This window comes from Spea bombifrons, chromosome 1 (assembly GCF_027358695.1).
Source record: "Spea bombifrons isolate aSpeBom1 chromosome 1, aSpeBom1.2.pri, whole genome shotgun sequence".
Lineage (NCBI taxonomy): Eukaryota > Metazoa > Chordata > Amphibia > Anura > Pelobatidae > Spea > Spea bombifrons.
In genome coordinates this window covers 111,731,817-111,846,906 of record NC_071087.1, presented here as the reverse complement: position 1 = coordinate 111,846,906, position 115,090 = coordinate 111,731,817, and the positions used below count along the sequence as shown (strand labels likewise).

At 41.8% G+C, this 115,090-nt stretch overlaps 5 protein-coding genes and 1 long non-coding RNA gene across 8 annotated transcripts; 3 read left to right on the top strand and 3 right to left on the bottom strand.

Annotated features, from left to right (window-relative positions):
* Positions 1-14,999: 14,999 nt before the first annotated feature.
* On the bottom strand, positions 15,000-20,646 carry ZMAT5 (zinc finger matrin-type 5). 2 transcript variants are annotated; one of them, XM_053468574.1, is made up of 5 exons: positions 20,340-20,646; positions 19,660-19,722; positions 19,475-19,555; positions 18,731-18,830; positions 15,000-15,223 (listed from the first exon to the last, which is right to left on the bottom strand). In XM_053468574.1, exons 1-5 carry the CDS (start codon positions 20,464-20,466, stop codon positions 15,094-15,096), a joined length of 501 nt encoding a protein of 166 aa, XP_053324549.1. In that variant the 5' UTR covers positions 20,467-20,646; the 3' UTR covers positions 15,000-15,093. The 2 variants fall into 2 exon arrangements, with proteins under 2 accessions (XP_053324549.1, XP_053324548.1); XM_053468573.1 differs by having other exon boundaries at positions 18,731-18,833; positions 20,340-20,642.
* A 248-nt stretch (positions 20,647-20,894) lies between these two features.
* Positions 20,895-31,172, top strand: ASCC2 (activating signal cointegrator 1 complex subunit 2). 2 transcript variants are annotated; one of them, XM_053468557.1, is made up of 19 exons: positions 20,895-20,950; positions 21,690-21,771; positions 22,234-22,386; positions 22,562-22,732; positions 22,816-22,945; positions 23,143-23,210; positions 23,282-23,392; positions 23,478-23,590; positions 24,199-24,273; positions 25,284-25,391; positions 25,804-25,872; positions 27,195-27,269; positions 27,362-27,521; positions 27,894-28,102; positions 28,520-28,639; positions 28,857-29,054; positions 29,578-29,668; positions 30,231-30,310; positions 30,774-31,172. In XM_053468557.1, exons 2-19 carry the CDS (start codon positions 21,691-21,693, stop codon positions 30,943-30,945), a joined length of 2,184 nt encoding a protein of 727 aa, XP_053324532.1. In that variant the 5' UTR covers positions 20,895-20,950; position 21,690; the 3' UTR covers positions 30,946-31,172. The 2 variants fall into 2 exon arrangements, with proteins under 2 accessions (XP_053324532.1, XP_053324531.1); XM_053468556.1 differs by having other exon boundaries at positions 20,934-20,950; positions 21,650-21,771.
* A 3,532-nt stretch (positions 31,173-34,704) lies between these two features.
* LOC128499662 (cytochrome b-c1 complex subunit 9) lies at positions 34,705-35,623 on the bottom strand. Its single transcript, XM_053468575.1, has 2 exons — positions 35,415-35,623; positions 34,705-34,937 (listed from the first exon to the last, which is right to left on the bottom strand). Exons 1-2 carry the CDS (start codon positions 35,553-35,555, stop codon positions 34,893-34,895), a joined length of 186 nt encoding a protein of 61 aa, XP_053324550.1. The 5' UTR covers positions 35,556-35,623; the 3' UTR covers positions 34,705-34,892.
* Positions 35,624-36,441: 818 nt separating this feature from the next.
* Positions 36,442-70,144, top strand: MTMR3 (myotubularin related protein 3). Its single transcript, XM_053468554.1, has 21 exons — positions 36,442-36,630; positions 55,096-55,159; positions 55,416-55,489; positions 55,572-55,661; positions 55,786-55,902; positions 56,249-56,331; positions 56,641-56,807; positions 57,073-57,169; positions 57,411-57,524; positions 57,828-58,033; positions 58,160-58,291; positions 58,425-58,536; positions 59,246-59,441; positions 60,006-60,191; positions 60,531-60,701; positions 60,924-61,069; positions 62,518-63,820; positions 64,024-64,134; positions 65,014-65,102; positions 65,209-65,235; positions 67,634-70,144. Exons 3-21 carry the CDS (start codon positions 55,487-55,489, stop codon positions 67,788-67,790), a joined length of 3,507 nt encoding a protein of 1,168 aa, XP_053324529.1. The 5' UTR covers positions 36,442-36,630; positions 55,096-55,159; positions 55,416-55,486; the 3' UTR covers positions 67,791-70,144.
* Positions 70,145-75,197: 5,053 nt separating this feature from the next.
* On the bottom strand, positions 75,198-88,687 carry LOC128499444 (acyl-CoA dehydrogenase family member 11-like). Its single transcript, XM_053468559.1, has 15 exons — positions 88,640-88,687; positions 87,217-87,496; positions 83,214-83,446; positions 82,471-82,570; positions 80,036-80,153; positions 79,809-79,951; positions 78,364-78,513; positions 77,771-77,865; positions 77,590-77,689; positions 76,920-77,060; positions 76,729-76,821; positions 76,549-76,656; positions 75,894-76,065; positions 75,682-75,748; positions 75,198-75,593 (listed from the first exon to the last, which is right to left on the bottom strand). Exons 1-15 carry the CDS (start codon positions 88,654-88,656, stop codon positions 75,479-75,481), a joined length of 1,932 nt encoding a protein of 643 aa, XP_053324534.1. The 5' UTR covers positions 88,657-88,687; the 3' UTR covers positions 75,198-75,478.
* Positions 88,688-109,945: 21,258 nt separating this feature from the next.
* On the top strand, positions 109,946-110,088 carry LOC128499703 (uncharacterized). The gene is made up of 2 exons (XR_008354798.1): positions 109,946-109,998; positions 110,040-110,088. It is a non-coding gene; the product is annotated as an uncharacterized LOC128499703 (long non-coding RNA).
* The last annotated feature ends 5,002 nt before the right edge of the window (positions 110,089-115,090 follow it).

The window sequence follows — 115,090 nt, the reverse complement described above, 5'->3', positions numbered from 1 at the left end:
TATTGAAAAATTAAAATCACAAAAAACAAATTATTCACCCTGGTAATCTCATCTAGGATGAGGCCCAGTGAGGGTATGGATATGAGGGAAAGCATGACCTGAGGCCAATGTTCCCCAATTGGTAAAGCGCCCCTGATTCTCTTCCATTACTTTATAACTTGCTACTTAGTGCTCTTTTGCTTCTTACTTGGTCTTTTTTTCCCTTTTTTCCATTGTATCTGCTTCCTCCACCAGACAGCTTTTTGCTACCCTTCTAACATCACTCCATCTTCATTCTGTGTGTCTCCTTTACCACCCTTTTTCTTTCATTCATCTCTTTAAGGGGTTACGTGTAAAATAATACTTGTGTTTGAAAGTGGTCTTATCATCTTAGCTGCCAAACTAATGGTCCAATCAGCAAGGCTGTTCTGTTGGTTGCTTTGATGACCAACAAAGGCCTCTTTACAACAGAATATCTTTTTATGCATAACACCCGGTTGGGGGATATTGCATTATTCTGTTCCCTCAATCCCTTCCTATGGTTGCTTCCTTTTATGAATGAGTACCACATTTTTCTTTTTTTATCATTTTTTTTTACTCGAAAACTTCTCCCAGGCCTTTAGTCTTTTTCTGTACGGTTTTTCTTGGCCATTTTTCTTTTTTTCCCATATTACGTTTTCCCCTTCTTTCCCACTTCTTCTTTATACACAGTTTGTGTTGTTAATTTTTATTTCTTGCAATAAAACTACCTGTCTAACTTTATCTAATATTTGGAACAGAACTTGTAAATTGACAGCATGTTTAATTGCATAGGTCATGCAAAGGTGTGGTTTTCTTGACTGCAGAGCAGATAGTAGGGAACACTGTTAAACCATGCACGATGAATTATTCATTTCAAAGGCAGCCCTAGCAATGCTATGGAAGACCACAACACATTGAATATCTGTGGTGCAGAGCACAATATTTTACAGAATCAATTGGCATAAAGATCACATTTTGCAGTACTCACAATTACAATACATGTTGTTTTTGTTGGTAGCATTTGTGGATTTGGTATTTAAGGGTGTTATTCCATTGTCTTTCATGAAAGTCATAGGGGTTTTAGTGACATTGTATGGGTTTCATAGCCCTTTTCTTGCAGAAACTCAAGATTCTGATTTATCCTGTAAAGATGAATCTGTTGTCTTCTTGTCGGAAGTTATTTTATCATGACAATGAGAGACCGGATAATGAGCTCTCCTAGTGACGTGCTGCAATAATCAGCTTGTGTTGCACTTGCCCTGCAGTCTTCCCTCACCTCTCCTCTCACCACCTGTCTCCTTCATTCCCACACCTACTGTCATCTCCTCTGCCTCCCCCTTACTTTGTCCTCATTCTTCTCTTCCATCTGTAATATTTTGACAGCACAGTTGCAGACTGATGCAAATCTCATTTTCAAGCCTGTCCAGCGCAGTATTATGAGCAGAGGAGATAATAAACAGTCATACTTCTCCCGTTTGTATAGTTCACCTTGTCTCTTAAACCCTGTGGTCTGTCACCACCCTATGGATTTTACTCACTTAAATTCCAACACAATGTCTTCGCCACTTCTTTTCTCTTATTTAAACATCTCCTTTTTAACTCCCCTTCTTACCCCTGCCTTTCATTCCACAGATCTCATATATACCCCCCACATGTTTGATCTGCACCTCCTTGCTCTCCACCTTGACAGATGCAGAATTTTGTATCTCTGCAACAAGGAAATGTGTTACATCATCTCCCCTTCTCCAAATCATATGGTCCAGCAAAACATTTTTCCTGCACCTGTTATCTATTGCTTTACATTGGGTTGACCGAAACCCGTAACAAGACTAGAAACTCTGAGTGTATATATATATCTAAAAATAAGAAGTCTTTTTCCCTCTCCCTATCAGGGGCCATAGTACACGTCTCTCAACAATGTTGATTACATCCATACCAAATATCATCAATCTTTTTCCTGCCATTTGAGTCTCATGGTTACAGAGGATATAATTGGGGTTTTGAAGAGATGGATCAAAGAGATAACAAAGTGTGCATATTAAACAGATATACTGTATATATATGTACACATCATGTTACTGTGTTGAATTCCCACATTGTGTGAATTTGTGTGAACATTAGTTAAGTCATTATTAGAGACCAGTGTTACAATGCGTAAAAATGCTTCGTATTTAGTCTTGAATACCAAAAAGGATCAAATCAATTTTTCTCTACTACATTTTGAGTTGGTAGCTGAATGATTTATTGTTTTAATTATCTCATTTTTATTTCCTTATAATTGTTGCTGTAATACAACCACAAAAATAACACTGAAGCTAGCATTTTCTGTCCCAGGGCTTTAGTTACTAAAGCTTAAAAATGATTGTAACCAAAATTCTAAATGCTAGAATTTCAGGTCCTGGGGGTAATGATTGCTCGGCCAACGCAGTTAGAGGGTAGAAGAAAGTACCAGCTTTGCCAAACAACTTCATAGGTTTTTCCAGGCAACCAATAATCCCCTTCCTTTGTTGGTGGGATCACCATTGGAATTCCTTGTCTCTATGTACAAACTAGAGTGTACGTGATAGAATGTGTTCAAACATTGTGCATGTCTTTAAAGCCAACCAAAAAATAAGAGCCAATAGGCTACGGTCTAATTGAATGACTTGGTTTAACCCTGCTTGTTCACGTGCAGTTTGCAGACATAATGGAATGGTAATACAGATAGCATTGGTGCATGCATGTGCACCGGGGCATAGCTCATTTCAAACGCTAGTTGCATAAAATTTTACTTTACTTACATTGGGAAAAAATATACAAAACCTTTCTCATTTAATTTCTAAGTTATAGGATTGTGGGGATTTTGCGTGATCATAAAAGTGAAGTAACTGTCCCTTTAACAGAAAAGTTCGCTTTAGAATTTACTATGGTGGTTTACTACTGGGATCCAGCAGAGAAGGGCAATAATGAGGGCTGATACACATACAATAAATAACTAATTCTGACAGTACTTTTACTTTACAGAAGGGGTTGTAGATGCCTGGAATAGACTGCCGGTGGGAGCAGTACAGGCAAACAGAGGAAAGGACTTTGCGTAAGCGTGGGATGTGCATAAAGCTATCCTATAGAATTAACACATGCATGCAGCCAACCTGGTAGCTAAGCGGGTGTTTAAGAATATGAATATCTTTTATCCTATACATTTCCTAGCCAATTGGCTAGCACAATGCATACATGAAAATTTACCCCCTTGTCATTTTCAACAACAGGTGCAATTTGAAAAGCAGAAACAGCAAGAATGGCGATCAGTAAATTTTACTGATTTGAACGATTTGACATAGTTACACTCCTGTTAGACACTAGGTAATTATCTAAATAAATATTAACTGCATTCCTTGCCCATCTGACATAGTTAATTAGCATTTTAAAATTGTTCTGTGAGTCATGAGAATTTGAGATCCGGCAAATCAAAAGAATTACTATATAAGAATTTGTGAAGAAAACTGTACAAAGCCATATCTACTAAATACTGCAAAAGGAGGACTTGCCTTAATTGTGGTGTCTTAAAGAGGTGGGCATACACAAATGGATAGTAAAGTCGGCCCTCTATTTTCAAGCAATGTCCTAAGTAGTTAACACAGACTAATTACTATAGAAACTTCACTCGTTGCGCTTACAATTTAAAGATTATTATACTACAAATTCTATGCAAGAATTCTTCAGCATCCTGAAAATCAGCAACCCCGTACATTTTGAGGATTTCTTTTTACCCCCATGAAAATAGAAGGCTGCCAGTACTATTCCTTTCATTATACTTTGGCCAAACTATGCACATCATTCTTTTAAGTTTGAGCAGGATAATTAGCCTGATATTTAAAATGCTTGGAATATATTGAGAGTCTGTACTTTGTTGTGTTTCACTGTGTGTTACTGCAAAGAGATTTAAAATGCATATTATCTTTACACTGATGGCGTCTTAGGACTATTTTTTTCTACATGCAGTCTTTCTCTTCTAATGTCTACATCCAGACATTTTCCCTGATGCAGTACTTTTCCAACACTATGGGAGTGGGGCAAATTGAATAACCCCCATTAGCAGCGGCTATGGGTCACCTATAAATTGTCTAGGAAATGGGCAAAAATACCAAGGATGCTGAAAATTTGTATTAAAATCAAAGGAGGATTACAACCATTAGCCAGTTTGATGGCACACCTGGAGCACATATTGTCTACCCGTTAAAAGGTGCGTAAGATCTAGCCAAGTGTTTTTCAGATGCTTGGTTATGAAGCCTTTGTGGGCAAAATCCTGGTCTTCTGACTGCCAAGCCAGGCACACACACTTTCCCTTTGGCATACATATTATGCCTGCCAAGGTACAAACACATCCACCCACAGCCTGTCACAGTGCGCCCCAACTTGGGATAGAACAATCGTTTTTAATTCCGGGATTCTGGTCACCTGTAGGAGCAGATCCTGGTCAAAAAAAGGTCCTGTCCCCCCCCCCTCGACAATAACATTTCTCATTCTTTGACCAGTTAACCATATTTCTTCTTTCTCCCCAAAAACACCTCTCCAAGCTGGGGGTGATTTCTCAGAATGACTGTTCAGACGTCGTTTGAGACGTTCGATTGGAATCTAAATCATGCTAAGCATGTATAAAATACAATTTAATAACAATAGATACATCGTTTTTATTTCCATTTAAATAAGATTTCTGAATAGCATTTTACACTAAATGGAAGATGAACACACCACTAATAGTTTGCAATATATCACTGCATTTGTACTGCTTACATTACACGGGCTGTTAGATACCAAGCAACAAAATTGCTAAGATAGCTGAATAATTCTCCTGAACTTCCATACTGAGCTTGATTTAATATAACCAGCAAAGCACAAACCAACAATACATGCAAAATTCAGAACACTGCCCATCTGAAAAGTTTATTAGTACTGTTCATATTAACATTTCATAAATTGTACAACAATCACTATAAAAAATTGCTAGAATTCTAAACAGTTAAACGGCCCCCCTGGTGAGAGATAAGGTCATGATTAGCAATTGGTTTATACTTAGTTCTCTCATTTACTAAGATCTCTTTCATTCCTCTTGAAGTATCTTGCCATTGGATACACTTTGTGGGTGCTGATGCCTTCAGAGTTGTATGATAACTTTATCATGTATCCTGATTTTGTTTTACCTTGGCTTTTTGATTATGTACTTGCACCACCCTACTTTAACTAATCTATGTTTGATTCTACTATGACTTCCATAACTAGAAAGCAACTAGTCCACTTCAGACTCTCCATCTTCATATCTGTAGTGTGTCTCCATGTTCCTGCTCCTAACTCAACCAACCTTGCCTGTGTTCTCCAGCATCCTACAGGTACAAATTCATTTCCCCCCCCCATACTTTTACCAAGATGGATAGCCGTGTTTGTTGCCACCATAAGCCATTAGTATATTTGACTAATTGGTTCCCTTCCATGAGTCTATACCAGGCATGTCCAAAGTCCGGCCCGTGGGCCAATTGCGGCCCGCGTTCCGGACTGATACGGCCCCCAAGTGAGCCACAGGACTTGGCGTCATCAGCCGGCGCAGGGAGAAGGAAAGCGCAAGATTTGGGCTTTCCTTCTCCCAGCGCCGGCACACACAGCCACAAGGGCATCTGATGAAGAAATTGTGTAGGGGAGGGTTAGATTTCAACCCTCGTCTACAGTAACTTTAAACAGGGTTCATGTTTGACTGTAGACGAGGGTTGAAATCTAACCCTCCCCCAGTAGCGTACCTAGCGGGGAGCGGGGGGCGGTCCGCACCGGGTGCCGCTCATCAGAGGGGTGCCAACTTGCCGGCACCCGGCTCCCCTCCAGAGACGGACAGTAATGTCCGCCGCTGGAGGAGCAGGCTCGCAAGGGAGCGGTATCGGAGGTCTTTAACAGACCACCGGCTCCCTTGAGTGATTTTAAGCCGGTTCAAGGATCTCCCGATCACCCGGTGCGGACCGCCCCCCTGCGCCGGGGTTTGTTGTCAGATCCCGGCGCACAACACTGAAGCCGCGCCCACCGCCGTCCGTGCCCTCTGAACCCCGTGCCCTCGGAAGAAGACAGAAGAACTAAAGAAGAAGAGGAGTGAAGAGCAGGAAAAGGAGCTGTAAGGAGAAAAGAGGAAAGGTAGGAAAGCATACAGTGAGAGTGGATTGGTGTATGTGTGTGGATTGGTGTATGTGTGTGGATTGGTATATGTGTGGATTGGTATATGTGTGGATTGGTATGTGTGTGGATTGGTATGTGTGTGGATTGGTATGTGTGTGTGGATTGGTGTATGTGTGTGGATTGGTGTATGTGTGTGGATTAGTATATGTGTGCGGATTGGTATGTGTGTGGATTAGTATATGTGTGGATTGGTGTGTGTGTGGATTGGTATGTGTGTGTGGATTGGTATGTGTGTGGATTGGTATGCGTGTGGATTGGTATGTGTGTGTGGATTGGTGTATGTGTGTGGATTGGTGTATGTGTGTGGATTAGTATATGTGTGTGGATTGGTATGTGTGTGGATTAGTATATGTGTGGATTGGTGTGTGTGTGGATTGGTATGTATGTGTGGATTGGTATGTGTGTGGATTGGTATGCGTGTGGATTGGTATGCGTGTGGATTGGTAAATGTGTGAGAGTGATGGGTGTTATGCTGTACCATTTCCAATGTATTTTTCATTATATAATTATGCTCTAAAGTACATCATAACTCCCATCACTCTATACTGTTCCATACAGTGGCAGAGCTGGGAGACAGAGGCCTTGCACCCCCACCGCAGGACTCCTGAAAGGTAAGTGAACTTCAAAGAGGGAGAGGGTAGATAGTTACGAGGGGTAGATAGGGAGAAGGGAGTGAGAAGGGGTAGATAGGGCAGAAGGGAGCGAGAAGGGGTACATAAGGCAATCATACTCCTATCATGCCAAGTCTGCGAGTGCCTCCTGGAATCTGGGTATGCCTGGGCATGATAGGAATGTGATTGCTGTTAACAATTATATATATATTGTTATTTAATTGTTTTGTCCTATTTTGGTGTGTTACTTACTTTAAATAAAAGTGTTAGATTTTTTTATGGTGTGTGTGGGGGGGTCATATTCAGTTTCGGCCAGGTAGTTTTAAAGTGTGTGTTGGGGGGGTGCCACATACAGGATCCGCCCCGGGTGCCAAATACTCTAGGTACGCCCCTGCCCTCCCCTACACAATTTCTTCATCAGATGCCCTTGTGGCTGTGTGTGCCGGCGCAGGGAGAAGGAAAGCCCAAATCTTGCGATCTCGGACGTCGCTAGATTTGGGCTTTCCTTCACCCTGCGCCGGCACACACAGCCACAAGGGCATCTGATGAAGAAATTGTAGGCAGTGGCGGAACTACCGGGGTCGCGACTGCGACCGGGCCCTGGAGTGCAGTGTTGGAAGCGTGAGGTGTAGGGAGGAAGAGGGGAGATTATGAGAAGGAGGGGTAGGGAGGAAGAGGGGAGATTGTGAGAAGGAGGGGTAGGGAGGAAGAGGGGAGATTGTGAGAAGGAGGGGTAGGGAGGAAGAGGGGAGATTGTGAGAAGGAGGGGTAGGGAGGAAGAGGGGAGATTGTGAGAAGGGGGGTAGGGAGGGGAGATAGTGAGAAAGGGATAGATGTGGTATGCCGTTTTCAATAAACTTTGCATAAAATAGTTAATTTGCATTTTAATGGTTCAGAAAATGTCAGGCAAAATGGTCGGCCCTCGCACATGTTCACTTCATCAAATCTGGCACTCTTCGAAAAAAGTTTGGACATGCCTGGTCTATACTATGGTCAGCAATATGTAAAAATGATATGTATCCTGGAAGACATTGCCGATGTATAAACTCACAAAAGAAAACCAGTCACTCAACATACAGATCATGGAAAATATGGCAAGCCTACATGATAAAAGTGCACAAGGAAAGAAGTGGAAATGAGAAAAAAAACACTATACTCTATGTTAGAAATATATTTTAGCCCACACAGAGCAGGACAAAAATCCTATCATGCAAAATGTAACTGTAGTCATCTGCTGTCTCTAGAGCATCATGCAGCCCATTTCTACTATATCAGATACATCATTCATCTTTATTATATCTCTTCAATGTCACTGACTTGTTCAAAGTTAACCGTGCATAAAATATACATGTATTTATATTGTCACTCAACTCTGGCACACAGATGTCTCCTGTACAAAATGAGATATCAGCATCAGGGACTTCTAAGGAAAAAAAAACAAAAGGAGCGGAAATCTGGAGCAAACATTCCTTTTCTCTGGTTCTTTTCAGCCATTTTAAGCACACTGTTTTTTTTAAATGAACAGCTGGATGGGCTGCAAGCATGTATAACCCATAACTCTCTAGGTATCAGCTCCCATCTGCTGTATGTATTATGTGCCACCGATAATATTGTAGACTCAAAACAAATGCCATGTCGTTTTTATCTCAAATATGCTTTTTTACACTGCAGGTCTATATAAACTAACAAAATGAGGATAACTGATAGAATCCACTGCTAATCTGGAAAATGCCAATCCAAGACACCTGAATGTGTGCTTTTTGAATTTATCTTTTTTTCCAGCTTACCGTCTTCTGCAATAAGATATTCAGCCAGGGGGCTACCCATAGGAATTTAGCTTCCTTGGCTACGGCTCACCTGGCAACTGCCTAGTTCACTGCTTTTATGACTGGGTATTACGTGACCTGGAAACAGGGCAGCTGTGAGGAGCCTGAGCTTGTGTTCACTATATGACCAAAAGTATGTGGACACCACCAATCATTGAGTTTAGGTGTCTCAGCCCCAACCATTGCTCACAGGTGTATAAAATGAACCACATAGGCAGCCATCGCCATCCATTGACAGTAGAATGGGTCGTACACAGACATACTCCAAAATATTGTGGAGAGCCTTCACAGAAGAGTTGAAGATGTTATAGCTGCAACTCCACAATAATATTTTTTGGAGTGGGATGTCCAAAGAGCTCATATTAAGTGAGATGGTCAGGTGTCCAAATACTTTTGGTCATATAGTGTAAAAGCAGTGACCATAAGCTGCTCTTATCACCACTGAAATGTTGCTTGCCTGTTCCATTTGTAAAGCTTTGCATTCAAATTACTGTTTATAAATAATGCCATTTGGGTTTCAATTAGACATTCTCAATACAAATACATACACACATTATTGCTACTAAATTAATTAAAAAAGAAGAATCTGGGAAAAAACAAAGCAGATGAAATAAAATGCTGGATGATTACTTTGACCAAAAACATCTTGGATTCAAACCCGGCCATCTAAGATTGATGCTCAATCACAAGAAGAATCTGCCTTTGGTCACAAAGTTAATCTTCTTGGAGTACTAACCCTCGCTTTCTGCAGAACTGACTGCCAGCAGATATGAAAGAAAACAATATTTTGTTTGACAGGAACATATTTTTCCCTTTAAATCCTAAGCGCTATCAGCTCATGGGCAATGTTTTACACGTAATATCCCTAAGCATTATTTTTTAAATAAGCGGTTATTTCTTGTTTTCAGATGCATTTGCACACATTTACATGACTTGGATGTTGCATGTCACTGAACACAAACAACTCCCGATGCATGTGTACAGATAAACAAGGTCATTAGACAGGCAAAGAGTGCACGACTATGTTACATTTCTTAGCCTTTTTTTTTTATCTTGATATCTGGTGGCTCGCAGCTCTACTCCGTGCCTGGTTTATTTCTACAAACCTCATTCATATCTTTCTTCATCTGATGCTAATAGTAGTTTCTCTACAGGGATCAACCAGGCAGTTTTGTTCCCTTCTTTCTACATTAATCTCTCTTTGTGGTCTATTCTGAAATACCAATCACAAACGTTATGGTGGGTAAAGGTGATGGAAAACCCTTCCACTTAAAATTAAGGGGGTAGTAGAAGCATTATTAAACAGCTGATCATTGTTGACCTTATTTGCATGCACCTACCCAGAATCCCATGCGGTTGTGAGATTTCTGAGGGAAAAAAATAAGCCTTCTAGCTTGTCTGGTGGTATATTCTGTTATGAGATTTGTCAAGAAATTAGACATTTCTACTCTATAATATTGCCATACATTTTTTTTCTTTCTCCTTTTGCCATCAATTATGAAAGAAACATATTCTGTTAACATTTAGTCATGGTGCAAAATCTGTAACTTTACATATTAAGGTAATTCAATATGAAAAAGTTGTACATGCCATCATACCCAACATGCATTTTGCGAGCTTCCACCCAAACTTTGGAAAGTATGGCAGGTCACCATAGCTTAATCACTATACCTGGGAACTCTCCGGGTTTGACCCGGAGATTGCCGGGGGAGCACCAGTGTTCCTTCTAAGCTGTGCGCTTGTGCGCGCGCACATAGCATTTTTAGAGAGCGCACACGTCCAAAGGTTGTGCGCACAGCAGTTTTTCCTCAACAAAACAAAAATATATATATTTTTTTGATACTTTATGCGGTGCGGATATCGTGCGCACATAATTTTGGCTCTGAGAAAATTTTTGCACAAGATAAATTTTCTGCGCACGCCACTTAGATGGAACATTGGTGAGCACTGCTTCTCCGGTTCAAGACATGCCCCGCTCCCCGCCCATTTTCCCTTTAAAAGGGGGTGTTTCCTGCTGCCGTCAGCGGGAACTCCCATTAACGTCAGTGGGAGCGCCCACCGATGTCAGCAGGACCACCCACTGATGTCAGGGTGACCTCCCACTGATGTCAGCGGGACCTCCCACCGACGTCCCAGGGGGTTTGTAAGCTCAAATTTGCTGAAAACTCCCTCTTTTGTGAATTGACCCCTCTGCCCATCAAGAGTGTTTTTTAACTGTTTGCTGTACTGCCCATTTGTGTACAACACTACATAGGCACAAACAGGCACTTTTCCGATGCCTTCTACTTTAGTGGCAGGTTCCTTGGTGAACCTGTCAGCCAAGTACTTTTACCAAGTCTACATTCTTGCACGGCGCTGAGTTGCCATGGGGACAATTGAAGCAGGTATATTTTTTATATGTTTCAGTGAATAATTTAATTCTCCCAGAGAGCCAGCTAGATGCTTCCAGCAGAGATGTGGCTACATCAAATTGAGTAAGCAATTTTCCTTGATGCATTTTCAGTAGTTTAGGCTTTGCTCGAGAGATAGAGAAGAGAAACACTGCTTTCTTCACACACACAAAGAAATTGCAGCTAGTTTCAGTAACTGTTACTATATGGAAATATGCCCATGCATATCATATGTTTGAGAAAAAAATAAAATCAAATTTAAGTCGATATGAGCATGAATTTAGCAATGCCACTTTTTGACTCCTTACCCACATAAACTTCTTCATTTGCTTATGCCTACTACCTTATTACATAGGATTGTCACTGCATTTGCCAGAGTACCTAGTATACATAGATACAAGAATATCACCTTCAAGGTGAGGCAATGGAGGGAGACATCTAGGAAAGGTTTAAATTGAGCCAATGTCATCTGGGACAAAACGAAATACAGATCCCAGGCAGAAAAACGAAATACAGATCCCAGGCAGAAAATATCAGCAAACTGCAAGTGACTTGAAGAAAATGCTGGACCAAATGATGACCAGCTAGACAATGCAACTTAAACAAGCTCAAGGAAGAGACCTGAACCGGCAATCTTGGTAGTGGAACCTTTCCTTTAAGATCACGAAAATCTACAGCGTATAATGGAGTGAGCGCTGATGTGGAGAACAGGACAGTATATACAAATATTTTTTTTCTATACAATACACAATCAGATATAATAATGTTTAACTTGCATCAGATTAACATTTTATAATGTTATAACATCAGCATGGTAGATGTAAAGACCAGATGCGTTTCACTGAATGTTGCTTTTTCAGAGGTAAATAGATGAAATTATTTTGCACACTGCTGGCCCAAATAATGTAGACTATGGGATTCAGTACAAGGTACTGTATTATTTTGTCTTCAGATGTCATCTAATAAGTGAATATATCCATGATCCTCAGTGTGGTTAACCAATATTGGCAAGGGTGTCTGGGAGCTGTTTAGACGATGATTTTAAAAAGCAGCAGTAGTAAAAATCTGCAAAGATATTGGAAGAGAGTGCTTTTGGCTTTATAAGTTACAGAGAGATTGCTTTTGGATTTTTAAGTTACCGACCCTCTCCCCCAAGGGAGGGTTTTTCTTTTACTTCATTAATTATTGAAAAGGATAAGACAATATGACAGTTTATCATATTTGATTACTATTATATATAGTTTTTTTTTCTTCCCACCTCCCCTCAAGTTTATTATTATTAAAATGAATGAAAGTTAATAAGCACCTAATAGCTTTGTGGTGATGATCTAGATACTATTGGGGTGCGTTCCTTCTGCCTGTATTAAATGCATCTGATGGACTAGATTTTATGTATTGTATTTACGTATATAAATCAATGAACAATGAAAATTGATGTGGTTAATGCTTAGGTTCAATATCAATAACGTGAATGTGATCTCACGTGGGGTTAATCCCTGCATTAAACTACCTGTTGTAAAGCAGGATGATGTTTAGCCCCCTGCTAGTGGCTTTGCACGGGTTATTTAAAGCTGTTTGGAGACCCGCTTCTACAATCCCCTGGCGAAAATGTAGTAAACGCTACAAAGAAACGCGCGTCGGGTTTGATTTATTTATTTTCTTTTTTTGCTATTAGGCAGTCTTAGAATCTTTTACAGGTGAGGCAGATCAATAGATTAGAGTCCTTCACTTTCTGTTAGCTGCTGGCTAGTCCCCGTTTTTGGGGAGAATTTTTCATTTGGACTAGATGTGATACAGACTTGCAGTCTATCGAGTAGGAGGTTTACATTTATACGCCCATTGATAGCCTGTTTGCAGCTTACAGACTACTACAATTTAGATACAGTATATTACATTGTGCTTTTTTTATAACAATATTAAAAGTTACGTTTCAATGCCAGGATTCCAATTCTGGTGTGTGGGTGAAGATATTGGAATAGGCTTGAATATACAGTCGTGTGGAAATTTTACATATCAGGACGTAACAACAATCATCTGTTTCTTAGCAGGTCTAAAAATTAGGTAAACAAAACCTCAGATGAACGCACCACATGACATATTAAACCATGTGATGATTTATTCAACAAAAATAAAGCCAAAATGGTGGAGCCATGTGTGAAAAATTAAGTATGCCTGATCATTCAATAGCTTGAAGTAATCATTTTCTGTATGACTATCAGTCCCTCACATTGTTGTGGAGGAATTTCAGCCCACTTTTCTTTACAACATTGCTTCAGTTCATCGAGGTTTACAGGCATTTGTTTAGGTACAGCTCTCTTAAGGTCCCGCCCCAGCATTTCAAACAAGTTGAGATCTAGACTTTGACTGGGCCTCTGCAACACCTTGATTCATTTCTTTTTTTTAGCCATTCTGTTGTAGATTTGCTTGGGATCATCATCTGGCTGCATGACAATTTCAGCCAGGCTTTAGCTGTCACATAGCCTCACATTTGACTCTAGAATACTTTGGTATACAGAGGAGTCCATGGTCGAATCAATGACTGTAAGGTTCCCAGGTCCTGTGGCTGCAAAACTAGTCCAAACCCTCACCCCTCCACCACAGCGCTTGAGGTGGTATGAGGTGTTTGTACTGATACGATGGTTTTGCAAAATGTGGTGCTGTGCATTATGGCCAAACATCTGGACTTTGGTCTTATCTGTCCAAAGGACATCATTCCAGAAGTCTTGGGGTTTGCTCACATGCAACATTGCTAACGTAACCTGTGCTGCCATGTTCTCGAGAGAAGAGGAATTTGCCTGGCAACCCTTCCAAACAAACTAAACTTGTAGTGTCATGAACTTTAACTTTTAACATGTTGAGGCCTGTAAAGTCTGAGGTGCAACTCTTGGGTTTTTTGCAATGTCTCGGAGCTTTGTACCGTCTGATCTTGGGGTGAATTTACTGGAACGCCCACACGTGGGATGATTGGCAACTGTCTTGAATGTTTTCCACTTTTAATAATCTTTCTCAGTGTAGAATGGCATTGTGTTAGCACACACCTGAATGCTCCAGACCAGCAAGCTGCTAAAACGTTGGCTGTTAATAGAGGTGGTCACAATTGCTGATGATTACTTAATCAAGGGCATAATCCTGAAAACAAGACAATTCTATTTGAACACCTATTCCAAGAATCAGGCTGCAGTATGAAGAAAACTAATGTTACCGGATACAGACGAACTGAAGTAATTGCTGGATCCTGCTTCTAACAAGGAATGTCAACCAAAATGCCAGGTTGCAAACTGGTGACATCAGCAAGCATATACAGCACAGGCCGCCCCCTGTCCAGCGAGCCCACCCAAGGACCTAGTGGGGGCCACCCAGAGCCAACCAAGGACTTAAGGAAGGCTCCCCTGTAACTCCTCAGCTGTCAGACCGGGTATGGAACAGCTGGAAGATGAGTGAAAACCCCTTCGGGGGTTAGGTGAAACCGAGGTACGCTCCTGGCTAAAGAAGGGCAGAAAAAAACCACAATCAAAAGGTGATGGGAGATGTGGAGTATTTAAGTATTCCTGTCCTGCCTAGGAAGAGGAGGAGCTAGATCTCCCTACGTGCTACTGGGGATAGCAAGGGAAATATATTATATAAGTGTTTACTAAGGTTTCAGTTATTCATTTGGGATGCGCTTCAGCTGAAGTTCACCTTCACTTACGGATCTAAGGGAAGATTTACAGCGTGTGAGTCATTGTGTTAATAATGAAAGTGCCACAGACAGATTTAGAATTGCGGAAAGTCCTTCTCATTACCTTGGTAATGCATTTAAAATCAGAATAAACTAATTATATTTTAATCTTTCTCTTCAGTGCACTCAACACATCTACAATGTTCCCATTTTACATTTAAGGTACAGAAATCCCAAAAATTACCTGCAGCATCAGAACCTCACCATTCCTCCTGATATAATCAAACACACTCCATACAAATAAAAAGTATTAGCAAAAAGGTTACATATACAAAAATAAAATTTTATTATAAAAAATGTTTAAGCCGTGCACAATTTCTCCTCTTCTGCCATCAGTGACTCGTGTGCCTCCTATATCAGCCCCATTCTAGGTCTGGGGAGTCGTCCGGTTTTGAGACTGAAGGTGGATGTAGCGATGGTGGAAGTTCAGAAAGTGGAGGCCATCCAGGAGGTAGGCTGTAGCTGGGGGGTTCAGATATAACCGCACTGTGGAAAAGCAGCAGCTTGTCAGGATTCATTTACTCTGATTAATACATGGATCCCCAATAATGTGCGTGTATATATATATATATATATATATATATATATATATATATATACATACATACATACATACATACATATATATATATATATACACACACACACACGCATGCAACCATGTTCCCTATGTTAGCCAACTTTAAAATGTTACAACTTACAACAGTGGTATCGGAAACACATGAAACCGGAAGTACTCATACCAGCAAATGAGATTGACAGAAATAAATTAAGCAATCAGGTAAACTCGGTCCATGCACTTGAGTTTATCACTCACAGGTGCACATGGGACGTTTAGTTAATGTGTTCTTTTGGTTGCTAACCGATTCATAATCTATTTGAAACTGTTGAATTCAGCGACTTTTTAAACAAATTTTTACAGCTGAATGTCTAAAAACCTTCACATAAGTAATTCTTTAATGATGGCAATTTTTTTCCAGGGAACATTCGACTCAAAAGCAGACACTGATGAGTTGTTGCTATAATAACTGTAAAGGCTTCTTATAATGTTGTGTTCTTTTTAATTGATTAAACATTTAGAAGTTGTATTTTATTATGGTAATACCAAGTGCAATTAATGTATTGTTTAAGTGGAAAAGTATGAACCGTTCTTTGATCTAAAGAAATGTCTTGCTAAATCCGAGAGCACAGGCGGAAAAAGAAGTCCCGATGGACATTTGCACCACATTCTGCTTTATGTTTGAATCCCCACTGTCTTTATGCATCTGACAATACACATAAAACCTTTTCTGACCATCACATCTCAATAGTCAACCTCTCTCTTCCAATTAAAATTTAATATAACAAAGCCACTAGCAATGTTCTCCTGGGCTCCCTCCTTGTTTAATGAGTCGCCTAAAGTCTTATTTAAACTGTACTCCACTGGGACCATCATTTCAGTTATAAATCCTGCTGGCACAATGAACCTTCCCAGGACATTCAAGAAGTGCTGATAAAGACCAGTAATGAGAGAGACCCTCTTCTCACATTTAAAAGCACATCCTCTCTCTCAAGCTGGGAGTGCTATATGGCAAAGCAGCAACTTGCTCGGCTCAGTGACCAGGAGAGTTTTATTATCGCTCAGCAGGTCTCCGTTGAGAGCCGTGAAATTAGTAAAGCATTCAGGTAAACAAGAGACATGCCGTGCGCACTGAATGATCACAGCAGCTTCCTGTACCTGATGGCCTTCAGCGTTACGTTTTTGTAGCCAGACATTATCAAAAACATTGCTTTCTCTAATATTGCAAAGGACACAGTTTTAAAAGTTTGTTATAAGTTTTTTTCCAGGTAGAACAAAGGAAGAGAGGGACCTAAAGATAAGCATACAATGATGCATCAGAAAAACCCGAGCAGGGTGCCCATGGTGGACAGCAAGAGGCATAAGTAGTAGGAAGAGGCAGGTGGTTCTGGAGACCCCATGTCACATTGGAGAGAGTTCAGGAGGGCTACAAAAATGGTAAATGGTTTGCAGGATACAAATGAGCAGGAAATTCTAAGGTTGTTTAATATGTTTGCCTTGGAGAAAAGAAGGGAGATGAAATAGAAACATTTAAATACTTAAAGGCATTGAACAAAGTACAGGTGTGGGCTGCTTATTTGAATTGAGAAATTTTAGAACAAGAGGGCATAGTCTTAAATTAGAGGGTCAGATGCTTAGATGTAGCGTAAGGAAGCTCTACTTTACTAAGCGGGTGGTAGATAAATGGAACAGTCTCCCAGCAGAAGTGGCAGAGGCTAATGCAGTGAGGGAATTTAAACATGCATGGGATGCAAGGTATAAAGCTATCCTGACTACGGGACTGGACCAAGGACCGACTGAGGGTTGAGTCCCTTACAATCAGGAAAAGACGACAGACTACATGGATCAAATGGCTCTTATCTTCTATCAAATTCTAACATTTTTATATAAAATAAAAACACTTTATATGCATATAACTTAAAACAATAAGAAACCACAGAAAACAGACTGTCGTCTTGGAACAAACCCTCTCCACAGGAAGCTACATTTAACATGTTAAGTGTCAATACTAAGAGAAAATCCATGTATTGAGCCATACAGGATATTTTAAATATCTATTTTCACAGCAGTAGACAGAAGTCTATAAAGCGGTGCACAGGGTGTCTGGAAAAAATGCACATGATACCTAGACTTTAATAGAAGCGTATTTAACTGTACATAATAAAATTCCCTACTGCCTCACTACACTAATCAAAAGAGTGTGGGGTTGTGTTCTTACATGTTCAAGATCCACAGAGCTATTAATGACACACTACTTAAATAATAAATGAAGTGTAAATTGTTTATTTTCCTCTAGGGCCCAGATCATTGTGAAAAACAGTATGCTAAAAGTTTTTAATCTTGAGCAGCTCAGTACATAAGCTTTATTAAACAAAATAATCAACACCAGAGAGCTAGAACTTGGTACAAACTGGGAAGATATCAGTGAATTCAAGATTTGCTACACAGATTCCATACTGAGCTCTTCTGTGAGAATCTGGCTTAATCCGATTGGTAAATAATATATTGGTAGATAAATTGCTTGTGTGATCAAGGAAGCTGTAGGTTGCATTGCTTACATAGAAGCAGGACAGGCCTGCTGCTTTAGAAAAGGTGGAAGAGATTCAGAGAAAGAGCCCAGATGGGGAAAAAAAGTTTGTATGCAGCAATATCTACGCCCTTGAGCCATCATTTCCCCCGTCCACTACATTTGGCTGACCTAAGTGCTACTGTTAAAACACAATCTGAAATCTTGTGCAACAGACCCCTAAGCAACAAAAAAGAAAAATTCTGTCAAAACAAGGTAACATGTAATCAGCATTTAGAATTGCAAATGGCTTCCTTTTTCTAATAACAAATTTTAAGTCTAGTGTCCCAGGCACCCCCTCAAAAGAATCCATATTAAAGTACTATGTAAGCTATATCCATTCTTCCAAAACGAATGGCAGCACTTTCCACACATGCGCCATAGGGTCTGAACAGACACCCGCCTGCAGAGTTCATTAAACCAGCGCTGGAGCTAACTGAGGGTGAATATATCACGAGCAAAATGCACAACACAGCTATTAAAGTGCATACGATGGCTGGCATTAATTTGGAATTGATCAGAACAGTTTTTCATAACTGCATTTTATGACAATATAGCATCCGGGACACCGATCATTAAAAGCAATGCAGATCATGGATACAAAGATAACTTTCCCTCCATTCTATTAAATACAGCTGTGTATTTTAAGAAGGTTTGTATTTTTATTTAAAATATTTAACTATAGAGAGAAACTATCCTTGTGTCATGGGGAGCCAATACTGAGCTTTGTTATTTAAAGCACCAAACAAGTCTAAAATAATTAAGGCCAAATTATCTAGTACAACATTAAGGTGGTACTCAAAATCAAAGGGTCATGCACATAGTGTTCTATTTTATGTTGATCAGAGGCTCCCTCTGCTGGACTCACCTCTTATTGCTACTGTCTTTTCTCTTGACTAATTCTTCAAGCCAGCGTCCTACATTGCACGGGGGAACATGACTGTTCCGATCAACTTTCCGTCTCCGTTCTTCTGCATAAAAAAGAAGGACATGAGATATTTCAAAATCTTTTATTGGGAGAATACAGACCTAAACGATAAATGTCATAAATGCTCTTTCATGCCCAAAACAATACAAAAAATGAAAACAAGAACAGTGTTTACAACTAGAACCTACTTTCTGTGTTTCTTTGGGGCTCATCTAAACACCCACATATTGACCCCCTTACCCTGTTGGTGTTTAACAGCCAACGAGCATCTCAGCAAAAAAGATAGCTATGGATCCCTATATTTATATAAATAAAACTATGAAATGGGTTGTTAAAAAGATATCGAAATATGCTGATTAATGCCTAGTTTTAGGAATTGGAGCCATTTTAACAACCAGAGTAATTATTATAGTCATTTAGTATTTGACAACTTGTTGTACAATTCTGCTGCATACATTAGAAAGCTGGGGTTTATTCTCTGAACACCAAGGTGTAGGAGAGTTGTGGTTAGATACATTATTAAACACAAATTACACAAAAACAACATTTTCCTGGGGCTGAGCCTTCATAATGCACAGTTAATATGGGTAATATGAAGACCTCATTCAATGATGAAGAGACTGCACAATGTATATACCTCCCATCAATGGTGAAAAATCAATAAATGGATAAGTTTCTACTCACCTTCCACCTGAGCTTTAAGGTCATCAAGGTCCTCCACTGTCATATGTGAAAAGCGGCAGCCAGGACCAAAGTCACACTGACCTGGAAGACAGGGGTTTCAAGTTAGTCTAGCCAGTAACATAAGCAGCGTTTTCATTGAATAACAATAGCGTCAGTGTTGTAGAAACAGGACGTCTTATACTTACCAGACTGAAGATAGCGTCTGCATGGTTTTTTAGTTTGCTCTTCTGCTAGGACTTCTGATGCATCTGAGAGAAGAAAAAGAAAAACTGCTCAGTGGTACAGCATGATAATTAAAGGATGAAGAGTCTTAGATGTAACATGACCAAAGGTAGAGGATGATACAGCGAAGGGATTTAATGGGGGTATGCATATGGCTATCCTTAATAAGACACGACCGAGCATCAAACTAGGTTTTAGATCTTTGGATTAAGAACAGTTTAAATACAGGTCAGATTGTTCTGATCTGCACTCAAATTCTATGCGTCTATTACTAAAAACGTGTGTCTTACTACACTGGGATACATTGGGAGGTTGGTCCACCACGCAACCTTGCACTTCCACTTCTTGTGTAATATACCCATCTCCACCAGACAGCTTTAGCATTGAGCTCATCACCTTCACCTTACCTGAAGTCCCAACTGTTTTGTGATGAAACATGTGACCTCCGCTGTACACCGCTGTGGAACGTGAGGGTGCTATATAATCAAAGATCAATAACAAAAATCCCTCTCCTGACAATTGCAATGAGGACTAGCTTTACCCCATAAAAAATGCCATGCATTCTGCCATACATTCACCCGAAAGCAAAAGTCAATTTTAGTAACACATGAGCAGCTACACCACTGCTGCTGTCAGCGCTCACCTCTGAAGAAGTCATACCAGGCCTTCTTGCTCCTCTGGTGCTGCACGCCGTTCAGATGCTTCTTGCGATTGTGCAGGTTGTCCTGGAAGGAGCGGTCACAGTAGTCGCAAAAATACCTCCTGCCCATTGTGTAAGGCGCCCGTGCACCCGGCCTCCAGTATGCTCACTGCCGGGCAGCGACTATAACAGCCTTCCAGGCCGCTACAGAAACCAGCACAAAGGCTGCCTACAGCACAACAGACCCCACGAACCCAACTTCTTCTACTACACTACTTCCTGTAGCCACTACGTTACAGCTTGCAATTCCCGCGCATGCGCACAGCAGCGCCTAGCTGCAATACATTGTCACCTAAATAATTCAACTGTAGGCGTTTGTATGAAACCGTAAACTATACTGTATATATGTATATAAACCAGTTCTAGTTGGCACCGTAATTTGAATAGGTGAAGCTATGTCAAACTGGGTTATGAGGGTAAGCAGCACATTTACCGCATATCTTATTACAGGGGAAGGTACAAACAACACCGCAGAACGAAACCTGTGAGTCACTTCCGGTTAGTGACGGAAGCGCGTTTAATCAGGAAGGGTTTCTCTGAGGCACTGGAGACAGGTCTGTCTGATTATTCCTCTGGCAATCTGCTTACCGTTTGTATGACTGTGTATTATTAATGACAATCACTCTGTGTCCAGCAATGCGTTCCGCTGGAGAGCTCTATTCGTATTTTATTTAATTAGTAACTATAAAGTGCTCACTTTCTTATTTTCAGGTCAGATTGGCCTTCACCTTTTTCCTATCTCTCCCCTATTACAGCTATATGCACCTTTCCAGTAGGGAAATGTCTTCTGACACCATTGAAGCTTCTTAACTAATTATTGCACTCATTTGTATACATGTATCAATATATAACTCAATTAATAGACAGTCATATGTTTATATTGAGAAGTTATTTTGCTGCCGTCCGTCGCTTTGCTTATTTGTGTTTACCTATTCTAAACAAACCCAGTTGCCTAGCTAAATTCATCTTTTTATTATAGTTTTATTCGGTTTAATGTTTTCATTTGATCCTACAGTACCAAATGTAAACTGTTTAAACTAGGGACTCATTAATGATGCTTATAAGAACCCAGACTTTATGGATAGAATTAAAATATGGCATATAAGTGGCACTAGGTGGGCTGACTGATGGTTCTTTGCAATTTGCTTATTATTTCCTCAGAGATCTACTTAAGCACCTTTTAATGCAACCACAAACAGTTACCTTGTGCTCATTAGATGCTTTATTATGACGACTGCTGCCTTTTTCCATAGCTTCCAGTCCTGTTAATGCTATTGTATGTTTTGTGCTCAGCATGCCAGTTCTGCCGCTGGATGAGCTGCAGGTCACCGAGAAAGATCCAGTATCGGGAAAGTCACGGACACTACCGGCCCTGGTGAGGCTTATTACTGCAACATGAGTTTTTTAAATGACAGAAATGTATTCATTCTAACTCATAAACCTCCTAGGTCAATCGTTTGTTTGCTGAATTGTTTACTTGTTTTTAGGAGTAATACAAACCGTCTGGTACAAATGTTTTAGCCATTAATGCTTTACTGACAAGTCTTAATGAAGCTTTTAGCCTATTCTTGGTAATACAAGCAAATTTAGATACATTCTAGTAATTTTAAGATATCTGTACTGTATTTATTGACACACAAGCCATTCTATCAAATGAAAATTAATAGATTGTTAGCTTGCAAGCAGAAGCCACTTTACTTAATGTCAGCTTTCTTTTAGTCATACCCTTTGGATGTGTGTACTATAACAAGCATTGCATAAGTTGTTGATGCTATTTAATTAAAAAATGATAATAATGGTCATGGGCATTTTATTCTGTTTCTTTTACCATCTTCAGCACCCTGAACGAGCATCATCTAGGCACTTTGTAACATATGTATCTCCTCCATCATCTTCTGGTTTACTGGAAGAGTTCTTGGAGAGAGCTGAATTTATTAAACAGGACCTGCAGTGGTTACTTGCACTACCTCACGATCTCTTTTGGTGCCAGGTTAGTATGTTATACCAACCAAGAGTGCAAAACTATAGAGTTTTAATGATCAAAACATGTCTTCCTCCACATACCAAAAAAAAACCAACTAGAATCAAATTTATATATTATTATGACCCATGTCTTTCAGCTTCCCTTTTCTATACTATACTATGTTGTGTCTCCCTTTTGTCAGGTGATATTTGATGAGTCTTTACAGAAATGTCTGGATTCTTACCTGAGTAATGCACCTAGAAAATATGACAGTAATCCCCCACTCCCACCAACTGTGCAACAAGTTCAGAATGAACTTCATCGATGTGTCTTCCTCACATTTTTACGAATGTCCACACACAAAGAGTCCAAGGTACAGAAAAGGCAGCTTCAGGAGAAATAAAAATCAGATTTGCTGTGTTACTTAACCTGTGTCAAACCGTTTATCATTCACAGGAACATCACATCACCCCTTCTGTGTTTGGTGAAATCCTGTACAATAACTATTTGTTTGACATTCCCAAGCTGATGGATATATGTGTCCTCTTTGGAAAGGGAAATTCTGCCTTGCTTCAGAAAATGATTGGTGAGCGACATACCCAAAGTCTGCTGTCACCACTCCTGTTTTCTATTCATCAATTTAAATCTTCTCTCTGTAATTTGAAACAACTCATGTGTTTCTTTCCTTACATTCCCTTGTTTTTGATATTCCCTTGTTATCCCCCTTTGTTCTTTGTCTGTCCTATTTTAATAGCATGTTATAGGAATGTAATTTATTTGCAGGTAACATCTTCCAGCATCAGCCTAGTTACTACGAGGACCTTGGTAACTCAGTGCCAACGCTACTGCAGGTTAGTAGGAAGTAAAGAGCTCAAAGGGATATGAAAACTTTTACTTAGAATCCACTTTTCTGCCTCATTAGGTGTTTAACAACATTCTAGAGATCTGTGGGCTGCAAATGGATGGTGACAAAGCAGAACCTCAGAAGCTGGGAGACCAGAGAAAAACAACACCTCTTGACATGGCAGAGGAGGTCAGTAAATCATTTTTTTTTTTATTATTATTATCGCCTCTCCTGTTTCCTTGTTCTAAGATCTTTTTTTTGTGCTATGCTTAAGGAACTACAAGATGTGTTGCTTTACCTCTGCGATACTTCCAGCACCCTGTGGGCTTTCCTGGACATTTTTCCAGCTGCCTCTCAGACATTACAGAAACATGGCTTCCTAAACAGGTAAGTGTAGTAACATATTGAGTGAATAAGCAGTAGTAAAAAGTTGATCCAATCCCTCTGGGTCAGTGGGAAACATTCTGATGCAGAGTAGATACACCATTAGATGGTGAGCAGCTTGCTTGCAAGCAGGCTTCCAAAGGATATGAATAATGATATTTTAGTATTTGAAACAGCAAATGATCTGTATACACTAGTCGGTATATAACAAGACAAATGGATGGATAAATTGTATCTCAATTGTATGAGAAAAAGGTATGCTGTGGTTAAATCCCTCCACTTCCTTATAAAGTCACCCTGGTTCATCTCATGGCTATTGTTCAGATGGCATAGAGGGTTAAAGCTAGATTCAATACTAAACCTTTTTCTATGATTCATTGCTGAAATTCCCTAGCTGCATATGCATATAAAGGAAAATACATATTTTATTAGTAGTATCAAGTTAAACACAGATAAAACCAGTTGTTTTTGTTAATAACCTACATTATTGTATTTATGGTCAAGGAGAAAAATATTTTGTCTATGGGACTTCCTCTTTAAAGGCTAGTAGTGCTAGGGTGGCATGGGGACAGTGAATGTTCACCCAAGTACAAATCTTTTGTTACACGTAGGCTGAGCAGTTTTTATGAACTGTGCTGTCCGGAGCTAGAAGATGCAATAACGAAGAGGAAATTTGAAGATAAAGGGTAAGACATTAGCAAAACAGTTTTGATTCCCAGTGCAAAGAAAAGGGGAATATTGTGGCATTTGTCATCAATAGGAACAGAAACATGGACAGGACTAATCACATTGTCTTTATTGAAAGGCAGGAGGCCTTTCAAATTTGGCAGTGCCTGCAGACATATTTTAAAATATAAAAAAAAAGTAAAAATAGAATAAATAAAAGTGTAATAAAATGTAAAAATAATAAAGGTCCCAGTGATGTCACCAGGACATCATAAGGAGAACCATCTAGTTGCAAGAAAATAAAAAAAAATTGGTGCCCCTCCAGCTGGAAATATACATAAAAAAAAAAAACTTTTCTTGCATCCAAAGTACAAATGTAGGAAAAAATAGTGTAGCATTTTGCACCCTTATAAAATAGCAATACACTACTTATTGCCTTATAACTTGCGGGGGGAAAGCCCCCCAAAAAACATTGGGTATTTCCTAAACTTGGGACAAATATTATAATCTATTAAACAGTTTTTTTTCATTAGCTTTTCAAAGTGTTTTTTTCCTTCAATTTACCGTTTTTTTTTTTTTTTATGTATTTTTTATAATTATGTAAATAGTCACAAAGGGGGTTAATTAGCGGTAGACCTAATGGTCTCTTGCAGCAAGCAGAACAAAAGCCCATGTACAGCTCGGGTTTTAACGAGCCTCTTGCTTTTATTAACAGTTCTTATTTGAGAGAAAAAACTTTGAAAGGGCAGAAATGACATGAAATTGTCAATGTATAAAACATATTATGGGATAGCTCAGCTTGTGACTTGGATTAGTACAGCGCTTTAAGATGAAACCCAGTTTAGAAAGATAAAACTGGATGTGAACATCAACACATTTATCTTATGTCTGGAAAGCTGGAGGGCTGTCCTATTCCTACTTTAAGGAGAATGCAAATCTGATGGACCTCATCTCCATCCAACATCTTTCTGCTCTAATAATGAGGGCATTGTCAACATAAATATCTTTCACAATACTCTTGTTTTCCTAGACTACAGGCTGGTCTCTGGAGCAGGCTTTCTCATTCCAGGAAGAAGATGCTAGAGATATGTCACACAATCCTGAGCAATTCATGCTTACAGCCCATCCTTGAACACAGGTATTTTTTTTTTTCTCCGCAGAACAATTTCCACAAACCTCCACAGATGCTCATAAGTAGATTACAATTCCATAAGTAGCAAAGATTCAAAAAACAACAGTATGCCACTCAGGGAGGGAGACTCAGAACCCGAGTTAATGCCTCAACTATAAAACATATCAATCACCTAGCAATTAAAAGTTGTTAGGAAAATGAATACACGTATAACACCTCCAGTTCAACTTTAATGTTTCTGTAGTGGTAATTATTATAGCGTAAAAAAAAAAAAAGGTTTTACGCTATAATTTACATATTCAAAAAGGTGGTATACATATGCCTCTTCTCTATGTTGGCACATGGAAAATCAATTAAAAGTTGGCTTAAAAGATGTTTTCCTATTAAATCCCCTAAACATTTGCCATTTTTGTTCAAGAGCTGACAATATACAGCCGTATGTGGAGGAGTTCTTGGAGATCCTGACATCTCTGCTTCCAGAGAGAAGGTGAGATGTTATTTCCGATAGTTTCTGAGATATTGCATGTGTATGTTGTCTTTTGGGTGTAAAACCTCAGACCATGGAGGGTCATCACCAGTAATTATTTTTCTTATTTTTTAGTAGGTTTTGTGTGTAATTCAGTTAAACTTCTAGTATCTGGTGCACATTGTTTTATGATGCTTTTGGGTAGAAGACTACACAGGGTCAAATAAAATCAGATGTATGCCAATATATAATTCTGGTTCAAGTACCAACAATATACATGACTATAACAGAACCAAAACAAAATCAAGATCAGGCAAAAAGTGTAAGTGAAAACAAGATCAAAACTGAACTTACATCATTTGTGAGAGAGCAAAAAATGACCAGGATGGTCCTGAGCTACTCTTTTTAATAGCCGCTAATCTTTTTACAATACGTTTCAAGACAGCTGCGGAGTTCTGTAACATAAGAGCGTTAGTTGGGTTCCCAAAATGCACCTTATCTTAGTTGGTTTGTTGGAAGATTACACTAATTGGATTATTTTTTTACAGTGTTATACTCTTAATTTCTCTCTACGAAAAATGTGATTACAGTGTTATTTGTAACAATATGGAATAAGTACTTTTCTGCATTTTTTCCTTAACCGGATGTTTATTGTGATTTTGTTGTTTGGCTTGTTTTTCCTATCATGCTGACTGACCACTTCTCTCCATAATTCTAGTCAAAACATTGTTATCTAGTGTTATTTTATGGCATTTGAACATAACAGGAAGCCGGAATATCTCTTTTTAGTAGATATTACAAGAATCCTATTTTTTTTCTTGCTGTGGGAAAACCAACCAACAGGATCTGTTGCATAACCTGTTAGTTTCCAGGACATTTGGACATTTCACCCAGATATTATTTTGCATTGTGAGGACCCAGCCTGAGTTTGCTTCTCCTGCTAACAATGTGTAACAATGCATTAATGCGGAGTGATTAAGACTTTCTTGCAGGAGAAATTTCCAGATGTTGAGTCATAATGCACATTAAGGTCAAATTTACCTAACAATTTAGCAAAATCACTATTATATAGATTTTGTGCCCAGTGGTTTACTAAGTGATCCCTTTGCGAACTGGCTCCTAGTGGCACACAGTCTGAAAATGTGGTTATTGTGTATCTTGGCTACTTGTCAATGCAATATGTAGCATGTGGAACTCCAATGCGGTTCAACCAGCATTCTAAGAAGAATGTAATGTTCCTATGGATGACTAAGCATTGTGTAAGTGGTAGTCTCTGCACTGTTCAGTATACTTTCCGGTTGTGACTGATCGTGTGTTCCTAATAACTCTGTCTGGATCCACAGATTTCTGTGCGATTACGATGAGCTGTTTCCTGTGGCTGAGGATGTGAGTTTGCTCCGGCAGGTTTCCCCTTCACTGTATCCTTTTATGAAGCTACATTGCTTGATGTAAGTGTGGACAGGGTGTAAGAGGTCAGTGATGCTCTGTTATATCCTTAGCCTTCTCTCAGTGATGAGACTCGCACTACTTACATCTTGCATGGGGTACAGGGGTCATGGGCAGATAGCCGAAGACCCAGGCCCTGTCTTGCACCCCCACACACTGGCAAAGTCACAGAGGGAGCGTACGCTGGTGCTCATCAAAATTCTCAAAGTATAAAAGAGCCTGAGGTAATGAGCCATTACAAAATTAAAATCTGTCTGTCTATTAACCTGTCATGTCCATTGCATGAGGATGACCAACGCCACAGTTTCCACTATCTCAGCCATGATGGTGGTTACAGTCCACCACTAACAAGAGAGTCCGAGGATGTCAGCTCTTGCTTTAGTGTTTATTGGCCAATATTTGTTTTATTACATTTCTTACGCCTCTGTTGTTTCCTTTATATCTTTCTGTTATTCCACTTAGGTTTCTGTAGTAACTTTGATTTTGTTTAATGTTATCCATTTTTTCAGCACTATTTCTTACTCTGCCCTGCGGCATTTTCTTTGTCTCCGTTTTTTTTAGGTTTCTGTTTAACTTTGCTCTATATCTCCCCACAGTGTGAAGGAGCCGCTGCCTACACACATCTCACTGATGTTGAGCTGGATTCACTGGTGTCTCAGGTGAAGGATTTGCTTCCAGATTTCGGGGAGGGATTCATCCTTAGCTGCCTCGAAGAATATGGAAATGATCCTGAGAAAGTCATAAATAATTTGCTAGAGGAGAATTTGACACCACGTCTGCAAGAATTGGATCGCACCATGCCCAGGTACTAGTGCAGTGACATCTGGAAAAGCTCATGTGCTCTCACACATTATCAAACCCTGTCTTATTTGTACCTACTGCTTACTGAAAGAATAAAATGGGTAGATTAGATGGGCTGAATCTTATCCTAACCATCACATTCCGCGCATTTGGTTTGAATACCCCGGAACTGGCCCTAAATTAACATGGGATAACATTTAAAAACTGAGACTGTTTGTAAACTTGCTTTTATAAGTAGTGCTAAGTCGCTACTATTGTTTTTGCTCTATCTCTGGGGTAACTGAGTAGATACGGAGGCTCACCACAAACTGGTAGCGATGGAGGTGGCAAAGCAGGGTCTGTATGCTCCCTGGTGCAAGATGGCCTTCTGTGTCACTGTTCTAGGAAAACTAATCTCTGTGTGCAATGCCATTTTGTTTAGACAGCAGAAACCAGAACCATGCCCGCTTGTTTCCTCAAGATCAAACATCTATGCAGATGATGAATTTGATGTTTTCAGCAGAGATGTTGTGGACGCTTCACGGATTTGGAAAGGAAGGAGGTGAGAAATCTTCATGAAGCAAATTATCTTCACCTTTAATCCATATTCAGTGCGTGTTCACACTGCAATGGTGTACAGCAGCTGATAAACCTGTGTGTGCATATATATCTATAGATACAAATAATTAGCCTTGATAAAGGCTGCAATGGGTTAGCCACCACTTTTTTGTATTTCACAATAAATAATAATATAGTACATAAATTATGGTGTGCCACAGGAAACAGGAGACCTCAGCACAACTCCTGGCAGATAAGAGTGTGATCGCCGGACAGAAGGAGCGGTATTCCCGATATGCCATGGTCACTGAAGAGCACATTGTCGATGGTGATTACGATGATGAATATGATGATACTTATGATGGGAACCAGGTTGGCGCAAATGATGCAGACTCTGATGATGAGCTGATCAGCCGCAGGTATTCGGTCATATCCTTCATACTTTGTTGTCTACTGTTATTCTCTTCTCAGCCTTTATGCTCTTTCCCCACTTTCACCATAATTGATCTCTCTCTCCTGTTAGTTTTCTTTGAAATCAAGATAATGCAGAGAATATTTAACTAATAATACTTCAGGATGTTCAGAAAAATATCTTCAGCATTTTTGTTGTGAAACCCAAATTATTATATTTATGGCTGCTTATACCACTATTTTACCCTCCATGCAAAACATTGGAATTGGCATGTAGATGAGCAGCAAATAAGATTTGTATATTTGTATATTTATTCTAAAGTTAACAAATTAATGCCCACTTGTTACTTATCATTATTTGGCCAACTATGTCCTCCCTTCTGTTTTGTCTTATTCATGCTTTATCACTCTAGTGTTAAGTAGGTGTGTGCATATATGGGATTTGAGGAATTTTAATTTGTACATTTTCACTAATGGTATTAAGCATTAATTGTATTATCTTCCATTTCTGTGTTTTTTTACATTTCTTAGACCCTTCACAACACCACAGGTACTGAGATTGCGTGAAGAGGCTGCAGTAGAGGAGGATGAAGAAGAGGAAGCAGAAGAAGAAACTGTGAAGGTACAAAATTAATGTTTTGCCATCAGAGCTACTGAATGAAGGGGAAAGAAACATTTTAGGAAGTAAAACTGACCTTGTTTGGGTAATGTCTAAATGGAAACCTGTTGCCTACACATGTAAACAGCCTTTGGATGGCTAGCAGGAATGCTAAGTATTTATATAGGATTATATTTTATTTATTATTTATAACTTCATAGCAGCATATGATGTCACAACAGACAGTAATTAATGGGCATGTTCTGAATATATGATTACATGGGCATATCACATCAGTGAATGACCCAATACATTTAAAGATAGTTATCTCATTGGATTTCAGTTCCACACATGTTTTGGTGGCTGGTTATCCATTCCGCCACTACTTGGTTGTTATTTTTTGAGACGGACAGGACAAATAGAGATTGGCAACAGAGAGACCACCAGTGCCCCCGACATGTGTATATAGAAATTATAGTGATATATATATATATATTGTCATTTATCATGGTGTGGAAGTATACAAGGTTCTATTGGTACATCAGGAATATGTAATGCTTTCTAACTGGACGCTGTTTTCTTGTAGCCCGATCACTTTGTGCAAGACCCTGCAGTACTGAGGGAACGAGCAGAAGCACGGAGAGCCAGTTACTATGCCAGAAAAGGGTGAGTAACCATTGAGAATGACCTTTACTCCCTACTCTACTTGACGGCAAAAGAATAGGTTACCAGGTTTCCATGTCAAGTGTTTACACGCTATATCCATTTAATGGGCTTACCCAAGCCTAAATGGGGCAGTATTGAGAATTTTTGGTCTCTAGGTTCCATGGTTTATCCATTTCTTGGTTCTGTATTTTGCCTGTACTTACCACAGTAAGAGTACCAGTTAAGTTGGTTGGTTTACAGTTGAATCTTCATTATTTCAAATTTGCAATTTTTAATTTCTCTCCCACATACAAAATCCATACTAGTGTGCCATAGGGGTATTCGGAAATTCGGAAAAGAATTTGAAGAAATTAGCCAAGCCCATTCCCCAATGAATAGAATGACAATCTCAAAATGTTCTGATCTTCTAACATAGTTCATGTAGTCTGGTACCTGTGGTTGCTTATTACACTCTGTCCTACAGAATTCGACACGACAATTCATCGGCTTTACTTGGAGCAAACAGAGGCCAAGGGCAAAGTAGAGACACTTTGCAGGAACGAAGGAAGAAAGAAGCCAACAAGGGTGTCAGAGCCAACCACAATCGCAGGGCCATGGCGGACAGGAAACGGAACAAAGGCATGATACCTTCCTAAAACCTAATGCATCGCTCACCTCAGAGGGACAATCGTATCCTCACCCCTTGAAACAAGTGGAGTTTGGCTTTGTGAGCAATAATAGGCTAAATACAAGCTTTATTTGTGCCATCCTCCAGGACCATTCTGTCTCCAGGTCCCACATGTTTACCAAGGCTATCACAATTTCAAAGTGAACACAAGAATTATCTTGCGTTTTGTTTCAATACAGCTTTCTTGGAGTGAAATGTCTTTTGATAAACTGCATTATTTTTTTTTCTTAAGCTGCATTACCTTGACATTCATTGTTTATTGTGTGCGTGCACACAATAGGTTTGTTCCTCGCTTCCCAACTCCAGTCGCTATTGTGTTTTTTTGTGTAAGGCCCCATTGGGTGCTGGTAGCACATCCTGCACTAAGCATTGTTAATGAATGGCCACAATCCTTTCTGCCATTCTTCAATTCATGAGATTTCCAAAGCACAATCAATGGTTGTAACATGGCTAGCATTTAAGAGAACAGCATCACAACAGCCAAAAATATACACACACACACACACACACACACACACACACACACACACACACACACACTCTAGTATGCAGAAGTAGATGATAAATCTTGGCCACTTGGCCTGGGAGTCGGAGCTCCAAAGTGTGCTTGGAATAATTCCGGAATATGCACATTTAAATAGATAGTGCCTTACTCATGGATTTACACTGTAATCAGATTTTCTGTTGGCCAAGACAAGATTGTGGAAAATGTGTTGACTTAGAAACGCTATAAAAGATCTCACTGTTATGCGCGAGATCATGTGGTTAACTCTTCATTTCATTCTGATAAATTATATGGCTTTTGTCTTGGGATGTGTCATAAAGCATGATGTGTTTAGCACCCGTCTTTTTAGGGCTATTTTAAGATTGGCAATTCCACCAATTCCCAAGTGCAATATTGTGCCAGAAATTCAGTATCAACTCACTTGTTGTGGGTATTACTGTGCTAGCTTTGTTAAAACCAGAAATCCTCATTAAAAAAGGCAATGAGATTTGCACATCTTGTCTCTTGGAATGAGAAGATGCATTTGACACCGCCCCCCCTTCCCCAACTGGCTATTCATTTAATAGTCTTTTGAATCTTTAAACTTCTTAGAGCTTGTTAAAAAAACAGGATCTAGATAGTTACATAAATGCCCAAGCTATAATTCCATTAGAAATATTTCAGAACTGCCCTATACTGTACTAAAATGTTGCATTTTAACATCTTAACTCCTGGCAGGGTGGGCACAGTGCGTAGCTACATGGTCACCTTTAAATGTTTATTTTGGAAATGCATGGGGGTGAGTCAGTTGCCCATTTCCGTATCTCCTAGCCAGTTGCTATCCAGGTAAGTCAGGCAAGCTTGGTCCTCTGGCCTTAATGCTGGGTTGTTTGGAGCTCTAAGGTATTTCAGAGCCCCCTCAGCCAGGGCGGGTGTTCCCTTTTTTTTCGGGTTAGCACATCACCAATTGCATCAAGCAGCCAATCGGTGTAACAATCTCTGCACCATGAAGAAGGCGAGGAACAGCAGCAGCAGCTTCTAGCTCAGGTAAGCATATATACCGATGGCTGGGTTTTTCACTGCTATACCAGGACTGCATAAGCAGATATCGCTGTCTAACTATTCAGGAAGGGGATCCTGCTAGATGCTTCTGCATTATGTCAAAGCAGAGTAGGCTTTTAAACCAGATAGCCCTACACTGATCGCTTTTCTTGAGGGTTTTTAGAATATTTTAATGATCTTTTTAAAAGTTAGGCTTTAATAAGATTTCCTGACACATTTAGTCGGCTATGGATAAACACGGATTAACCCTTAGCTAGGTCGGCACATTGTAAAACATTAATAGGAAGAGACTGGCCGTTTAGAAATACAAGAAAATGTTACCATTACATAAGTTATGGTGGGTAAAGGTGTTGGAAATCCTTCCACTTAAATTTAAGGGGTATAAGTATTATTAAACACTCATCTACAGACACCAGACAAGCCAGAAGGCTGTTTTTTTCCCTCAGAAATCTCATGGTGCTGCCACAAGGGATTCTGGATAGGCGCATGCAAATAAGGCTAACAATTAAGAAAATGTTAAACTATTCTCCGATGCATACAACAGAAGTCAAACCCCTATATTAAAAGGGACACTCCAGCCATCTCATGCACTTGAATCCATATAACAGCTGCAGCCCCTTTAATTCCCACAATCACTGTACGATCCGGATCATTGTAAGATCCGGATCATTGTAAGATCCGGATCTTTGAACGACTCTCTGCCTTCATTGGCATTCTAATCATTCAGAGAATGTCACCATACTGTTATGGTATATAAATAAATACATTAAATACATTAATAATCACTGCCCCCATGATTTACATTCCCCTTTACCTGCAACTGCACCTTAAGCTAACTTTATTAAATTAATTAAATTAACCCTCACCATTAAATTAACTCTAAACACCCCATCAACCATGACTGCCCTAAAATTAACCCTTAACACCCCATCAACCATGACTTCCCCTAAAATTAACCCTTAACACCCCATTAACCATAACTGCCCCCAAATTAACCCTAAACACCCCATTAAGCATAACTGCCCCCAAATTAACCCTAAACACCCCATTAAGCATAACTGCCCCCAAATTAACACTAAAGACCCCATTAAGCATAACTGCCCCCAAATTAACACTAAAGACCCCATTAAGCATAACTGCCCCCAAATTAACACTAAAGACCCCATTAAGCATAACTGCCCCCAAATTAACCCTAAACACCCCATTAAGCATAACTGCCCCCAAATTAACCCTAAACACCTCATTAAGCATAAATGCCCCTAAATTAACACTAAAGACCCCATTAAGCATAACTGCCCCCAAATTAACCCTAAACACCTCATTAAGCATAACTGCCCCCAAATTAACACTAAAGACCCCATCAACCATACCAATTTATTAGGTAATTTATCTAGAGTACATGCAATTAATTTAGGGGCAGTTATGGTTAATGGAGTATTTAGGGTTAATTTCAGGGGCCGTTATGGTTAATGGGGTCTTTAGGGTTAATTTCAGGGGCCGTTATGGTTAATGGGATCGTTACGGTTAATTTCAGGGGCAGTTATGGTTGATGGGGTATAAGAGTTAATTTTATGCTGATGATTGAGGGTTAATTTAATTAATTTAATAAAGTTAACTGTAGGTGCAGTTATAGGTAAAGGGGGGCAAACTCAGGGGAATCTAAATCCTGGGGGCAGTGTGAACATTATTAATGTATTTATTTATAAAAGTATGGTATCAGTGATATTCTCTGAATGATTCGAATCTCTGTAAGATCCGGATCCCTGTAAGATTCGAATCATTCGACTCTTCGGTTCATTCGACTCTTCGGTTCATTCGACTCTTCGGTTCATTCGACTCTTCGGTTCATTCGACTCTTTGAACGACTCTCTGACTCTATGAGTCATCGTTCCTGTGAGAATTAATGAGCTGTAACCTGACCCCAGAGTGCTCTGCAGATGACTCACAGCTCTAGGATCAGGTTACAGCTGCATGATGATTCACAGACTGAACCGCTACAAACGAATCGTTCAGTCTAGTGAACCGACTCATCCGGATCACTAAAAAGAACCGGATCAAATGAACGATTCGTTCATGATCCGGACATCACTATGATCTATATATTTAAGAAGGCACAATACTTTATACTGTGATGCAATTTCTACTATTTCTTTACAGTTTGGTAAAGAAAAACTTTCCATAAACCGGCATTTTACCAATTTTATTTAAACATAAGTATTCTTTAGAGCATGATAAATACATATGACAGGGCAGCCCCCCAGATTTCCACATTGATCTGCGAGGTTTTCCGCCACTTCGGCCATCTTGAACCAAGTATTGAGCACTGTCTGGTGAAACACGACTGCGGGAAGAAATGCGTCTGGAAGCTGTTACGGTTCCTCTTCGTACCTATGCTTGATGTGTTTCCATAGTTTCTGCAGGAGACAGAAAGCGAATTATTACGAACACATTCATTTCCAAACGCGATGACAGCCAGATGAAGAACGGTTTTATGATAGGAATGAGAGATGGTATACTTTTCCCAGAGCCCTCGCTTATCATGCAGCCTCCACACGCATGAAAGACGAATTTCAAACCACGGTTCGCACAGATATCAGCGGCACAGAACACCAATAAAGAATACGTGTGCATAATATCAACAGCACATGAATAGTCCTCATTGTGGCAAAGCGCGGTAACCGTATCCGCAGCCATTGCCCTTGGCCCAGCTCCAGGCCTCCCCCGTCACGATGCAGTCAGGGGAGTTAAGTAATTAAAGCCCTTACATATCCTAGCGGCACATATATTAATTCCCCTGCCGCTTCCAACAGGGATTCCAGTCCGTCCTACAATGTCCGCGCTGACCCTTTCGTGTCCTTGGCCCTCTCTCCAACCCCAAAATGTTCGCTTACCCCTTGGTTCAAATGCTCATATAACGCGTCAGCCCCTTGGTCAAACGCCCTCTCAAACAGCACAGCCCCGACCACAATGGCGAGCGTAAAGGTAGAAGTCCGGCGGAAAAGCGCCCGGTACAGTGAGCTTCCCAACGCCATTTCTGTGCGTGCGCTGTCAGTGGCCGATCTAAGCTAATACGTCACATCCGCCTAGGTAAGAAGGGAAGCGACAACTTCCGCTCACATGACAACGGCTGCGTGTATTAACCTTTTCACTGCTGTTTTTCTTCCTAGCCTATGAGCAACTGCCGTAGAATTAAAGGTAGCTATGTACATGCGCGGATTGGCGTGATGTGTCGGCTAGGAATTTCTAACCAATCGTAGAAAGGTTTTTCTAACCAATCTCCACTGTTTTCAATTCGTCGCCGTGCCCCCAACCGGAGAAACATGGTGCCTCTTTCCCGTAACAGCACGGTCATCGCCCTGCTGTGCAACTCGCATACCGATTACTGTGATCTCTGCCTGGTTAACGGCCATATGGGCGTTGGCAAACGGCACAAAATAATTTGAGATTATTAATTGGTCTATTTAGTGAGCAACTGTGTGAAAGGACAAATGCAAGGTTTCATAGTGTCAATGGGTGCACGAGCTGTGTGTAATGGCACACTCAGCGGGCATCATTGTGCCTGTGAGGATACAAAACACATTTCTGCTTCAGTCACTATGTATCATCGTCCCTGTGATGACACGGAAAACGATTCATTTTTTAAATTAGGGTATTTACCCCTTTAAGTGGTTTGTTTGGGTGTTGGATAGACCACGCCTATAATTGGGATACGCTCCACCTACAACGCGCGCATTCTATCAGCTGTTAAAAAAAAATACATAACATGGTGCAGCCCCACCCACTAGCAGCACACCTCATTTCATCTCCAACTATTCTTTTTGTAAGGCAGCGAGAACACGCCCCACAGTGTTCAACATAGGGGGTGTGTCAGCGCGTTCCCGTATCACACTTAGGGGGCGTGGTGTTGCTCGTTCCTTCCACATTATTGTGGTGCGCGTGGATGACGTTTCCCCTCTTGGCCTTTCACCGTGCCCGCGCCTCCGCCATGTTGTTTTGGTTGTGAAAAAGAAGGAAGAACCCAGAATCTCGTTTTGACAGCAACCGACAACGGGGAGGAGGTGGAGAGACCACCGGTACCGGGGACCCTATCCCTTAGGGCCAAAAAAGGTAACCGAACTAATATTCCTATAGCGTTTTTGCCAGTTTCATCTGTCGGACAAAGAATATGTTACACAAAATATCGTACGCGCGTATATAAACACAGCTACCCACAAAGCGGTTACGGTATATCTACACAAAGCGTTTATGCAGACGGTAAAGCGCTATTTCTCTATGGTGTGAATAAACTGACACATAGTCACATTCTCTTATATAGTTCAATGAAGTAAAGGTAATATATAGAACCAACGCTATACATGGAATGTCGGCATTGTTGCAATATACGTATTTAACATAAATACACGCCTCCGATGCTTCCAGCAGGGCATATACACATCTGTTTGGGCCTGTGAGGTACTGTGCTGTGGCTGACGTGTTACATGCATTTAGTATGTGTACATCTAGAGCTGGATTAAAGTGTCATTTTTTCAGATATTCCTTATTTACCGTCATACCGCTTTCCAGTCAGAAATAGATATGCAGCTTTTTTTTTTTTAATTGTGCTTTATTTGGATAACATGTCAATATTCAACAAAATGTGCAAGGACCACCACAAGATGCGTGTGTGTTAATAAGCGTGTAGTGGCTTTTCTGGTTCGTAAAGCTGATACCGCATGCCATATTGTAGTAGAAAAGGGGTAATCAATGTTGGCGATGAACAATAGTCATTCATTCTCTCTCTCTCTATTTATGTGATCTAATATGTTTGGCAAGCCTTTCCATGAAAGGTGTAGTTCAGAACGGACTTTTACATTTTTAGGCTATATGTTTCTATGATGTATAAAATGTGTGTTTCTAGAAGCCATTGAACCTCTCTCAGTGGATCTTGAGTTTAAGGAATGGTGTTATTTAGTGCTTTTGATCTGTTTCCCTGATGATCGTTCATGATCCATAGACTCCCCTAAAACACATCAGGTTCTCTTGTGATTGTTTATTTGAGTAATGATCATACAGGGTACGTGAAGAATTAATCGTAAGTTCCTTGTGGAAATTGTTGGACAAGGTGATATTTTGGATCACTAAAAAGTCACATAATCTTTACAGTTTGTTTCTGTCGCATTAAAGGAGTTAAATAGTTCTGAATATAAGTCTTGTAGTTAACGCAGGTTATAGCAGGTATTTAAAATGCATTTCTTTACATGTAATGTTGTAAAAAAATCCATTCTCCAATGTGTGATATTGTGATGGCCATAAGTTTTTCCTTTTCAGATTGGAAAGCAAGTGTTATATGGTGATCCCATGAATTTCTTGTGCCCTGATCACGCTGTAGTAAGCTTCCGACATTACATTTGCGTACTTGTTCATAAATACGTAGATCCCTTTAATTCCCAGCTATGTTAATGCAGTCATTCCTCAGGCAGTCATGTGACGGAGGTGAGATGCAAAATCCGAATTCCAAGCGCGTGAGCCACATACCCTTTGGCACATCTCCGTACCGTTCCAAATCAAATAGAGAGGAGCGAAGTAGCAGATACCTTCTTCGTGTGTAGTTTTTACTCCGTCAGCGGGTACACTTGGCACACACTGCCCGTTGGGACGCACGCTTGATGTGAGCAGCCGCCCTTCGAGTTTGAATGAACACGTTTAGTTGTGTTATATCAGAGTGTGTTATTCAGACAGCGGATTGCCATTTCTTACTTTAGCTCTGTTATTTTAAAGATCAGTACTAAAAACCAAGAAAATAATTGCCGGGCTTTACTAATTCATTTAAACAGGATTCATAATACTGAGGGGGGGGTAGTGGCGGGAGATAAAATAAACTTTTCAGTGTGCTATCATATAATGTAGCATGTAAAGAGCCACATAGCATTACATGTATGCGGAAGACGCGGGGATCAGGCTGACTGCGCTGTAACTTTGTCCGTTCAGTGAATGGTTCGTGTTGCTGTGAAATGCTGCTTCCACGCCAGTTTTTAAGAATCCAGTATTGTTCTGGCAGCTCTTTTTTTTTTTTTTTTTTTTGGTCTGTTTCAGACCTATACCTGTTATCTATACAGTATACAGAGCCAGCCAAGCTTTTTCTACAGCAGGGTTGAACCTTCACAATATATAGTGAAGTCAAAGAGCTGAAACACAACTCTCCTGTCATCTCCCTTCTATGTGAATACGAGTAAGAGACCGATAGACGTGCTTGAGAAGTCTGCCCAGCGAGAACGCTTAATGTATGTAGAGGTTTAATATTTCCTCTCTTTGTTAACATGTTATGTGTTTGGTTGTAATCGGTTATAATTTGTCACTCGTACCGTTATTCCCTCTATCACGAAATAGACCAATATAAAAACATGCTTGTTAATGAAACTGTATATTGGATTTTGAATTGAAATTGTATTGATCTTTCTGCCAGTATTTAGAACCTATTAAGGACTGTCCTGGGGAAATGTCTTTAATATACCGTAAGTTCCGATGTAGAGCGCTCTCACCATTCTTTTTTCCTATTACTGTTTAAATCTTGCGTGGAGGAACCACAAGGGTGTTTGGTAGATGCTCAGCACATTGTTTTTATTTAAGGGCTTGTTATTTACTTTTATTATTCTCTTCAACCTACCAGTTCTTTTCTTCATTTGTCATGTTTCTGTTGTGAGCAGAACAAGAGTGGATTATGGATCTCTGCAATGTTTGTGTTCCTTATAGAAGGTGTATTATTATACATACTAAGCTCGTTTTTATCTCACTTGCTGAGGACCCTTTGACTTGGATCGTAAGGCTAGCTTGTGCTGAAAGTATAATCTCTGCATCTGCACAGCCTTCCGTAAACCTTTGTATAGCAAAGGTAGATTAAGTATATAACCGGCGCACGTTTCTGTTCCCTGCTTTGGTCTATTCTATGGTTATTGTGACGCATGCATTTCTGGAATCGGATGCCTCTATATATTGCATAACACAGTGAGACGTTGCTCATGAAAAAGTATTTGCTTGCTTGAATTTTTAAGATGTTTTAAAGGTTGTTAATTTTGTTTTGTTAAAAAAAGGCTGTAAATATTTTACTGCTATGTATTCATTATAAAGTAGAACGTTCAGCAAATGCCATTCTTACGCAATCCTTTAAATTGCAATATGGAATCTATTTCAAAATGTATAGTTCGTATTTTTTTATAATTTTTTTGTTTTATGATATTATTTCAAATCTTGCGACCTTTCCTATTTATATACATGCAAGGAAGTGCTGGCAACTTTTAGCCCAGGTGGCATGTAAAGCCATGTGGCCCCATCAGTCCCTCTCAGGTAACTAACATATGGACTCACACACCCTCGCACACACACACACCATCGCACTTACATAAACTAACACGCTCTTGGTGATCTACACATACTAACACTATACTTACGCTGTATGGTTATGTCCCCTCCTGGTGATTAAGAGGAAAAAAAAGTATTGACCAAACACTTTTACTAGAACGAATTTTGATCTCAGATACTAAAGTTTCAAATTAACTATTTTTTTGTGCTTAGTGTTTACTTTGGAGGTTTTTTTTTATGGGAACTAATCACATCTTAAAAGCCGCTAAGACTGATTCATTAGCTGGGCAGATGCAGCGGATGTATTTTTGGTGATAAAATGAAACGCCGATGTTGATTCAGACGACAATTGTTTGCCGTTCATTGAGTGTGAACGGATGGTATCTTTAATCTGGCTTTTTGTTTGCCTTGCTCTTTATTGCCACTTTGGTGACCTCATACAATATGAACTTGTTTAGTTTTTGACTTTACAATTCTAAAGCAGGTAACTGAACTGGCTTCCTCGACTTATTATGGTCACGTCACCTCATGAAAGGAAATGATTGGCTTATTCCCATTTTAATAAGAGAAACTAATAATCCTATACCTGTGTGATAGAAGATGAAGTTGGTACCTTTTCTTAGGCTAACAGAAAAATATGTAAAATTATGTAATCTTTCAGGACCTCAGAAGGCTCTTCTTGATTTGTGTCCAATGTCTCATCATGCGATGCAGTGCATGGATGTATCCAGTTCTACAAATATACAGTTGTATCATGATAAGTAAATATAAATGTGTATATATATATATATATATATATATATATATATATATATATATATATATATATATATATATATATAGTGTGGGATCATAAAAATGACAGTCCTTCTCTTTCTTTCTGGGCCAGCCCTCCATATTCTACCAAACCAGACCTATCACCCCACTAACATCTTGTCCCCTCCAGTCTTATGCGTGACAATCTGACTTTGTTACATGCATAGGTGGCACCCCCCAGCAGCTTTTCCAGATCCTATATCACAGAACTCCTCCAACGCATTGTAGCACGTAGTCAAGTTATAGAAAACGTATTGTCGCATTGTGTCATACTGGCTGGGGCTTAGCATGAATAGCCATCAAACGGCACCATGAGTGGGACTTTGCCAGAAGTCCCCTACGGTGGTACTGAAAATTCCCAGTGACGTGCCTGTAATTTGTATAGTTACGCACACTTAACCATCCCTGTTACTTTTGGGACAGGCTATCCATCTGAAGAAGTAAACTCTGAAATACCAAAAGGATATATGGCTCTACAACTTTTTCAGACTAAAGACTCCTGCTGGTTGGGGAAATTGTCCAGCCAGGTATGGATTAGACAGAATGTTTTCATTTAAAAAAAAAAACGTACTGTATGCATACTGCTGTGTCTACTGATAAGTATGACTTCGTGACAGTTGATTATTTTATTTATTATTAAGGTCTTTGCTTGACCTCCTGAGCGTGTGGCGAACCATCCCACACTCGGGGGAATTCTGCGCTTCATTACTCACGCTCCTGTCCTTGAGCCCGTCTGGTTTATGTGCCAATCCACAACATCCACCGGCCAGCTCTGATCAATATTTACAGTGTCCCAGCCGGCGGCTTTCTGTATGGACAGATAATGGGAGATGTTTTGCCTATTAGGGGTATGGTAAGTTCAGAGCTAAGGTTTAATTCAGTGGACAGTTTGCTGTTCCTGACGGCAACATTAAAGAAGGGTGCAAGTTAAAGTACTTTGAGTCCTTATAATGCCCGTTCTTTAAAAAGGTAAAAAACAAAGACCTACCTTAGATAGAAGCTGCAATAAAGTGCGTTCCACACGTTCTCATTAGACGGCCACAATGTTCGCCAAGCCGGCTATAGAGCTGACCGGCGGTGGGTTTTCTTGTGTTTACGCAGCAGTACAAATACATCTCCTGCAATGCAGGTTAGTTGGGGGCTGTGAAGGAGAGCAGATGCATAGGGTGGATTCTGATCAATCCCTCTATACATTTACGTGCAAAAAGGTGTTATTTTAAAAGCGACACTCCGCTATCGTGCCTTAAAGTGCATGCAATGGTTGTCAATGACTTTCTTTTTATCTTAGTTTGTTTGGAAATGTGCTTGGATAACCCAGTGTATTTACTAAGGGATCGCGTGTTTGCTGCTCATTGCACACACAGTGTAATAGCTGTAATCACATGAAGGCTGCGGTATGTCTTTGCTGAGCAATGTTTATATAGGAAAATCCTGCTAAAATAAAAATCTGATTTTTCAATCGAGTTGCTCCAGTGCTTTAAAGGTGCTATCCCGTGTACTATGTTTAACACGGTACAGCTAAATGGAGCATTAATAACCACTCCATGTCAAATTTTGCCCTACTCGTAAATTTTTCTGGAGGCGTTTAAATGTCATATGACCACAAAACATGTACTGATTGGCTGATAGAATTCTTGAGGACTAGGGTTTGTATCCTGGTTCTTTTTTTGACCCATTTTTAGTTATTTAATGTCTGAGGGCTCTGATTCTCTTACACATGGAATAGCAAGAAGTTGTATACTGAAGGGACCACTACAAATAATATATGTTCAGTGTTCACAGCGACGCAGTTATTAATGTTTCCCGTCCCTAGTGTGATTATCGCACACATGGGTATGTCCAAAGTTAGCATAACTTGGGACCAGCTATGCAGAAAATCATTTGGCAGTCCAAAAGGGCCATTAGATATGCTGTGATAATTATTTAATTGCCATGTCAGTGTTTTACTTTCTAATAGTCTATGCCGCCTATACAGTGGTTTATGAAAAAGCACTCAGGTAGGCAAGGATGGCTAACTCTTATCACTTAGGTACTTGGGTAATTGTGACGGTCTCAATGCGCCCCTGAGGTCTTCTGGAGATCAGAATACTGCACCTAACATCGCACGCAACGTAATTGTGTGAACATGGATGCTGCTAACCGTGTCCGATGCCCCACCATGTGGCTTGAGAGGGAGACGTGTGTGATGTTGGCGCAGGATCGCACCACCCAATGAAGACTGAACCTCCTGCTGGAAAGGCAACGCTCTGGTGTAGCGAGAGACTGGATTTGCTCCAGGCTTTTCACGTTTACATTTGTTTTATTTATGCATCTGATCATGATTCACCTCGGGTGAACCCTGTCATGCACACGGGGCAACAGGTCAACTTTTTAAAGAGTCTAGAAAATATTTAACAGATGCTTACTGTATGGGCTAAATGTACATATTCATTGAAGAAGACATGCCTTTTTTTGTACACAAGCAGCTTAGCTTTTTGTAACTAGTGTGTTGCTCAGATGTGTCAGCAAGTAGAACATCTCCAGATCTCCTGACGTGCTGAGAAGGGAGCTATAATACAGGGTTTATTTGTAACGCAGGGAAGTTTCGCATTCCATGTTCCATTCTTGGACCCCCATGGCTTGTTTAAGACCAAACTAAAAGCTTTAAACGTTGGGGTTTTTTTTACAAATTTTTTTATTATTGCAATAACTAAATAATGACCCTGTTAAGTAAAGATGGAGTGTGGCTTATTTCAACAAGCCATACTTATTGATGCATAGCGTTCACTAACTAGAAGCATATACCCCATTTAGTAGTTTCCAAAAAGCAAAATACCTACTCTGTGGAAGTTCCTAATTAGTACATATAATAGACGTGAAATAAGATAATGAGATATATATATATATATATATATATATATATATATATATATATATATATATATATATATATATATATATATATATATATATACATACAATATATCTCTTCAGTCCAGGTCTGGGGCACTCTCCAGGCTGTTTTGCTGATATCAGCCATCGTTTTTGTTGGTGGGATTAATCTGCAAATTGTTCTCACTCATGTCCATCGTATCTAGCTTGTACACAGTGTCTGTGTGAATCCTGCACATCAGCACTTCAGAAGAAGCGTCCAGTGTTCCTCTTCGCCATGAACAGATAACATGCCGGCTTTTTTTTGTAGCTTCCCATATGAATTGTCGCAGTCTGTTGTTTTTTTGTGTAACAGACTCTTGCCCTGGCTGTAAGATGTTGTTACCGTAGCATGGTAGGAGATACGGGTAAATAACACTATGCAATACTAATTTGATTGTAAATACCGTACAATTACAATGGTAAACTTTTACCTGTGTACTTTATTATTCACTTTAACGTTGACGTTGTGATCGGATACAAAAGTTATGAAAGCATCAGGAAAGGAGGTCCCTGCACGGTGCAGCTTTCGCTGTCCAAGTAGTGACCAAACCTACAAATACAATCTGAAGAGTCCTGTGCATATTAAATCAAGGTGTGTAGTTACAGTGTCGCTATAATAAAACGCTATCCCTACGGTTAACTTCTGAAGTTGTGGTGAGTTCGGTCTTGGCGATTGTTCCAGAGAGAGTAGCAGGGCTGAAGGCTTTAATAGAGACGGAGCCAAGAAGTGCTCTCTATGAATGGGGTGCAAAGTGACTGGCAGACTAACAATGGGCCAATTGCTGTAGTGTAATTTAGGTACGTGTCTGCACTGCACAACATATATACAGTACTTGCCGTGCCTGGATAATGTGGGTCCCCAGATACTCCTGTAGCAGGTGTATTTGCAGAGACAGACACACCCCATTATGGGCACCAGTGATGGCGGGTTATGAAGTAGGATCAGCTAATAAGAAGCTCTTTTTGTGGTTGCGTGTTACTTTTTTCCTCCCAGGCGGCCATCTATGCAGCTTCTGCTTATTTACTGTAACAGGTTTACTGTGTGAGGACCCCCCAGCTAGGGAGCTACAGCTACGGGAAGAGAGATACTCTGCAGGCAGGTGTTTGGCTGCGAGATAGTCGGTGGGTATGCGGGTGTGCGTATACTTACATACCTGGGAATTCTTAGGGTGTTTGCCATAATCTCACGGTGAAGGGGCAGTTTCTCAGGTAATGCTACCAATTGGTGCTTTTGCTTCCAGTATGTTATGGTTGATATCCCTGCTTAAACGCAGGTTACTCAAGTGAAGTGTATCATTAATGACAAGTCAAGGTTTCCATGAAGAGCAGTATTGGAGCCATTTGGGTTACTGCGTAGAATCTTCACCATGGGCCGTTAAGTGATTCATATTTCAAGAGTCTCAGGATTGGCTCATTTAGCAAGCTCTGAGGTGTGTCTGTGTGTGTATTAAGCTTATGTGTGTGCATTATGACTTTTAGTGTCTGTGTAGCAGCACAAACAGACGTATGTAAAGATTTATTTTTATACCGTCTCATATGATGAGTACTTGGTTACATGTGGGCAGGATCTGTAAGCTGAGTAACTTTCATGAAGTCTTGTGGGAACAAAACCTGCTTTACGCTGCTGTCTGGAGCATTTCAACCCAATGGTGAGCTGTCTATGGGGGGAATAAAAAGTTGCACATTTGTAGAAAGGAAATGTAGTAATCCTATTGATCAGCCAATGGCCTGCCAACGCACAGTGTGTGTTATCGTTTATTCTGGAGGAGGCCCTTTGTTACATTGTTGCCCCACCTGGCCTTGGTCCACCCCTGCAGAGAGAGTGCAGATATATGGCGGGATGAAATCTAACAAGGGGATTAGAGTTCAAGTGCCTTGAAGGAAAGAAAGAAGGTTATGAGTAGTTTGTAACGTTTCTGCTTTTGGTGATACCCTGAGCAGGATTATTGAAGCCAATGGAAGAGCAAACATCAGATCTCCACTCACTTACCACATGTTTACTCCTCTGTTATTTACCGCGCCTGTCATGATTTTTGTGGTTTTTCCCCAGGACAGAAAATTGCAATTGATACTTTTTTTTTTTTTTTTTTACTTCAGGGAATTGTGTTTTTTTTTTTTGTTTTTTTTTAATTTAAATCACTCTCCAGTTAAAGGAAACATGTATATGTTTGTTTTTTTTGTGATAGACTCACAGTCCCCTTGTGATAAATGCGATTACAGCTAAATCACAGATATACTGGTAATGCGCACTCTTAATTTAGGTCTAAAATTGCAGGAACACTTTATGTAGAAGGCCTGTTTGTTCTTGTTGGGGGTTGAGCATTATGTGTGATATTTTACAGCAGTCCCTAGTCTGTTATATATTTGTATTGTTCAAATATTGACCAATCGGATATTTTTGCTTTAGTCATTTGTGTCTCCCAGGCACGGCTATTCCTGTTGGTTGCTTTCCAAGACGGCGACAGAGTTCGTCACCTGAGCTGGGTTTTAAGTTTTAAATGAACATTTATCTATTTTGTTTTTGTGACCATTTGTGCTACATATGTCCATTCATCAAACGCCATTTATAACACACTGTATTGCATGTGGTCCTGTTGTTTTCACGTCATACTTGCTGGATATTTTGAGTAAAACTGAAAAATTTTCATCGGTATCGTTTTCTTTTACGAGTCCACCTGATGCGAACTGTCGTTCCTCTCGGCATTATTTTCATCGCTATTTTACGGTTTGTCTTTTCGATCGCCGTGCAGTTTGCATGTTACAGTCCCATCCTGCGTGACTGTAAAATTGTTAAATGCAAAAAAAAAAAAAAAAAAAAGAACATTTATCATCGATGTGCACCGGTAACATTGCATTACTGTTTTATGGGCCTGCCAGTCACCTGTCATTAAAGTGCATTCAACTTCTAAAATCTTGTGACATCATCTTGAGCCATCCGGTATAAATTTCCTCCATATCAGGTTTATGGAAACATGACAGAAGATAGAATTCCAGAAGCTTGACCTGGAAAATGAAAAGAAAAATCCATCTACCAAACAGTTCATATATTTGATCAAAAATCTAACTTCACTAGCTGCATCTAAAAACAACTGCAGGGAATGTCCTGTCCACCTGTGTTGGCCTACAGACTGTTGCAGTGTTATTTTTCTCTTTTACGGCTGCGTCCCATTTGTGACATAAGTTTTGATACAACTGTGTAGGTTGTTGGGTGACTGCATTATTAGTTGTATTCATTTTTTTTTGTTGGTTAACCTGATCCACCTTTTTGGATATTTTCACATTTCTGTTATTATAGATGAAAGTGTCTCATGGGCTATTTTTGTGTTCTTGGGAAATTTCTTTTTGCTTGATAGCCTTATCTAGAAATATACATGCTTTGCCACAAATCACCCTGGACACAAGTTTACTGTGAGTAACTCATAATATTCTGATATATGTGCATAATGACATAATTAAAGAAGGTTGTTGTGTAGATTTTCACTATGTAATTGGTGTAGAGCTGGTGTAAAATATATACCCCGACACTTCAGGTGTCCAAACTTAAGCCTGTGTGTGTAGGTTGGGGTGCTGCCGTCCCTCCTTACAAGAAGAGGCACCTTGCCATTCTCTGCAAGTGAGCTGCTCTGGAGGCCTGTACCGCATCAGCACAGATCCACATGGATTCTACAGCTTCCTAGGCCATTCAGGAGGGATCAGAGGAGGGTGCCTGAAAACCCGGCTTGGACTAGCCATCTGGCACACTGGAGTAACGCCTGGAAGGATACTGGCCTACAGCACTCCACACTCACCAAATGTGGCCACCAGCTGGATATGACCGGCTACACGCTATGAGCAGAAAAATAACCTGTCGTATCCAGTCATCGGTGGCACACATGTCATTAGGAGGCCGCTAGCCTTAAAGAGCTGTCCTGAGGTAAAATATACTTTAGGGGCAGCCAGACGTAGGTTATGGGCTATAAACGAACTAAGGTCCTTAGCAGTTTTGGCCTGTCAAAAAATATACATGTACACTATGTATGTAAAAATAGAGCCAGCATTTTAAAAAAAATATATTGTGTAGTGCTGCAGAATATGATGGTGCTATATAAAACAATAAATAATAATATATCTTTACAGATTTTTGTTTTACTGTAGTCATTTTCAGAAACTGAGGCGTATCATTGTCTGTAGCCATCTGACTGACCGCTGGGAGACTGAAGGCAAGACGAGCCCTCCATAACACATAGTAGTAGTGTAGTCATCGACACAAATGTTTGGGGACGATTAAGTTTGAGGAAGTTTGCGAGATAAAAGTCTCTGTAGAGCCCAACCCCAGCTATACAGTCTTTAAAATGACGTACCGTATATTCCGGCGTATAAGACGACTTTTTAACCCAAAAAAATCTTCTTAAAAGTGGGGGGTCGTCTTATACGCCGGGTACTTACCAAGCCGGAGGTTCCCACGAAGCCACCAATCTCTCTAATCACTACGCGCCGGCTATTGATGCCGAGCGCAGGGATGCCGTCATGTCCCGGCGCCCGGCATCAATTGCCGGCGCGTGGTGATGAGGGAGCAGGGAAGCCCGAGGTCTGGCACTTCAGACCTCGGCTTCCCTGCTCTCTAATCACTAGGCGCCGGCTATTGATGCCGAGCGCAGGGATGACGTCATGTCCCGGCGCCTAGTGATTAGAGAGCAGGGAAGCCGAGGTCTGAAGTGCCAGACCTCGGGCTCCCACAACTGGATGGAAGAAAGAAGACAGAAGATAAGGTAAGAGATGGGGAGAAAGGGGGGAGAAATATATATATATATATATATATATATATATATATATATATATATATATATATATATATATATATATATATATATATATATATATATATATATATATATATATATATATATATATATATATATATATACACACACACACACACACACTGGTGTGTATATATATATATATACTGGTGTGTGTATATATATATATATATATATATATATATATATATATATACATACATATACATGTGTGTGTAAAGGCAGGGGTGTGTGGTGAGGGCAGTGTATAAATGTGTATGTATGGACAGGCATATGTGTAGATATATATATAGATATATATATTATATATATGTGTGTGTGTGTGTAAGGGCAGTGCATGTATGTATGTCAGCAAATCAACCAGCAAATCACCGGTAAGGTACATCGCTTGCCGTGATTGGCTGGTTTTTGTACGCTGGGTAGAGGGGTAGTCTTATACGGCGAGTATAGTCCAAACTCTATATTTGGACTGTAAAAGTTGGGGGTCGTCTTATACGCCCAGTCGTCTTATACGCCGGAATATACGGTAATCCCTTGTAAGAGTTTGGGAGGGGTATACAAATGATATATGGCTTTTAGCTTATCATACGGGGCTTGTACTTAGCACTAGTTATATAGCCTGTGTGCTAAGATAGGACAACTTTAAAGGGACAGCGGCTTATCTCCGAGCAGCAGACAGACATGAGGCAAGTTGTTTATAGGTGCTGTTTGTCTAGACAGAAGTAACGCTATTCACTTGAATGAATAATATATTTATGTGTATATGTGTGTGTGTGTGTGTGTATATATATATATATATATATATATATATATATACACATTTTATGTTAATTTTTATATTTAAAAATATTTATTTTGACTTAGTTCCATGGGGACATTAAATTGTGTAGTGAATGAATGTGGGTGTATGTAGGCTGAATCCCTTTCTCTTGATGCAAGTGAATAATAATAGGATAATGTTAAATATTTGAAGCATTTCAAGAGTTCAGATTTGTGATTTATTTATTTATTTGTATGGATGTTTTTTGGCTTTGTTCAATTGAATACAGCTACCGGCTGCTTCCAGGCCTAGCTAGTAGGCGCTTTGCTCAACTCATGCATATTCCTTGTGGTGCTGGTATTTCAATTGATTCATCTCCCAGCCATGCGTCCTAATGAATACCGGGCATTTTTTGCCTCTTACGGAGCTACGTCTTGTTGTGGCACACGTCACTCTAGGTGTGACGGTCACCTGCTGCACGGATCTGCTTGTAAATTGTTTTAATGGCCGTCTTCATATTGCAGCAATGCAGATAAAGTGCTGTATAATGACTGCATTTACTATAAATGTAAGACTTTACGTGTATAAAATATGTTTGTAGAAAAGCAGTCCTACTTACACCTACGCCTTGTCCTTCTGATGATGAGAAGCCTTGGAAGACAGGTGCGTTCAAGGGAGCTAGAAATCAGAAGCAATTACATTTAATCTGCTTGTACTTTGGCCTCTGTGTGATATTTAAAATCCTGCTCATACTTAATCTTGAACTAAGCCTTGAACGGCATATGCATTGTTTTTTGTGTGTGTTTAGATGGCATTGTGTCGTATATGTATCTGATATACATACACATACAAAAAACATGTATGTGCATTCACAGAAATATTTGACAGCACGTAAGACCCATTTGGCCAAGGTCTCGCCTTATATTCGGGATAACCAAATGCCTGCCCCATGCATGTTTAAATTCCCTTAATGTATTAACTTCAGGGCCGGACTGGCTTACTGGGACAGAACCTATGTTTTATGAACGTCCCGCAGAATCCCCCCCAAGATTTTGCAAGGTAGGCACCATGGTAATTTAAAGGGACCTTTCAACTGTCCTGAGTTGAAGTGCATCTGATGCCTGGAGTGTCCCCTTAAGCTTATTTCGAGGTCTGATTGCTGTATTTCTTTTCCAGCTTATGATGCATGCTATAAAGTGGTAAATGTTATTTTAAGAAATTGCATATATATATATATATATATATATATATATATATATGTCTCATAAAACAGCATTGGGGGCAGTTGCAGACTAGTTAAAGGTTACCGCACCATGTCTTTACTGTTAGGGGATGAATGCCAAAGGACAGGTATGGATCACAGATTTCTTCATAATAGAAGTTGCTATATGTAAGACCTCTCTACTTTTAATAAATAATTTATTTGTATTGGAAGAGTTGATGTATTTTAATTAAGTTTCACTATTTCGAAGCATGATTGCAACAGGAGCAAAAACTGTGCCTGAGATGTACTCCTCCCTACTCTACTAGATTGTAAGCTCTTTTGAGTAGGGCCATTCCCACCTTTTTGTTTATCAAAATTGTGTTATGCCCTGCTTCCGAGGTTGACAAACACACTACCATCATATGCTCACAAACACTAACGCCTTACAGTAACACCAGCTAACATTCTATGGTCACGTTTGCACATGTTAGCATATAGTCTGTGTATTAGTGTGTGATGTTGACATACACACCCATGCTAATGCCATACTGTAACATACGCAACACCATACATGCGAGCACCACATCCTTATACACATGCGCGCACACACACACTGGCTAACACTACACACACACATATATTACAAACGCTAACACTATGGACACATACACTCTGAATCTCACACTGCGATATAGTAGACATACTGACTCAGCCCCTAGAACTTTGACTTGCAGAAGTTGCATTGGGCTGAGCACATCTCCTGCTTGCCAGTGCTCACATAAGCCCCGCCGGCCAGCTCCAGCCCTGGCTCGGACAAAGCATTCCAGAAAGCAATCCCATTGATTGCAGCGGCAGTGCTCTCCTGCCAGTGATAAAGCTGCTTCAAGTAGCCAAGACTGGTGTGAAAATTAGACAACGGGGGAGGGGAGTGTTGCAGATTCTCCTAAAGCACTATAAGATGCGGTTTTAGCTGAGATTTCAAAAAACGCATCTTATAGTGCTTAACAAAATGGATAAATATGCCGACTTTACTGCTGGGGCTACGCGGGGACTAGAGTGTTGCTTCAAGCTCATGTCACTTGAAATTCCACATGTAGCTACCAGGGTGTAGGTAACAAGGTGTTTAGGCAGCATTTATAAGATTGCCGGGAACTTTTATGAGTCTTCTTTGCATCATGTTTCTGTAGACAAGGACCATTGCGAAAATTCTTCCCAGGCCCCCCCCAATTTCGACAGCTAGTCTGTGACAACATTGCCCCCTTCCAACATACAACATATGTAAACACACACTTACTCACCAACAGACACTCCATCTACCCATGCATGCATACATACATCCCACCTACCTCCCTCCCTCCCGCCCTCGCTTAACTCTCCTGCAGCTTGCTATCCGGCCGCTCACACAGCGGGTAGTCTCGGTTTCACTGCAGGGTCACTCTTGTTCCCTGTAGCAATTCAAAATAGTTTAGAAGGGTCCTTTCGAAACCATTTTGAACCGGTACAAGGAGACCGGAAGAAGCGGTTGCAGGTTACGCCAGTGTCTGTAGATGTTTTAGGCAGGACTTGTACGTATTGAGTAGGTACTCTGCCAAATGTGTTTTCCCTGCTTTAAGGCTAGCTCAGTAGCTTGGTGATATCGGCCAAACTTAACAAGGCAACTCTCTAGCCCACTCACTGGTGTATTTTTCTTTTTTTTGTCTAATACGTATCCATTGCTTCTATTACATACATCGAGGGAAGGAGCAATAGTAACCTTTCTTACATCACATTCTTTCCATCATTAACTATCCAAAGAAGGGACTCTTTACTCTTTTGCACTAGGGATTTGCAGCATTAGAAACGTCTTTCCTAGCAATGCTCAATGTCTTATAACCTTCCCAGACAAATTTTGTCTCGTTCATATTTTTTTATGGACACTTAATTGTGAAACGCAGACACTGGTTGTTGCCATAAAGCTGGAAAATTATAATTAAAATTGTGTTTAATGTTGCATTTAGATACAAATGCAGCAGAGTAGGCGGAACTGGGCACTAAATATGTTAATTAATTACAGCATAAACTAAAAATGGCAGGCAGCAAACAAGAGGCATACATTTTGTCCCGTCGGCTGCCAGGCTATTTTTTCTTTTCTTTTTTTAAGGTAGCAGGTGTGGTTTAATCTCATGGATTGATCGATCAGCCCTTGCCGATTTGTGCAGTGGGCAAGTTACACTATATGGCCAAAGAGTATGCGGACACCTGACCATCACACCTATATGACCTTATCCCATTCCAAAACCATGGGCATTAATAGGGAGTTGGCCTCTACTCTAATGGGAGAGTTTTCCTAAAAATTTTACAGTGTGGAAATTTTGACAAAGGCAAATTCAATCTGTAAGCACAGTGTGTTTTTCTACATTTCTGGTGAAAAGCTCTCTTTAAACCCAAAGCATATGCTTGCAATATGCAGTATCGCTGCAAGCTTTATTGGCATTCCTGTGTTTACACCGCTCAAACATGCCAGCTACACATGATTAAAGAACGGAATTAACTGGATTTAAACATCAAACAGGGGCTTCTGTCTTTCCTCTTTTTAGAAACCCCACTTGAATCTCCACAGATGAACATACAGTGCAATCAGTGGAATAGTATGGCGCTTTCTCATCAGAAAGACCGTTGCATAAGCATATGCATTATGCATTGCCATTCTTTATATATAATGCATTGCCATTTATAATATCTGTGAGGTACAATTACATCTGTCGATGTCAACCTAGTTATTACATTCTTTAATAATGGTTTGGGTAAGGAGAAAAGACTAATAGCATGACATCATTCATATATTCTATTAGTGATGTCACTAATCCCTCAACTGGACTAAACATTCATATTGGCATAATCGATCATAAATGACATACTGAAAAACCAGTTACTATTCTAGACAAATGTAAGACTTTTTTTACTTGAATGAGAAAAATATGTTAGTGGTATTTTCTAATAATTAAATTAATGCTGTTAAAGTTGTTCAAGCTATTCCTTTTGAAAACAATGTAATGACATACCGCATTACTCACGCAGTTAACCAAGTCTGTCTGATTTTATACATACGTATACACGCACACACACTATTTGGTCAAAAGTATTCAGACACCTGACCATTTCACCAACAGGGACTTTTATTATGACATTGCAATCTAAATACATAGATATTTAACATGTAAACGGTCCAAAATCTTGTGGAAACCCTTCCCAGAAGAATGGAAGCTATTACAGGGTAGAGGGTTTCTGTGGGAATTTTTGCCCATTCATCCAGTAGAGCGTTTGCGAGGTCAGGCACTGATGTTGGGTGAGAAAGTCTGGCTCGTGATAGCCGTTTCAGTTCACCCCAAAGATGTTGGATGGAGTTAAGGCAGGGCTTGACAAATTTGTTGTGAATCTAGGCGCCAGGTAAAAAAGTTAGGAGCCAGGATTTTTTTAAACTAACACTTGGTCAGGAGTGATCTGATCATCATCAGCCCACTTACTAAACTCTCAGCGCTTGACCTGGAAGCACCCTGGATTTTCAGGTCAGTGCTGTTTTTTTTTTTTTATTTATTAATTTTTTAATTTTATTTTTAACTCTTTCGATGCTGATGTTCCATTGGAGCACAGCATTGATTGATATTTAGTCCCCACAAGCTTGTGGGGACAAATGTTAACCCCTGCAATGCCACAAATGTGTCATATACACAATTGTGGCATTGAAGGGGTTAACGCTGCACTGTCACTCTCATGGAGCGATCAGGCAGCAGGGGGGTGTTGGGGCTGCTCTCCACACTCATGTGGAGACCAAAGAACCCTCTCCCCTGTCCCTGAAGCTGCCTCTGGCAGCTGGGACTCAATTGCTGGTCTATAGAACATCCAATGCAGGGAGGGGAGTCTTTGATGACTGCTGTAGGCTTCCATGCCTACAGGAATCATCAAAGGGCTTGTGGGGGCTCATTTTTGCTGTTGCTGGTCTGCCTGGGCTTCCAGGCAGACCACCAGCAGCAGAGCCCCGTACAAAACGGGAATTAACCCCTAAATGCCGCGATCGCGGCACTGAAGGGGTTAACGCTGCACTGTCGCTCTCATGGAGCGATCAGGCAGCTGGGGGGTGTTGGGTCCGGTCCCCACACTTGTGTGGGGACCCAATCAACACACAACCCCCTTCCCTGAAGCTGCCTGTGGCAGCTGAAAACACGTTTGCTGGTTTTGCAGCCACCGCGTTTTCAGCCTACAGGATCACTCCGTGGGAGTGATCTCAGGCTCGGGGGCGGGCTCTGAGTGGCTGTGCTGTCTGCCCAGACTCCTGGGCAGACAGCAGCAGCAGCGCCCCCGTGCCTCAGCCTCTTACATCCACAATTTTTTCTGGATGTAAGAGGCTGACAAAACCTAGGTGCCAGGACAAAATTCTCTGTCGCCATGGCGACCTGGCGCCTGGGATTTGTCGAGCCCTGAGTTAAGGTCAGAGCTCTGTGCGGCCAGTCAAGATCTTCCACACCAGACTTGCCCAACCATGTCTTATGGTTATGTCAGACCATCAAACTCAACTAGCAGATTGTTTCTAAATGGAGTAGATATTCTGTAGATTATTATGTGTGTCTTTCCAAATATACCTTTTCAGAAGATATATCATTAATAAAGTTAAAAGAAATATGCACATACCAGTTTTTTTTTTGTTTTTTTTTTATTTAAATATACCAGCATACCAGGGTAAATCATTAGAAACGCCATTTTTCTTACAGATCTCTTGGTAAAATGTATTGAAAGGACTCCAGGATTTCTCAGGGAGGGCAGAAATCCAGGAAGGTGAGTTGTTGCCTTCCGCATTTCTGTAACTATAACCGAAGCTCAGAAGCAACTTAACTGTTTTAGAACTGATAACAGTAGTGACTTACAAAGCTGGTTTCAGTTTCTTCTTTATGTTGTTCATTCTCAATGTTTCTTACCAAAGGATAAACCTTAGTGCCGAATACATAGGTAGGGGGACTTGATCTATGTATTCAGTTTTAGGATTTATGGTGGGACTTGAGCAGCCAGTGTTACGTTCCTTTTTGAATTGTAGGAAATTACCTGTTTCAGTGGACCGACCCAAAGCTATCCTATCAGTTGACTGCTTCCACTGTTGGATTAACCATGGTGAGCTGTTTGATTTTAATTTTTAACTTTACTTGCAACATTGATTTTGCAGGCATTCATGTGATTGTTTTGTTCTCTGTAGGATGAAGAAAGTCAGAGCAGCTTAGAGTGTATCCAAGCCAACCAGATATTCCCACGAAAGCAGCTGATACGTGAGGACGAAAGCCTTCAGGTGAGCATGTAAAGTGGGGTCTACATGAACTTGGACATTCCTTTTGAGATTAGTTGAGCCAGTCTTCCATACAATGCATTTGGGGGCACTCAGACATTTAAATCCGTTATCTCTTTCACTACAGGTTCCATTCCAGGAACTGCATGGAGAGAGCACAGAATATGTGGGTCGGGCCGAGGATGCAGTTATTTCTCTGTCCAACTATCGTCTAAACATCAAGTTTAAGGAGTCTTTTATCAACGTAAGTATCTACATTTTCTGCTATCGGGTGGTGGCTTATGTCTTCATCTTTGTACCTTTATTTTCGATCTTTATTATATCTTTATTATTATTTGCTTGTTTTTAATGTAAGAAAGTACATGTCGTCACACCTTCCCTCCAATAATGAGGTAGCAAATAAAATAAAAAAAACAGGAATATGATTATCCTTTCTCTCTTCTCTCACATACATAAGTTCTGTTGCCAAGAAAAATCTGTAAACCTAACATTATAAGCATTTTTCTTGTAGCACGTACTAAAATATGTTACCTGGGTAGGTCTCAGGAGAGCAGGCCTGAGTATTTGTAAAGTGCAGTCTTTGTTTCTAGGTCCCTCTGCAACTGATAGAGTCTGTGGAATGTCGGGATCCCTTTCAGGTCCATTTGACATGCAAGGACTGTAAAGTGATCAGGTAAGGTTGGGTTTATCAGTTGCTATAATTCCTACATTATTTGAGGCGGGATACTTGGTACAGATGACAGTATGTGTGTGTGTGTATGTGTGTGTATGTATATGTGTATATATATATATATATATATATATATATATATATATATATATATATATATATATATGTATATATGTATATGTGTGTGTGATGCTGCCTTACAGAACATGGAAGATTTTATAGAAGCCGGCCTTGATGATTTCTAGGTTTCTAGTTAGATTATGCAGATTCTTTTCTATAGGGTGAGATATAACCAATGGCATATGGTTGCAGGTGCCAGTTCTCCAGCTTTGATCAGGTCCAGGAGTGGCAGAAGCGTCTGAATGCTGCTTTACGGCCACCCAGCCGCATAGAGGATCTCTTTTCATTTGCTTACCATGCGTGGTGTATGGAAGTATATGCCAGTGAGAAAGAGCAGCATGGAGATCTTTGCCGACCAGGTGTGCTAAAAATCCCTCATCCCTTTATGTATGCAAATTCACATATTAAATCCACTTGTCATGCTAGTTTGTGATTCACCTCTGTGATCTAGATACACCCTCCTTACATTGCTGAATTCTATTTCATATTTGTTATTCTCAGCCTAATATGTACATGATCTCTGTTTGAATTGCTGGAGGTAATCTGTTGCTCCAAGAGAGTGCTTGCTTTGTGTCCTGGCCTTGTGCTTTATTTCAAACCTTGTGTGTATCCACATTTCTGTAGGTGATCATGTGATTTCGAGGTTCAAGAATGAAGTGGAACGGATGGGCTTTGATATGGATAATGCTTGGAGAATATCCAATATTAATGAGAAATTTAGGTATGTGAGATGAGATGACTGTCATGTTTCTGAATGACTCGGTTAAATACCAGTTAATTATTTCTCTCAGGGATTTCAGTAAAACTGAAGCAGGTTTGATCATTTATTTCTGCAACACAGACTGCAGTTTAGGATTCTTTATTTTTATATGTACAGTATATGCCAGGACTCCTTGATGGCATACAATTTTAAATGTTGTCCAGCAATTATGTTTCACATATTTCACGTCTATCTCTGTCAGGCTGTGTTCCAGTTATCCACAGGAGCTGATTGTCCCGGCCTGGATAACAGACAAAGAATTGGAAAGTGTTGCCAGCTTCCGCTCCTGGAAACGCATTCCTGCTGTGGTGTACAGGTGACATTTCTTCATAGCCAGCCAGATTATTTTCTTTCATTCACACTATGACCCTGTCTTCACGTATATTTAGAAAGATAGCATGTATACGTGGGGAAACTGGCAGATAAGATCACCCTGAACCTAGTCTACACACTTTGAAATGTTTTTGAATGTCCTAGTCCATATTAAATTCTTCTGGCACTGCTTAGTATTCCTTGCTGCCACATGTCATCCCCTTGCAGGGTTGCATACTGCTTTTGCATTGGTATTTACTATTCTGCTTGTATTTATTCTTGTCTGTCTATCTATCCTTTTCACTAGGCACCAGAGTAACGGTGCTGTGATAGCCCGGTGTGGCCAGCCTGAGGTGAGCTGGTGGGGCTGGAGGAATGCAGATGATGAGCATCTTGTTCAGTCTGTGGCCAAGGCTTGTGCCACCGATAGCAGAACAAACCCGGGCAAAATGGTGAATGGAAGCTGCCCTCGTGGGCATTCGAACGGAGGAGTTCTTGCAGACGTGGATTTTGGTATGAGTATTAATTTTGGTTTAGTGTAGTCTTCCAGAACCAAAATAAAGTGTGCATGAGGCTGGTTTTTTTTTGTTGTTTTTTAAGCCAACATTTTTGCATTGAACCCAAATAATTTTTGGACAGATTCGTCAATATCCAACTCGTCGCCATCTGAGAACCCTACTGTTCAGCCACCAAAGCTGCTTATTCTTGATGCACGATCCTATGCTGCTGCAGTGGCCAACCGTGCCAAAGGTGGAGGCTGTGAATGCCCTGGTAAGGATGGATTTTAGTACATGCTTACCTGGAACTGTACTGCTTTGTGTGTCTTATATGCATTAGTAGTAAAGTTGATGTTCAGGGAGAATTTAATTTCTTTCACGTTGGTATTGTTAATCTTTTTTTGCAGAGTACTATCCAAACTGTGAGGTTGTGTTTATGGGAATGGCCAATATACACTCCATCCGAAAGAGCTTCCAGTCTCTGCGGCTCCTCTGTACACAGATGCCCGACCCGGCCAAGTGAGTGTACTGTATGCTGTTGGCTTGCTAAATCCTAGTATCATAAAATAATGAATAAGGTCTGACCAAAAAGAATGTTAAATCCCGCAGCTAAGATAACAATAGTGCACAATATCTACTGTAAGCAAAAAAAAAAAAAAAAAAAAACATAACCCTGCACAAGATGACACAACAATGCTGCGAAAACACTCAATAGTACTTATAAACTGGTGAACTTACAGAAAAGGCTTCCAGAGATATGTCCAAAAATGCTATACCTACCCAAGGACACAGGAGAGCAAGTAATAAAACAAAAAAAAGCTTCTGGAATAAAGATAAAATATGTATAGTGCATAACTGTGTAAAATAACCAATAGGAATAAACTTACAAAAAGGGCTATATAATAACGTGGATCTCCTGTATAAATCTTAGTTTTACCCAGTTAATCATCTTCTTTTTTTAGTCCTTTTGTTTTTCTCCCCAATTGTCTCCTGTTTTCTCTACTGAACAGTACAGTAACAGTCTGCTCTGCTTCGGTAACTGCTGAATCACATGACCTACAACACAGTCTGTAAAATATCCTACAGGCTTTGACTGCACATGGCAACAGTTAAAAATGAAAAGGCTTTTAATTTGCAGTAAAGACTAGCAAATCAGAGGAACCGTTCTTATGTAAACGGAGTGCTTCTGTTTTTTTGTTGGCTCATAAATCAGTCTCTTCCTTTTAAGTTGGTTGTCTGCGCTCGAGGGGACCAAGTGGTTGCAACATCTTTCCATGCTGCTCAAGTCCTCCCTGCTGGTAGTACACGCATTGGATCGAGATCAGCGGCCTGTCCTTGTGCACTGTTCTGATGGATGGGACCGCACTCCACAGATTGTAGCTCTCTCCAAATTACTGCTGGACCCTTATTATAGGAGCATTGAGGTGAGCGTTAATGACGCTGTTTGTTGCTAACTACTTCTATCCTTTTTGTATTTTTTTTAATGGACATGTTATCTGCAGAACCAAGTATTTGGAAGTTTGTTTACATGCATTTAAATTTTTAAGCCAATGTACCTTATACAGTACAATTAGCACATTGCAAGAAGCCATTCTTCATTCCAGTGATGAGAATCTGTTATTGTTATTGTACATGATTAACATGTTTAAGCAAGCTTGTGCTAGCTCCTTGCAATCTTTTACATGGAGGATGTGATAATGCTGGCCCAATCATTATCACTGGCATCATAGGTGACCATAATGTAGCATTTAAAATAGAAACAGGCATTGAATAAACAAATTTAATTCTAAATTTATGCGTGATGCCACAAATCCTGGAGAGAATGTGGCAGCAAAGCAGAGTATGTTAAAAACTCTGCTTATGCAAATCCTATTTGGTCTTTCTTTCCTAGATTGATAAAACTAAAAGGGTTACTGGCCTTGTGTTAGCTACAGGTCCCTACTTTGGCTCACCGTCTGTTTCAATACATCCTTTTGCTTCCTGTTCAGGGATTCCAGGTATTGGTGGAGATGGAGTGGTTGGATTTCGGACATAAGTTTGCAGACCGTTGTGGGCACGGAGAAAACTCTGAAGATCTGAATGAGCGCTGCCCGGTCTTTCTGCAGTGGCTGGATTGTGTACATCAACTGCAAAGACAATTCCCTTGCTCCTTCGAGTTCAATGAGGCCTTCCTGGTCAGTGTGCTCTTCAGAGAGTTGAGTTAAAACACAGAGAGCAATGTTTCCTGTCATGCACAGCGGTTTACCGGTTGATCGGCATCAGCACAAAATAATTAACTATAAAGTCACTGATACATTATGTGATCAGTGTGTTCCAATGCATTGAGAGCCTTAAAAGATACATTTTTGCTGAGTCTAGCCCTTACGTCAAAGTGTTTCTTCCAAAATAATTGTAAAAAGAAATTTAACATACTCGCTAAAAGAAGCATGTGCCGTGTTACTGCTTGCCAGCATTTTATTATGTAAATTAATTAAATACCAGAGATACTGATTTTTGAGATCTGATTTCTGTAGGTGAAGCTGGTTCAGCACACATACTCCTGTCTCTTTGGGACCTTCCTGTGTAATAATGCCAAGGAGCGAAGTGAGAAGCACATCCAAGAACGGACATGCTCAGTTTGGTCTTTACTGCGTGCCGGGAATCGCTCCTTCAAAAACTTGTTATACTCCTCTCAATCAGACACAGTAAGTTCACTCTTTCACTCCCTTTCTGTAACTCTCCACTCGCACAGAGACTACCCCTTATTCACACGGCTTGATTCCATTCTTCTGTACTCTTGGTAGCTTTTTTTGATACCCCCAAAACACATACTACTTGATGTTTCTTTGTAGTATTTGCGTCCATGGAATTGAATGTTTTGTGTAAAGCCATGTGGTCACTCTCTCCCCAACTTTCAATGCCCCCAGGTGCTGTATCCTGTCTGCCATGTCCGAAATCTGATGCTGTGGAGTGCTGTCTACCTCCCTGGCTCTTCCCCATCAACACCAAGTGAGGAATCCTGCACTCCATACCCCGCATGTGGGACAGCCACAGAGGAGCCACCTCACTGCAGGTAAGAATGTGACCATGTGTGTATGGAACCACTTAAAACATGAATTTATATTTTTGCCTCTAAAACGGAAAGGTGAAATGCGGTATTCCAAAAATGAAGGGATCCTAAAAATGGTTGATTTTGTTTTTACAGCCTTGTTGATTTTTTCCCCAATATATATTGTTACATTTTGTAAGTCCGGTTTCTCCGTTGACGCTGTTGCCATAACGGGTACTGAAAATTGCTTTCCTGTTAGAGGTCTCGCAAATTGTTCTATGTTGTGCTTTGAGTAGATCTGAAATATTATTTTGTTGTAAAATTAGAATGTTTCTGTGGGTTTTCTCCTATAACAAGAAATAGTTTTTTTTTTTTTATTTTAGGTATTTTTTTCATGCTGTTTGCAGATTTGGCAGCTGAAGTCAGTCAAATGATCCTCACTAGTCACAAGCCAAAGTGATGGTTGTCAGATTTCGTCTGACATCTATCACTCTGTGTTTATGAACTCTCCGTTGTCTGAGTAACAATTTATCTCCTTTATATCCTCAATCATTCTCCGTATAGGGTGGTTTCTGGTACTTTGCATTGACACACTGAAGACACTTAATTTTCCAAATAGACTGACCTCTATACGTGTGATAATGATCAGCAGAACACGAGGTAACCTTAAATACAGGAAGTTACCAAGTAAAAGGCTTTTATTATTTCAGATGAAACTTTCCTGGCTAGTTTGAATGCTCTTCACGTGTACTAGCTTCTCTCTGATTTCATACCCAAGGCTAACTGTTTTTTTATTTCAACATGCAACCATTAACATGGAAATAGCATTCCTGAGGTTTCTGTCCCCTGGGGACATGGCTTTACAGGAATCTGTCCGAACACACTGCTATGGGGAACATCCGAGGCATCTGGCTTTGGAACAAAATAAAAAATATTTGAGTTGCATATATATATAATATATATATATATATATATATATATATATATATATATATATATATATATATATATATATATATATATAAAATGCTTACTTGATAATGTGAAAATCAGGTGCATTCATAGGTGAATTAATCACAGACATACATACACACTTGCACACACACTTGCTATAATGGAAGTTGCCGAAATATGTTCCTGTTTTGTGTATCGCTGTGCCTTTAAACATTTTTCCCTGTGTAACCTTTAAATGGTAGTGTACATGTTACAAGGTATGCAACGATGAACAAATGGCAATGGTTGGTAATTTTAAAATTTTCATAAAATACAGTTTATTTCATTTTTCCAAACAAGCGGTAATTGAAAATATTGAGAGAAAGAAAAAGACTAAAGAAAAATCCAGTTAAAATTTTGTTGACACACCCAAATTATGGTACAATATAATATATATAATAAAATAAATTGAGACATTATAGATCTTAATGATTAAGGATTCTGCTTTGTAGTTCACTTATTTGCCTTGTGTCCCCCAGGTTGCCCAAAACCCGATCATATGATGACATTCCATCAACTTGTGACATAAACGTGCCCTGCATAAACAGACGCAGCAGTGACCCGAGCCTTAATGAGAAATGGCAGGAACATCGTCGTTCTCTGGAACTGAATGGTTTGGGGAATCCTGGGGATGACATTCAGGAGGGAGAGAGGCTACCACTAGGAGCACAGCTTTCAATGGCTGCTGGTGTTGGGGAGGGACAAATGGAGAACATTTTGCAGGAGGCCACCAAGGAAGAAGTGGGTAATGATGATCAGGCGGGAAAACCGGGAGGCAGGGAAGTGGTGACAAAGGACACAGGGAAACCACCAGAGGAGTCAGAAGAAATACCACAGGACAAAGACGAGCATAACACAGGCATTGATTCCTCTGAAAGTGAGAGCAACGATGATGAGCTTGGTGGTGGGGAAAACCAGAAGCCAGGGGAACTGTGTTCTGATATTTGCCTTGTTAATGGGAGCCTTTGGAAAGGGGAGAATTCAGCCCTAGAAATATTTGCTACTCAGGTGGTGTGTGAGGAGGAAGCAGAACAAATCAGTGCACCCAATGAGGCTGCTTGTAATGTCTCTGAAACAGGTGGGGTGGAAGAAAATGGGGAGGGAATAGAAAGTGAAATAACTGGTGTCCTCTTGCCCCCCTCACCCAAACTTTCACCACCACGTCCTGTGTTGGATGATTCCACAGAGACCCTAACTGAAGACCCTTCTGGTCCTTGGCCGTGTAGGTTGGACCATGTGACTGCAGCAACAGAACTGTCTCAGAGGCCAGATCAGGTATCTGATGAGGGCCTCATTATGGTGGGGCTGCAGATCCAAAATCAAAGGACGTGTCCCTCATTCCCCCTTACCGATAGTGCCTTACCACAATCTGACTGCAAAGCAGAGACTCTGAGTAACAGTGACCAAGCTTCTCCTCCCATGCTCGATGAGACACGTCTCAGTGGGGACAATCATAGAGGAAAGCAGACACTCTCCCGACAGAATTCTTGCACAATCCACTCCCAGGCGCATCTGAGAAATATTCCCCGCAAGTGCCCGTTGCATAATGGTGAGAGAAATCGTGTGGGCAATACCCCCGAGCAGCCTACACGAAACCATTTAGATGATGATGGAATGCCGTTGTATGTAGATGCGATCCAGCAAAGGTTAAGGCAGATGGAGAATGGTCACCAGCAAGAAGTGGAAACGCTGAAGAAGCAGGTGCAAGAGCTACGCTGTCGTCTGGAAAGCCATCTACACAACATCCCATACCGCTTAAATGGGGAGTTTACAGATGAGGTGGTGAGTGCTCTTTGCTGTCTGAGTTGTGTTCAGTGTGTATTTTTAACCATGTAGAAAATACTTTAAAAGTGGAGCATGATAGGTTTTTGCCATCAATGGCTGGCATCAGTGTTTATGCTGTATATGGATAAAAGATATCATAAAACTGTTTTAGGAATCCCGCTCAACTTTTACACACCTGTCCTATGACCTCACCCCTACAGACCTCGATCCCGGATTCTGAAAGCAACAGAGACCCGAGCTGTTTATCGGGCTGCAGCACAGAACCGTTTTCGGAGGCCAGCTGGGAGCAGGTAGACAAGCGTGACACTGAGGTACGACCACGCTCTGCTCTGAAAATCTTTCTTTTCTGTATTACTGTAGCAGTGTATAGCTATTGGTCCCCATGGCAGATAAGAACAGTTTGTCCCTCTTCCTTGCTTGGTTTAGTTCTTTGGATTCATATTTCCCATATTATTCCTGTTGTCTATACTAAGCTGGTTTATTTGTTTTTGAAGTAATCAGTCAATGGGTTTTCGGGTGAGGTAATATTGTGTTGCTAACCTGAATATGAAAAAACCATGGGGTGTGTGTGATGATCAGGATTGGGGGCATATTCTAAAATGTAACATTTTAAATACCCAAGGATTATCAAGAATATAGAAATATTGCCTTATCTGGAAAACAAATGGAAGCTCTTAAAAACTAGACACATCAATTAATATTTGCCAAAATCGCTTTGTCTTATGCACCCCTTCTTAAAATAAAGGTAAACACAAACCTCTACAAGGCAAATAACTCCCTTGAAATTTCTTTTGTTGATGATGAGGTTATGTACTCTGTAACATCTGTGCTGCTCTAGCATCAATGTTATATCTAGGACACCTCATCTTGAGAACTTGATACAAGACTGCATGGGCTCCTGTTTGGGCTCCCGAAATAATTCCACTAGTTAGTGCTAAGTGGTACGAGAAGGAGAGGAATGGTTAGTGTTTCTTATCATTTCCTTCTGCAGTAAAACTCCACCTTTTTAATATGAGTGACCTACAAATGCTTATAACTGCATTGTGAGACCCCCCATCCAGAGTTTTTTTTTTCTTCTTGAAATCTGTATTACATCTCATAGCCATCTTGTCATGGTAGTAAGGTGCTTTGCAGAATTCAGCCCTACTTGATCCGTAGGAATCACACTGAATACAGCGTTTGTTTTCCAGGTAACAAGGTGGCTCCCAGATCACTTGGCAGCAAATTGCTATACTTGTGAAAGCAAGTTCTGGCTGGCTAGCAGGAAACATCATTGTAGGTAAGAAGCATTCTGGCACGCGTCTCCAGTAGTGTACTTTTTCCATCAGCCAGCACCGCTGCCATTGGTGTCTTTCGCCCTCTCAGCCCTGTTTCGCTCCTTGCAGGAATACAGACTCCGTGGCTGAAACGTGGTGAGCTTGTGTTGAGGTCGGTCAGTCAGCTTGTCAGTTTGCAATCACCTAACTAACAGTGTCCCCACTGCCCCAACCTTTACCTGCAGCACCTGACTTATGTCACAATTTAATGGATCAACATGTCCCCAGCAGTGAATCACTATAGTTTGTGCCCACAAGTATGTGTGAAACTTAAGTAAGCAAAACAGAGACTTCTCCCTCCATCCGTTAGCATGTTCTGGAGAATCTAGAACTTGGCTCCACCAGCCCAAGAGGAAATGTAATGCTTGCAAGTCTTTGACTGTACCATGTTTACACCAATACACTACTGGGCAAGGATCATTGACACGGCTAGATTAAAGCACTTTAATTCACCAGCAGAATACACGGCAAGTATTATGGTGCATTGGGTTTTTTTTTTCCAGTCTGTTTTGTCTTTCGAGACAATTAGAGGTCTGCCAAATAATGGTAGAACATTAAACCCCAAGTACAACGTGTTTTACAAATTACCCGAGACTGAAAGCGTAATATTTAACCCTATCCTTGGCAGTGGTCGGCATTTGAGATTATTAAAATTATAACTCGGTGCATGAATGTAAGGCACTTACTACAAATGCCTAAGATTTTTTTGCCCGTTTGATTAGATCTGTGTGGCAGTAACATTATATAGCTGACATAACACTTTGATGTGTGTGACTAGCCCTTTGAAACTTTTTTTATACTCGGTTTTCATATGCATAGCCCCATGTGAGCGTGCATGTGCAGCATTCTGTGAAGCAATAGAAAGGATTGTAATACATATTACATTGGTAGTCGACTTCACAGGGAGCCCCAAACTTCTGGTAGGTATGAGTTTTGTGTGTATGTGTGTGTGTATATATGTATGTGTATGTATGTATGTATATATATGCGTTTGGTAGTCATTTATCTAGCAGAGTGTATAAGTGATGCGTTCATACACTTGTGGGGCTTTCAATGCATTTAATGGCAGCCCCAACTGAATGTTTAGCACGCTTATTTGGTTTGAGGTCAGTTTAGTGAATATCAGAGGTGATGATTCTCAGTTTTCATCAGAGATTTGCATCGTCTTGGTCCACTCAATATTTTCTAGGTGTAAACGCATTTTCCTACTCTACTTTTCCATGGTCACATTACAGTTTAGCGTACGAGTGTTGAGTAAACTTGAACCCCATCACGTTAGATTGACACGATTACCTAAACTGTCATAGCACTCGGAGACTGTGCTTGAAGAATACTTTCAGTCAGATTTGTGAGTGTATGAAATGTGTGAAATAGACACAATGTTCAAGGATCCTGTTCAAGTTTAATGTCCCTGACAGCGCTTCTATATAGAAGAATGCAAATTTAAGTACTCCGAGTACTTTCATATGTATTCTTACCTGCCACAGAGGCTGCAGTCCTAATACTGCTGTTCCCCTCCTCCTCCAAGATCAGACTGTTCTTGACGGTAGAAGGCAAGTGTTATTTGTATAAAAGCGATTCCATGCATGTGCTCGGACCCCTGCAGCATTCCCCGGACCAGTGTTGGCAGCGCTGCACGGTATAATGCGGGGGGTGTGGAAAGGGGCAAATGCAAATGGGGCATTCTGCAGAATCTCTCCATCTATTTGCAGTAGGGGTAACGGGAAAATTTAAGGGGAACATACAGCTGTCACATGCATTCATGTACATATGATGGCTGGAGTTTCCCGTAAAAAATGGATCACTTTGTATGTAAATTCCTATGCATTTTATAACAAGGCAGTCCTGGCTTTACCAAAATAAAAACAATAGTGCCACATCTAGTATTTGATTTGTTACACTACAGCCACGCACTAACGGCCCCTTTCCCTGAGCATGCGCACCTTCCGCAGTTGCATGTGTGTTTTATGGATTTACTTGCCAGTGTTCTGGGCTTCAGGGCTATGCCGGGGCTCCTGCACAAATTAGGGCAAGGGATGCGCTTTGATTTATGTCTTCAGTAAAACGATGGCTCATCTATAAAAAACAAATAGCATTTGTGCTACATACGTGTCTGTCTGCATAGTTCTCATCGGTATTCAGCTACTGAACCTTTGGATTGGATTGGTCAGGGAGTTAAGTACACAGTGTACACAGAGAGCTATGGTTCTTGTTACTGCATAGTTTGAAACTGCTACATTCGTCAAATATTTTAGCCATAGATATATTGCTCTGACTATAATATCTAAGCTATGTATAACTAGGTAAAGAACAAAGACAGAATATGAGAACATGGTTGGACATAGGATCTTTCGCTGTTGTTGGAGGCACACAGTGTGCTGTGACCGCATCTGAAGCCATGTGACCAGGCTTCGGTCTGATTGCTTTTTTTTTTTTTTTTTTTTTAAATAACTCTTCTCACTTTCTCTCTCCTTCTCACTCTGTCTTATGAAAGGAATTGTGGGAATGTTTTCTGCTCCAGCTGTTGTAACCAGAAGGTGCCCGTTCCTAGCCAGCAACTCTTTGAGCCCACCCGAGTTTGCAAGTCATGTTACAGCAACCTGCATCCCAACCTGGAACTGGAAAATCCCATCACGGCTTCATCTAACTAAGCAATCATCGTTCAAGGGAGATTATCTGTCTTGTCACTCACTGGAGGATTTATAAGAACTGCTTGTTTAATGTTTGAGTTAAAAAAACTTTCTTTTTCACTACCATGTAGATTTTCGCCACTTTTTCGTGCAACATTTTAATCCACATCTTTCTTTTGGGCAGTGTTTGGGGAGGATAAAGATCCTGAATTGTAGGCTTTATATTATGACCAAGAGGCACTAAAACTTCAGGTTATTGGTCCCCAGAAATCTGAAAGGTGTGTTCAGGGGTAGGTCGTTTCCCCTATCCCATTCATCCATGGGACTTAATGTGTGGCCACCCTGGTACTGGTTCCAAGTTATTTCTTCACCTCGGCTTCTGTCTCTTTCGGATAAGCTGTAGGTGTCCTCTAGGTATAATGGTATCTGAGGCCTCTTCCAATAAAGTTTGTCTAAGTTTCCAAATTCGGCCCCTTTGGAGGTGAGCTGGGTGTCAGCCTTGAAGCAGAGCCACAAATTCCGCAGTAATCCCTATAGCATAACTCTGGAAACATCGGAAACCTCTAATTTGGTCCTGGTGGTGCTTTCACAGACCTTTGCCGACTTTTCATGTTTCTGACTCTCAATATTTAAACAAACATTTAAGCTGCTTGTTATAGTCACCTCAACACTTACGTTTGTTCAGTAAAGATGCGTTGTTGGGCTGTTGCTGGCGTAGGAGATATTTTGATACCCAGTTTTTGTTTTTGTTGAACTGGATTAAGTCGCATTACATCATATGCTCTCCTTCCACCTGTAACCTCTACATTATGACTGCATCAGTGCTGAATATTCTAAGTGTGAAAATGAGTTCCAAGCCAGTTCAGTAATGACATACTAGTTACACGCAGACACAAGACTCTCAGAAAACCAGAAACCTGATCACTAGCACATGGACTAAATTTGTCATGTTTTTCTTTCAAATTGCAGGATTATTGCTTTATAGTCCAAAATGTTAAAATAGATCTGCCAAACACAATAGAGACCCATGTGACTATGCCAACATGATCTGTACTTTGTAATATTTAAAATGTTACCAAATGTTAAAGTACTAAATGGGCTTACTTTAGCCTGTGTCTAACATGTGATTCCAGAGAGCTCCTGCATTGTATGTAGAGCCAAGTGGAACGGCACACTATAGGACAAGGCGGGTATGTAACATTCTATGCATTTGCTCCCTGTTCGCCTATTACCATCTAAAAGCAGTCTTGATAGCTTAGTCGCGTGGAACTGTGCTATTTGGCATGAATAAGACTCCACCAGTTGATTGACACCCAGATTCACTGCCTTAGCAAACATTTAGACAGTGAAGGTTTGCTGAGGCTGACACATCAAGCAATTTGGGAGGCTTAAATTGGGGAGAACGTTTAGTTTTTGCACTTATTAGATTATTTTTGTACAATTATTTATTAGATTTTTTTTTTTCCTTCCCGACTTGAGTGCACTTAATTTTTAAGTAAACCTGCATCTTACTGCTCCAAGAGAGCTGTGGTAGGTGGATGGGTAAAATAGTATTGGTGGGTAATAGAGCAATGTCACTTTCTCTACTGCAGTGCAGCAGGATCTTCTTTAAAACATCACCCGTACATCATGGCGGGATGAGTGAGAGGGGCACGAGTGACCGGATTTTCAGCAACGTGGGTGCGGATTTAAACAGTCTCTTACAAATGAAATCCTGGGATATCTCAGGATTTCCACAATGAGTAGGGGCATCTTTATGGTGTATACCTTCCGAGCGCCCGTATAATGGGCATATAGATGCCCATATAACATCAAAGCCCCCTGGCCGGGTTAAATTCTTCACAGCTGAAAACACGGTGCATAATGAATATGGGCGGAGTATAGCTGCATGTAATAAAAATAACGAATAAGCCAAGACACAGATGCTTCGTATCATTATAGAGTGCACCATGTTTATTTTTTAGGAGGTATAGCCCTGAAAAATTCAGATTAAATGTGAAAAGAGACATGTTTACCTCCTCTAAAAAGAAGATTTTTTTTATTTTTTTTAAACAAAATAAATTAAACCCCTCCCCATGCAATAGGGTTATCGCTTTGCCGAAAAAGTAGCAGACTCTGGTCAATAAAGCACTTTCCCCCTCTATTGTAATATTCCTGTACGGGAGGTGATTTCTTACTGCATAGATTGTGTATATATATATAAATATATATATAAGAAAAACTTTCTCTCCCTTTTAACAAGGCAGATAAAGAGCTTCTATATTTTTCTTTTTTTTCTTCTCAGAGCGAAAGAGGTAAATAATTTAGCATTGTTAACTATATAAATAAAGATGAAATAAAGTCGGCATGGTACAGTTTCTAGTGCTGTATTAAAATATGGAGTCCTTTTTTTTCTTTCTTTTAACCTTTTAGTCATGATCTAATTATTGCAAATGGACAATTTTTAGTTACACTGGATTTGTAAAGGAATCTGGCCACAGCGTTCAGCTCTCCTAGAATCATTTGCAACTGCTGGACCCTGCTAATCAAGTCGTTCAACTCTTGGAGAGTGGGCTGTCTGTAGATTAAGACCTGTGCATCTCACAAGGTGGGGAGTGGAGTGCCATATGTGATTACTTATGTATATATCATGTAAGCTTTTTACAGCAGGAACAAATTCTATGTTTTTTGAAGTTGGACATTATCAGTGACGTATATAATAATAATTACGCAAGTGCAAACTCCTCACAGTGCTTTCACGTGTGTAAAAGTTTCAAACAGATTATGATATGAGAAAAACATGGAACTTGATAAGAGCTGGAGGCTGACTCTTATGTTTAGGTGTCTCAAGCAGCAGGTGTATTACAATTATCCACTTTTGAATATCAGTGCAGGGTGCACTGAGACATCATGTTTTATGGTGTCTGCTAGAAGTTAAGTAAATTCCAATATATAAATGTGGAATATAGTGAGATCCAGTCGAATCCAGTCCATCTTTAGAATAGTTTTCACCTCCTTATTTGATATTGTAGGCATTTTGGGTTGGGAACCTTCTGTGTAGAGCATCTCCTTGGGGAGACTTGGATGGGCCTATAAGTGCACCTTTGGACACGCACACGCACACGCACACACTATATATATATAGATATAGATATAGATATATATAGATATATTATGTGGTTTAATTGGTATTCTGTTTAAAGACTATTCAGTAGAGTGAAGGTCATAAAATAAGGCATCATGGGTTATAGCTCTTTTAAATTGAATTGCAACATTATTAAATATCCTCAGTACATAAAGATATCTTCTGATGCTTTCAGCTCAAATTGTTTCTACCTGTAAAACTCCACCAAAAAAACTATGCTTTAAGCAAGGCACAAGATATTTTTTTTATTACATCGGTACTGATGACTACCAGCAAAGAACACTATTCCTGGTTCTATTTGAGGCTTTTCCATTCATGTTGCCCGTTTGACAATTCCTTGTTGGACAGCAAAATCAGCGTGTGGAAAAACGAAAACGTGACAAAACTACTCCAAGCCACCACAGCATCGGGCTGCTTTACTAAACCGTGGGGTGGGTGTAATGGCTGAAAACCAGATCCGGAACGGATCCCTGTGGGAAACAGCGCCACCTGGCCTCCAACAGCATGAAATTCAGCTTAAAACCTGGCTGTCCAAGAGAGGAGTTATTCTGAACGGGCAATGATTTCATAAATAATAATAAAAAAAAAACACTTTTGTCATCTCTTCATTAAAGGGACACTCAGTGGACCAGGCAGCACCATGAAAATGTAAAAGGTACTGCTCAAGTGTCCTGTTAAAATAGATGACGCTAACTGCCTCTTTACACTTCTCTGACATGCGTGACGACCAGTGGAGTGCATTCCCTGGCCGTTCTGACTGTTGGAACACTGTGCTGGGCCCTGCATCTGGAATATGTGCCGTAAGCAGTTGCAGAGGAGGCATCAGTACAGTTTTCTCGCTGCCAGAACAGAATGGTGGCCGATCCAGCATAATGCTCTGGCTGCCATCTTAGTATTCCAACCATACCCACTCCCATGGACTTCTAAGCTATCTGAGGCTAGTTCCACTCTGTGTGGCTAACCTCATTTGCAGGGGGGTTAACATTACTTTCTTATGCGCATGTACAGAAAATGCTCCCGCTGATTGCAATGAGAAGGCTTTCCTGACACTGATTGGTTGCTTCAATGCAAATTGTTGGACCACAAAGAAGCTGCAGCTTCTCCATAAGGTTAGTGTCTTTCACATACAAATAAGTACATATTAAAAGTACTGTGTCAGACAGTCCATTTAACAAAAAGGTAGGTCCCTATAGAAAAAACAATGAAATGACATTTTGCAACACTTCACAATTTATTTTTTTAATTTCTCTATTCGTTCACAGGTATTACAAAGATATGTATGCCTCACCATACATTAATAAACAGATCTGTGCATGGATGGTAAAGCATATAAATTCCATATATCACAAAGGAAGCATAGTTGGTTGAGATGTGTTCAAGTATGACTTTGCAGGTTTGTTGAGATACAGAACGTTTATGGAGGTAGAAACCGTGCCAAGCTCTGAGGTTGTTCTGTAGAATGACGGCTCAAGTGGCTCCAGTATGCTTTATATGGGGACAACAAAGGTTATCTTAGCAAGGATGCTCATCAGGGTTAGCCCTCAGCCTGCCATTTCTCACACAGTTTAAGACTATAAAATTTTGATTTACGATCACTAATTGAATTAAGATTATTTAACCACTACTATCCTTAACCCTATAACACTAAACTAATCCTGACCCTCTTTCTTCCACCCATTGGTCTCGAATTCCTTATTCAATTTCTTTTAGGAGTTTATTTCTTGTTTCCATGACAACCGGACGAACAAACGGGTTCCCAGAAAATGTTGGACAAATTTCGAATACGAAGGAAATTTCCCCAAAAAAAACTGTCGGCGCCCAAGTCTAATGGTAACCATAATGGAGACTAGAAAGTGGCACGGTAAGTACAGCTTTAAAACTAAGAACAATACCTTATCAAGTCAGCTCAAATTCCTTTAATCTATATCTTAAAGATATAAACCAACATGTGTCTAATATTTGTTCCATTTCCGTGTAAAGCTTTACATTTACAAAACTAGCCATATGCATACTGCAGTATGTTAAAGATACCATTTTTAAATTGCATTTTATTGCTGGGCCCACATTATAAAAATAACACTTTGGGGTCAATTCATTTAACCCCTTGACTGCTAACGACGGCATGGTGCCGTCGCTAGCAGTCCCAGTCAGGTGCTAACGACGGCACCATGCCGTCGCTAGCACTCTCCTACCTTGATGGGGGTCTGTGGACCCCCATCACCACCTACCCCGGCGATCTGCCCCTCATTTTGAAGGGCATCACTGGGACCACCCGATCCGGCCGGTGACGTCGCGCGTAATGACGCGATGACGTCACCGCGCAACTTTATTGAAAACTGACAATTGTCAGTTTTCACGGTATGGGGGCATGCTGCTTAGATGCCTGTATCTCAGGCATCTGAGCAGCTACAGACCCCCAACATATACCGTTGGAAAGGTAATCGCCTCACCTTTCCAACGGTATAATGCTTGTAAAAAAAGAATAAAAAATATTATGTTAAAAAAATAAAAATGTACAAAAAAAGTAAAAAAAATAATTTGGGGGTCTCTTAAGGCAGATAAATAAAGATCAAAATTGCCTAGAGACCCCCAAATTAAATTATCTAAACATAAACTGGTTTAACTTTAAAAAAAAAAAAAAGTTTAAGTATTCTAGCTAAATGATCACTGTGGTAGCCAATGTTACCACAGTGATCATACAGCTATAAAAAGTCACATTCCCTTTTTAAAAAGTGGCCGATACTAAATTTTAACCCCATGATCCCTTTGATCATGGGGTTAAATTTAGCCAATGGTAGAGGAAGGCAATTTTTGAAATCCAGATGAACTGCAAAAATCAGCCGTATAGCCTGTAGTACGTAAGTTAACCATGTCATCCCTGGAGCCCCTTGCATTTTTACTGCAAAACTTATTTTTGCTGTAAAAGTGATTTTTTTCTCCCTTTACGATCATCTCTTTGGGATTGTAAGGGGAAAGAATGGTGTGTGTGCTTCTGCGAGTGAATGTATGGAAAGTATGGTGTGTGCTTCTGCGAGTGAATGGAGATATGAAAGGCGTGTGAATGATCAGTAATTAGGGTTGAAGCCTTGACGTGGCATTACTGCTCACGTAAGAAGTTAAATTATGGCACAAAAAGTACATATTTTCAAAAACTACACCCCTCGGCGCATCAAATGAGGGGCTGCGTGTGTTTCTAGGACAAACCTGGAGTGCGCAATACACAAATGAACATGTCGTTATGGATAGAAAAAACATATTTTCTAGCCAAACCGACATATTCCATCATTATCTGTGAACTTAACTTTTGTCCTAGAAATACATGTAACCCCTCATTTGAAGCTCCAAGGGGTGTAGTTTCTTGAAATGTGTACTTTATGTACCCTAATTTAACTTCCCAGATGTCTAGACCACCTTAACTTCAGATATGGCAGACTGGAGAATCTTGTTAAAAAATTGTCTTTAAACATTTAGGGGTGATGGCTGCATTTAGACAGCTCTAGACAGCTGGGAAGTTAAATTATGGTACATAAAGTATATATTTTCAGAAACTACACCCCTTGGCGCATCAAATGAGGGGCTGTATGTATTCGTAGCAAAAGACTGGAGTGCGCAAGACACAAATTAACTTGTCGCTTTTAATTGTATTTATTTTTTATTTTTATTTGTGTGATATTCACTTATTTGTTGTGCAAGTCAGATTTGTGATACAAATACAAATAAGACCTCATTTGCTGCGGCTGGGGGTGTAGTTTCTAAAAATATATAGTTTTGTTGGCATATTTTAACATCCCGGGCAGCTAGAGCTGTTTAATTGATGCAGCCATGCATTAAATTTAAAGATGAATTTTGTGATAGTCTAATAAATTTAACTTTTAGCAATAAAATATTAGAAAAACACAGTCTACTGTTCTCAATTTCTGTTTATTTTAGACCGGTTACCTACTACAAATATTTAGCAGCACAGCCTTTGATATTAGAGTTTAGATAAATAACATTACAAACTAGTTTTTATTGAGTTGGAAGTGAAAAATTACACTTTTTTCCCATTTTTGGTTGTATTTTGCAAACCTAATGAGACATACACATATAAAAATGGTATATTTGGAATCTGCTGGGTGTGCTGAAAAAAACAATATATGGTTTGTATAGTTTATTCCCAAGAAATTTACTTGAAACACGTTTAAACGTGAGATGCACCAAAATGCCGAAAACTAGCTTAGCACCAGGGTGGGAAATGGCTTAGCAGCCAAGGGGTTAAGGAAGAGTTGTAATGAAAGTGGTTTAAACACGGTACTTTCTTCATATTTTGCACAATAGACCTAAGTGTCCTCTAGCAATGAAAAAGCATTATTTCAATAACCAAGCATAAGAGAGCTGCCTGACAAATTATAACATTTTAGTTAAAATCATGGCTAATGAGGATTTTTCACCCAGAAATACATTTATAATACCCTGTACCCTTGTGTTCTAAAAAGGAGTCCTTTAGTCTTCTATACTGAGAATGGAAATCTAGTTAATATACACAGAAGGCACTGTAATTAAAATACCGTGCTGCCACAGGTACGTGAGCCTAGAGTTTCCCTCTTCAAAGAGGGCGCTTTTTTTCATACACCAGCTGCTTAGCCAGGGACTGTGCTTCTGTGCTGTAGATCCCCGAGGCTTCAGCTTTAAATACAGGGCACAGGTCCTGCTCACTCCATCTGGCAAGAGACAAGCAGAGGCTGAATATAGCATGAGCAGCCATTACATTCACCGTTATTCCAGTGCGTTTGCCTATTCACTGCTTACCTTTCAGCACAGTACTTGTCTGTTTCTGATGCTCCGGCCCATGCGGCATGTTCAAGTAAGAGTGAACCTGGAGGTACAAGAGTGACAGAGGATATTCCAGATCTTCTCACGTGACTTTTAAATTTTGTTTTTTCTAAAGCTTGATGGAAGGGATTCACAATATGTTTTACAGGCATCATTTTCAAGTCTCATTGACAGTTTTTCTACCTTACCAATATAAATCTTAGCAAGACTGTAAGCAAAGTCTCTGGCTGCAAGTTCCATGAAGCCACCTCCTCTCTCTCCTGCTTGTTGTGTAAAGATTTTGAGCTGCTGTAGTGCCTTCATTGAGACATGCGCAGCTTTGGAAAGCCCAGGTACGTTAGCTGCAGCTTCCAACTTATCCTGAACATGGAAACACAAATAGTAATTAACTTCATTCATTGACCTTCATTGATAGTTTGTTAAATAAGCCAATGATGTTACAAAACACCTGGTATAAATTGTTCTTTCAAGAGGCAGAAAAAGAAGGATGGCAACATTTAACCAACGTAATGTAAACTCACAACTTGGGTCTAGGATCCAGCTAAAAAAAAAAATGTAAAGATCACATGACTGTAACAATGAGACTGTTATTGTTGGTGCATGGGGATAATTTTCTGTAACGATGAGACTAGCCAACAGTACAGCGGCTAGGTGTCAGAACACGTTTTCACTACGACAGTCCAGTCTCTTTTGCATTTTTCTGCTGTAGTTAAGCCAATCCAAATTGTTTACGGTAAGGGAGGTTCCAGTTCTGCAGCCATGGTGGCGCCAGATTTTCGGAGTCCTGTGTTAAACACAGTGCTGCTTTTTCTGATAGCGGGACAGCTCAATAATGTGACTTACCTGAGTGGCAGAGAGGTAGGCACTCAAGATATGTCCTTTGCTCTTCATGATTGAACGCAAGACATCTAAAGACAGGATGTTGGTTGTCCCTTCCCATATTGTCAGTACCTGAAATGGGAGAAAAGCAGTATGATAGCTGCAGTCCTGCCCTCTTTGCCTAAGTCCCATTTCCCCCCTTACCTGAGCATCTCTGAGCATCGCAGGCAGGCCCGTGTCTTCCATGTAGCCCTGTCCACCGAAACATTCCAGCCCCTCTGATATAACTGCAAGAGACTGGCGCATAGATATAACAGAGATGTAATGTTCCTCCTTGTGTTCACTAAAGCCAGCTCAGCAGTGGCATACATGGCAATCACGCTTTCTGGGTTTACCTGTTTTCCTGTGTACAGTTTGGCAATGGGTGTAAGTAAACGGAGGAGGTAAAGATCCTGTTCTGTTGCCATGTTTGTTTCTTCCAGACCCAACAGACGAGCAACTTCCATCACGAGCAGAAAAGCTCCACGCGCCTCCACCTGAAAACAGCAGTGTACACTATCAATAGGGCCATGGACTCTTCCAGACAGTAACAACAATATTAAGGTGTTCTGATGCTGATAATGCTGATTGTGATCCATTACACTTATTTAAACTCTTACAGAACCATTTTTGGAGCAGAATACTGTAGATATAAAACCAAAATTATATATGTTTCAGTCATACCCGTTGATAACAGGTGTATAAAATGAAGCACATCGGCAGCCATCTCCACAGACAAACGTTGGCAGTAGAATGGGTCATACTGAAGAGCTCAGTGGCTTTAAACGTGGCACTGTCATAGGATGCTACTTTTGCCACATAGTTGAAACATGAAATTCCAGCCCTGCTAGATATGCCCAGCCCATCATGATGATGCAATGATGAACAAATGTAATTTAAGCACAAACATGCTTTTTGGAAAGCAATGTGACATTTCAATGAGCTTAAATTAGCTTGTCAAAAGGCATATGTAACTGGAGAGCATTTGCAGCATCCATGTATTTTCTGAGTGGACGGTAAACTCACCTCCATGCGTGTCATAGTCTGTATGTGTAGCGGGTGGTCCTTTATTAGTTTTCCAAACACAAATCGTTTGGCCGCATACTCCCTTGCTAAATTGATTACCCTGAAACGTAAAGGCCAGATATCAACAATACTGTGTGTTCTCATAGCATATTTGTGCTGCTTTCGGACATATAGAACTTACCTCCTCATGCCAGCTGCTGCAAAAATAGTGTTGTGCATGCGAGTAATAGTCAGCATGCTGGAGATAGAAGCAACTCCGCGGCCCTCGGGAGAAATCTGGGGAGAGAGAAAAAAAAGCATTAATCTGAAACCAGAGTACACTTGCACACACTAAACGTGGCTCCACTGCTAAGAATCAAGTGTAGCCTGGCAAACTAAATTCTCAATGCCACTTCTAGGGTTTGTTTAAACGTTGCTTTCAAATATGGTTTTTAGTTTTTTTTCTAGTCTATAAATTGTACTACAAGTAAGTTGGACAATTTTATAAAATATCATAAGTTGAAACACAATGTTTAACTTAACTGTGCCACTACTCCCGTAAAAGCAGTCAAGCCTAAACCAAGTTTCCTTCACTGCCCTCCTCTGCTAGGTAGCGTTTTAGTGTGCTCAGTATGGCAAGTAGCCCATTAGACTCAGCGCCAGGTATAAGTATGGGTACCGGGAGTTTACACAGAAGCCTGTTAAACAAACTGGAATGTCAGCAGTGGCAAGGAGGGGAGTAGCCAGAAAGCCTAATGTTACTCTGTATTATTATGTTAGCTTTATGTAACCTACCATTAAAGCCTTCACCCCATCAAGTAGAAGCTCAGCTGTTGGCACCTGTCGAGTACCCAGTTTATCTTTAAGCCTCTGAACCTCGATTCCATTCAGCTTCCCATCTGCACCTCGAACTTCCAGGTAAAAAAGCGACAGCCCTCTAGTTCCCTGTAGAAAGACGGAGGCTACACTTTGAAAATCTACTGGTTTAGGTAAATTTATATTCCTGATGCAGGGCACAGAGAGAAGCAGATGTACTAATGTCCAATAAAAGCGGTAAATAACAGTGAAAGTGTGCAATGATCCAGCGTCTAGGTATATGTTCACCCATACCAAGGGACGTTGTTCCCTAGTAGATGCCAGACAAGGGCGCTGGATCCAGGGAATCTTATGGTCCCCCAATGCACGCCCCTAATAATGGTGCCAGTCACAGCTACCTATATTTTTGTCATACATGGTTGAGTTAGGATTGGGATTTTCGGGTACCTGTGTGACACTCTTTTTCAATATCAGCATTGGGAATTTCAGTTGGATGTATTCTTTTGATTTGAAACAAATATGGTTAAGGCTTATTGTGGCTTTGTTTAAAAAAAAAAAAAGGTAGATGAACAGTACCCTTGTTCATATGCCTATGAAAGGAAATTAAACTATTTTCATGTTAAATACATTTCTTGCAGCATCCTATAAATATTACTGTATCATATAATAAAAATAAAATAGGGTGCGTGGCCTGGCGGTGAATGGAGTGAGGAGTGTTGTGTGAGAGATATGAGGTAAGGCCGAAATAGCTATAAAAATCCAACACCAAGAACCTGAATTACACGTAACATAGAAGGGGATCTCATAGAGAACGCAAAATCATTCCTTTTTCATGCTGAAACTAAAAAAGAAATAAGCACCAGAAAATGGCGTAACTCCCATGCAATCAGTGTTGGATGAAATGGTACTTAATGATAAGTCTGACAACACTATAAAAACAACGATCGTGGCTCTAAAAGCTACAATTCAAAACAAGATGCAAAAACCGTCCAACAAAATTAGAAGAGACATAAAGGAAATGGGTGAGCGGACTGCGCACTTAGAAAAAAGGAGAGAGACAACAGAAGCGCACGACGGCCTGGATGTTGCACATCTCTTACTAGAGCTAAAACGCAACAGTGTGAGGGTCTCACCTTGATAATGTCACAGTGGGAGGAATTAGTGAAGAGGTTCAAGCAGCAGACCTGGCAAGCTACCTTACAGACCTATTTCACACAATGGTCACCAAATTAAGCCCTCGCCGTGGACAGGGCGCAAAGGTTGCCTAAACCACGTTAGGTGAGTAGTGAGGTCACTAGGGTATATTTTTGTACATATTACAATTTCTAGTTTTTTTTTTTTATCTGACAAGTAAAGATTTGGACATAAAACACACAGAGAACACTTACATGTAAAATATAGCGACTGAGCAATCATTAACCTACCTGCACTGTTTGACCTTGGCTATTGATCACCCTGCCTAAGGTCAAGCTCATGTCTGAGTCTGTAGCTGATGTGAACCATTTGTACCCATGAAGCCGATAAGTCCCATCTTCCTGACAACGTGCCACTGTCTCTGTTCCACCCGCTGCAGAGGGAATGTAACAAAAATATCTGGTCACACATTGCCCTCTCCGATTTACTGGGAATAAAACATATTAGTGTTACCTACCAACATCTGATCCTCCTCTGCGCTCTGTCATCCATTGTCCGGAGGTCCAGAAATGATTAGGGTTTCGTGAGGTCAAATGTTTAAAAGCACTTTCTAGAGTGGCTGGTCTACCCAGAGACTGTTAGAGGAATAGAGGTCGAGAATTAGATGTACCTTAGGTAATGCTGTCTATAATAAGAAAAAAAGCAAAGTTAATGCTTTTGATTAAGTTTTCAAGGCTACTTATCTTATGTCTCTTTTTCAAGGTATAATGTACCTGAAGGAAAGGCCCCAGACATTCCCTAAAAAACCTGTAGAGCAGGATGGCTTGGCTGTATTAACCTGTTGATGTGATCCATAATTTGTGACACCCACTATTAGCATCAAATGCAAATTATCTTGCAATAATTATATGTTAAGGGGAAAAGCCAATTACTTTAAAACCCATTTTCTATAAATGTGCAAGCTTCCTTGCAAAGGGCAGGACATTTTTCTGTTCCGAATTGTCCAGAGTCCATCAGAATGCCCAAAATGCATTCTTTGCCTGCAGTCAAGAAAAGTCACCTTAATTAGATGCTGTAGCTCCAAAGACATGGCCATTTTGGAAACGAAAATAAGTATCACTGATGATCCAAAGTACTTTTTATTAATTACTAACAAAAGTCATAAGGTGAAGTAATTTGACTTTGGATAATGCAGGTAAACAGAATTGCTCATTTAATGTTTAATTAGTGTGGGTATTACCGTATTTGCTCGATAAGACGAGGTTTTTTTCAGAGCAAATGCTCTGAAAAATACCTCTCGTCTTATAATCGGGGCCGTCTTATAATCAGACCTCAAATAGGTCTGACTATGAGACGACTAAGATCCAGATCCCCCGCAGCTGCAGGGGACCTGGATCCTCCTGTCAACCCCCCCCGCCCAACTTACTGGTACTTCTGAGTCCCCGGTGTGTAGCTGGGGAAGCGTGTAGATGTCTACGCGATTCGCATAGACAACTTCCGCTGCAGCAGGAAGGAGGTGTGGCTAGCAGCGAGGTTGTCTGCCTCCATCGCGCAGACCTTCCCCGGCTGTCAGAGATCAGAGTTCCCCGCACCGGTGTTGGTGCCGCACCGGTGCAGGGAACTCTGATCTCTGACAGTCGGGGAAGGTCTGCGCGATGGACGCAGACAACCCCCGCTGCTAGCCACGCCCCCTTCCGGCTGCAGCGTAAGTGCGTGGGATCTACACGCTGCCCCGGCTACATGACAGGGAAGTCAGAAGCACCGGTAAGTTGGGGGGGCGGGGTTTTAGTGTTAAATGGGGGGCATAAGGCATTTCTGGAGGCAGAGTGCTCTGTGAAATGCCATTTAACCCCCTTAATGCCACTCTGCCTCCAGAAATGCATTTTTAACCCTCTATATGCCACTCTGCCTCCTGAATGCCTTAAACCTCCCTATATGCCACTCTTCCCCATAATATGGCTTTTAACCCTCTAAATGCCAGAGTGGCATATAGGGGTATAAGGCATTTCTGGAGGCAGAGTGGCACATAGGGGGTCAAAAGGCATCATGGGTCACAGTGGCATATAGGGTTAAAAGGCATATCATGGGGAACAGTGGCATTTAGAGGGTTAAAAGGCATATCATGGGGCACAGTGGCATATAGGGGGGTATAAGGCATTTCTGGGGCAGATGTGCATGAGATTTTTCTCAATCATAGCTTTTATTAAAAAAAATAGTTTAGATGAATTAACATTTACTGGTAAAACTTTTTTCCTATAGGGTCGTCTTATATTCAGGCTTTTTTTTTTTTTTCCTAAATTAATATTCAGATTTGGGGGGTCGTCTTATAATCGAGCAAATACGGTAATTCACTAAAAGAGGCTTATTCACAAAATAGTGAGTTGCAAATGAGATGACATGTCACATCTCCAACTTAACTATACATTATGGACTTCTGTGAGAAGGTCTAGGTTGGCCCAGTATGCATAATGACTAGTCAACTCAGGGAGCACTGTATGTGAGTTTGTGGCATGTCATCTCCATTATGTGGTTACAAGTTGGCCATTCCTATTGAACGATTGATAAGCTGAAATATTTAATTACACATTAAATCACTATTTAGTGCATAATTGCCAAAGTTTCACATACCACTGAGCTGACAATAACAAGAGGGTGTATCATCTAAGTCGTGTGCTTGCAGGAGAGTTGAGGTATTTAAACCTAATATCACTGCATTAGAAAGCAGAAGCAGCTGTTCTTCAAGGTAGAAGTTATTTAATACATGCTCATATCAGGGAGCTGGAATGTTCTACCCAAAACTCACACAACCCCTTTGTGTTAGTGAATACAAACCATGGTGTTTTCACGTTCCATATATTTGTGTTCTTTGAACAGAATTAAAAGATCAATCTTTTTTATAGTTAAAAACACACAGCAGGAAACAGTGTTTATGGCACCCCAGTATTGTCTTACCTCTATGACCTTGGCTGCACCATCAGTCATGGCTAGCGGACAGGTGAAGAGTCCAGAAGATGGCGCGTACAGATAGATCTTGGCAACCTGAATCAAACGGCTGTAAAATAAAGGATCTTTTTGTAATTTGCAACCTAATTGAGCTGTAAAGCATACTTTGCTTTTATAAACACAAACAATTTAGATAATGCCAATATTTCATATATGAAGGGCAGTCAAGGTGCAAATTAGGTGGTCATCTAGGGTAGCCAAAGCACAGAGAGAAGGATTTGGTAGATTGTACCTCATAAAGAGAGCAGACGGCAAACAAATGTTCTTTCAAAGATTTATTTCATTCAAGTGACCTTCATGACTTACCATGCAGTTGGTGAGTTGACATGAACAGTTTACATGCTACTTGCACTTCTTCTAGTTTTCTGTTTAAAATGATGTCCATAATTTTCTACTTAATAGTTCATCTTTACGTTCTCTATTTTGAACTTTTTTAATCCTGTTTTTTTTTCCTGAACATTATTTTCCCAGAATCTGGAGACAAATGAACTGGTGCAGAAGCAACCTTCTATTCATATCTAGAGTTTTTTTTTCAAATGTCTAAGAAAAACGCTCCAGAAGTCAACACTGTTTAAACCCCAACTCTGTACCCTGTCCCCGCTGTCTAGTCTCTTGCCCAAGTACACCCCCCCATAGTAAAAGATTTCTCATACAGGGCAAATAGGTAGAGTGGAAAGGACAAACATATTTACCTCCAGCTAGAATACCTCCTCTCGTATGCTTCTGCCACAAGGCCTTCCTCTGCAGACAGCTCTTTCATCCTCTTCCAGGCCGGACAAGTAACAATCTTATCCACTCTTTGACCCCAGGCATCATACTGTTGCAGCTGTGGTGGATTCAACTCGCACTCACGTCCAAGTGAGTCAATCTCGTCCACGAGACGCTGTCCAAAACGTTCAAAGTCTTGGCTGACCTCTTCCAGTATCTGCAACCAGGTTCTACAATTTATATCATTTCACAGTCTGCTAAATAGATGTAATTATGTCAGGACAGTAAACAAAAGCTTTCTCTTAGTAAACTAACATTTTGCTTTATAGATTCATAATCACAACGATGTTGTAGACAGAAGAAAATGAAAACCAAAATACTATTGCAGGTTTTGTTGCGTTTACAGCCAAGGCTGCATACTAAGCAACAACAAAATTCAAAAATATTTAATTCCCAGTTAAATATGGTTTATACCACATATCACGGGTACCGCTTAAGCTGCTCAGCTAGTTTAGGAAAAGAAAACCTGAAGACCTTACGCTACAGTGAGACAAAATGAAACTAGCCTCGTGTTACTTAACAAAGTGTGAATATCCACCATGCATGGTTCATTGAATATGCAATATGGAGAAGAAAAGGTTTTCATGATTACTTCATACAGGCATTTCTACCATGGGAAGTCCTACAGGAAAAATAGTTCTTTGTGAGCATAAAATTAAACCCTCTATACAGTCATGTAGGTTTTCATCTCATTTTCTGCCAATAAGCTTCCTTTATCCGCAGACCTGAAGATCAACAGTCGTGATATTTTGTGCGACATTCCCTGTACCACATGGTACAGTTTCAGTTGCCAGCTTCGTGAGTTTTGGTGGGCTGCTTTCTCTTGGCAAGTTTGTTGTGGCACCATATTTTTTCCCTTTCGTTATAATATATTTAATGGTGCTCTATGGGATGTTCAACTTTATTAGGTACACCTATTCAATTGCTTTTTTAACACAAATAGCAACAAATAGCATTTAGGTAGACGTGGTCAAGACACCTTCCTGAAGTTCAAACCGAGATTAGAATGAGGAAGAAAGGGGATTTAAGTCACTTTGAACGTGGCATGGTTGTTGGTGCGGGCAGGTCTGAGTATTTCATAAACTTCTGATCTACTGGGATTTTTACACGCAACCATCTCTAGGGTTTACAAAAAATGGTCCGAAAAAGAGAAAATATTCAGTGAGCGGCAGTTGTGTGGATGAGAAATGCCTTTCTGATGTCAGAGGAGAATGGGCAGACTGGTTTGAAATGACAGAAAGGCAACAGTAACTCAAATAACCACTCGTTACAACCAAGGTATGCAGAATAACATGCAGGGTCAGACTTTGGCGTAAATAAAATGAAAGCATAGATCCATCCTGCCTTGTATCAATGGTTCAGGCTGGTGGTGGTGTAATGGTGTGTGTGTGTGTGTGTGTGTGGGGGAGGGGTGTTTCTTGGCACACTTTGGGCTCATTAGTACCAATTGAATGTTCCCAGCACCTTGTAGATAGAATGCCATGAAGAATGAAGGCAGTTCTGAAGGCAAAAGGGGGTCCAACCCGGTACGAGACAAGGTGTACCTAATAAAGGGGGCAGTGAGTGTATATATACTGAGATCGTGTAACTCTTAGATTGCACACAGGCGGACTTTTTTTTTTTTTAAACTAAATATGTGACTTCTGAAGGTAATTGGCTGCACCAAATCTTATTTAGGTGCTTTCTAGCAAATGGGGTGAATACATATGCATGCGCCACATTTTCGTTTTTAATTTTTTTTCGAATTTTCTTCAAAAAGTTATTTTCTTCATTTCACTTCACCAATTTGGATTATTTTGTGTATGCCCAATACATGAATTCCAAATAAAAATCCATTTTAATTCCAGGATGTAATGCAACAAAACAGGAAAAATTCCAAGGGGGGTAAATACATTTTGAAAGGCAGTGTATATTGATATAAATATATGGACTATTTGGAACCTGGTTTAAAAGCAACCATACCTCTTGATTGTCATACTCATATAAATGTAAATGTTTTCAACAAAACATATATTCAAGATGTAATTACCGGTACTACTGCTGTTTGAATGCATATGGCAAGCAACCTGTAGTCATGCCACACATTTCTAACAATATCTGGCTTGCGTTCATACAATGAATAAATTCCAAATCTACACAAGAGGGTGTTTCTAGGAGAGTTGGAGTTTTACCTCAACTGGGTCTATTCACTAAAGAAAGAGTTATAAGCAGAGTTGTGGTTTTCACTTACCGTCTGCAATAATCATTATGAAGGACCAACGCTTGCAAGTTTCCCAAACGTGAAGGGCTGAGCTGTCCATGTATAATACATAATTCAATATTTAAGAAATCCCTATATATTACCGTATTTGCTCGATTATAAGACGACCTCGCAAAATCTAAATATTAACTTAGGAAAAAACAAAAAGCCTGAATATAAGACTAACCTATAGGAAAAAAAGTTTTACTAGTAAATATTAATTCATGTAAACAATTTTTTCATATTTAATAAAAGCTATGATTGAGAAAAAAATATATTTTTTTTATTTGCCAACCTGCCCCCCAGTTATGCACATCTGCCCCCAGAAACCCCCTATTTGCCCCTCTGCCCCATGATGTGCCTTTTAACTCTATATGCCACTCTGCCTCCAGAAATGTCTTATACCCTCCTATACGCCACTCTGCCCCATGATATGCCTTTTAACCCCCTATATGCCAGAGTGGCATATAGGGGTTAAAAGGCATATATATATATATATATATATATATATATATATATATATATATATATATATCTATATATATATATATATATCTATATATATATATAAACTGCTAACAGCAATCACACTCCTATCAAGCCAAGGCAGCCAGTACATGCTGGAACCTGGGGATGATAGGAACGTGAGCACAGTCTCCCTATGCCATGCTACCACCACCACCCCCCTTACACATCCATGCTACCACACACACACTCATTCACAAACATTTAAATACTCATTCATTCCATTAATCACACATACTTGCTCAAAAGCCCTCCCCCACCCCCTTACCTGAACTGCAGATCTAGACTTCTGCAGGGGCCCGGCTGTGCGAGCAACTTCTCTTGCCCTGCCCCCAGAGGAAGGGGGGGCAGAGTTATGTGACACTCTGCTAGCTTCCTGTTCTCCTGCTGCTGCTACTACTACTACTACTAGAAGAGACGCTGCTCGCGACCAAAGCACTGGTAAGCAGCCTGGCCCCAGCAGACATTTTTTTGAGGTCTGATTAGAAGAAGAGCATAAGCATCGTCTTATAATCGAGCAAATACGGTATATAGGGTCAGCCAAATTATCCGTGCAGTAGGACTTTCATAACGTAAACTGAAAAAGTTAAAACTCCTGACGAGTCTCCTTTTGGTGAATAAACCCTACTGACTTATTTTACATTATGAAGGGCCAACCCCAATGAGCTTGTACTCTAAGAATCTATTGGATTGCCACATTAAAAATAAATGAGAATTCTTGAACCTCACTAACGTAACACATAACCTCACTGATTGATCTATGCATTATGCAGGGCCAGCTCATCCATTCTTGCATTGAGCATAGTAACTTCATAGAGTTGAAGCCACAATTGTCCTACAAAATATCTGGCCAAATCCTTTTTTAGTGAATAAACCCCAATAGCCTATAATATGTAATTCTTGACAATATTCTGAGAACATAAACGTCTAATTTTCTAATTACAATACACACAGGCTAGGTCGAGTGAAGATTATTAAAAAAAAAATACTGGTTCATAACCCTGGTATTCAATCCTTCTCTCTCTACTCTATTGAAATGAATACGCTTAATCTTCTTAAGTATTTCTATAACAACAGGTGCTTTTCAATTATACAGAAAAGAAAGAATCTCATAGCCACTGGCTAGTGTAGTTTTGGTTGTGTGGTTTGCAATTAGCCCCTACCGCTGGAGGAAGATGTCGCTTCAGATAGTTTTGGAGTAGTGTATCCTCCAAGAATTGGTTTCCCAACTTGGGTTGTTCTTGGAAAAAATTTCCAATATGTGCATGGGAGAAAGGAATCTTTATTTCTTCCAGGATTGCCTGCTGCTGCGGTCCAGCAACATGGTCAGCGGCCGGAGCCACGGCACTCTTGCTACCCAATGGGCACACAGACTGGTACTGTATGCCACTGTGCCAAAGCTTTCCAGTCTTCTGAAACACAAGGAGGTTGACCAAGTTCACCCTGCAACAAAGAGCAGATTAATGAACGAAAAGAAGGAATGGCAATGCAAGAATATCAAGGAAATCATTTTTTTTTGTTAGACATGTCACTGTAAATACAGGTACCATATAGTTTACTGTGATAGTAGCTGCAGCAAATCCAACTAAAACTAATGGACGCGCTTTCCACAGAGGCAGCCAGAGTTCTGGACAGACCCCTGCCCACAGCATCCGCAGAGCCAACGCTCTGGCGATAAGTATAACAAATGCAAATGAAGATGCTAAACTAAAATTATTCAGCAGAACACATCTTCTGTATGGAATTTAGCTGGGGTGGGAAAATGAATTTGCAAGGGGGGATCACAAACGAATTACGCACAAGTTTGGTATGATGTTGCTTTATAACCCCTGACAGCTCCGGGCCAAAAATGTGCTTAAATGAGACGGCACTCCGAGCCCCATTACTTTCGAAAGAGCTGTCATATGGCTGCACATGGGATTCTCTTGGTCGCTGTACAGAGGAACCCTAAAGGGCAACTCTATCAAATGATGTCACCAGTGCCATCCCAGGGGTTCCATTTTCACTACCAAAGCTTAGAAGAGATTGGTAAAATACCCTGGGTTTTCATCTTTTTAGTGAAATATAGTTTTAACGGGTGGTTTTGATTTATGTGACCACTATGCCACCATGCTAAACTTGAAAGAAATTAGTTTGAAAATAGTCATGCACAATTTGTAGTATTTGAGAATATAAATAGATGGGAATTTAGGGCAAATCAACGAATATTCTTTCACCATTGCTCTAGCTATGTACAATTTATATACATGTAAAAGTGTTTTTTTACATTTTATTCATAAATTACGCCTGAACAGAGACATAATAAAGCATGAGTTGCTCTGATCCTCAATGGGTTAAACACAGAGCATACAACAGTACAGCCAGAGCCATACATTCACATTCATCAATACTTAACATATAAAGAACAAATTAAGAGCAAAGTATATTCTTGACGATCGCTTCGCAAATATCACTAGAACCGTTCTTTAGAATTATCGACAATTAAACACAAACTTTATACTAATAAAGCATAGGCGTATAGTAACTGTTATTTAATATCTAAAGCACACATATAGTACGGTAAACACGTCATTCAACCCAAATTACCCTCTTGTTCGTGACATTGGAAGTCTTCCGTCCTCTTCACCCGTAGAAAAACACAATTAGATATTCATGAGGGTAGCGGGGTTATGTAATTGATTGGGCAGAGCAAACAGCTGGCGTCACGCCATAGAGCCACGCCCACTCCAAAACAACCCCTTTTCCGTGATCCTTGCGTCGGCTGCGTAATACACTAAAGATTATATGAAAAGACAACAGACAACGCAACTGATGACATGATGCCACACTAAAGACCGGGTTCCACTAACGGAATTACGTGGGAGAGTATTACTGACTCCAATTACATTCGGTCAACTGGCACTAATAACATTTGCGTTAAGCAAATCTACAACGAGCGCATTATGTCTCGTGTGTTTGTTCCTTTTTTACCGCTCTGATTGGTCGGGAGTGAATCAGGTGATCGCGCTACGGTCTCCAGTGCGTGGCTTGCGACTTGTTGGCGGCAAAAGTGTGGCCGCGTTTTCCAGTGAGTCAGATATATTATCATATCCGACCCGTGTAGAGGTGTTCAGTATGAGTACTATGTTATAGGAAATTAGGTTTGTAATGTAAACTTTTTTCAGCATTCCGGGTAATATACTTGTCTTATATTAAATAACAAAAAGGCATAAAGTGTTCTAGGGCCTTTTTGGAGCCAGCGTGTACTAATTTATAACTGAATTGAGTTCTTTAGCATAGTTAATATAGCTTTTTAACACAAACGTCTGGCAGGCACTTATATATCTGTGCTTGTTTTCATGCTATTCAGGCAAAATGATGGTTTAGGATCAGGCAAAGGCAAAGTGTCAATACAAGGACACCAGTTTGCCTACCTCTGTAGAAAGAGGAGCCCCCTGTGACAAACAAGCCAACCCTATTAAAAAAAAATAACATCCTTTAAAATAAATCAACCACTGGAAATGCCTTTTACAATTCAAACTCGGGACGTTATATTAATGTCATTAGATTTGGTTGCAAGCTTGCACTCAAGATCATCAACATCTGTTGTATCTCTATGTTTTAAGTGTCTCTTTTGATAGTACTTCTTAAAGACCATATGTTAGCACTTAATAATCAGTATTATAATATTATCTATGTGTATAAATGAGTATTCTAATGAAAACATCAGTGTGCTATATTTTTGGACAGAAGTCTTTTTCTATTTAGTTTTATATACTCACAAACAAAGTTTGAAAACAAATCCTCTTTAAGGCCGTTGTCATGGGGATGTCTGTGGGTGTGTCTAAATATTTTTATTATTTCCACTTTTCTTGGTAGTAGTAGAAACTCACTAATCCCTTCTCAATGAAATCTCCCTAAATACTCAGTCCTGCTTTATTAATTGCAGTGTGTGTGGGATGAGCGGTTAATGGTTTATATGGAATCCTAGCAGAGTTTGTATAGACCATGTAGAGTCTCTCTTATGCGGATATATTGTCCTCCTGTCGTGCCACCAATGACATTATCGGAAGGGAATGCTCTAACGGAAGTTAAGGCATCCAAACATTCTCATGTAAAGGCAATTCCACCAAGCTCTGTCGCACTGAATATCTTAGCATAGACTAAGCAATGTCGCCTGTCAGAAGGCAACCTAATGCATAGGCTCAAAGCCCCTCCATCAGCTAGGAGCAGGCTGCACACTAAGGAAATCTATGGTTATATTCCTGCCGATCGCTCCACATTTTAGCACTAGAAGTGTTATTTAGGATTATCGTTCTGTCAAACAACTAACACACGTCTGCTTCGTTAGTGTTAAATAATAAAACAGTAGCGGTGCATTGCCTGCAGCCATGTATATTGTATAATCAATATCTAACACTATCCGTACTAACTACCTACTGTAGTAACGCAGTTGTACTTATTGTGGTGACAAGCCTGTTAAGTTAGACTGCCTCCCCATTTACTCATTACTAGAGACTTTTTCTAGCAACCTAGTGACGCTTGCATTTACGGTATATTTCAGATAATGTAATGCTTGTTTCCATCCCATCCGTGACAAATATTGCCTCATAAACCCTTCTGTGGTATGTTTTTGTGCCGTTACTGTTTTTTTTTTAATATTACAGTTTATCTCTAGGTTGTGCTACAGCATTACTGGAAACAAAATTCCCTTCTGTTGCTCAAAGTGCTAAAACTGCATATTTGAACCGAAACAATAAAATCTGATGCTAAAGCATTTTAGTTATCTTAAGTTACTTTGACTAGAACAATTATTCAATCTGGTTATTATAGTGTTTTTTATTTTTAAAAGAAGCTGGTTTCACTTATTGAAACATAAAATCTCACAACAGATTAGAGCTGTTTATGGGTAATTTATTTAATAACTTTGATATTGTGACAGGGGTCCGTGGTTATTTCAGAGAAGTAGTTACATGAATGCCGATCACCAGTAGTGCAAGATGACCACACAAAGGATTCCCACTTTGAAGTAGGACTGCAACTAACGATTATTTTAATAATCGATTAGTTGGCAGATTATTTTTTCGATTAATCGGATAAAAAAAATGCAATTTTTTTAAATTTAAGATAATGTAATAAAAAACGTACAATTTACACTTTCATCTCTTTATCACAATGGCCTCTCTCTATTCACCTTCTTATTTTACTGACATAATAATAAAAGCTACAAGAACCCAAACACTGTGTTTCTCAAAATAGGTTTTAATACAAAATTATTAGTAAATATTAATTCATATGATAACTATTTTTCATATTTAATAAAAACTACGAGAAAAAACCTTGTTTATATTTTCTTTTATTTACCAAACTGCCCCCAGTTATGTACATCTGACCCCCAGCTTGCAACTCTGCCCCCATATATGCCTTATACCTCTTATATGCCAGATTCCACTGTGCCCCCTGATATGTCACTGTGCCCCTGATATGCCTTATACTCCTTATATGCCAGTGATATGCAACTGAGCCCCCTGATATACCTTTTACCCCAGATATGTTTTATGCCCCCCTGATATGCCTAATATCGATATGCCTTATACCCCCTATATGCCCTGAAATTCATAATACCCCCCCATACACCACTATAACTCACCCATACACCACTCTGCCTCCTCCCCCTCCCATACTCTACTCTGCCTCCTCCCCCTCCCATACTCCACTCTGCCTCCTCCCCCTCCCATACTCCACTCTGCCTCCTCCCCCCTCCCATACTCCACTCTGCCTCCTCCCCCCTCCCATACTCCACTCTGCCTCCTCCCCCCTCCCATACACCACTCTGCCTCCTCCCCCTCCCTGAAAAAAACCTCTTTATAATCGATAAAAATCGATTCGAGTAATCGATTTTATCGATTAGTTGTTTCAGCCCTACTTTGAAGATTCAGATGTTGATTCTCGGTGCTGAACTTAAGAAATATTTGATAAAGCATTGCCAGTCATGGATGGAGCAGCTATTTTTGGATCAGCGGTTGATTCAGAGAACTGGTGTATTTTAATTGCAAGGCTCGCAGGGTAGTTATAGCTACCTATAAATTACACCTCCCACTGCCACCCTCAGTGCTGACTCTTACATCTCTAAATCCATATGGACACATTTTGTATGTAATTACCGGTATTGTAAATTAGGTTATATTGAAAACGTCGCCCTTTCGTATTGTTTATTGTTGATGCTTTATGGACAGTTGTAAATATTCTTCATGCCTTTCATTATTATTTTCATTCCCATATTTATCCTTGTAGTTGTAAGAATCTTGCCTGATACGCTAAGTATTAACAAGTTTTTTGGTTTTTTTTACAACAAATATAATAAGGGCCATTAAGAACAATTGTCTAGAGTATAATATGTTTTATACTTTTAGTGGTAACTCTAAGCACATCCATTCTTTTACCATGTATGTATGAATGTTAAAAAAACAAAAACAAATGACACATTGTTAGGTTGTTAGGACAATACCTTGTTATTATCTTCATCTGTACAAAAGCTCTCTGCAAGTAAATTTAAATTGAATTACCGTAATTATGTTTTTTAGGTTTTGGTGAATAGGGATAAATTATGAGTGTCTCATTTCTTTTTCTCACGATCCTTCAGATTTACAGGTAAGAATTTAGCAAATGTCTGATGGTATTACAGGTATCTATGGACTGTGTTTGCATACTTGAAGTACTCTGTAGAAGAAATATTGGACTGAGGGGGCTCTCGGTTGAGTGATTAGCATCAGTGCAGTCGTCTTTGTCTTTTACTGACCATGTGAGAGTGTATTTGTGCACGTGAGAGAAGGTGTGCTTTACAGCTTTAACCATTTTTATAACAATGCATGTTTCACTTTAATTTGATAGGGTTAACTTTAGAATTTATACAAAATTTGTATAATCTGCCCAGAAACCCATGTTAGTCTGTGTTAGTGGATGTAGGAGCTCCCCACTTATTATTATTATTATTATTATTATTATTATTATTATCTTTTATTTATATAGCGCCAACAGTTTACGCAGCGCTTAATACAATACATAAATTCAAGGGATATGACAAGACAAGAATTGACAGACTAAGACAAACCGATACATTTGGTGGAGAGAGCCCTACTCGCAAGCTTACAATCTAGAGGGAAAATGGGGTGATAAACATAAGGCATAGAGAAAGGGTGAGAGGTATTGTGGGGGTATCAATGACAAGGATGTTCTAGCAGCTAAGATGGTATGCTTCTCTGAAGAAGTGGGTTTTTAGATGTAGAGCAGAGCTGATGCTTAACGCACCCGTACATACTTGTATTCTGATCAATAACCTGCTCAGTATTTGTAATGAAACTTTGGTCATGTCTTTGCCAATAAGCCCCAATCACACCTCTTCCATACAGAATCATTCCAGATTCTTAAAATTTCAAGGTCGGTGCTGGTGGACTCTGCTCTTCAGTTTACCGCGCATATTGTCCATTGGGTTCAAGTCAAGGATGGCCATAGTAGGACCTTGATTTTTTTGATGCAACTAACTTCTGCCAACAGGGACTTTTATGAAATTGCATTCTAAATACATGTGTAGTTGGTCCCCCCTTTGCAGCTATAACAGCTTCCACTCTTCTGGGAAGGCTTTCCACAAGATTTTGGTGTGATTCTGTTTGAATATTTTGCCCATTCATCCTGTAGAGCATTTGTGAGGAGCTGACGTTGGATAAGAAAGTCTGACTGAGAATCTCTGTTTCCGGTTCATCTCAAAGGTGTTTGATGGAGTTGAGGTCACGGCTCTGCCTGGGCCAGTCAAGTTCTTCCACAACAACCTCATCCAACCATGTCTATGGACCTTGCTTTGTTTGCTGGGTCACAGAAAAGGGACTTCTTCCAGCTGTTCTCACAAAGGTGGAAGCATAGCATTGTCCAACATTAGGATTTTCCTTCACTGGAATTTGGGGATCTAGCCGAAACCCGCAAAAAACAGTCCAGTTGACACTTCCGTTCAAAAGTTTTTTTGTTTTTTTCAATTCTCCGTTTATTGGAAATGTAACAGTGCATAAAGTGATGAACATAGTACATCAGGCAGCAAGACACCGGAGAGTTGCCAAAATGAAACAAGCGAGAAAACAAAAAGTAACAAAAGAAAATAAGAACAATAACAGCAACTATACCGCACGCGAATAAACGGGTGGATGGATGGATGAAGCGCCGTCTCCAAGAGCATACCCAAAGAATGGCGCCGCAATAGAGCAAAACGTCAGGAACAAAGGCAAAACATATGCATACATGTCCACAGGCAATCTTAGTCTAGATCAGGGGGGGCTGCAACGAAACTACCCAGAACGGCCTGGGTAGTTCGACGCCAAAAACAGGGGATGGTAGCCCTGGCTGCAGTAACGAAGTGGATAGTGAGTGACCTCTTGTTGGAGCCCAGGCTAGAGGGGCCGTGATGTAAAAGCATTGCCTCCGGGGAGGCCTGAAAGGAAGGGTCATCAACAGCCCGTATCACCGCGGCCACAGCCGCCCACAGGGGCTGCACCAGGGGACAGGACCACCACAGGTGCATGTAAGAGCCCTCAGCGGATCCACACCTCCAACACAGGGGGGAGACCTGTGGAAGGAAGCGATGGAGCTCAGCGGGTACCCGATACCACCTGGTGAGGAGCTTATATGCAGACTCTTGCAATCTACTAGAAGTGACCCCTCTGAGGGCGAGCAATATCATCCTATCCCAGTCTGCGGATTCAAAAGAATGGTTCAGATCCCTTTCCCACAGGCTGAGAAAGTACGGCTTCCTAGGGGTACGGTGAGTCAGTAGGAGTTTGTATAGTGTGGAGAGAAGATGGGAATGCCTAGAGGGGTCCGAACAGAGCAGTTCAAACGGCGTCAGTGGTCTAGTCAAGTCAGACGAAGGGGACAGGGAGGACAGAAAATGCCTAATTTGGTGGTAGAGAAAAGTGGCCCTAAAGGGAACCGGGGTAGCAGGTATAAAGTCCGTGATGGGGCGGACCGAGTCCCCAGCAAAGAGGTGGGAAGCTCGGAGCACCCGCTCCCGTGCCGGCAGGAGAAACCGTATATCTGCCTGACATAGGCCCGGAGGGAAGTCAGGATTAGACAAAACGGGGGACAAGGGGCCAGGGCAAGTCGCGAGGGGGTACTTGGCAAGGGCCCTCCAAAGGACACGGAGCGTCGGGGTAACGGTCGGGTGATTAGGGATAGCGGGCCGGCCATGGTGACGGGGCAACCATGGGACGGCAGCAATATCCAAGGGGAAAAGGGAGTTTTCAATGTGCACCCATTGTTTGCGGGTGCAAGACGTCCACTCCGCCACCCTCCGTAGATGGGAGGCGACCCAATAGCCCTCGACGTCCGGGAGGCCCAAGCCTGCCTGTTCCTTAGGGCCAATCAAGTATGTAAAGGCCAACCTAGGGGAGCGGTTAGACCAAACGTAGCCCGTAAAGGTCCTGGTCCATTTCTTAAGGTACGATTGTGTCAGATAGACAGGAAGAGTCTGGAGGAGATATAGGAGGCGCGGGAGGATATTTTTCCCTTGCCATTCCAGGTGGCACAAGAGAAGAGAGAAGAAGAGAAGGCTCCGCCTACCAGGTAGGGCAGGAAATACTATAAAAAAAAGGAGACCTCCCCCTTCCTCCCCAGTGTTGTTTCCTGCCCTACTCAGGTAGCGGTTAGGCTGAAGCTTACCTTTCCTTCATTTTTTTGTTTTCTCGGAGCCCCGGGGGGGCGTCCTTTTCTGATACCCGGCAGCGGTCCCGTGGGGATCCAGGGTTCGTGCGGCAGCCTCGGAGACTGCAACTCCGCGTGTATCGCGGCAACGCACACAAGGCTCAGTCCTCGTTCGGCTCTGCCCACAGCCCAGGGGGCTCACTGGGATGTATATCCCCGGGCTCCGGTTCACTCCGTCCCGGGGAATCCTCAGAGTGTGGCACGGCAGGAGGAGATCTCTAACCGGCTGTGCCGGTTTTCTCGGCACACGTTCAGATCTCCAATCGGCTTCACTTCCGGTGCAGCGACCCGGGGTCATGAGAGGTCAATTGGCTGGGAATTTCCGGATGTGCGGTTTCCGGCCCTGGGCACCTAAATGCCTCTGTATACAACGCCAGAATGGGTAAGATCTTTCCTTGCTGTTGGTTTCTGTGCTGTAGTTTTGCATCTACCTCTCTGCTATTGTGCCTGCCCGTGCCTGAGGATTGTCTACTGCCATTTCAAGTAGGTGTTGCCCTCTTTGCTTGGAAGAAGTTTTACGTTGCCTATGCCATTGTTTTCTGCAGTTACAGCTTGTGTGTCTTCTCCTCAGTCATGTCAGATAAAATCAGGATATCCCTCCTGAAGCCTCCCCACATAGGAAATCTGTGGGAAAGTCAAAACACAAGCCTGTTCATCCTGCAAAAAGACCCTGCATGACCCTTCGGTCAAAACGTGCAACTCCTGCTCTCGGCCTAAAGAAGTTTCCACAACGGAATTTACCTCCTGGTTGAAGGGGGAACTTCAGTCTACCTTTGACTGTTTTCGAGCCATGGCAAGCCCCTCTCAGGCACCCCTGCAACAACCTTACCAGCAGGGTCCACCAAATTACCTCCCGGACAACCCGGAAGATTATTCGGCTTCTTTTTGAATATGACTACAGAAACAGGGAAACTCTACTCTGAATCTACAGGAGGACATACCAGTTGCAAACCAGATCCTTTTCAGGGTCACTCTAGGAAACCGCAGACCTTTCCAGTCCACAATTCTCTTTCTGCCATTATCACAGAGTAGCGGAAATTTCCTGACAGGAGATTCTTCACATCCTTGAGAACCAAGAAGCTTTTTCCTTTCGATAATTAGAATTCTGAGGCCTGGGAAGGCCACACCGCAGTAACCAAGGCCACGAAAAAAACGGAACGGCCATTCCGTTGGTAGACGCGGCCCATTTCAAAGACCCCATGGACCAGAGGGCGGAGGTCTGCAAAAAGGTCTTTTGAAGCAGCAGTGGCGAATTTCGTCCAGCGATTGCTATGGCGTCAACTTCTAGAGCCATTAAAATCTGGCTCCAACAGGCGGTGGAAGACCTTGCAGCTATTCGAGAGACTGAGCAGGTCGCTAGCAACCTGTCAGACACCTGCTTAGCAGTTGATTTCATCTCCGATGCCTCCATTGAATCAGTTCGTACGTCTGCTAAAGCCACTGCGCTTTCAGCGGTTTCTAGGCGAGCACTCTGGCTTAAGTCATGGTCTGCTGATAATGCCTCTAAACACAAGCTGTGCAGCATTCCGTTCCAGGGGAGCCACCTCTTCGGCAGCGATCTCGACACGTTCCTAGAATCCACCACGGGGGACAAGCACTGGTTACCTCAGAGGAAAGGACCACCTCGTTTCAGATCGAATTATTACAGAGCTCCAAGAGAGAGAGAGTCCTACAGGCCCTGAACCTCCAATCAGGACTACCAGTCCTTTCGGGGTAAACCCTACGCAAGAGGGGGATTCCTAAAAGGAAGAGGCAGGGACAGTAAAGCAGGAAGGTTCTGACGCCAGCAGGCTTCAGGTAGAGGGCAGGTTGACCGGTTTCATTCATGCCTGGGAAGAGATCACCTCAGACCCCTGGGTCCGTCGCATCATAGAACAAGGCTATGCTCTGGAGCTTACTCACCTACCTGCCCGGAAATTCCTGCTGTCCATGCCCCCTGCAGATCCTTGGAAAAGATCGGGTTTCTTCTCCACGCTCAACAACTTAATTCTCGAAAGAGCTCTGGTCCCGGTTCCTCATCAAGAGATAGGAGAGGGAACCTACTCAAAGCCATCCGGGAAATTCAGGCTATTAATCAACCTACAGGTGGTGAACACCTGTATCAGATACAACAGGTTCCGGATGGAATCCCTGAAGTCCGGCACAGAGATCATTTCTTCAGGGGACTTCATGGTCACCATAGATCTGCGGGATGCCTATTTACATGTTCCCATCAGAAGAGACCACCAAGATTCCTCCGTCTGGCGGTTCCATTACCTCAAGCGATTCGACATTTTCAGTTTCGGGCTCTTCCGTTTGGAATTGCTTCAGCACCTCGGATCTTCACGAAGCTCATGTCGGTGGTCGTGGCCTTCCTGAGGCAAAAAGGCATAAAGGTGGTCCCATATCTGGACGTTTGGCTCCTCGTAGCGGTCTCAGCAACTTTGCTCCAGTCCCATCTGGAGTTTTTTCTCAGGACCCTCCACAACCTAGGATGGCTAGTAAACAGACTCAAGTCACAGTTACTTCCAAACAGACGTCGTACCTTTCTGGGAATGATCCTCGATTCACACGTACAGAGGACGTTTCTCCCTCGGGACAAGATCCCAAGATTGAGGGAATTCACACAAGCGGTTCTATCGAACAAGTCAGTGTCCTTTAGAGCCATCATGTCTTGGCTCGGCCTAATGACCTCCTCCATCTCAGCGGTTCCCTGGGCACTTGCTCATGCAAGACCTCCTCAACAGTTCCTGCTGGATCACTGGGATCGCTCCAGGATGTCCTTTCGCAAGAACGTCCAACTTTCCCCCTTCGTTCGGGAGTCACTCCGATGGTGGCTGACAGCCAGAATCTCTCACAGGGGCTCTCTTGGCAGACCAGAGTCTGGGTGGTAATTTCCACCGACGCCAGTTTGAGAGGCTGGGGTGCTGTTATGGGAAGCAATATTACCCAGGGAACTTGGTCTCCTCGGGAATCAGACCTGCACATCAATTTTCTGTTAGCAGTCTGGAGGGCTCTAAGGTTCTGGTCTACAATCCTGCGACACAGGTCCATCAGGATCCTTTCAGACAACGTCACCGTTGTAGCCTATCTGTCCAAACAAGATGGCACCAGAAGCAGGCGCCTGCAGACCCTGACCGCTCAGATCTGCCGATGGGCGGAGTTCAGTCTCTGCATTCTCTCCGCGGTTCATCTCAAGGGTTCACTGAATCAGGAGGCGGATTACCTCAGCAGGAACTCAGTACTTCCGGGAGAATGGTCCTTACACAAAAGGGTCTTCGCTTTCATCACGGAGAAATGGGGTACTCCTCAGATAGACCTGATGGCCACGCACCTAACCGAACAGGTACAGGAGTTTTTTTCCTCTCTCTCCAGTCGGCCGTCCCCGAGCCCTGGACGCACTCTCGCAGACCTGGGATTTCGATCTCGCGTATGTTTTTCCTCGGCTTCCCCTTATTTCCAGAGTGCTCCGGAAGATTCGACGAAACCCTCAGTGTCATCCTGGTTTTTCCTTTCTGGCCTCGAAGATTCTGGTTTTCGGACCTTATCAACCTGGACGTAGACGAGCACATGCTTCTTCCTCAGGTGAGGGATATTCTCGTTCAAGGCCCTGTTCTCCACCCAGATCCCTCCCGGCTCAACCTCTCAGCATGGCTTCTGAAGGGAGATCCTGACCTCAAGGGGATTAACTTCATCAGTAATGGAAACGATTCTCTCCAGCCGCAAGAAAACTACGGCTGCAAAATCCCAGAAGGTTTGGGAAACGTTCATCACCTGGTGCTATGGGCACGAAGTATCCTCTCCACCCATCCATGAGGTGCTACGCTTTTTACAAGACGGCTTTGATAACGGGTTACAACCTGCTACTATCAGGGTCCAGATCTCAGCTCTCAGCAACTGCTTGGACTCCAATCTGGCTTCCCATCCCTGGATCTCCAGATTTTCTAAGGGGATGTGCAGACTTCGCCCTAGGCTCCGTCCGTCGGTTCCACCTTGGGACCTTAACCTCGTGTTGCACCAACTCACCACATCTCCTTTTGAGCCTCTAGAGGATACCTCTCTAAAGCTGCTCACCTACAAGGTTGTCCTTCTAGTAGCACTCGCTTCTGCTAGGAGGGTGAGTGAGCTCCAGGCTCTCTCCAGAGTGGAACCTTTTCTCAAGATTCTGCCGGACTGCGTTATCCTCAGTTTACCACCGGTAACCTTTCTCCCTAAAGTTGTCTCACCTTTCCTTTCGGATCAGGAGATCGTCTTACCTACGTTATGTCCGGATCCCAAGAATCCCATGGAGTTGGAACTCCACTCGCTAGACCTGCGGAGATGTATCCTGTCTTATCTCTCGCGTACGTCTGCCTGGAAGAAATCCAACGCACTCTTCCTGTCCTTTGCGGGGACCCGCAGGGGCAGAGCAGTGTCCAGGGCTTCCATAAGCCGCTGGCTTAAGGACGCAATCACCTTATGTTACATCTCCGCGGGAAGAGTGCCTCCCTCCGGCCTGAAGGCACACTCGACCAGATCCGTCTCGACATCCTGGGCTGAACTCTCCGGGGTGAATCCGTCTCTCATTTGCAAGGCAGCGACCTGGAGGTCGATTCATACGTTCGTAAGGCACTACAGGCTGAACCTTCATCTCTCTGACGAGTCTCAATTTGGTCGTCGTGTCCTGCAGACTGGAATCCTTCCCTCCCTATCTCGCTAAATCTTCTCTTGTGCCACCTGGAATGGCAAGGGAAAGAAAGAATTCTTACCTGGGAATTCCTTTTCCTTGTCCATTTCCAGGTGGCACACTTTTACTCCCACCCATTAAATTTACTTTTGCTTGTCTATTATTTGCCTGAGTCTTTCTTTTTAACCACACTGGGGAGGAAGGGGGAGGTCTCCTTTTTTTTATAGTATTTCCTGCCCTACCTGGTAGGCAGAGCCTTCTCTTCTTCTCTCTTCTCTTGTGCCACCTGGAAATGGACAAGGAAAAGGAATTCCCAGGTAAGAATTCTTTCTATCTTAAGGACTCCAACCCTCCCGAACCAGGAGATGTGGTTAAAGGACCATTTCTTAAGATCTTTGGTGACTGAGGACAGAAGGGGGGTGAAGTTCACCTCCACCAGCGTGGACAGGTCCTCCGGGATACGGACCCCCAGGTAAGTGAGATACGAATCCGTCCACCGGAAAGGGTAGACAGACTGTATCCGCGATTTCACAGAGGGAGCGACATGAACCCCCAGAATTTCCGATTTTTGAAGATTTATTTTATATTGGGAGAGGTCGTGGAACTGGTGTAGTTCAGAGGTGAGTTGCGAGAGAGAGGAAAGAGGATTGGTGACAAAACATAACAAATCATCGGCGTATATGGATAATTTATAGTCCACACCCGCCACCGATAAGCCAGTGATAGAAGGGTTTGCCCGGATGGCATTGGCCAGGGGTTCTAAAGAGAGGAGGAAGAGAAGGGGAGAGAGAGGGCAACCCTGCCTGGTGCCATTAGCCAAGGCAATTTTATCAGAGAGGGTACCATTAACACGGACATATGCTGAGGGAGAGCAGTACAGGGCCCGAATAAGTTGAATGAACTTGGGGCCAACGGCTTCTCGAGGACTTGAAACAAGAAGGCCCACGAGACCCTGTCGAAGGCCTTCTCAGCGTCCTTCGACACCAGTAGAAAGGGAGTATTGTGTGAGTGGGCCAGTGCCATCAGGTTCAGCACCTTGAAGGTGTTATCCCTGGGCTCGCGTCCAGGGACAAAGCCAGCTTGGTCGCTGTGTATAAGCCGGGGGAGGAGGGGATTGAGCCTAAAAGAGAGGATTTTGGCGAGGATTTTGAGGTCAACATTAATAAGGGAAATTGGGCGGTAGTTGCTACAGATCTCAGGGTCTTTGCCTGGCTTTGGGATGGCCGTGATGTGTACGGTGTTGGTCTGAGGATCAAGGGGAGTCCCAGAAGCTAGGGCATTAAATAGGGACACCATGTGGGGACCGATAGGGCGTAAAGATTTGCTGTAATAGAGTGGGGTGAAACCGTCCGGACCCGGGCTCTTGCCCTTCGGCAAGGACTTAACCGCCCTCTCCACCTCCTCCAGGGTAATAGGTGAGTTAAGGCCAGCCCTGTCATCAGCAGAGAGTCTGAGCTTAAGGTACTTATCCAATCATCAGGGGCTTTACCCCCATTGAGGTTGTAAAGCTTGGAGTAGTATGCGGAAAAACAGCGGGCGATATCCCTCGTGTGGTGATGCAGGGTACCGGACGCATCTCTAACCTTGGGGATGTATGTGGCTACCCTCTTGGCCCGGAGGGCCCTAGCGAGGAGCTTCCCGGGCTTGTCCCCCAATTCATAAAAGTGCCTCCTGGTGAGGAGAAAGTTCCGCTTGACCCTGGAGTCCAGGAGGGCAGAAAGGCGGGTACGAAGGGCTTGGAGCTGTTCAAAAATTTCGTGGGACAGAGTAAATTTATGCCTAAGTTCCAGTTCCGCTATCTGACGCGTCAAGGAGAGGAGGGACAAGTGGTCCAAACGTTTAAGCTTGGCCCCAAGTTGGATGAGGTGGCCTCTCATTACCGCCTTATGGGCCTCCCAGACAGTCGGGATCGGGGTACTACGGGAGGAGTTGTCGTCAAAGTAATTCTTGAGGTGCTCCTCAAGCTCCGGGAGGAACGTGGGGTCATTAACCAGGTTGGCATTAAGGCGCCAGCACCACACCTTGGGAGGATGGAAAGGAAAGCGGAGGACGGCGTGGACCAGGGCATGATCGCTAAGAACCTGAGATCCAATAGTAGCAGATGATGGTGGGACAAAAATATAGCGTCAATACGGGTATAACGGTCGTGGGGGGGGGGATAAAAAGTGTAGTCACGGGTAGCAGGGTTGCAGGCCCGCCAAACGTCAACCAGTTGATTGAGGAGGAGCAGTCGTTTAACTTTCTTTATGTTCGCGTAGGGAAGATGGTATGTACCCGTCGAACAGTCAAGTCTGGGGTCCAGGACCATGTTGAGGTCCCCACCGAACACCGTCACCCCCTCTTGGTAATCTGCCAACTTGGAAAGGAAGCGGACCAGGAAAGGGATCTGATCCCTGTTAGGTGCATACACCGTGGCAAGTGTAATCTTGTGCATGCCCAAAAACCCCTTGACAATCAAACCTCTGCCCTCCGTGTCCCTCCATACGTCAAGGAGCTGGAAGGGGAGGCTTTTATGCAGGAGGATAGCTACTCCCTTGGTCTTAGTGGTGGGGGAGCTGGAGAAATAGGCCAGGGGGAAGTGGTTGTTTGTGAGTTTGGGCTCCTTTGCGGCCACAAAGTGGGTCTCCTGAAGGAAGGCAATACGTGTTTTGTAAGAGCGGAGGAGGCAAAGTAGTTTGGACCGTTGCTGGGGTTTATTCAGGCCCCTGACATTCAGGGATGTACATTTAACCCCTTAAGGACCGGGCTCATTTTTCGTTTTGTACCCTGTGGGACCGCAGCTGTTTTGACACTTTTGTGGTGCTTGTGTTCAGCTGTAATTTTCTCCTCACCCATTTAGTGTACCCACATAAGTTATATATTGTTTTTTTCAGGACAAGATGGGCTTTCTTCGGATACCATTATTTTGATCGTATCATCTTATTTACTATAAAAAAAATAAAAAAAACATGGTGAAAAATTGAAAAAAACACATTTTATGACTTTTATTTGAAAAATCTTTCACTCACCTAAAAAAGCAAGTAAAAAAACTAGCTAAATAGATTCTACTACTTGTCCTGAGTTTAGAAATACCCAATGTTTTTATGTTTTTTTGCTGTTTTTTGTAAGTTATAGGGCAATAAGTACAAGCAGCGTTTTATGATTTCCAAATCTTTTTTAACAAATCTGGTCATTCTGCCTCCATCTCCTCTTTGGAATATCTTTGAAGCGGGTTAACTCAATTTAACCCCCTCAAACCATATATTTTTGAAAACTAGACACCCCAGGGTATTCCAAATGTTGTTATTTTAACCCTTTCCATGCACCAATTATAGAACTACACTTTGTCAAACTTTGTAATAGTCATTTTTTTTTTTTTTTTTTTCACACAAATTGTACTTTAGTTATAGATATACAGGTCCTGATATATGTCACTGTAAAACAACCCCCCAATATGTGTTCAGGAACATCTCCTGAGTACAGCGATACCCCACATGCATGGGTTTGTCAGATTGTTTGGCTGGTAAAAGGCTACTTTTGGGGCATGCGTAATCCAGGTGGTCATTTGGTCATTCTGCCTCCATCTCCTCTTTGGAATATCTTTGAAGCGGGTTAACTCAATTTAACCCATTCAAACCATATATTTTTGAAAACTAGACACCCCAGGGTATTCCAAATGCTGTTATTTTAACCCTTTCCATGCACCAATTATAGAACTACACTTTGTCAAACTTTGTAATAGTATTTTTTTTTATTTTTTTTTCACACAAATTGTACTTTAGTTATAGATATACAGGTTCTGGTATATGTCACTGTCAAACAACCCCCCAAATATGTGTTCAGGAACATCTCCTGAGTACAGCGATACCCCACATGCATGGGTTTGTCAGATTGTTTGGCTGGTAAAAGGCTACTTTTGGGGCATGCGTAATCCAGGTGGTCATTTGGTCATTCTGCCTCCATCTCCTCTTTGGAATATCTTTGAAGCGGGTTAACTCAATTTAACCCATTCAAACCATATATTTTTGAAAACTAGACACCCCAGGGTATTCCAAATGCTGTTATTTTAACCCTTTCCATGCACCAATTATAGAACTACACTTTGTCAAACTTTGTAATAGTATTTTTTTTCCACACAAATTGTACTTTAGTTATAGATATACAGGTTCTGGTATATGCCACTGTCAAACAACACCCCAATGTGTGTTCAGGAACATCTCCTGAGTGCAGTGATACCCGACATGCATGGGTTTGTCGGGTTGTTTGAGATTTAAAATGCCACATTTGGGAAGTGCGCTTTTTTTCTCCATTTTGGTCAGTCTGTACCTATGCCCTATCTTTGAGCTTGGCCACTCCAATTTACCCCATCAGCCTTTTTTTATATATTAGACACCCCTTGGGTATTTGAAGTGCTTTTATTTTAACTCTTTGTTGAGATTTTTGAGAAATTTTAGCACTTGCTCAAAATAATAAACTTTATTTTTTATTTTATTTTATTTTTTTAATACTTTTTTTATATTTTTTTTTACACATTTTGCAATGTACTGGATGGTTCATCTAGTGACATCAGTGCATAATTATTTTTAAATGTTAGCACATTTTTTTTTATTTTTTTTCCATTTTTTATTTTTTTTTTGAATATTTTACTAATCACATAGTGATTAGAAAGCTGGGCTCCATTGACTTGCATGGTTGAATGCAGTACCTGTATTCAACCTGCAAGTGGAGCCAGAGTTCTCTAGAGGGTCTGGAGACCGTCTAGCTAACTCTATAATCTTTATTGTTTATTTTCCCGGGCCGCCGCCATCTTGCTTGATGGCGAAGATCACCGGCAGCTGCGGCTGTGACCGCTCTCCGGAGCGGTCACAGCCCATCCAAAGGTAAGTGTTTGGTGTCGCTGGATGCCTCCTGATCGTCGATCGCCTCCTAAACGCTTTTAAAACGGGCGTCCGCCGCCATACAATGTATGGCGGCTGTTGACGCCCCGGGGAGGGGCCAGACATGGCCCCCGATGCCGATCTCGGCGTTACTGAATGCCTCGACATCGAGGCATTACAGTAACGCCGTTTAAGCGAAGAAAGTGATCGTTGATCACTTTCTAAGCTTATTTTATTTTATGACGGTTCAGGACCGTCAAAGGTCATTTAGCGACCTTCATGTCATGACGGTCCTGAACCGGCAAAGGTCGCGAAGGGGTTAAAGTGAGTGGCAGCCATGAGGGACACAAAGAAAAAAAAACCTTAGTTAACGAGAACGGCGCGCCATACCACCCAATGAGATACACTATAGCGAGAAGCACACACAATGTCACGTGCGATAAAACCAACAAAAAACAAATACGAACTGGGCAACTATAAGCCCGATGTAACCACATCGAATTATGAGCCGAGTGACCAGTCCAGTGGTCAATGACCTAGTGTCCAAGCCCAAAGGGCGAGGTAGGTAGGCTCTGGCGGGGGAAGCGAAACAGCAGAACGGACGGTGGATGAACAGAACAGAAAATGTCATAGTGTAGTAGATATGTGGCGGTGAGGCAGGATGCATAGGCACCCTCTCCGTGTCGAAATGTCAGTGTAAGTAAAATAAAATAAAAACAGCGTGTGTGCGTGTGCAAGGGGGGGGACATAACAGCCATGGGACCAGTCGGACGGGGAAAGAGGACCTGTCCCATGTTGCCGCGGGAAGGCGGTCAGCCCAGGCGAAGAACCACGCACCCCAGGTGGACAGTGGGGAGTCCAAGGAAGGACGGGGCCCGGCCGGATAGCATCTCTGGGATGAGCGACAACAGGCGCGCAATGCAAGCCCGCATAAGGTACCACGCGGCGGAACAACCTATGGGGAAAGAGAACAGCATCCCTGGGGCCCAGGGGCCCAAAGCAGCATCAGCAGGTGAGTACACCTGTAGGAGGCGGGCCCACCACCCGAGACCAGACAGACCAGCCCCGGACGGCAAAACTAACAGGGCAGAAACGTGAGGCGTGCATGTCTGCATGTGTGTGAGGGGGCATGGGGTGCAGCGAGGCCACCCATATGTGCTATAAAGGGCCGGAGACGCCCATGTGTCGAGAACCTAGGGACAGGGGGGCACAGAGCCAAAAGAAAATAATAAACCCAAAAGGAAATAAAACATAGTAGGAACAAAACAGGAACCGTGTACCATGTGTCATCTGTAGAGGGGCCCGGGGCCATACAGTACAGCAGCGCGTCCATAAAAGTGTCCATGGCCGCGGGGAGCCGACCGGAGCCAGCGAGAGACCATCACCTCAGCGACACGGTACAGAAGCCAGAGAAACGGCGCATCGGGAAGGGCCCCACGGTGAGTAGAGTTCGTCGGCGTAGGCAAACATCGTGGCAGCAAAGTCAAGAGGCCGGGAGCTTCTGTCGCTTGGTCCTACGAGGCTTGGGTATCCAATCCTGAGCGGGGTTCCGCAGACGTGTAGAAGCAGAAAGGGCCAACTCCCAGTCCGGAACGGGGATAGAAGGCAGCCCCAAGCTCTCCAGAAAAGACGGGACATCCGAAGCTTGGCGAAGAATAAACGTGTCGGCATCCTTCCATGCAATCAACGCGAACGGAAAACCCCACTGGTAGGGGATCGAGGCCGCTTGCAAAGCCGTTGTGATTGGTTTCAGGATGCGTCTTGTCTGCAGGGTGGAGGGGGAGAGATCCGGGTAGACGGAGATGGCATGTCCATTCCACGTAGGGTCACCCCCTGCCCGACAGGCTCGGAGAATATTCTCCTTTACGGAGTAATAATGCAACCGGCAAACGACATCCCGGGGAGGGGCACCAGTATCACCCCGCGACTTGAGGGCCCTGTGAGCCCGGTCAAATTCAATCGGAGTATCCGTAGGGCGTTGCAAAATACCATTAAAGATGGCCTGGAGGGTCGAGGCGAGGTCGGAGTGGGTGATGTCTTCCGGAATCCCGCGTACCCGTAAATTGTTTCGCCGGCCGCGGTTATCTAGGTCCTCGAGTTTACGAGCCAGAGTTCGCAACGTGTAGGAGTGTTCAGAAACTTGCGAGGAGAGAGTATCCACAGTTTCAGCGATCTGTACTGCGTCAGTCTCCACTGCCGCCACGCGGTTGCCAAGTTGTTGTACATCCGCCTTTAGCTCAGTCAGGGCGTCCCGGATGCCTTGGGTGGCTTTTTCAATAAGCGGCACCATATCATCTTTCGTAGGAAGTTGCCGGAGAGTGTCTTGGAGGGTAGAGTATTCCCTGGAGTCGCCGCCAAAGTCCTCTGGGCCGTCGCTGCACGAGCCGGCGGGAGAAGGCGCCATTTTGTTGAAGGAGTCCCTGGAATCGTGGTCGTGGGCGCCATGAAAATAAGACCGGACCGAGGTAAGTGAGGACTTCTCTTTATGCCCCGAGGGCTTCGGGGTGCCGGGGTCTCTGTTGGTCTTGCCCATGGCGGAAGAAAAACACGCTTTTTAAGCAGAAACACGGAGAGGGGCCGTGGAGCAAAGAGCCTAAGCAGCCATCTTGGTCCGCGGCTAGCCCCCGTTCAAAAGTTAGGGGAAATGTCCTTGTTTTTGAAAGAAAAGGAAATGTCATCAATTAAAGTAACATCAAATGTGTCCGAAATACATTGCAGACATTGTTACTGTAAATCACATTGGCCCTTTATTAGCACACATCACAAGTTTAAAGGGCTAATTGATCATTAGAAAACTGTTTTGCAATTATGTTAGCACAGCTAGAAATCTACTTGTTTTCCATGAAAATAGCTTAGTGTCCCCAAACTTTTAAACGGTAGTGTATATACCCCGATCAGCCATAACATTATGACCACTGACAGGTGAAGTGAACAACTGATAATCTTGTTATTATAACGCAGTGGGTGGGATATATTAGGCAGCAAGTAAACATTTCATCCGCAAAGTTGATGTGTTAAAGCATAAAAACTGGGCAAGTGTAAGGATTTGAGTGACTTTGATGAGGGCCAAATTGTGATGGTTAGGTGCTGGGTCAGAGCATCTCCAAAACTGCAGCTCTTGTGGGGTGTTCCCCACCTGCAGTTGTCAGTACCTATCAAAAGTGGTCCAATGAAAGAAAAACGGTGAACTGGCGACAGGGTCATGGGCGGCCAAGGCTCATTGATGCCCGTGGGGGTGCGAAGGCTGGCCTGTGTGGTTAAATCCAACAGATGAGCTACTGTAGCTCAAATTGCTGAAAAAGTTCATGCTGGTTCTGATAGAAAGGGGTCAGAACGCACAGTGCCTCACAGTTTGTTGTGTATGGGGCTGCGTAGCCGCAGACCGGTCAAGGTGCCCGTGCTGACCCCTGTCCACTGCCGAAACCGCCTACAATGGGCACGTGAGCAAAACAACTGGACCATGGAGCAGTGGAAGAAGGTGGCATGGCCCGACAAATCACGTTTTCTTTTACATCACTTGGATGGCTGGCCGCGTGTGCATCGCTGACCTGGAGAACACATGGCGCCTGGATGCTTTCATTGAGGCTCCAACCTAAAGGATCTGCTGCCAATGTGTTGGTGCAGATACCACAGCACACCTTCAGAGGTCTAGCGGAGTCCATGCCTCAACGGGTCAGGGATGTTTCGGCACCTACACAATATTAGGCAGGTGGACATAATGTTATGGCTAATCAGTGTGTATATATATATATATATATATATATATATATATACTGTGACAGGGAACAGGGCATGGTGGTTGATAACATACCGTATTTGCTCGATTATAAGACGACCCTGATTATAAGACGACCTCCCAAAATCAAAATATTAATTTAGGAAAAAAACAAAAAGCCTGAATATAAGACTACCCTATAGGAAAAAGTTTTACTAGTAAATATTAATTCATGTAAACTAATTTTCATATTTAATAAAAGCTATGATTGAGAAACATATATATTTATATTTTATTTCCTTTTATTTGCCAACCTGCCCCCCCCAGTTATGCACATCTGCCCCCAGGCTTGCCACTCTGCCCCCAGAAATGCCTTATACCCCCTGTGACCGTGTGAACCCCAGGGAGATGATTAGCATGGCATCTGGGTACAGCTGCTATGCAGAGTATACGTATGGGTCCCTGGGGTGGAGCAATTGGAGAGCAGGGTGGGCCAATGCTCCATTTCCCCATTTTGTGGAAACTCCATGCCGGGTTTTCCATGAGGCAAGAAGTCCAAGGGATCTGGTCCGGGATTTCTATGAGGCTGACATCAGGCACAGGTGCTGGACATTAAAAACCCCTGGAGCCTGATACTCAGAGAGACTGTTGGGGGAAGAGGAAGTTCCCTGTACTCCCAGGGCAAGGAGAGGCCCTGAACAAGATCATCCCTGAGCCAAGTGAGGCAATACCTGCCTGGACTCTTTTGTGTGCTGTCTGGGGGAGGTTTTCCAGAGCCTGGCGTAGCTGGGTCTGGCTGGGAGGTTGAGATAGTGGGTGATTAGGCTGGTCAGTCTGCACCAGCGTAGTTTAGTTAGAGAGGGCTCCAATTGGGAGCTAGGTTTTCGTTTTATGATTTGGTTTTGGGGTTTGAGCGATTAAAAATAAAGCGCTATTTTGTTCAAAGCTGCTGTCCTGACTCTGATTGCCCTAGAGGACTGTGCTTAGGACCCCTAAAAAGTGACATGTGTGGCCCTCATGCCACAGGGTTTGTCACATATGGTGGAGAATGCGGGCAAAGCACTGCTATGGTCTGTGGGCAGAAAGCAGGAACCAAGTGAACAACTGAGTGGATGCTGGTGACGAGTGCTACACTGGATCCAGGAACCCCAAGTGTTGTGTGGCCTGAAGCTACCAAGCTGCAGTGGATGTGCCAGAAGTGATTACAGCTTAACCCGGAGGATTGAGTGAAAACACTTCAAAGACTGTTGCATGGTATGTGCCCTTGTATATTGCTGGCTGAAATACATATGCTTATGGAGGATGGCCTTGCTGTGTTTGTGACGACTTAGTGATGATCCGGACGTGAAGTTTCTATTTGCTGGATAAAAGTATTGTGTATCTGTGAAACCTGCAAAACAAAAGCATTTCGTCGCTATGGCCTGCTGGTAATTACCTGATTGCATACTGCAGAGGGAGAGATTTAAAGCCCTGGAGTACAATCTCTTGGATTTGTGTATTGCAGTGACTGCTAGTCTAATGCAAGATGGGAAAAGGACAGCAAAGCAGAAATAAAATGTCCTTTCCATGTTTCACTCGCCAGCCAACCTGCAGTGGATATGTGGAACCACTGAAACTGGCACAAGAGGCATATATAAAGTGTGCAGGGTCCTGTGTTGAGGCTCAAGAGTTAAAGGAGGAGATTGAATCCTTAAAGTGGCTGCACCAGGGTGAAGTCTCTGATTTGAACTTGCAGCTGAAAGAAGTAACTGATAAACTAAATGCTGCAGAAAAGAAAGTGGGAATGCTACCTATGTCTTGCAATTGTGCTGCACATGGGGACAAAAGAGACTTTACGATAGCTAGAGGAAGTCTTTCACCGGTGGTTCTTCATCTTCAGGAGGAGAAACACAAATTACAGAAAGAGCTTGTCTTCAACAAACAAAAGTATGATGATGCTATCAAACAGAGAGACTGTGAACTTAAGAGACTGACAGAGCTAAATGTTTCCTATGACAAACAGAGTCGTGGTGAAGGTAACAATGTGGCATGGACTACCAAGCTCAGGAAAGTGGAAGCTATGCCCAGAGATGAGCTGAATCAGTATGTGCTTGAGCAGTCAGAGTATGTTGGGAAACAGATCTGCAAGACCAAAAAGCTGACTGATGAGTGTTTGCTAAAAGAACATGAATTAATAAAGGTTAAAAACCAAGCAGCACAATTACAGGTGGAATTGCACCAAACTATTGGCCAGCTTGAGGGAGAAAACTTCACTTTGCAAAATGAAGTGGCTGCTTCTAGAGAAAAGCATTGTGTTGACCTGTCAGCAAAACTTCAAGAGATGCAACAGTTGCAGGAACAAAAGCTGGTGGTTGAAAAACGTCTCGCGGAGGTGTCCCAGAAAGGTAAAGAGGATGCAGAGCGTGTATTCGGGCTCCTTTCTGAGAATAGCAGTGTGAATTTAACACTTGCAGTTGAACGTCTAGAAAAAGTAAAGCTGCAGGAGACCGTAAAAGAACTACAAGATGAAATCCAGGCCTTGTTTAAAGCCAGTAAAGAGAACACTGAACTTCATAAGGCCAACATAGCACTAAAAGACAAGTATTTCCAGAAAAAGGCGGAACTGAAATCGTGCAAGGATCAGCTACAGGACGCAGAAGCTCAGCTAAAGCAAATGGAGGCAGCTATGCTTCTAAAAGAGGAGGACTTAGGATTGGCTATTCACAACAGAGATCAGGCTTTAAGGGAGAGTGATATGATCCAACGTAACCTGGAAGCAATACTGAGTAACACAGAACGCGACAGGCAAACATTAATGAGGCAGCTTGCTGATATCCAGACCGAGAGAGACACATTGTCAGGGAATCTGGAGAAAGCCCTCATGTCCAATGAAAAGCTTCAACAAGTTGGACTTAAACTGCAGAAAGAGAATATATCCCTCAGGCATCAACTGGAGATATCCACCTTAGAGCTGAGAGAGGTGAAAGCAACCCTTGAGGAACAAAGGGTTACTGCAGTAGAAAAACATGTACTACTACAACTCCAGTTAGATGAACTGGGTATACAGCTAGCTGAAGAAAGGGAGGCCAAGCTAGCTCTACAGAAACAGATTAAGGTCCAAGAGGAAATGGACACAGTATCTGAAACGTCACAAATTGCACAAGCAGCAAGTGAGCAGATACAGTACAAAACAAGCTGCCTGGAGGAAAAGAAGAATGGCATGGAAAATAGCCATTATAACCTAAGTGATGGAGGGACTATGCATGGTGCTGGAAGTACTGACCAACTAGCAGAGCAACATGGCAGTAAGCTACTCCAGGGAGCAGGTGGTCCCAGGTCCAGCAGAAGCCATACTTCAAAGGAGGAACCTTCTACAGGTGACAGTAAGGTCCATCCATTACACGCATCTGGGGTAAGAGGACATAAAAATGGGCTTGGTATTAAAAGGAGTGATGGTGAACAAGCTACGGGGAAACAGCTTGAAGATGGTGTGCGCTTGGCTGTATCGTGTAGATCACACAGGGTAGACCTTCTTCATGGGCAAGCTACGATGGTCTTCATTTGTACAGAGAAGAGACGTGGCTGTGCAGTGTGTTACCCATTCACTGATCACTGCAGAAACCCAGAAGGGCAGACGGATACAAGGAGGAAGTATCCACTACCGGGCCACATTTATGGTGTGTGGAAAGGAAAGCCCCCTGATGCCAACCTAAGAGGGACGTCATCAGCAGAGCTGCTTAGTCCCATGGTCGCTCAGCCCCATGGTTCTGAGCTGGTGGGGAGGATATGTGACCGTGTGAACCCCAGGGAGATGATTAGCATGGCATCTGGGTACAGCTGCTATGCAGAGTATACGTATGGGTCCCTGGGGTGGAGCAATTGGAGAGCAGGGTGGGCCAATGCTCCATTTCCCCATTTTGTGGAAACTCCATGCCGGGTTTTCCATGAGGCAAGAAGTCCACAGGATCTGGTCCGGGATTTCTATGAGGCTGACATCAGGCACAGGTGCTGGACATTAAAAACCCCTGGAGCCTGATACTCAGAGAGACTGTTGGGGGAAGAGGAAGTTCCCTGTACTCCCAGGGCAAGGAGAGGCCCTGAACAAGATCATCCCTGAGCCAAGTGAGGCAATACCTGCCTGGACTCTTTTGTGTGCTGTCTGGGGGAGGTTTTCCAGAGCCTGGCGTAGCTGGGTCTGGCTGGGAGGTTGAGATAGTGGGTGATTAGGCTGGTCAGTCTGCACCAGCGTAGTTTAGTTAGAGAGGGCTCCAATTGGGAGCTAGGTTTTCGTTTTATGATTTGGTTTTGGGGTTTGAGCGATTAAAAATAAAGCGCTATTTTGTTCAAAGCTGCTGTTCCTGACTCTGATTGCCCTAGAGGACTGTGCTTAGGACCCCTAAAAAGTGACATGTGTGGCCCTCATGCCACAGGGTTTGTCACACCCCCTATTTGCCGCTCTGCCCCATGATGTGCCTTTTTACCCTCTATATGCCACTCTGCCTCCAGAAATGTCTTATGCCCTCCTATATGCCACTGTGCCCCATGATATGCCTTTTAACCCCCTATATGCCCCTCTGCCCCATGATATGCCTCATACCCCTATATGCCACTCTGGCATATAGGGGGTTAAAAGGCATATCATGGGGCTGAGTGGCATATAGGGGGTTAAAATGCATTTCTGGAGGTATATATATATATGTGTATATATATATGTATATGTATATGTATATATATATATAATATAAACTGCTAACAGCAATCACACTCAAGCCAAGGCAGCCAGTACATGCTGGAACCTGGGGATGATAGTAGTGTGATTACAGCCTCCCTATGCCATGCTACCACCACCACCTCCCTTACACATCCATGCTATCACACACACACACACTCATTCACAAACATTTAAATACTCATTCATTCCATTAATCACACATACTTCACACATACTTGCTCAAAAACCCTCCCCCACCCCCTTACCTGAACTGCAGATCTCCCACTCGCAGACTTCTGCAGGGGCCCGGCTGTGCGAGCAACTTCTCTGGCCCTGCCCCCAGAGGAAGGAGGGGGGAGGTAGAGTTATGTGAGGACTATGCTAGCTTCTTGTTCTCCTGCTGCTAATAGCAGAGATCCTGCTCGTGACCAAAGCCCGGTAAGCAGCCTGGCCCCAGCAGAATGAGGTCTGATTAGAAGACGACCTCGATTATAAGACAAGGGGTATTTTCAGAGCATTTGCTCTGGAAAAAACCTCGTCTTATAATCGAGCAAATACTGTATATATTTCTCACAAAATACTGCAGTGCAATGTATTTGATGACCCCAGGGAGAATGTTTTGTTACCGACAAAATAATGGTAATACTGTAGTTACGTTTGGGTCCCTGGGGTGGAGCATTTCGTGAGAAGGGAGGGCCAGTGCTCCACTCCACAGTTTACTTGCAGCAGGTGAGGAAGCCAGTCCAGGAGTTCTGGTTATCCCAGGTAATTACTCACCTGTTACCAATGAGCAGCATGGGGGCTGCTACAAAAAGGAGCCCTGTGAGTTATTCAGGTGAGAAAGACACAAGCAGTGAGTGAGACTGCATTTCTCTCCAAAAACAATCTACTGAACGCTTCCTAAAGCAAAAAGGTCTGTGCTAAATGTTTTTGTTGGTAGTGGGTAAGCCGTCCGATAGTTGCTGTTTGTCAGTAATTGCTCAGTAGACACAATGTTCAAGGATCCGTTTAATGTCCCTGACAGCCCCTCTATATAAGACTGCAGATTTAAGTGCTCCAAGTACCTTCATATGCATTCTTACCTGCCACAGAGGCTGCAAGATCAGACTGTTCTTGACGGTAGAAGGCAAGTGTTATTTGTATAAAAGCGATTCCATGCATGTGCTCGGACCCCTGCAGCATTCCCCGGACCGGTGTTGGCAGCGCTGCACGGTATAACGCGGGGGTTTGGAAAGAGGCAAATGCAAATGGGGGCATTCTGCAGAATCTCTCCATCTATTTGCAGTAGGGGTAACGGGAAAATTTAAGGGGAACATACAGCTGTCACATGCATTCATGTACATATGATGGCTGGAGTGTCCTGTTTAAAATGGATCACTTTGTATGTAAATTGCTATGCATTTTATAA

Excerpts from the sequence above, each read along its gene's own strand:
- ZMAT5 (XM_053468573.1), bottom strand. The coding sequence starts at position 20,466 with ATGGGCAGGAGGTATTTTTGCGACTACTGTGACCGCTCCTTCCAGGAC. Across the intron at positions 19,556-19,659 it reads CAGACGCTATCTTCAGTCTG|GTCAGTGTGACTTTGGTCCT; the intron begins GTAAGTATAAGA and ends CCTGTCTTCCAG. Across the intron at positions 18,834-19,474 it reads CCTTAAAGCTCAGGTGGAAG|AAGAACGGAGACGGAAAGTT; the intron begins GTGAGTAGAAAC and ends TTTTTTATGCAG.
- ASCC2 (XM_053468557.1), top strand. The coding sequence starts at position 21,691 with ATGCCAGTTCTGCCGCTGGATGAGCTGCAGGTCACCGAGAAAGATCCA. Across the intron at positions 21,772-22,233 it reads CACGGACACTACCGGCCCTG|CACCCTGAACGAGCATCATC; the intron begins GTGAGGCTTATT and ends TACCATCTTCAG. Across the intron at positions 27,522-27,893 it reads AAAGTATAAAAGAGCCTGAG|TGTGAAGGAGCCGCTGCCTA; the intron begins GTAATGAGCCAT and ends ATCTCCCCACAG.
- LOC128499662 (XM_053468575.1), bottom strand. The coding sequence starts at position 35,555 with ATGGCGTTGGGAAGCTCACTGTACCGGGCGCTTTTCCGCCGGACTTCT. Across the intron at positions 34,938-35,414 it reads ATGAGCATTTGAACCAAGGG|AAACTATGGAAACACATCAA; the intron begins GTAAGCGAACAT and ends TGTCTCCTGCAG.
- MTMR3 (XM_053468554.1), top strand. Across the intron at positions 57,525-57,827 it reads ATTCCTGCTGTGGTGTACAG|GCACCAGAGTAACGGTGCTG; the intron begins GTGACATTTCTT and ends CCTTTTCACTAG. Across the intron at positions 63,821-64,023 it reads GGGAGTTTACAGATGAGGTG|ACCTCGATCCCGGATTCTGA; the intron begins GTGAGTGCTCTT and ends TCACCCCTACAG.
- LOC128499444 (XM_053468559.1), bottom strand. Across the intron at positions 79,952-80,035 it reads CAGAGGAGGATCAGATGTTG|CGGGTGGAACAGAGACAGTG; the intron begins GTAGGTAACACT and ends TTCCCTCTGCAG. Across the intron at positions 75,749-75,893 it reads TCTTGCTAAGATTTATATTG|GTTCACTCTTACTTGAACAT; the intron begins GTAAGGTAGAAA and ends TTGTACCTCCAG.